The 144,179-nt window shown below is 30.5% G+C and overlaps 5 protein-coding genes, 1 long non-coding RNA gene and 4 pseudogenes across 7 annotated transcripts; 4 read left to right on the plus strand and 6 right to left on the minus strand.

Moving 5' to 3' along the window:
• Positions 1 to 12,388: 12,388 nt before the first annotated feature.
• LOC114179699 (gibberellin 2-beta-dioxygenase-like) lies at positions 12,389 to 13,779 on the plus strand. 2 transcript variants are annotated; one of them, XM_028066113.2, is made up of 3 exons: positions 12,389 to 12,935; positions 13,031 to 13,370; positions 13,447 to 13,779. In XM_028066113.2, the coding sequence occupies exons 1-3, from the start codon at positions 12,532 to 12,534 to the stop codon at positions 13,696 to 13,698; spliced, it is 996 nt and encodes a 331-aa protein (XP_027921914.1). In that variant the 5' UTR covers positions 12,389 to 12,531; the 3' UTR covers positions 13,699 to 13,779. The 2 variants fall into 2 exon arrangements, with proteins under 2 accessions (XP_027921914.1, XP_027921915.1); XM_028066114.2 differs by having other exon boundaries at positions 13,471 to 13,779.
• A 26,678-nt stretch (positions 13,780 to 40,457) lies between these two features.
• On the plus strand, positions 40,458 to 41,409 carry LOC146887515 (zinc finger BED domain-containing protein RICESLEEPER 1-like; annotated as a pseudogene).
• Positions 41,410 to 53,576: 12,167 nt separating this feature from the next.
• On the plus strand, positions 53,577 to 72,108 carry CCP1 (P-loop containing nucleoside triphosphate hydrolases superfamily protein). The gene is made up of 11 exons (XM_028064879.2): positions 53,577 to 53,746; positions 54,064 to 54,237; positions 54,336 to 54,391; positions 55,067 to 55,132; positions 55,243 to 55,350; positions 59,503 to 59,569; positions 59,793 to 59,877; positions 66,094 to 66,254; positions 70,835 to 70,936; positions 71,390 to 71,615; positions 71,770 to 72,108. Exons 1-11 carry the CDS (start codon positions 53,705 to 53,707, stop codon positions 71,901 to 71,903), a joined length of 1,221 nt encoding a protein of 406 aa, XP_027920680.1. The 5' UTR covers positions 53,577 to 53,704; the 3' UTR covers positions 71,904 to 72,108.
• Positions 72,109 to 84,950: 12,842 nt separating this feature from the next.
• On the plus strand, positions 84,951 to 87,065 carry LOC114170692 (uncharacterized). Its single transcript, XM_085670475.1, has 3 exons — positions 84,951 to 85,590; positions 85,765 to 86,118; positions 86,210 to 87,065. The coding sequence occupies exons 1-3, from the start codon at positions 85,519 to 85,521 to the stop codon at positions 86,624 to 86,626; spliced, it is 843 nt and encodes a 280-aa protein (XP_085526601.1). The 5' UTR covers positions 84,951 to 85,518; the 3' UTR covers positions 86,627 to 87,065.
• A 1,060-nt stretch (positions 87,066 to 88,125) lies between these two features.
• On the minus strand, positions 88,126 to 93,359 carry LOC114188550 (uncharacterized; annotated as a pseudogene).
• Positions 93,360 to 94,382: 1,023 nt separating this feature from the next.
• Positions 94,383 to 95,006, minus strand: LOC146887516 (uncharacterized). The gene is made up of 3 exons (XR_014993527.1): positions 94,938 to 95,006; positions 94,798 to 94,866; positions 94,383 to 94,710 (listed from the first exon to the last, which is right to left on the minus strand). It is a non-coding gene; the product is annotated as an uncharacterized LOC146887516 (long non-coding RNA).
• A 103-nt stretch (positions 95,007 to 95,109) lies between these two features.
• LOC114188551 (uncharacterized) lies at positions 95,110 to 96,043 on the minus strand. The gene is made up of 3 exons (XM_085670664.1): positions 95,708 to 96,043; positions 95,491 to 95,611; positions 95,110 to 95,401 (listed from the first exon to the last, which is right to left on the minus strand). The coding sequence occupies exons 1-3, from the start codon at positions 95,710 to 95,712 to the stop codon at positions 95,204 to 95,206; spliced, it is 324 nt and encodes a 107-aa protein (XP_085526790.1). The 5' UTR covers positions 95,713 to 96,043; the 3' UTR covers positions 95,110 to 95,203.
• LOC114168825 (replication protein A 70 kDa DNA-binding subunit A-like) lies at positions 95,742 to 97,606 on the minus strand. Its single transcript, XM_085670263.1, has 8 exons — positions 97,560 to 97,606; positions 97,059 to 97,199; positions 96,708 to 96,975; positions 96,554 to 96,629; positions 96,319 to 96,446; positions 96,139 to 96,238; positions 95,934 to 96,060; positions 95,742 to 95,819 (listed from the first exon to the last, which is right to left on the minus strand). Exons 2-8 carry the CDS (start codon positions 97,197 to 97,199, stop codon positions 95,742 to 95,744), a joined length of 918 nt encoding a protein of 305 aa, XP_085526389.1. The 5' UTR covers positions 97,560 to 97,606.
• A 2,127-nt stretch (positions 97,607 to 99,733) lies between these two features.
• Positions 99,734 to 100,627, minus strand: LOC114175080 (putative CCR4-associated factor 1 homolog 11 pseudogene; annotated as a pseudogene).
• A 27,941-nt stretch (positions 100,628 to 128,568) lies between these two features.
• On the minus strand, positions 128,569 to 129,379 carry LOC114175081 (putative CCR4-associated factor 1 homolog 9 pseudogene; annotated as a pseudogene).
• Between the last annotated feature and the right edge of the window lie 14,800 nt (positions 129,380 to 144,179).

Genomic DNA, 144,179 nt, shown 5'->3' on the forward strand with positions numbered 1-144,179 from the left:
TGTAAATGTATTTATTGTATTTACAAATTAATTTAAACATTAAATTTCAATTATTAAAATAAAAATAAGATACATAATGAAAAACAAACGTATTGATAACGTGTATTTTTGTTATTATAAATCATTACAATAACATTAAACTTTATATTAGTGTAGTTAATATCATATAGATAAATGGAAGATCTAAGTCATTTTCTTTGATAAAGTGCCAAATGGTTTCGAATAAGAAGAGAATTATTATGTTTTCTTGGTGTTTGGCTAATTTTGGTATTGTCCTTTCTTTGCTTGTTCTGACAGTATTTTATCTCTGTACTTAATGCCATGTTTTTCTTGTATTTGGAAAAACAAATATTTTTCGTGAGAATTGAACTTGTGATGATATGTAAAATAATACACAATTGTTCACCACTATTTTCTGCAAAATTTGTATATATTTTTCATATTATTATGTTATTATATTATTACATATTTAATAACTATGTACAAGCGTCATTATCATTATAATAATAATTATAATAATTTTAGATCCTAAATAGTATTTGATTGAAATAGCTCAACCTATGTTGTCTAGTAAAATTTTAATGATTAATGATATGAAAAATTATCTGATATTTTATTATTTTATACATTAATTATATGTATCACTTTTGCTTCTTCTCACTTTGGTTGCTCTTTTAATAATGTACACAAATTGTATTAGAAGACAAATCATAAGTAATGTTTCATGGATATATTTCATCTCAAATTTGCTAACATAATATTACAAAAGTTAATATTTTTCGCGTATGACATACTATTGGTTTTAAATTTTAAATAATTTACTTACAATTTTATCTTTAAAAAGTTCATGGATGGATTAAGAATAAGATATATTTCCTAACAATTTTACTATCATGCCAAAATCTCTAAATTTTAAATAAAAAATAATTCAAATATAATGTTTATGGCAATATGTGTAAGTTCATAAAAGGCTTAAATACTAATTTAGTCCTTATTTTAGTCTAATTTGTTCAATTTGGTTCTTAGTTAGTCTAGTGTGCTCTTGATTGGGATTGGAATTGGAAGTGGAAGGTGTGTCCCTGGTCTTAATGGAAGGTGTGCCCTGGGTTGACCCTCTCAAAATATGGCCCTGATTTGGGGTTTTAGGTTTGTCCATGCTTTTCTATTTAATCTCCAAATCACTCACTTTCTCACTAGAGTTTCCTAGTGCACCGATCGTAAGTGGAGAAAAAAATGGATGAGATGATGAATGGTTGGGTGGAAAGTGTTTGAGAGGATGAAAGTAGATGAGTGATTAACAAAAGTGGGTGATTAAGAAAAACATAAGAGAGAGTCTACGTGGATGGGTAAAGAGGAAAAGGATAATAGAAATGAATGGGTGATAATGGAGGAAATGAAGAATGATTTAATGATGGAGGTCCTAATGAAGGTGGGGATGATGATGATGATGATGATGATGATGATGATGATGATGATGATGATGATGATGATGATGATGATGATGATGATGGAGATGATGATGATGTTGATGCATGAAGGTGAGTGTATGATGAAGAAATGAAGCCGGTGGAGTGCCACATAATAGTAATGAGAACATTGTACACTTTGTTATTAACTATTTAGACGGTGTTAGCAAAAAGGACTAAATTGAAAAAAAAAATTAACAAAAATTGAGACTTGATTGAACACTAGAACAAAATAAGGACCAAATTGAACAAACTATAGCAAAGTAGGGATCTAATTAGTATTTAAGCCTACATAAAGCAATCTAGAGAAACAACACTCACAATGTTGAATACAACCTAAAAGTTTATATGTATTCTAATGTTTAAACGTTTATTAACATAGGCACATACATACATAATTGCATATTCATTATGAATTTGAGACGAAAGCAAGAATCCATTAAGAATTAAGACAAGGATGGAAAATTCAACAAGTAATTATCTATGGTTTTCTCTTCCTACCATTTTCTGATTGTCTTTCTTGTTTAACAACATAACATAAAATTTAATAGTTTTGAATACTTACATAATATTGAAAACTAAAATAGGATATAAAATTTTATGAATCTTACATGTGTTAAAATAAATATGTGTACATTTATGTATGAGAGATTAGTCTTATGTGCCATAAAGATTTAATAAGATGAATATCTTCATTTTTTTTTTCTTTATGATCATCCTTAGTCATTGGAGATTAAATGAGATGAACAACAATTCAATGTTTCACTCCTTTTGACTATCTATTTTCTATAATTTATCTTACTTTATTTTTTACGATTTATCTTGATGGATTTAGGAAAGAAAAATGTACTTGTCAAACAGGGAACTATGTTTATCCATTAGTAACTTATAAAGATATAGATAAAACTATGTTAAACCTATCAAATAGCAATCATTATTACAAAATTAATCCTCATTAGCCCAATTACTTTTTGTTCCTTTATTATTAATTTATTTTGTTATTGGTCACTTTAAGTAAGAAGTTGTGTGTCTCTCACATGAGGCATAAAACCCTACATCATAATTTCATAATCAATAATAGAAATTAATTTGAGGCATTACTCAATTGACATGCTTTCTTACATGTACCATAAACTAGACTTCTTCCTATATGAACATAATTTTGAGCGTGTAGTTGGTCCAACATATGTCTTTATTCAAGAAAATAATGAAAATATGTGCAACCATAGGAACATGTAATAAAAGCTTACCGTAATTAAGCTCAAAGTTACAATTGTCTATCATAAAACAAAACATAATACTTAACATTAATTATTAACAATATTACCCATATTCATAACATGTTCAAGAGATGTTTTCGATGGTAAACCCTTTGTTAAATGGTCATCTATCACTAGGTTTGGCGATCTCATACACGTAGGTGTCTTGTATTATTAGGTCTCCAACCAGTCCATAATTTAAAAGGTGTCTTAGGAATTACATTACTAAGAACCTCGTTTAGCAATACATGTTAGTTTTCAATGCATATATCCATAAAAATATGGATAAAGAAAAATTATTTAATATACTCCTAGCCATATCTACTAATATCCTATTACACTTTTCTTATACATTTTTTTATGGTGTACTTAACATTGTGTATTGTGCACAAATGCCAAGTTTTTGTAGAACCTTAGCACATTAACTTGGGTGTTCCCCAGTTTTATCATACCTTCTGTGATAACTGAGTATTGTTTTCCAAAGAGTTACTCCAAGCTTAGATAAATAGTTGGTATGATTGGTGATCACATATCACGCCTTAGTTCACTATAGAGGTTAATAATCTAAGTATGTAGGATTGATACTCTCCTATAGTGCTTTTGCACTATACAACATAGTCTCTCTACCTCTTCATATTCTTCTTGAATAATTTTATATAGATGGTGATGCTCTGATGCTATCAATTTTTCTAGCAAGTTAACTAAGTAGTTTGTAGTGTCGTATCCATGTTTATTTGGTAGAAAACACAAAGTGCAACCCGTTTCAGTGGAATAAAACAATGTTTGGGTTGCATGAAAAGTATAAAAGCATATTTGATGTAAAAATAGTATGGATTTGAAGTGATAAAATTGGAAAAAAAACATATTTAAGCAAGAGTTGATTTCAAAGTTAAAAAACATGTTGAAGCTAGATTTCACCACCTTATCCCTCTCTTCAATTGATGCAAATTTTATTTATAAAGATACAATCAATCGTGTCTTGGGAGTTCTCTTTAAATGAAACTTTAGGTCCATTCCTGGCACCTAAAGCCTAGGATCATCAAACTTTAATATGATTCCTTAATGACTTCTTGAATGAATCACCAACATTAAGATCCAGAGTCTATAACTAGCTAGAGCCTTAGATATATTCCTAGCCTCCAAAAGCAAGAGTAGAATTAGTTGGATGACAACTTGGAACCAGTTCCAACTCAATCTCAAGCCAATGATATAAGACGATTGATTAGTTTATCTAACAACAAGCATAAATTAATTCATAAACATATAATGAAAACATACTTTGATAAATAAAATAATATTAATACAAGAGAGTTCAAAAGAGTTATATATTTGCTTCAACATTTAAAGAGATTTAACTCCTCATACTAGATGAGAACAATACAACACATGGAAGAATAATCTCTCATTTACCTTTAAATAAATGTTTACTAAATACAAGGGAAATATCTACAAGAACTCTCAAGGATTTTCTTAAAATAACCCTCACAAAAAGTTTGTCTAAATAGACAATCAATTTTTTGTTATTTCAATAGCAAGTGCTTCGTTAAAGAAAGTATTTAGTTAGAGTATTCAAATAACTTACACTTACCTATTTCAACTAGAGTAATACATTATGAGACTAAACTTTTTTTTTTAAATTGTTTTAGTTTTTTATTCTCTGAATACTTGCAATTTTTAAATTATTAAGAAATAATGTCTTATTATATCAGACATTAATTCTAAGGAATAACAAATATCTCATTTCTTTTAGTGGTAATATTAGATATTTTCATCCATAGGACAGTGATAATATATATATATATATATATATATATATATATAATATCGTTTTCAGTTGCTTTTTTAATTGAAACTTTGGAAGGTCACTCCCTCTCCCGTCTTCTTCTACAACCTCATTTTCCAACATCAAGTGGTGGTAGTTAAATAGGCATGTTATTGGTGAATCATTTGATAGCAACCTGAGCCACATGAAATCTCACACAACAAATCATCCATAAAGATTTAGGAAAGTGACCTTTTTTTTCCCTCCACAACAACTATCGGAGTGTCACTCCAAATTCATGGACCTCAACAACTGTATTTTAAAAGGTTAAATGAAAGAAAAAAAAAATTGTAGGAAAAGATGGGAAGTAGCTGCTATGTACGCCAATTGGAATTGGTCCCAAATTGATCGGATATGAAGGATTAGTGTCACAACTCTTTCTAAAAATTGTGCTTTCCCTAATTGCCAACAGCACGGATACTTAATTTGAAAGCAAGGAATCTATCAGTAGGGTTGAGAACTAGGGTTACCCCCTTCCCTTATAAACTTCCACTTTGGACATGTGGTCATCCATAATATTCACTCACTAAGTAAACAATATTTTATGTTTAATGAATAAATATTGTATTATGTGTTCAAGGTGCGATACTTTAATAATTGAATGATCATACATTTTTAGACTAAAAAGGTATATTCTTTCGATTAATATAACTTGTTCGCTGTAAGAAAATACTAAATTATCGATGAAACAAAAGTAAAAGAAATTTTATCGATGAATTTCAACGGTGAATTTAGAATTTTAACTATCAACGAAAATATTTGATGATAATGGATTCGTTTGTAAATTAAAATTTTTATTATTGATAGAAATATCTATTGGTAATGATTCATCGATAATATCCATTGGTAAAATTTGTCGATAATTTATAAACTTTATTACCAATTAATATTTCTTTCGATAAAATGGACGCTATAAAGTTCCTATTTTAAGCTTTAACCATGTCATGACAATGACAACAAGGAAGGAGGAGGAGTAGGAGAAAGAGGAAGAGGAGGGAGAGAGGAAGAAGAGGAGGAGGAGGAGGATGAGGAAGTGATAGATGTGGTGACGATAATGTCTGAAGAAGAAAAAGCAGAAAGAGAGGAAAAATAACAAGAGGAAAAGAAAGAAAAATATCAAATCACAATATTTATTGACGGATAATTACTATCAATCAAAACTTGTCGGTCATTATCGACCAATATTTACCTACAAATTCTAATTATCAATAATTGCTAATGAATAATTAAGGGTTAAATATGTTTTTGGTCTCTTAACTTTCAATGAATTTTGAAATTAGTCATTCATCTTTTGAAATACGTAGATTTAGTCCTTTTAATCAAATTTTGTTAGTTTTATTTGATGTTTTGTATATATTTCAATATTGTATTTGAGTTATTTATAATGTTTGACACATTTTTGCTTTAATGTACAGATTTAATCCAATAATTAATGATGAATTTTGGTTGTTGATAATTATTTACAAAATTTTATTTGTTGATAAAATTTGTCATCATTTTATTAATAATTTTTTTACTGTTGTTAAGCTGTTAGTACTTTTTATTTACCGATAAATTTTGATGATTATGAAATAATTCTATTTGTCAATAAATTCATTTATTTTTTCAGTAGTTGTTGATTAAACTTGGATATTATTTTTTTATACTTTTAAAGGGACTATTTTTTATACACCATATATATAGCTTAAATATATATTTTAGATAAAGTAATATGAGATGATTTTTATAAATTAACTTATTTATAAAATAGTTTTAATTTATTAGGAATTTATACATTTCATTTTCTATTTATAAAAAAATCATTTCAACATATATTTAAAGATTATTATTATTATTCTAAAGTTAACAAGCTTTTCTTACATAATAATTGATAAGGATGTAAAATTGTTTAACTAAGTCCATCCGCAACATATATTTTTCATATTTTATTATTTTCTGTATAAAAATGAGTACAAAAGAAAACGAAACTAAAATGGAAAATGAGATGCGATCCAGGAAAAGTTTATGCGAGGCCGTTAAAAAAGTTTTCTCTCCTTAGTTAAAGATGAAAGTATAAGAATCTTTCTTTAAAAACTTACTAATCATCTTACTTAATAATTATTTAATTATTATATTAGTGATATAATAATAATTAACATAAATATGATAATGTTTTTATATCTTTCTCATCAAAGAAATGCAAATCTCTCTTTTTTTTTAATCTAAACCATATATAGGAAAATACTATTTCTGTCTTCAAATTCTTTTCTTAATTTTATTCATACTTATACAAGAAGACTGATTTTACTGATGTGATTAAATGATATTTTAGAAACTTAAGACAAAAAGAGGACATATATTTGAAGAAAATATAAAACTATCATTTAAAGAAAACAAATAATTAATTGTATTTTTTAGTGTTTTTGTGATACTATTAATTGAAATCTATATAACTTACCAAATGATATTATTTATAAGAAACGTTTTTTTACTTAAAAAAGTTTTAAAAAATTATTATTTATTTTCAAAAGAATTAGTCGAATCAAAAGCCTGCAAGAAATGAATTTTCCATCTATAAAAATATTCCGTTACTGTAATTTTTAAAAGCTACTGTAAAAAAATGAGTGGTGGCTGATATGCAATTGCAGATATTATTTACGATAAATTTTCTTTTTGTGGTATAGGTATACTTAATAGGGAAAAGATTGTTCGACATATTTGAGAATCATTTCACAATTCATATATAGAGGTAAAATGGTTATAAAAATATAATTTTTTTGTGTTTATAAAAAATAGTAAAAGTCGTAGAAAATAGTATTAAATGGATGTAAAAAAAAATTAAATGTTAAAATACTGTTATTTTAGATTTTAGTGTTGGTTTGAACATAGCAAGCCAGATTTAGACTATATGATGTAAAGCCGCGTAAGGTTAATCGTTAATCACATGGCAAAGTATGATTTTAGTTATTGAATTTTAATTTAAAATTGAAATTTTTTTCTGTCTAATTTTTTAAATTTTTTAGTTTTTATGTTATTTTTTTTACGTTTTGAATATTTAGTGTTGAAGTTATTTACACCATTTAACACATTTAAATTTGTTGAAAAGTGTATTTGACATCTAAGAAAAAATAAAATTAATGTATTTGGATTAAAAAGACTATATTCATTTATTTGTAAAATATTAAGACAAAAATATATCAAAATTTAAGACAATAACAACTTTTAATTTTAGATTAAAGTTCAAGCACTCAAACCATATTAAAACCTTTGTTATAATGCAGGAACATGAATAACCGTCCCAAAGTATTTTAGTCTCGGTCTAGAAAAACATTATATATTTTTTTAATAACTAATAACATGTTTACCGACAATCGTCAATTAAAACAGACGTTAAACATTTTTTTCAAGTAATTAGACAATAGTTGTTTTTCTTTGACGGGTGAAAATTAAAGCATTGAAAAGTTGATATTTTGAAATTGAGGAGTTGAAATTTGAGGCACAGAATCACCTGGCTGAAACATTCGAATATATGTGATATTAATGTCCGTTTATTTTGAAAGTTGAGGAGGGTTATAAATCCGACATGACATTAGGAAAGTGTTAAGAAATGGCGTTTTTGTTGTAGTGATAGTGTTGGCATATGCAGATTTTTGTATTGAATGTTTTGTGCAGTTGCAGATGAAGTTGACTTCTCCTTGGGCAGAAAAAGTGGGGTAGCACCAATTAAAGGTCAAATAATCCATCCATTTTCTCTCCAGTAAACACTATCTCAGAAACCAAATTCTGGTGCCTTAATTCCCTTAGAAAGTGACAACACTTTACTGCAAAAATTACCAAATATCTCGTGTGGTAGGTACACAAAATTGTACAAAGAAAACAAATTACATCTTACAAATATAAAATATTCTATTTATAATTACTTATTTAGTTCTATAATTTTTAATTTAATTTATTTTTATCTCTTTATCATTTATGGATTCAATTTAGTTTTAATAACGTGTCAGTACATATCACGTGTGAAGTTGTAAAATTTTTAATATTTTTCAATTTTAGTTTTTTAAATATAGAAATTGTAATATCATATTAAAATTGTGTCACATGACAAGTTACATGTCACGTGACAGTATAGTGATTGTTTTCAATTTAATCCTTTAAACTTTTTTATAATTAAAATAGAATCTGAGTACATGTCATTAAAAAATAATTACCCAAAGTTAACAAATAGATGCATAGGCCATTTAGGCACATAAGAAGATCACTAGTGTAGAGAAGTCTTTTTTATACCGATTAAACAAGGCTTTCTATATTTGTTCTAGAATAAGTATAGATACAGGCAGTATAAAATGTTCCCTTATTCATATTGGCTAAGGCCATAGCCTGTATAATAACCTAAGGTTATTCTTTCTTTTCCTCACCTATGAACACAACATTTTTAGACACACCAACCATGATTCCAGAACAAAACCTTTAACTCAAAATTTACTCACTAGTTGAACACACCACCAATCACATATGTTGCCATCGTTGGTGTGGCCGACAAAAATACCCATATCAATAGATATCTGCGGATAAAATTCGCGATGGATAGTTGATACTCATAGGTATCTATTACCCACCGTAGCGAGTAGCAGATATTTTAATACCCATTTATAAATGGACCGAGTGCGTATCATAGTACCCCTACCCTCGAGTGTCCGCTGCCCACAAAAAATAAAAATAAAATTTAATGTATATTTTATTAAGTTAAAGTTAATTAAAATTAAATTTTAATTTATATTTTATTAGGTAAAATTTAATTAAAATTAAAGATTAATTCATATTTATATATAATTTAATTTATATTATATTTTATGTTTTTCATAATTTTATTTAAAAAATTTATAAAATATATTTTTTCTTAAATGTCCACAAATACAACAAGTATTTTTTAAATGAATATCCAACGAGTAATGACATAGGTAACTGGTTAGATAATTTTGTTGCAGGTCGGGTAGTGGATAGGCATTATTCGTGTCCAACCAGGCTGTTGTCATACCTACCTGATAGTGATGCCGCTTAGCCTCCTCGTCGTCGCAATGGAGGACGTTAGTGAAGATGGAGGGTAGTGGTGGATTTTGAACATTAATTTTGGGGGAGCCAAAGTAATATTTCAAAATTTATATGTTTTATCATTATCACTAGTACAACAAAAATAAATAAATAATATATAATTTAATTATAACTATAAAAGAAATCACATATAACTAATAAATTTTTCTTTGTACTTTTAAATTATTGAATTCATCAATAATTAAGCCAAAATATACACTACTACAAAAAATATATATTTCCTACCAGTTTTGTTTTGAAATTATTTTCATAAAAAATACTTATAAATTTTGTTATGAAAAATAATTTTTAAGAAATTGCTACCAATTTTTTAGTAAAATCTTTAGGGTTTCACATAAAAATTTGCAGAAAATACTTGCAAATTTCATAATTTTGTAAAAAATAATTATTCATGAAGGAATTAGCAGCCAATTAAAACTCTTAGAAAAAATAACAAAAAAATAAATCTTTTCTTGCAAAATTTTATAAAAAAATTGCAAGGAAAATCTCATGAAATAATAATTCCAGTAGTGATAAATTTTCGGTTATATTTTTTTTCAATATAAATAATTATATTATATAAAAAAATTATCTTCTATTTTATTTCACAATCTTATTTAATAAAAAAAAATAAGTAAAATGTACTTCTTATTCTTGTTAAAAATTATTATAGTTCAAAGATGATTGATAGATTTTTTTTAAAATTTGAATAATTAAGAGTATTAACAATAAAATATTGAAGTTATAATTTTAAATTATTTTTTTATTAACATGATATTAACAATTTAGTTTTGTAATTATTAATTAATAGTAAGTGAGTAAGTAAAAGGGATGATAATAAATATTTTTATCCTTTTTAAATTCATTAAATAATTAAATTAATTTTTTTAAAATTATAAATTTAAATTTTAAACGTATAAGAAAAAAGAAAAGAATATTGGAAGTGAGTGCCTTGGCCCCCTGCGGACCAACAAAGGTCCGCCCCTGAAAGAGGGGAATTGGTGGATAAAATTTTGTCATAAAATAATCGTGATGAATATGGAGTTGAAGATTACGAATGGTACTGGGGAGTTCAGTGAAGAGTTGGTGACAGAGGAAACAGATGGAATGATTTGTAGTCGAGGGATTAGAGTTTACTCTCTTGATTAGCTTCACTTTTTGTACCGACTCTAGGTCTAATAGGTACGAAGCCTTCTACTTAATTATCACTAATTACTAGAAGGATACTAATATTTTTATATTACTTTTTTTTTTATCATTCATTTTTTCTTTCTTCTAAATCTATAAAAATTAAATTTTATGAAGATTATTTTATCATAATAAAAATTATCAAATGTTCATCGAATGATGTCAAACAACCTTTTTTCTTACTAAAATGTCATTGTGCCAACTTTTTATATTATTGATGTTTGGTCTAACCAATACAAAAAATTTTCTACTTAATTATTGGAATATCGCTGCACCAATTTTCTACACCAGTTCTTGGTCTAACCGATCTAAAATGTATTATCTTATACAGTAAACATTTGCTTAAATTTGCATTTTGATCTTAAGCGTTAATGCAGACTTAAATGGGATGCGGACTTATAAAAATTTAAGAGTCATATTATGAGTCATATAATTACAATATGAAATATGAAATATTATGAGAGTTAAGATCTTGTAGAGATTCTGAACATATAAAAGATATAAAATATAGGGTTAAATATGTTTTTGATCCCTTAACTTAGTGAAAATTGGAATTAGTCCATTTTCGAAACTTTGACCCAATTTAGTCCCTCAATTTCAAAATTGTGTGGATTTAGTCCTTTTAACCAAAGTTTGTTAAGGTTATTTGACGTTTCAAATGCGTTTCATGATAGTTTTTTAGCTAATATTGAAATGAAAGTGTGTCAAAGGGTCTAAACATCTCAAGTGCTATCATGAAATGCGTTTGAAACATTAAATAAATTTAACAAACTTCATTTTAAAAGACTAAATTCACGCAGTTCTGAAGTTGAGAGACTAAATTGGACAAAAATTTTAAGGATGGACTAATTCTAATTTTCACTAAAAGTTGAGAAATTAAAAACATATTTAAATATAAGTGATATGTTACGAGATATAAATTTCTTATTATATATATATATATATTTATATATATAATAAATATAACAAAATATAAAGTGAAATCACATTATGTAATTTTTTTTTTAAATAAAGTAAGAAAATTATTGATGTGAAATTTTTTTTTTAAATGTAAATTTAAACGAAATACATATTTAAGCAGATGTTTAACGTGTATCAATGATTATGTCACTGACTCACTTGTTATAGCGAATGAATTATTAAAGTATAAAAAAACGTTATAGAAAATAATGTTTACAATGATCAATTTTATTAATTTATTAACTATAATGATTGAAGCCGAGTATTTGTGAAAAGTTACCCTATCTTTTAGTAATTTTAATTAAATTAATTTTATACGTGTTTTTTCTTTTTTCAAAATTCATGTAATTATGTAAATTGAAAGAATTGGTTTAGAGAAATTAAAAGAAGATCAAATAACGTTAAGAAGGAGAAGATGAAAACAACTTCATTAAATATGAACAGTGTATGCAATACTGTCTCCTTGTTTATTATATAATATAAAATTAGGAAAAAAAAAGAGACAGACGTGAGTTTTATTTTATTTTTTTTAAAAACAAACGAAGAAAAAGGACAATTACTTTAGATGTCTGGGTCGATAGTATAAATGCCAGGACGACAATGAGAGGCAGATGGCTGTCTCTATAGTTCGTAACGCCTCTCCTTTCTTCACCCTTCATGCATTCAATCCTCATTCTCATTCTCACCCATTTAAACCCCTCTTCACACCATTCCTCTTTCACTACTCTTCTCTCTCTCTCTCTCACCATTAGCAACCAGTAAGAACACCATGGTTGTTCTCTCCAACCAATCTGCACTAAACGAGTTGTTTCTGGCAAAGACATGCAACCCCTCCACCGTGTTCACGGCGGTTCCCGAGGTTGATCTCTCACACCCCGACGCCAAGACAATGATGGTGAAGGCCTGCCAAGAGATTGGTCTGTTCAAGGTGGTGAACCATGGCATTCCGCCGGAGGTGATAACGCGTCTGGAGAATGAAGCGCTGAAGTTCTTCATGCAAAGCCAGTCCCAGAAAGACAAGGCCGGTCCCCCCGACCCTTTCGGCTATGGCAGCAAGAGAATCGGCACAAACGGTGACATGGGTTGGGTGGAGTACCTCCTCCTGAGCACGAACCCCGACATCGTGTCCCCCAAAAGCGTTGAGCTTTTCGAGCAGAACCCGGAGGCTTTGAGGTAAGTAAAGTAACAGTGATAAAGGGCGTGGTTTAGAACAGAGTGCCGTGGTTTGTTTTGTTTGTGACATGTTTGTGTGTTTTGTTGTTGTTAAGGTTGTGCGTGGAGGAATACATAGGGGCAGTGAAAAAGATGTGCTGTTTTGTGTTGGAAGAGATGGGAGAAGGGTTGGGGTTAGGGAATGTGTTTAGCAGAATGGTGAGAGAGGAGAGAAGTGATTCATGTTTTAGGGTGAATAGGTATCCAGCATGTGTGGAGTTGGAAGAGAGTGGAAGAAATTTGATTGGGTTTGGAGAGCACACAGACCCACAGATATTATCTGTCCTCAGATCCAACAACACATCAGGACTGCAAATCTGTCTCCCAGATGGGACTTGGGCTTCAATCCCCCCTGACCCTTCCTCCTTTTTTGTTAATGTTGGTGACCTCTTTCAGGTACATCTTCAATCTTTCTCTTAATGTCAAAATTAATAAATTTATGTACCATTTATTATTAATATGGAAATTTCAGGTTATGACTAATGGAAGGTTTAAGAGTGTGAAGCACAGGGTATTGGCAGATTCAAGGATGTCGAGGTTGTCAATGATCTATTTTGGAGGGCCAAGTTTGGAGGAAAAGATTGGTCCTTTACCTTCACTTGTGTCCAAAGAAGAACAGAATATTTACAGAGAATTGACATGGCGGGAATACAAGAATGCTGCATACAAGTCAAGGCTCTCTGATCACAGAATCACTCTCTTTCACAAATCTTCACACACTTAACTTAGATACCATTTTATAGTGAATGCAACTTTAGCATCACCTGCTTATATGTTGCATATTTAATAAACTTTTATTTCTTTTCTCACCCTAATTTTCTATCAATTTTTTTAACTGCTCCTGCCTAGGAATCCGGATATTGATAGCTAAGAACACTTTAGTTTTTTCTTTTCTATTTTTTAATATAAAAAAAATTATATTAGCTAAGTAAATAATGATAGCGTAAGAATAATTTTTAAAATATTAATCAATATAAAGCTTAATTAAGCAATAAGAGAATTACGATATATATAACAGTGTCCTATTACATAACATAATTTGTTTGATGGATTTAGATCTATATTTTATATGAGTTATAATCATTAAAAAATTGTGGTTCTTAATATATATATATATATATATATATATATATATATATATATATATATATATATATATATATATATATATATATGAGATTAATTTTATACATATTTGACATCGTTTTTTATCTTAAAATCTTGAAACAGTATTATGAATATTTATTTTTGTATAATGTTTAATTTGGATTATTTCCGACATAATTCAGATAAAAAAACATGTGTTTATGCTTACATAAACGATTAATTCGTATAGCTACAACTGTTTGTTGAAAAATAGTTCGGGAAATTCTATGAATTATGAAGCACAAATATAGTTCATGAACTATGACTACAAAAATAGTTTTTTTATAGGTTTAAACAACTAGTTAAAAATGTTTACTAATACAAACCATTAATTTGTCCTAAAATAGAAAACTTTTGCTAAACAATGGTGGTTATTTTGTATATTGAGAGGGGAAAAAACGGGTAAAACTATTTTACAAAAAAAATAATAATTAAACCTACTAATTAATCCATCATAATCAATTATGTTAATTGCATAAAATAAAAATTAGTACATTTTTTTGGTGTCTATACTTATATGATATTTTAGAAAAACTAATTTGTTCCAAATTAAGTATCTTTTCAAAAAATTAATTCGGCATTAAATATTTGCTAGGACTATTATTACGATCAAATGAGTAACCGACTAGAAATAAAAAATATACTAAAGGTTGTAAAATTAAAAATATTAATTACATTCTTTAATGTATACGTATCAAAACTTTAAACGTATGTCTTTCTCTAATCTCATAAAACTTTACATGAATACACGAAATGGGGTGCATGAAAAGGAAATTAGAAAAGAATAAGAAGAAAGCAAGGTAAAGTAAACATGGCGAATAATGCAATCAAAAGAGAAAAATAATATTTAAATTAAAATTCAAAATTGTCAAATTATTTAGTTGTCAATTCGTGGAAAACTATGAAAATTGAGGTTATGATTTCTGTAGCCGCCCGAACATTTGTCCTCACAAGTCAACAAAAGAAAGATGCAATCAAGAAGCTTCTAACAACAAGAACCACACTCAGGTCTTTTTTTTTTTATCAGAATAATTAATATATAAATAAAAAGAGGTATTAAGTATGTCGTAATTTATGATAAAAAAACATTAATAAACATATTAGAGATATAAATATTAAATCTTTTTAGAAAAAAAAATCACAGAAATAAAATAAATTCCGGGAACAAGAGCATTAATGAGAGAGTCAGAGTCGTATCTTTTAACATTTGAAAATGAGAAAAAGAAAATAGACATGTTTGCAAATAATATTAAATGACTACTAAATTGAATTTTAAAAAAGGTTAAACATGTTTACTACAAATAATATTTAAATTTAATCAACTCAGTCAAGAAAATACTTTTCCATAATTATTACTAAAGCCTAATTTTTTTCAAAATAAATTTTGATGGCAAGATTTATGTATTAATTTATTTCTTTTTAATGCTATACATATTTTGTCCTTTTACACCCATCATGTTTAGAAAAGAATTATGAATGTGATGATTACTTAATTTTTTGGTACTATTTTTTTCATGTGAAGTAAGATATTAGTTTGTCTCTACAAATAAAAGTGAAGTGCTATAAAGTGGAGTATGATTAAACAGAAAGGGCAAATAATGCATAAAACAAGGTGAAGACTAATGGACAAAAGTTGAATGATAAACTGTGTCAGAAGCTGTTTGGCAACGGTTTGAGAAAAGTGTGGCTTAAAATATGATTATTCCGCCATTGTCAAACTAATAAAGTTGTAATTAGCTTCAAATTAAACAGTTAAGATGAGAATAGAATCATTGCCCAGCATTTGTATGAATGATCCAATGGAAAATGAAAGTCAAAAAGAAGCAATAGAGGCATAAAAAACCACTAATTACACTTCACATGTTACCCAAGTTATCCAACTTAAGATTATGTCGGGAAATTTAATGGACTGTTTGAAAACAACATATAATATACATCAACATCAACTTTCCCTTTAGTAAACATGATTTTGGTTTGGTTTAGGTTTAGTACTAAGTTTGTTCTGGGAGAGTACATGACTCACCAAAACAATATCTCTCTTTTCTTGTTTTCGAATTCTCTGTGGGCACAATTTCATATAAACTCTATACCAGCTAACAAAATCAACAAGGAAATACTGTTTCAATCGAAAAAAGTAATTAATGTTTACATGTTTCTTTCTAAAGAAATCGGTGCAAAATATGACTTTTTTTTACTTATATAGATCACTCTTGAATCTTATTAACCTCAGTAGACAATTATAAAATTTATTTTCCGAACTTTTAAAGTTCAAGTACAATTTATTTATGCGAGAACCTAAATTTTCATCATCCTTTTTCTTTGGAGGTTGTTTACTCTTGAAATCCTAATTTTATAGATTTCTATATTTATTTATAATAAATTATTTTATTAAAAATTTATATTTTTTTTATAAGCTCATGTGAATATAAATTTAGAAAGGTATTTAATTTAATATTTATAAATAAATCGGAAATAAATAATTAGAAGAGTGATTATAATAAATAAGATCATTTAAGTATATAGCAATTATGGTAAAAGAAAAAAATATTATAATATAGTTTTTTATAAAATTAATTTTGATAAATGTATATTTATTTGGTCAAATAATTTATGTAATTTTTTGTGTGTGCAATAAGTTGGTAAAAATAAAATTAAATAATAATATGATTGTTGTTAGAAATATTTTAAAAGAAATTTAATGTAAAGTTAAACATTAGTAATATAAATTTAAAGCATTCAGGTTTGTTTATAAAAATTATTTAAAGAAAATATTAAAAAAAGTATAGAATTTTTCTAAAAAAAGTTTTATTTAGAAAAATATATATTTTAAATATAGAAAATATTAAATTTCACAATTAAAAAATTTAAAATACAGAAGCAATAAATTTAAATAATGAAATTGAAATTAAATAATTATTTGTTGAGATTATTAATTATTTAAATTAAAGTTAATAATTAGAAAAAATAAATCACTTAGTACTAAAAATTTTTTAGTACTGAAATTTTTAATTTTGAAAAATAATTAGTAATAAATGTACAATACACACAGAATAAAATAAAGAATAAGATGAATTAAAAGAATTGATTTGAATTAGGAAAAAGTATATTTATATAAATAAAATTTAATTTAGTTTTTCTAACTTATTACGACAGTTATTTTATCCAAATAAATATACATTTATCAAAATTAATTACAAAAAATAACCACAATTACAGTATTTTATTATGATATTTTTCTATTATCATAATTACAATACTTTTAAATTATATTTTTATTATAATCACTCTTCAAATTGTTATTCTCAGTTAATTTATAAATATTAAATTAAATATACTTTCTAAATTCAAATTCACACGAGTTTGTAAAATATTATAAATTTTTAATAAAATGATTACTTATAAATAAATGTATAAATCTATAAAACAAGAAAAAAATGTTGCAAAGAATTGTTCCTCAAAAAACATAATTTCAACCATAAAAAATATGCAAAATTAAAAAAAAGTATGATGAGAATTTAATATTTTGAGAAAAGGAATCGTACTTAAATCGTAGAAGGGTCTATTTTGGAAAAACATTTTTTTAATGACTTACTCAGGTCAATCAAGTTTAAAAATAGTCTATAACAATTAGAAAATCGCAAAATAGACCTATTAAGTCTGTGAATTTAAGTTTCTTTAAATTTCAACAGACTTAAAAAAGTGTATGATGACAGTTTGGTAAATAAAAATTGGTTATTGAAGTTCGTTGTTGACTAAAATAATTAAATAAATATAGTTTTACATTAATATTACGTAGTAACGAATTTTATTTAACCATTCATAAGTAAGTAGATATTTGTGAATATTTTGTTTAAGAGAGTAGATTTTTGTTTTGATATTCATAATATTTTATATTATTTAGAAATTGAAATTAAAGAGAATTTAAATATATGTTTTTTTTTCATTACTTCAAATCATTTATAAAGAATAAATTTGTACAAAATTTCAAACTTTAAAATGGATAATATTCAAATATAATAATTGACTTAACCATAATACTTAGTATGTATAAGTTAGAGATCTCACATCGATTAAGATAATGTGAGTTTATAATATATAAGTGAATGTAGATTTTATCTTACGAGTAAGATAAATATCTATTATCCGTATGGAATAATAAAGAATCCTTAAAAGATAAAAAGTAAATAACTTTGGAAAAGTTTTATAAAAATTTTAAGGATGCTCAAGAAATATTGTGCATGGTGAGTGCCTATAGGTCCCTCGCTGCTCCAAGATGTTTGGATTTGGCGTATGGAAGGTGGAAAATTATTATAAAAGTGTAATAAAATCTTAGAGAAGTAATTTTGAATGAGAATTGGTTAGAGTGGAAGTGGGACTCCAAACAAAACTCCTGTCTCTCCTACTTTGCCTTAATTTCTAATACTTCCTCTCAAATAACTCAATAATTTGTGTTAGCATTTAAAAAGTATTAGACAAGTAAGATACTTGTGAATACAATACTTGAATTCTGAATTCAAGGGAGAGTTTGCAATAATTGGAATTGGTAGACATAGTGAAGGGTTGTCATTCTGAAAAGTAAAACCAAAATTCAAATTAACTTAATTAAAAAAATTAACTTAGCTAAAAAATTTAGGATATATTAATAATTTAGTTCAAATTTTATTTCACTATATTTTTCTTAATATTAGAGAAATTGAGTTATAAAATAAACAAATTGTAATGATAAAATATATATTTTAATTTAAAAATATATATAAACCTTCTTAAGAAAATTTATAGGAAAGAATCTTTGGCATAAAGACTTATAAAAGTTTTTAACTTTAAAAACATAAGTCAACCCACCACTTCACTCCAACCTTATGAATTGTTAAGCTAAGATAAATGAATCAAGCCCAACTAGGAAATTGACCTGATAGATTATGCATTCAGAGACCAATCATAAATAAACAATTAAATCCTTAATCATAGAATAATTCTCAACACCCTGTAAAGCAGAATGTGGAAACCCCACGTATCTGGATACTAGGATTGGATCTAGTATATGATATTCTAATGGTAAAGCATGTGAAGATTTTTTTTTTTTTTTTTTTATGATTGGAAAGAAAAAAAAAGAAAAAAGAGAGTTACATTGTTTATCTTGAAGAATGAAAGAGACACTCAGAAATGAGACTGACGAGAACGAATTTGTATATAACTTTCTATTTCTTTTTTGAAATAAAAAGTAAAAGAAGATAGATATAATAGTAAATGAATATAATATGTAAAAATCTTAAGATGAGATAGAATAAAAAAATATATTAATATATTAATATATTTTATTATTTTTTATTGTATTTAATTTTATATTGTATTATTTATTAGCACTAAATATTATATTTTATAAAATAAATAAAATTCAATCTTAAAATATAAAAAAAAAATTAAAAATTTTGGTGGGTCATGGCCCCCCTGAAAACCTTCTAAGATCTGTGGTTGGCAATAATAACATGTGCTCAGAGAGATGGGGATTATAACCCTTTACTTCCTTAATTTCAATATTTCTAATTTGACTTTTTCATCAAATTAGAATATTACTTATGATCTCTACACAATAAACATTTCATGTTATCCTCTTAGCCATAGATTTAATTAATTAGATCACGTTAATACTTTGATTAATAATATAATGGTCGTATAAATGTGTTAGACTTTATTAGCTCAAAATTGTCATTATTTCTTGATCATATTCAAAAGATCTATCCATTGGTTATATCCACATATAGAACCAAAACAATTTTTCATTAAATTAATCGTAACAAAACTTGACAATGATCACTAATGCTAATAGAACCAAACGACATGGACTCATCATAAAATGTGTAATATGAAAATTTAGTGAAGGTAACTTGTACACGTCTATTTTCAATTTGTCCTTACTTTATCTCAATGAGATCAATACAATAATCTTAATATACAAAGTGTAATTTCTGAATAATTCCAAAATATGTCCAAAGACAATGTATGCACTTAAAATCAAATATAGAACAAAAAACACATAAAAGTGACTAACTCCCACTAAACTAGAGATTTCTCAAACAATAAAACACCTATATGAGCAACATGCTCATGAAAGAACTTGGACAAAAGTCCCTTAGTAAGAGAATTTGTCATCATGAAGTTTGTACTTAAGTGTTTTATGGAAAACTCCACTTTGTACCCTTACTTTAATAACCATGAACTTTATGTCAATGTGCTTTGACTTTCTCAAACTCTTATTGTTGTTAGAATATAATACAACTTATTTGTTGTCATAGTATAACTTAAGTGATCTTTCAATTCTTTTCACAATGCACAATCCTTTGACAAAATTCCTCAACCATATTCTTTATTTGATACCTCATAACAAGTTACAAATTCTACAACATAATGGATGAAGTTGTAAGGGTTTTCTTAGCACTATGCCAAAAAACTACACCACCAACTAACATGAAAATATAATTTGAAGTGGATCTCAAACTATCTTGCCATCTTATAAAATCTAAGACAAAAAATCCAATGATCTCTAACTATGTGTGCATATAATATTTTGTTCGCTGTAAATACCTCATACCTCATAAATTAAAAGGTGTAAAATTATTTTTAACTTCTTGTAATGAATACATATTTATATTAGTTTCAAATTGTATTGGTTAAGCCGATGCTAATAAGTTCGCTTAATGTTTCACATTAATAGAATAAACTAAACTGATTCTAATGAGACGTAAAAGGTTAATTTAAAAAAAATTAAAAAAACAAAATTATTTTTAGTTATTTTATAAATAAATATTTTTTTAATGTTAGATCAGCGTCAGTTGACACCAACTAAAATAAATATTAACCAACACCAACTCATAAATATTAAAAATAAAAAAGGTTAGTGTTGTTTTAATTGACTAAATTAAGTACTAAAAATAAATAAAGTTATTGTCGACTTAGTTGACGCTAATCTTATTTATTTTTAGTATTTATATTTATTTAAATCAATGTCGACTACTCTGACACTAAGTTCTGAATTATGAATCTTTGTGTGTTCGAGACAACACGAATATGAATTTTATATTATTTTTAATCTAAATTTCCAAATTCACACATGCCAAATCTCCTCACTCATAAATTTTTCTCTCACTTTTTATATAAATATTATCACATTCATTGACATATCTAAGATCCTAAGTCAGTGGAGACAATATGCTGAGGAGGACAAATATATAAGTTTAGGGAGGCAAAATAATTTATTTTCGTATACTTAGTAATAACTTTAACAAAATCAGGGGGTACGATTGCCCATCCTGGTGTATATGTAGGTCCCTCACGGATATTCATCTTCTTTATTCACATTCATAAATCTTTTCACACTTATCTCTCTCACCCAAATTCATACATTCATCTCTTTCGTCCACACAAATTTTTTTCATACATTTTTCCTTATCCCCTTCATCAACATCCTTCTTTTCTTCTCCTCCATTTATACTCAAATCTTAGATAGACATTCATCTTCTTTGTCTACGTTCATTTTTTTCCTATTCATCTTCGTCCACAATAAAAGTGCATTAAGGTTAGTTTAGTAGTCGTTACTTAGAGTCAGTCCTTAAAAGCCCATGTTAAGGAATTATAGTATCTATCATTTTTAAGTCTAACATATGTGTGACACCAATCCGACGCTAAAAATTATTTAGGGTTTTTTATTGGTAGTGTCCGCTTTTAGCTTATGCTAAAACACAAAATCATTACCTATCAAAATTCTTCTGTATCTTTTTTTATTTTTATTTTTTTGTATTGTCACTCTTTAAGATTACCCTCAAAGTGAAATATTACACTGATGGTAAGGCCTTTACTTTTCTGGATAACTGGCTGATAATATAATTATTTTTCACCATAAATATTTAAAACAAAAATGCTTAGCTTGACTGTAAAGTCTAAACCTAATAAAATTAGAAGTTTTGTGTCAGAATAAAAAATGGATATGGAGAGGGTGCATGTAACAAAAAATTTCTTTTGCCCTGTACAGAGCTAAAGCCATGGAGGTGCATGTCAATCAAAATTACTTTCATTCCCACTACTTCTGAAAATATTCGTTTGATGTCATTCAAAGACCCTACAAATAGAAAGTGATCTCCCTAATCTGTCAACTTTATTGTTTCTCTTTGATCTCCCTACTCTTAGATGATGTGCCACAAATCATCTTTACTTCTTCAGTATCAACACATTAGAATGATTAGATTCAAAAGTATGCTTTAATTTGACTACATGGGTCAGGTTAAACACAGTTTAATTTAATGTAATAACGTTAATCCAATACAGTTGATTAAATGAACAAGTAGGGTGCTAATATGACCTGATGGGTCAGATTGAGTTTAGCTTTAGTTTAACATGTAGTATTATTTGGCAAACAACTTGGGTCAGGTTTAATTTAACTTTAACTAATTTTGATTAGATGAACAAGTTGGGTCTGGTTTAACTATACTTTAATGCATCTTAATTTGATTAGATAGACAAGTTGGGTCAGGTTTAATTATACTTTAGTTCAACTTAATCTGATTAGATGAACAAGCTGGGTCAGGTTTAATTAAACTTTAACACAACTTCGTTTGATTAGATGAACATGTAGGGTGTTAATGTGACTCTTTCGGCCAGGTTTAGTCAACTTAAGTTGATAAGGAAAGGTGTTAATTAATTATGTTATCTTTTGGGCCAGGTTGAAATTAGCTTTAACTTGGAGTAATTTTTTACTAGGTCAATTTCTTGCATTTAATATTAAGGGTTGACCACAAGAGTTTCCTTAGCAATAAGTGTTTTTCTGGTACTAAACTTTAAAAAATATCATTTTGTTATATTTACACATTATTAAAGAGAAAATATATTTTATTTGTTAAAGAAAAAGTTGATTTGTTGATAACATAGTGGATAATGATTTGATTGAATTTAGGACAAACTATTATGTTGTCTTAAAATTCATGTTTAAATGTAATCCAACCCTTAAAAATGGATTGTAAAATGAGAATCATCCCCTACTCATATTTTGACTAGGTCATATAAATAGTTTATACGAGATTTGTGTAACACACACCTCATATCAAGTGTTAAACATGTTAGATGTAAATTTTGCATGATTAATAAAATGGTATTGCGATGCTCGTATAAATTCAACAATAATAGTCGCAATAAGTTTTAATATGATATTAGCAAAATTTAAATTTAAAACCTTTTTTTTTGCTTTACAAAATGGACATCATAAGATGAGAGTTTTCTCTAGTAATCATATCTATAGTACATTTGGATTTTTTTTTCCTTTTGTACGCAATTACGACTAATAATCAAATGATTGTCCCTAACACAAATTGATGTAGAATCAGTTGTGTTGGAGCTCCCATATCAATTAAATATAAGGTGAATTTATAATGTGTGAATTTATAATGTATAAGCAGTGACAGAACTTGAACAAAAATTCAGGATACCAATTAGATTTTTTATATATAAATTATTATTATTATTTGTATAAAAAAACTCTTCATTTTTTTCTTTTTATCTTCTCTACACAAAACAATCACACATGATAGTATAGAATAAAAAAAAATATGACTATCATTCACTATTATATCATAAAATAAACACAATTTCTAAATTTTTAAAGTTAGGATTATACAAATTTGGAGAAAAATATAATTAGAGTTTATGCTGATTTCATAAAAGAATTCTTAAAATCGTAATTAGGATTCATAATAATTTGAAAAAAAAAAAACTTAATTTTGGAGAGATCATATGAAAATGCATTATATTCAGTCTCTATGTGAGAAATCCTATGAGAATGCATTTGTTAGTATCTTTATTCTTAAATGTCTTATAGTTAGAGACATAACCCTAACCTCTTTCATTATAACAAAGGTCTTTATCAAGTTAGTTTTTATTTTATCTTTATTTATTTTTTATTATAATTTTCTATAAGAGAAACTTAATATAAATAATATATAAATATAATTTTAAAAATATAAAAATATATGTAAAAATTAAAATAAAAAACTTTGGAGAAGTCGTGGCTCCCTGGTCATAACCTAGGTCCGCCGGTGTATGTAAGTATATGCAAATACAAGTTGATTTTATAAAATCGAGTTAAACTTAAACTCATTTCTTAAATGATATCAGAGTTATGTGATACATATCTTAACGAGATTTGATATTAATATTTATAAATCTTATCTTAAAATTGATTTCATAAATTTAACTTAGACTTTAAACGACATTGCTAATAAGAGTTAGAACATGGCCACATGGGTGTCTCTTACTTACTATTGGTAGTTTGAATCCTATAGAAGTGCATCCATAAAGTTTGTGGCTTTCACGTATATGTGAACTCCCATGAAGATTCATTATTAACATGGGCAAGAATATTGTACATATTCTCTTTAATAAGAATTTGTCTTTATGAAAAAAAAAATCATATTTTATACATTTATTTTCCTTTTAATTATAAAGACAGTTGTGCAGATGTAATTTCTGTGTTGTGATTGAGACGACAAGAAATGAATAGCGTAAAAGGAAAGTGAAAGAAGAAAATGGAAACATAGATAATTCTGGTTAGGGACTTCAAATGGAAATGACTTGACGGGTCTCTCTGCCTGTAATGTTTGCAAATAATTGATGGACTAAAAGATGAATGATGTGATGAATTCATCTGTAGTTTTGCATGTTTGCTTTTCAGCTTACATGCATGCCCCGCTACCAAAGAATCCTAAGCCTCTACGTTTCGATAAACTCCAAAAACCTAATTCAATTTCATAAACATTTTTATCTTTAATTTAAGAAAACCAGAAATATTCAATGTAAAAAAAGTTTTCTAATTCTATGTTTCTTGTCTTCCATCTTCCAAGACTTCATTTGACATTCATGCACTTGCAAGTGCAACACATCCAAAGACATTGTTGTCTTCTCTACAAAAGGGCCATTGTCATGTGCATCTTCATCGATCACATGTATAAATTAGTCTTTGTGAAACCTATATCTTTCAAATATGAAACAAACACCAATAATGCTCATGTATCATACGTTTATTGGGACCTCCAAACAATTCTTTTAAATTTTATATCATGTTTTACATGGATTGAACCATCTTTAATTTCTTATTTTTTTCTATTTATATATTAGTTGTTATTAATAAAAAAAGGGTTAAATATGTTTTTGGTCCATTAATTTTTAGTGAATTTTGTAATTAGTCTATTTCGAAATTTTGGACCAATTTAGTCATTCATTTTTCGAAATACGTGGGTTCAATCTTTTTAATCAAATTTTGTTTGGTTTATTTGATGTTTCGTACGCATTTCAGGATTGTATTTGAGTTGTTTATACTGTTTGACACATTTTTGCTTTAATGTTAAGTCAAATACTATTATGAAACGTATTTGGAATGTCAAATAAACTTAACAAAATTTGATTAAAAGAACTAAATCCACGTATTTCGAAAGATGAAGGAGTAAATTGGTCCAAAGTTTCAAAATAGACTAATTTCAAAATTCACTGAAAATTAAGGAAACAAAAATATATTTAACCAAAAAAAAATATTACTTGTATCCTCTAATCATTCTCCGACTATAAAGTCGATAACTTTATATTGCAGGTTGAAGTGAAGGTTCTACACAAACTAATTTTCTTAGTATGCATCATATAAGAATAGTTTGTTGTTCATAAAGAAAATGAGAAATAATTCATAGACTATATAATTTGACTCTGCGTGAATGATAACAAAAACATATAATGCAATGTTGAGATTTTGATTAACAATGTTGTGATAGAATAAATATTTTTGCATTTAACAATGTTTGTTATCTTTTATACATAATGTATAATGTTTTTTTAACTGAAACACCCTATTATTGTTCTATTAATATTTTTTTTATTGCCAATAAAATAAAATCTATCGCCTACCAACCTCCTAGAACACAACCATAGGTGAGAGATTAATATTAACACAACCCTTGTTAATAGAAAATCATAAAAAAAAAAAGAAAAACAATATTTGCCATGACTATAAGGATATGAACTCTTTTTAGTTGCCTAAGTCAACGAATATATTTATTAGTGTTTGACTCAATTATTTTGGTAACACACATTTTACTTGCTGAAATTGAAATGCTAATAATGTCTTTTTTAGGTATTGCCATTATATATTTTTTGGGATTAATGGAGTCATATTCAGATAGTTCTCATTAAATTATGTGGACCCTATATTAGGTTTTATACTCTCTATTTAGTGGATCATAAAATAAGTACTATTTTCTAATAATAAATAGTTCGCTAAGAAAATGTATTAATTAGTGGGATGTCATTGTTATTGTCGTTATAATCTTATAGATTATAGACAATACTTTAAGGCGTTGATTGAGAATAAATTAATCTAATTGATTAATATTTTAAATTATACAAAAGCACGTTCAGAATAGTTTTTTTTTTTTTAAGTAATAATACTTTAACTTATAATGACGTTATTAGCTTAACCAACTTTAATATCACAAAAAAATTAAATTAATTTTAGAAAACTTTTAAAAAATTAAATTACTTTTAATTTTTTGTTAAATAAATATTTGTAAAGCATGGATAAATCTACATTAATTTTATTTATTTTTAATATATTTTATTTATTTAAATTATCGTTAGTTTAGTCGATAAGTAATATATTTTAAATATTCTAAATTGGTATACATTCTTTACTATTCATACAAACTCTAGATTATTTTTAATCTAAAGATCCAGATTTAAATATCATAAATTTTCCCACCCACAATTTTCTTTTCACTTCCTATATACATATAATCACGGTTATTTTTTCCATTAACATTCATAATCTAATCACATTTATCTTCTTCATCCACATTTTTTCATTTCATCCACACTCATCTTTTTTACATCCTTAGACTTATATTTTTTCCTTCGTCTCCATCATTTATACTTATCATTTTGATCCACATACACTCGTTTTCTTCATCCATTATAAAAGTTTTTATATTCTTTCGCTCATATATATTTTTTTCTCATTTCACTTACTATTTTATATTTTTTTCTCCCATATTATAATTTCTTTAAGTTACTATCATTAATGTCGGTTTAGTTTATACTATTAGCTTTCGCTTAGTCCATGCAATTAGCGTTCGCTTAGCAGTAGCTGATGCTACTTTGTTAACATCCATATTTTAAGTGTTTTTCTTTCTTTTGGGACGCAAAGTTTTAACGTCAGTTGCTTTTAGTTGACTCTACTAATTAATTTATAATGTGTTATTAATATTGTTATTCGATTTATAAGAAATTTATATTTATTTTTATCAATAATTATAAATATATTAAACAAAGACAATAGAAAATTCATGTGAGAAAGGGAAAAACGAGAGAGTTGGAAAAGTATTTGTAAACTAAAAGAAGTGGGAGGAATATTCAACATATAGAAAATTTATTTTGAACTTGGCATTAATGGGAGGAATGGAAGCAAAGTTTTGTTCTTGTTATAAAGAGGAGGGCCCAAGTACCAAAGAGGTTTTAGGGTTTTTTTAAGAGTTAAAATAAGAGAAAGTTGAAGGGATTGAGAGAAAGTGAGTTATTTTCCTGTCGGGTCAACATAAGAAAAATCAACGAGAGATAAGGTTGACGATTGGATAGTTACAAGTATAAAGAGATAAATTAAATGAGATTTTGGTAACATATCTAGGTGGGGGCTACCATAAAATAACTCTTTAGTAGATTTTGTTTGCAATTTCATCTGTTACTTGGACACATGATGAGAGTTATTTTATATATTATATTCATAATGATCACAATATAAACAATATTATTAAACATAACCACTTACATTATTTAATTAATTGTGAGTATATGAAATGGGAAATTTGATTTCATGAATTAAAATTAAATAACTTAATTATTTTCAATGATCATATGTAGTTTGCTTTATGTAAATAACACTTTAGGTGGTAATATTTCTTTTTTATATTAACAAAAATATATATTAAAAAGACTAAGAGGACTGTATCAATCCATATATAAGTTTTTTTTTTTTTATGTACTATTCAACTGTATGATTACTGAATATATATGACTTTTAACCCACCTTTACATTCCTAATAAATCTAACATATAATAGAATTTGATATCTTGGTGCCGCTAATACACAAAGGTGAGGCCTAGTAATATAATGCATCAATATATATCGAAATCATGTAAAATTGAAAAGAAAAATATATTAAATATCACATAAGGAGATTAACTCAAAACTCAAGAAAAAAAATCACATAAAATCATCTTTGTTTCTAAAACAACTGTCCTAAACACAGTTTGGTAATCAGGAAAAGATTGCTTATTAATAAAACCAAAAGTAACTGAAATTACCCATGTATTAACGTGCACAGTTTTAGGCATAACTCCAATAACTATTTATATGATGCATTTTTTGTGTATATGTGTATTGCGTTTGGAATTAAAATAGCTTATACATGAGCGATTTCTTTTTCTTTTTTTTTGGTCGGCAAAAAAAAATATGTATACATATATAATAGAGTATTTAGGATACTCTAACCCTTATACATATATACTTACAAGATTATCCAAATACATAATTTGTATATAAAAAATCTTAGAGTTTGTACTTAAAGCAAAAAATCTAAGAAAATTGTACTCCCGCATAACAAAACTACCACAAAGTATTGTATTAGTATATAATCAAACAACCTATTAAGAAGAGAATACAACACATTCACTAAAAAGTTCACTTCAAAATAAATGTGTTAGATTCTTTACTGAGTGTCTACTGTGTTGTCTTTTACTGAACATTAATAATATATGGATATGTTAGTACTTTAAAATTCTTTTTAATATATATTAAAACATTAAAATGAGTGACCCGTTGCTGTATTTTAAAATACAAATGAAAAATAATACAGAAAAATCCATCGAAGAATTTAAATTCATAATAAACTATTAATAAGTGAGTGTAGCTGATCTTGACCTCTTCGGCACCCTCTGGACGCCAAGATTGCTCCTAGGTAAAATGTGACAACCAGAAAATTCAGTATTCTTTGGTTTTACTTCCCCGGCATGAATTGTAAAAGATCAATTGGTGATGTTTGTGAATGACAGTGACACCAAAGTCGGCATACATCACTTAAGTGATCCTATTCCAAAGAGATGTAACTCCTTGGTGTCAGTTAATTTCAGCAACTTTTTGGCTTCTAGTTAAAATAATACAATCAACCTAGATTCTTCCATGTCTAACTTCAAGTAATTGTCGCTTGTTATAACTTTTCAACACAACGCATAAGATCCAATCTTTCGACAAGATTCACCCGAACTAAACAATACTAGTTTAGTCATTTTCTTAAACATGGTACTCAGGTTTTTCATCTCTACTTAGATAGGACTTAGCTTCACAAACACGTATGATTTAAAAAATCTTAGAATCCTTTATGTTAGAATCGTAATTGAAGTTGGAGAGTGCAATTTAAACCCTAGGTCTAGAATAGAGACCTAATCATGCATGCAAGTTGTTTCACTCGGTATTAATCAATGAGTTTGTTCGTTCCTTGTCTGCGATTTTATACACATCACTGATAACCAGGGACCATGGTGATTAGGATAATTTCCGCATCTTTGAAAAATGTCATTCTGCTTTTCGAATTTGTTCGCCATATTCATTGAACTCACTTCATTCCTGTGAGGACAAAGAAGCCATGGAGCAATTCAACAGTATAATGCAATCGCATATCGTTTCACACTCACAATTATATGTTATCATCAAATTGTATACTAGACTTTACAGTAGGGTCATTTTTTGGATTTGTCCATATGTAACTCCTCCTTCCTCAGCCCCACCCCAAAACAAGATAAGGGAGGAAAAGATTGACACACACAAATGATTATGCACAATCCCTAGGTTGCTCAGTTTTCTTATGGTAAAACTCATCACATTTTAGTTTACTTCAACTTTAACATATAACAACTTATTCTCCTTTTTCCTTCCATCAACAAGATTCCAAGAAAAAAATATGTTAATCTGTTATCAAGACAAACTTTTGATTCTGATATCACTGATAAGCCTTTTAGAACGATTCAGTTGAAACTTGAAAAGGAAGAAATTAGGCTGAAACAGTATTAATAAGATGGACATATTTTTCTTAGAAGAGGCTAGTTTTGATATGGTAAGCCGTACTATAAAGAATTAGGGTGATTAATTGAGTGGATGAGAAAGTGTTTGTTGGGTCCATTTTGTAGTTAGGTAACCGTCAAAGACGATAATAATGGTTTAGGTGCAACTCTAATCAGAGTTCTCCTGATATGGTACAATCAAGTATAGGTTCACTGAGTGCTAACTGTTATACTTTGCTGTCGAATAGACAATCGAATAGACATTTTATGGTACTATTTCAAGACCCACCAACTCATTCATTTCTGTTAATTACATACCACAAAACAGCTTTTAAGCTTCAATTATAATACAACGTAATTAAAGAGAGAGAAAAAAAAAAAAAACCTGGGGACAATTATAGAAAAATGTATATGTACATATTGTTTTAACTTTTAATGTAAATTTATTTAATGTTAATTGGGTTCCTAAAATGAAACCATATATGCATACTCTTCTCTGCTTAATATTAAGTCTTTTTACGTAATGCAAAGAGAGATGATATATATGTGGATGGTGACAGCACTTATCATAAATTTTATTACCATTTCTTTATATTTCTCTCCTTTTTTTACATTATATATATATATATATATAATAAATATCTTGTCTTTTTCTTTTTGTTGGTGTCAATTATATCAACTAGTTTTTTTTTTATTACAGGCAAAACAAGTGCATTGAAAAAAGGGTACAAACTAGGTATCAGTAAGTATCCGAGGATTATTTTCTGGTTGATGATGGCAGAAATATATAACCATTAGTCAATATCTATGTGTGGGTGGGGCATATTTTTGTTTTGTTTTTTTTCAACTATTTATATATTTCTATATATTTATACTGTAATCACACACCTTCATATGTACTTGTGTTGTTTTTTTCTCTTATTATTCTTTTGACCTTTCTTCTAAGAAAAAGTTGCTCTTCCTGTTAGAGCTTCTGGGTTGTTTCAGAAATCCTAACCCAAACATTCATCATAGTTATCATTCTCCAATAACTATTTAAAGATGATTTCTTAGTTAAATTTAAATATATATATATATATATATATATATATATATATATATATATATATATATATATATCTTTCTCACGGCAAACAAACACTTATGAGACAGCAAGTAGCTACTTAAAGTATGTGAAATTGGTTTTTTCTTCCTAAACTTCTAATTAGTTTAAGGCTCATTAAGAAAATTATATACATTTGATAAACCATTTACTATTGAGTGATAAATTTCATTAATGATAATTCTTTAATGAGTCCTCTTGTGTTTGTGTCATTTAAAACAAAAAATTAAACATATTTAATCAATTTCTAAAACTTTTTAAATTATCTAACGTTAACTATCAATTAATATCGATAGATGCAAAACTAAAGTCGCATGTAAGGTGATGCTCTTCGTAATATTAAGATGAACGTTCTAGATTAATCATTAATGAATCAATTTAAAAGTTATTTTATAGGTCGGATTCTTTTCAACTTAAATTAAATAGCACGTTTTATTAGTCAATTGATATTTTTATTTTTCTACAGCTTTATAAAAATAAAAATACAAAAAATAGTATATTGATTGAAGTTTCTAATCCAAGTTCTACAATTTCGCAAACAAAATATGATTTTAGCCGAAACACAAACGGAACACACAGACCCAATGAAACTGGCCCGAGATCCCAACCCTGTCATAATGGGTTCCTACTATTTACAGTCCACCGTTTCTGTTATATGCAACCCTTTTGTTTCTTTATTTAAATTGAAATCACATATTTATCATTATTTTTATGTTATTAAAAAAACACTCCTATTTCTTTGCACTCAAACACCGAATATACTAAACCCATTTATTCTTTCACTCTTCCAACCCCACGGCAATTCTTCTAGCATCATGCCATAAAGATAAATTTAAAATCAAGTTTATTTATCTTCAACTAAAATAATTTTCACTCTTTTAGTCGTCCCTTTCTTTTACTTATGAACTTTTGGTTTCTTAAAAAAATACTTTTAGAAAGGTTTGTGTTTTCTTAACATTTTGAAAAGTAAGATGTTGGTTTTGGAAAGTCTAATCTTTGTATGGGCTTTTGCCGAGATCTTCAAATTTTGGCTTTCTTAGAGAGGCCTAAATTGATTTTGCTAATTTTGTTTTAGAAATTAAGCCAATGACAATTTATCTATTATGTAAGTCTTGAAATGGTTGAAATGTCAAGAATTGAGAGTTGAATTGGCTAATTAAAAAATAGGATGCCTTTTTTAAGGTTAAACTGTTTTAAATTAAAATCACCAAGTTTGGATGCAAACACCTCTGAACAGTATACTTTCAACCGATCAAAAAAAAGAGTTAGTCGATTGATTTTACTAGACATACGTTGTACTGGTATAACCAATCGATTGAATAAGAAAAATAGTCGACTGAAATACTGGGAAAAATACAGAAATGCAGATTTATGATTTAAAGCACGAACAGTGTAAATGATCAATCAAAACAGGTTTCAACGAGTTATACAAACATGCTCAATGATGCAGATGCCACCAAAGCACTCAAAAATATAAAAAAGATGGTTTGAATCCAAATTCTTCAAACTTTGAATCATAATGCAATAGAGAAGAATTAGAGAAAAGATTGATACACAAGATTTTTATACTGGTCACTCAAACTTAAGCTACATCCAGTTTGTTAAGGCAACCCGAGTCTGACTTTGCACTATTTCAAAAGATTTACAAAGTTTACACTCTTACACTTTCAAAATAAGCAAAAACACACACAAAAGACTCTTGAATCACACAAGAATCACAACAGCACAACAAGACTCTCCTTACAAACCAGGAAAACCATCAGGCACACAAACAAAGCTTGAGAAAGATCAAACCCCAATGGCAGCACATCCCTACCTACCACAAACACCTTCTCCAAGCTTCAAACACAAGCAAAAAGCTCCAAGAATTGATCCAAGATCAATCTTCAACAGCTGCAAATGGTATGATCACGAAAGAGAGAGAATTCCAAGGTTTCCAAAACACTTTCACGCTAAAAAATGGTCTTGTTACCTCTCTTTCGAAAATCACAGTACTTATAGTCAAACTGTTTCGAAATTCAACAGGTTGATTTCACTTAACTTAAGTGAAATCAGTCGATTAAAAAATAAATCAATTGATTGAATAAGTCATAACTTAAGACTACTACAATTAAGCTTTTAACCTATTGAAAATTCATTCAACAAATTAAAAGACACATTTTAACCTGTTGAAAAATATTTCAACAGATTAAAGACACTATAAAGACCAAATACAGGTCTACAATGTGAATTACAAACATGAAGCATTCTTTTCTAATGATTGATCCATATGGAGGGCATGCGTTCAAGACTTGTTCAACATGCATAACATCAAATCTTCATAACTTCATCAATGTAAGCATGATTCCAAAGCAATGGCTTCAAGTTACTTCAACGAAGCTTCATCAAATTTTCATGAAACACATCATTCAAGTTTCACATGTCAACACTTCCTATTCAACTTATTTAAACCATTCAAACGTTCCTATTATTCTTTTTAGTTCCATTCTTTCCAATGTGCTATGAACCTTTATACCTTGATTCCATCAATGGAGAAGATAATGGAGTTGAGGATGTTTGCAATGATAGAAGCTTGTTATAATTATATGGTAATGAAGTTTAATCAAACATGTGCCTTTTTATCATTAACATGTTGGTGTCCCTTTCATTGGTGGTCGCTTTCATTGGTGGTCGCTTTCATTCTTTCAGAGGTTGCTCTCGCTAGTGATCCTTAGTGCTCTCGCAAACGCTAGGTTTAGGGTTTGGGTATTTCCTATCTCAAGGACACTCCATAAGTTTCAAACTTCACTACAATAGTCTCGTCGTTATCCTTCATTCTTCTTTTTTCCCTCTCCCTCGCTTTGTTTCACTTCTTTTGATTTCCAGATTGGGAATTCTAATTTATGAAATTAGTTATCTGATAGCATATGGGTACTTGGCTATTTTTATATATATTGATTTATGATATCATCTGTCAAACGCCACAACAAAAAGGTAGAGGAAGCAAAGTAAGGAGTGAATGACAACAAGGGTATTGAGGGTTTGAAGGTAACGAGCAATAGTGAAATTAGAATTTCATGAAAATTTTGGGAATGAGACTTTCTATTTCAGTTGTGTCTAAAATCAACATAGAAAGTTGAAACTTTCTATACCAGTTGTATCTATAAAATTCCAACACTGACGTAGAAAATATTTTTTAACTGACATAAAAAGTCTTCCTTGTATTAGTGTTTACTTTTAAGAAAAGTTATAAAACATCAACTCACCTTCTGATGGTGTATAACCTAGGTTTTCTTCCAAGAATATGATTTAAATGAATATTCCGACGCAAACAAAATATATAAGAGTATAAGAAGTATTTTCATAGCATTTTTTTATACTCTAGAAATATTTTGTAAACTCTTTTCAATTCCATGTTCCGGAAAGTACTTCTCATAATGTTAAGAAAATAAAATATGTTTCGAAAACTACTTTCTAAAATGTTGAAAAGTTAAAATGTGTTATCTAAGAACCTATAAAAAAATATAACAAGTAAAAAACTTGATGAATGGTGTAAAGAAAAAGAAAAAACGTGTTGAGTAACGGAGTAGGCGAAAGATAAAATGGTAGTGAAAAATTAAAATAGTTAGTGAAGAATATAGATGGAAGGAATGAAAATTATAAGTATAGATGAGATTAATAAAGGTTGAGTGCAGTTATACAAAGCAATCGCTATATGTAATTACACTCAGTAGGGGATGCATCAGACAAGTGAATGTTAAATGATAGAGGAGTAGACGAGTGTTGAAGCAGAGTAGATGAAAGGTGATTAATACGAGAGTAAAGTAGATGGTATTAATGAAACTTAATTCTTTTAACGTTTAATTAATTAATGTACATATTATTTTATTAAATCATTACTAAGCTCGAACAATAATAACGACACACTAATGCAGTGGGTTCCATTCTTATCAATGTACTATTTATCTACAGTTATTTTCTTTTAAATGTGATTTTTGTCCCTTAACTTTCAATAAATTTTGGAATTAGTTTATTTTGAAACTTTGGACCAAATTAGTCATTCACTTTGAAATAAGTGAATTTAGTCCTTTTAATCAAATTTTGTTCGGTTTATTTGATGTTTCATACATATTTTAGGATTGTATTTGAGTTGTTTATATTATTTGACATATTTTTTATTTAATATTAAATCAAATCCTAGTATGAAACGCATTTGCAATATCAAATAAACTTTACGAAATTTGATTAAAAAGACTAAATTCACGTATTTCAAAAGAGAAAAGACTAAATTGGTATAAAATTTCAAAATGAACTAATTTCAAAATTTATTAAAAATTAAGAGAAAAAAACATATTTAACTCTTTCTTTTTATTTACAATTATCTGAGGGAACACTTCAAAACCAAGTTAGGAAAACTAACTACTTTTCCTGCATAGTTTTTAAAAAGTCTACAGAAATTTTTATTTTTTTTTCTTTTCCTTAGGGATTTTGATCAATAAGTAATTTATTTATAAATAACTATCGCAGAATTTAAAAATTCAAGTGAGATATTTTTGTAAAATTTTCTATGAAAAATATATGTACAAATTTTCATGTGAAAAGTTTTATTATAATTTTTATTGTTTAAAAATCAATTGGTACTTTCTATTATAAATTTAAATTTTGCAAATAATTTTCCTATTAATTCTAAATTAACTCGTAATTTCTTGTAAAATAATTTCACAATTATTTTTTTTCTTGTAAAATTGAATTTGTGAGTATTTTTTTTATTAATATTTTGTAAGAAAATTTCCACAGGAGTTTTGTTACAAAAACTTTTTAGAAAAATATAATTTTTATTTTCTCCTTATTTATAGATAAAAAACAACTTATAATAAATGATTTATTTATTTAATTAATATTAATATTTAAAAGGATAAATCACAAAAATAGTACTTAAAATATAAATGAAAAAAAAAACAGTTTTATTAGAGCATTTTATTTATTGAATCGTTTAATGTTTGAAAATCCAAATCTTCTTGTACACTTCTAACATGGAGAGGAAATCCGAGCATAGGCATTTACTTCTTGCACCCACTATCATCTCCGGAATTTATTTTTTGAAATATAATAAATAATTCCAAAAATATTTTCAAAAAATAGAAAAATCTCTCCTTTTAAAAAAAAATATTTTTGGGAAGTATTTTGATGGGGTGGAAAAAGAGGTTTGATGGAGTGCAAGAAGTAATTGCCCGAGCGAAAGACACCTATTTATTTCAATAGTTGTGCGGTCCAGTAAAAATATTTCTAGTCTTCAATAACCCAGAAACCATGGCTGCTAAATCAAGTGGAAAAAAAAAAACTGGGACAATGTAGGTTTTATATTCCAATCTAGACTTAGTGTACCCTAGACTAATGAGTTTTTGAATCAATATTTTCTCCGATTTTGCTTGCAATCCATTAAAGTTGCAATATATCAATAATAAAGCATTCAAAATTGAAGTAGTGAAAAGAGTTAATAGCAATGAAAAAAAAGGGTGCACTTGTAACTAAGTGAACAGAGGAATGTATCGGCATGTTCAAATTCTTATACATCAGTGAGTTGTTTGAGTAATATGCAAAAATTATAAAATAATTATGTATATCCAAATAGAAAGTTGGAACAATGATATAAGTTCTTAAATATGTTTGAGAGAGACTGCAACAATTAAATATGTTTGAGAGAGATTGCAACAATTTGACATATCCTAGTGGCACATCTTCAATTATAAGTCAGCATTAAAATTAAAATTATGTTTTTTTAATATAAAGGCCTAATTAATATTTTTGTCTGTTTTGTTCGCTATATTTATTTTTTATTTAATTGAGTTTTTATTTTTTTAAATATTCAATTAATTTTTTATTTTTTTTAAGAAAGATTTAATGTAGTTATTTTCGTTAAATTAATGTTAGTGTTATTTGAATAATATTTTGCATCCTTAATTTCTTTTATAATTTTTATTTTGATTTTACTAGCTAATAAATTTAGCAACTCATTTTGTATGTTATGCATGAGGTAATGATTATGAATTTGATCATCTTTAATTTGATAAATATGATCTTGCATAATGAGATCAAATTCTACGATCATTTCACTTAAAAAATTTTCATTAGCTTATTGATGAATCTTTTCATTGTTTTCACAAAAACCAGTTATTTTTATCAAAAGTTTTAACAATTACAATAATTCATAACAACACACTTCCCAAGTGTTCTCTATCTCTATTTATTTGTTTTTGCACATATTTCTTTATTATTTTATATTTTGCCAGTCTCATTTCCAAATCGATCCATGCATTCATATTAGTAATATGCTTATTCGTTACATAACTCTTCAACTTAACACTATGATTTATCCAATCTAGTTTACTTGTACAAGAAACAACATTAAATAATTTGCAACAAAAACAAAATACTCTATCGAAATCTCAAGAATAAATTAATCAACTTCTTTCGTGTTTCTTTCCATTTGCAATATTTGAATATAATTTGATGAAGAAAAGTGCCTAGAATGTTTATTCTTTAGGAAATCTATATCAATGATTTTAATAGGGCTTTTTTCTAGTAATAAATCTCTCAAATTTGTATCAATATTCTTCCATTGGCTATGTATATTTTCATCAAGAGTATAATCATCATTTAGTCTCTCAATTTCCTCTTCGTAATTAGAGTTGTCAAATTGGGTCATAACCCATGAGCCAACCCGGCCTACCAAGAATCCAACCCACCTGGGTTGAACCTGTGGTGAGCTAGGTTGGTGCATGGTCACACACATTATGTTGGGCTTTACATTGTTGGGTGTCGTTTTTTAGTCAAACACGTTGGTGGGTTAGCAAATGGAAACCTAGCTTCAACCACAAATAGTAAGGAGATTGGCGTAACTCTGCATCTCAACTCAATGACAAACATCAATCGCAACTTAACAAACAAACAACTTTGCATCTCACTCCCTCACTCACTGTCGGCTTGTTTTTTTCTTCTGTTCTTCTGGTATTTTTTTATTATATAAGCAATCACTTTATGACCTCATATGTTTTCTTCCTAATCGTAATTTTCCCCATTTTTCTTTTTCTTTCCAGTTCAAGTGTTTAATGAACAATTAAGGTTCTTGCTCTGCATCATGTACCATATTGATCTACTGAGGTTCCCTGACAACAAATCCAAGGTACAATTAGTTTGCTGAAAAAAGATGTTGCATTCAATAAAAGATGAGGTCATTATTTTTTGTTTCCATTCTTCAAGTACATAATGCTTGTATGCTTACCTTGCACTGTTAAAACTACATAAATGACGTACATAAATGATGATAAAATGTGTAACCGTGAAGTCCAAGCAAAGTACTTCTTTAATATTTGAATATTAAAAAGCATAAACAATATTATAATATTGTAAAGTTAATTTGATCGATACTAAGTGTGATTAGGGAATAAACAAATAAAAATTGACAAAGTATTTGGTGAAATTAAAACATGAACTTCGTCAATTTATATTCATTGGTTGGTTGTCGTATTTCATTATAGAGAAGAGAGACTATAACACTTAAATCCTTCAACTATTTTATCACCATCTGCAAGTGTGAGTGTCTAATCAGAAGTAGAAGGAAAATCACTAAAAGTAATGTTATTACATATTAATAAGGTTGAAAGAAAATAGTGAGCATGTGTGAATTTGTTGGATCACAAAAAATATAAATTCACTATGACTGAGAAATCCATACACAAATTATGAATTACTAATTCATGATAGAAATAGGTGTTCCTTTTAGTTAGAACACTAAGAAAATTATTACAATTTAAAATAATTAAGTTTATAGTTTTAAAGTATGTTAAACATTTAAATTTACCATGTATTTATTGTTGTATTCCCCTGCATGACACTCGCCTCATCTACAAGCACTTTGCAACTTTTCATTTCGTATTCATTTTTGTCATAATGAGCTTTTGCTTTGTTAAATATTAGTTCATACTTCATAAAATATTAGTCCATTCTTTTAGACTTGAGCGATTGATTAATGATGTTATATTATGCAATTATTACAAAACAAAATGAATTATGAAACAATACATGATCAATGTGTTAATGATAATTTGAATGATTCTTTGCCACCAACCATAGAAGAAAATGAGAATGAGGATATGGATTTTGATAGAGAAAGTAAGAGACCTAGGGAAACTACTTCTAAGGTTTGGGATCATTTTATAAAAAAATGGTATAAAAGATGGTAAAGAAAAGGTAAAATGTAATGCATGTGGTGTAGAGTATGTTTATGGTGGTACAAAAGTAGGGATGTCATCAATGTTGCGTCATTTGTCAAAGTATGTGATCCTAAAGAAATTAAAAGACAATGACGTGGGAAAAATGATAATTGATCATACTGGGAAATTAAGGTCTAGGAAAATTGACAAAAAAGTTGTAGATGACCTTATTTCAATGGCTATTATTCAACAAGGGCTTTCATATACTTTTATTGAATATACATGGATTAAAGAATTACTTGTATATCTAAATCCAGAAGTAAGAGTTTCAAGTAGGAATATAGTTGTGTCTAATATTTCAAAAAAAATTCATGAACATAAGGAAAGGGTGAAACTTGCAATGTGTAAATCTCATAGCCGAATTTGTTTGATATCTGATTGTTGGGCTTCTATAAATCAAGAAGGATTTATTTGTTTGACTGGTCATTTTTGTTGATTCTAGTTAGAGGTTGAATAGAAAGATTATTGCCTTTAGTGAAATGGAACCTCTACATACTGGTCATGATTTGACATAAAAAAATTTTGCTTTATTACTTGATTAGGGAATAGATAGAAATTTTTTTTTCTATCACATTAGACAATGCTAGTGCCAATGAAGTGCTGCAAAAAGTTTTGTATGAGCAATTGAAATTGCAAAGTAGTTTGATATGTAATGTTGATTACTTTAATGTAAGGTGTAGTGCACATGTATTGAATATTATTGTTCAAGAGGGATTAAGGGTGGCTTCTGATGCTTTGCATAAGATTGGAGAGAGTATCAAGTATGTGAGAGGATCAGAGGCAAGAAAAATTGCATTTAAAGAATGTTTTATTCAAGTAAGGGGTATTGATACCAAATTAGGTTTAAGAATGGATGTTGCTACTAGATGGAATTCTACCTATCTTATGCTTGAGACTGCAATTAGATATTGACGTGCCTTTGGATGCTTGGCTATCCGTGATAAAAATTATGTTCATTATCCATCAAATGATGAGTGGAAAAGGGCTGAAAAAATGTGAGTTCTTGAAGCCATTTTATGTAATGACTAATTTGATTTCGGGTTCTTCTTATCCAACTTCTAATCGCTACTTCATGCAAGTTTGAAAAATTGAATGTTTGTTGCGGGAAAATGCAAAAAGTGATGATTCGACGATTAAAGATATGTCATTGAGTATGATGAACAAGTTTAGTAACTATTGGAATCACTATTGTGACACTCTTGCTATTGGGGTTATTCTTTATGCACGAATGAAGTTTGAAGCAATTTGGTTTTGTTATTCAAAGATTAATCATTCTACTTGTGAAGAAAAAATTAGTATTTTAAAGGATAACATGTATAAGTTGTTTGAAGAAAATGTGAAATTAAATCCAAATGAGTTAAACAATTTAAGTTCTCAAGTTGCCCATTCAACACAACTTGTTTCTTTTACAAATGACATTAATTTTTTTCTCATATTGTCATAGGAATATGTTGATTATTTGAGCCAACATGTTAATGACATGGGAAGGTATGAATTGGATCTTTATTTAGATGAAGGGAATCTTGATCCAAAATTTTTTTATAAGTTGGATGTATTGAGCTATTGGAGGGATCATCGAGATCGTTATCCAAACTTGTCTAAGATGGCTTGTGACGTGCTTAGCATTCCAATCACTATTGTTGCTAGTGAGTCTGCCTTTCTTCTTTGTTCTCATGTGCTAACTAAATATCATTCTTCCATTCTTCCAGAAAGTGTTGAGGAACTCATTTTAACTCAAAATTGGTTGCATGATTTTGAACTAAATGATATCATTATTGTTAGTATTATGAGATTAATTTAATTATTTATTATTAGTCTCTAAATATTATTAGTTAACATTCTTTTTTATTGTAGATGAGGATAAAGAAGATGCTTCAAGAGATGAAAATATTATCGATAAGTGACAAAAATGCTTTGATCTTAGATAGTAATTTGTATTTTTTTTTTGTTTGAATTGGAGTTTAACATTATTTTGGATTGTATTGAAGTTTATTTAGATTTTAATTAGAATTCTAATTTGTGACTTAAGAAAACAAAATTGTATTTTTTTAATTAAGTGGGTCAGTGAGCCAACCCGTTTAACCCACCAACCCATGGTGAGTCGGGTTGGGTTCAAATTTTTTTAGCTCGCTAATAAGTGAGTCAGGTTGGGTTAGCCCACTAAGTGGCTAACCCATGGTGGGTCGGGCCGGGCTGGGAGGCCCATTTTGACAACTTTATTCGTTATCATGAGTTTGAGAATAAAAATTATCTTCATCACTAACTACTTTTCTTTCTCTATTGTTGCTTTCACCTATATTAATATTATTATTATCTTGTTCATTATAGAGTATTTGTTTGTATTTTCTAATTCATTTTTCTTATATATTTTTGTAAATTTATCCATAGATCCTTTTTATGATGCAATTAAAGCCTAAACTTTTATTCTCTTATAGAGCTTTGAATAGTCTGATTCATATTTTCTAGTTAACATATCTACGTATTTTTATATGAAATAAAAAATTATAAGATACAAAACACTACTAAAGATAAGTATATAAAAAAACTATGAGTTAAAAAAAATAAAACCTAGTTTTGGTTGTTAATAAAATAAACTCTATTGTATGTTGAAGTCTCGAGTCTCTTACTCTTCTTTAGTTAGTGCATAAATTTAACTTCCAAATTTTAACTTTTTTCATAAACGTACACAATTTATTTTGATATTAATCATTAATAAAACAATTTTAAAAAAGTTATTTTAACGACTAATCAGTTATTTGATCAAGATTTGAGGTAGAAGCTTATACAATGAAAAACTATTGTATTAGATTTAAGATTACTAAATTAATTTTTTTTAATAGAAAAAAATTATAATTTAATAAAGGAACATGTAACCAAGACCTACTTACGGTCTAAGCAGGTAAATTAAGTGAATAATATTACAACAAGTTTTATTTTTTGGCTTTCAATCTTTTACCTGATATGACACATTGTCACATTAAAAAGGAAAAAGTGTCAATTAGTTCCTTCTACCACTTGAAATAGAGGTAGTGAGAGACATGCACAATACATAAGAGATTAGAATAAGCTAATGAGTATTGACTAATGTGTCAAACTGAATTACTGAAGCAATGTTCAAGAAGAAAGTAAAAGAATAGAGATAAATAATCAATCTTTTTTTCCTAAACAAAGATTTTTAGACACCATTAAACGATAGTTTTGTACTTTTAATCATTTCAAGTTCTTTGCAAGTATTTTTGAAATTCGTCTTCAAAGCTTTATATGCAACAACAATTCTATCATTATTAGATATAACTTCATTAAATGATAACTTAATATAATGTAGGTTAGAAAAATCTACCAATTCCTCAAATTCATCTTATATGGAGCTATTAGCAACATCTACCCTAAGACCAATATGATCTTTCTTTTTTTCGGCCTCCAAACTTGAAGAATCCAAATCTTTCGAGATTTGTCAACACCTTTGTCACCTAAGGAATTAGCAAAAATTCTTAGTTTCCCCCTTAATGTGTATAGGAAGCCAACCAAGGTGTCAATCCAAGGAAATGCAACTTATTTTATGGCTAAATTGAGTTTATGATCACCTCAAAACTAAACAAACAAAGAGGGAGTAAAATGAATGAAAAATATACTCTAAGACAATGCAAATATGTCAATGAAGCAATGCAAAAACTACAAAGATAGAACACATACACATACCAATTCGCTTGACAACTTTTTAAGGGAAAGGGACGAAATCTCTTCGTATTGAGTGTGTGAGAGGTTTAAAATGGTGAATGAATATGCATAACTATTGAGAGACATACCATGAATGATTTCAAGGTCCTAGGTCATCCTAATTTTATGCCTAAATGCAAAATAGAAAACTGTTTGATGAAATGTCTCAATGAAACCCTAGGTTTCACCAAGTGTTTAAGAAAATGCTTGAATGAACCACCCTAGGAATTATGCAATGCAAATGGTCTAAACTCATTTATATATGACTAAATATTCCAAATTAAAGATTAAACTGAATCAAAAACTAAAAAATCCCAAGATCAATAGTTAAACTAAATTTACCAGCAAACACTCAAAATAACTTTTGATATCAACTATGATTATGCAGATTTTTGGGTATGATGCAATGTTATTGATCCAACCATGTTTCTATATACCTAAGTATGTAAATGAAATTTTTAAACCTAATCAAATATGCTTGAAACACAAATTCATTGTTTGAATGAAATTTGGCAACAAAGCTAGTCAACCTTGATTTTGATAGCAAAAGGAATTATGCTTGATTTCAAGTTGTTATGATATCATGTGCATGAATTGGTATTTTTAACATATGAACATGCATATTATAGTGCTAATTGAGGATTAAAATAGAAAATTGGAAAGAATATGCAAAAACTAAAAAACGCCTAGTTCTATAGATGCATGTGAACATAAAATCTACTCAATGGGTCCAAAACGGTAAAATGCTATGAAACAATGAATACTTGATACCAACAAGAATATAAACATTAAGCAAACATGTTTGAATGCTTAAATCACTACTGAAATCAAGAAAACACAAAAATCACACTTGAGATCAAATGAAAAACATGTAGCGAGAAAAATAACTAGAATACCTACTTTTTGGATTTTTTATGATTATTGCTTCTAATCCTAGAACTATGAATGGGAACATGTTAAAAATGATGGAAATGATTAAAAACAACAAGATATGACATAAATTGAAATTAAAACTCAAAAACAGTATTTGGGTTGTGAAGTATGAAAAAGGATTTTTAAGGCAAACTAAAAAACATGAATCTTGATAAATGATTTCCATCAAAAGGTGAAAATCACGAACCAAATCTTGTGAAAAAGGGTTTGACAGAAAAATGGTTGTGGCGGAAAAATTGATTTTGGAGGCCATGAGAGTGAATTCTAAATTGCAAGAAGAGATCAAAGAAAGTTGTAAAATGTTGGGAAAGTAAAGAATAATGCTGGAAAATATTAAAGAGCATTGAAACAGTAAAAGAAAAACAAAATTTTATTAAGAACAGAAAAAATAGAGATTGAGTTTAGAACAAAATCACTATGAAGATCCTTAAAGACTCCTCCATCATTGTGACTTGGGTCTCCAACATTCTTCTTCACGAAAGCTATCCCAATTCTCAGAGAGAAAATGTCATAAACTATGAAATTTTGTAAAATTTAATGTTTTGTCCCTTCCTCCTCCTCCCTCACCTACCCACCTCCCTCACTTTCTTCTTCCTACTATAATCTATTTAAAGAAAAAGAATACAATGAATATGAGAATACTAGACACTCATAGGTACAATGTATGGCTGTAACTACTTATGCTCTCTTAAACTTTTTAACAACTTGATGTTGATATGCAGCCCACGAACTAGTCCAGGTGCAACTAAGACCACTCCAAGCTAGTTTCCTCATGAAGTTTACATTTTTGGCTCAATAACTTCTTCAGCTCTTAGGTCACTCTCCAAACTTCATCATGTCTTCAAAGCTCCTCTCAACTCCAATTAAAAACATAATTATAACTCAAGTTAAGGCAATTCAAGAGGGTTAACTCAAAGTTAGAGCCAAGTTCCACCTATACTAGTCTAGATATTAAAGACTCCAAACTCAGTAAACTAAAAATCACCATAAAACACTTTTTTTAACATGTTTTCTATAAAACTTAGATTTCTATTAAAATGGATGAAAATGACTCAAAAATAGAAAATAAGAAGAATAAAATTCCCAAAAAAGTGCTCTTATTAGCTGAAACTAGGCTTAAATTGACACTTAACAAGGTTGTCAATAGGTTCTTCTTATGGAACATCTTGTGTTTTTTCTCTCTTTCATTATTGTCTTGCTCTAGACATGCTTGTCATTAATATCATAATTTCTAAGTACGGTTCCAAAAGATTGTAGTCTATTTAGAAGAGTTTGAAGTCTAGCAATCATAAATTATATGGACTCATTCTCTTCCATTATGAACATATCAAATTGATGCCTTAGCAAGGTAAGCTTGTTGTGTCTAACCTCCTTCAAACTTTCATGACCCAGAGCAGAAGTTCCCACATCTTCTTGGTAGATGACATGATATGAACCTTAGAAATCTTCTTTTTTAACAAAGCACACAACAGATTGTGCCTAACTTTGACATTTAACTAATGTTGATTGTAAGACCCACGAATTTAATTAATTAAATAAATAATTAAATAATAAATGCGGGAGGCTAGTGCATTTATGACATTAATTTCTTTTATGTATGACATGGAAAAGTACTAGCTCAAGTGGTGGAAAGTACTTTGATTATGTGAGAGGACTTGTGTTCGAGTCCTATGTATGCCAATTATGTGTATTTTGTTATTAAAGTTTTAATAATATGTTGGGCCACACTCAGTATGAGATAATGCTTGAATTGTATGTGTTAGCAAGAAACATGGGTTGGCTTGAGGGTTTAGAGTTGATTTAACTTTGGCATGGTGTGGGTTCGAACCTGGGTGGACTCAAATTTAACTTCCTTTTTGCTAAAAGGTTGTGTGGCTGAATATGAATAGATGAGAGAGACCTTAGCAGAAGGGATTTTGCACTTCTCCACAAATATAATTTGTTTCTTTATTCTAAGCGGTTATTCTATTCTTGGTAATCAAGAACTTGTTCTTATTAACTCTTTGGTTCGAGAATTTATATATAATTTAAGTGACACAATAAAAGCTTTTTCTATTCTTTTATTAACTGATTTATGTATAGGATTCCATTCAACCCATGGGTGGGAACTACTTTTTGGCTTCATTTATAAAGATTTTGGATTTGCTCAAAATGATCAAATTATATCCGGTCTTGTGTCCACTTTTCCAGTCATTTTAGATACAATTTTAAAATATTGGTGATCAAAGGAAATTTCCCAATTTCACAAGTTAAGCAAGGGATTTTCAGGTTAGGGGAGCTAGCTAAAAGGGCTGTTTCTGAAAGCTATAGAGAGAGGACGAAAATTGGAGTGAAAGGAGAGTTGTGAATTTTCATTTTTAACTATTGTATGCTGGTGATTCTGATAGGTTTTGTACTCTGAATTTCTTGTTGCACATGAGGGAATTTGGGGTTATGGGTTTTGGGGACTATTTCATTGGAATTGACCTAAATGCATGCATATAATGGGGTTGTGTTCGGGGTATTCTGTGATTATGCAAAGTTGGGTTGTTGGGGCATAACTTCGTCTTCATATGCCTATCTGAGTTGTGCTGAGTAAATTGGTATGTTTGTGTTGCATTTTGAGTCTCTGGTGCAATGTTGTATGCGTGAATCAGTGCCAGAACTTGCAATTTTCGCTCAAGCGAGCTAGGCTCGCCTAGGCGAGACATGCAGGGACTCATAAACCTCTCTCTGCTCGAGCAGTTCGCTCAGGCGAGGTGATTTGGGTTTTGGGCGACAGACCAACTCGCTTAGGCGAGGGTGACTCGCCCAAGCGAGAATCCGTGGGTGTCTCGAGTGCATTGGTTGTGTAACTCGCGTAGGCGAGGTTTATTTCTTAGGCGAAATCACATCTTGCTCAGGCGAGAGACTCTCGCTTGAGCAAGAGTTCGAAGAGCATTCTGATGGGAGTTCACTTGCAGCCCAAGCGAGAGAGGTGAGTTTTGGGCGAAACGTGATCTCGCCCAGGCGAGTGTGACTTACCTAAGCGAGGGTTCGTGGTTGGTTTTGTGTATGGTGCTCGCTCAAGTGAGGTAACCTAGACTAAGCGAGGTGAACTGGAATGCTTAGGCGAAAGTTAGATGTTTAAGCCCAAAGATGGATGGATGATAGGTTTAGAAGCCATAAATTGCAGTATTGGATTGATAGAAGTTTGAATGGTGATGTGTGATCTATAAGGCTTCTAAGATATCTACATGGTGAGCTTGCTGGTGTTCCATGGGTTGTGGCCCGGAACGTATCCTTGAGTTGTGGCTCGGGATAGGGGTTAAGCACGTGACATTCTATGGGTTGTGGCCCGGAATGACTTCCCTTGAGTTGTGGCTCAGGATAGCGGATGAACACGAGGAACCTTGAGTTGTAGCTCGGGTTGGCGAGTGTGCCGGTGTGAGTGTGCTGGTTATGGCCAGTATGGATAAGTCCAGATGGATTGCCCTCCTCAGTGGTTGCTGACGAGTTTGGTAGTCCTGGGACGTTACAGACTATGTTCGTATTTGGGAACTCCACCTAGCGTTACAGTGTGTGATCCGTAGCATGGTTTCCGTACGTACTCTATCGGTTGTGGTCGATAGGGGTGGTAGCAAGACACCTGGAGATACTCAATAGAAGATATAGAACACTACTTACATGGTTGTGGCCATGAGAAGAACTCAAGCGAGGTTTCCTGATGTACTTATTATGCATGGTGGTGGCCATGTGGAGGGAAGGTAACGTGACTTCCATTAAGTGCATCGGTGCACATGGTGGTGGTCATGTGATGGAAATAGAGTAAGATTCTGTGGGAAGAGAAAAGATACTTGATATGGTTGTGGCCATGCAGTATAAAGAAGAAATGTGTTGATGTTATACTATTTGCACTGGTTAACATGTATATGTATATGTGATATATATTTGTATGTTTTAACTGTTAGCTCACCCTATATGCTTGTGTTTGGCGATGATCGTGTACGTGGTACACATGAGTAGGTGATGATACAGGTGGAGCTGGTGAGGCTTAGCTGCGGAGAGGGGCTGATTATGGGGATTTTTATGTTCATGTTTTTGTCACTCTATTTTAACATATGATGTAAAGGCTCATGGCCTACTTGACTAAACTCACATTTTTGTATGTATGGACTTATTGGTGGTTTTAATGAAGTTTTTACTTTTCCCGTGTTTTGGGAAATGAGGCATTATTAATAAATGAGTTTTTACATAAATGATGCTGATGTATTATTTTGTTTTATTTTGTTAAATTTGTAATATCCGGTAGGGATGTTACATTGATATCTTTTTTCCTCATTCAATGCACTTTGTGATACCATATTTCCTTTATCATTTATCAAGGAATGAATCCCATTTTGAATAATGTCCAACGAGTCCATGTTGATAGCCTCAAGATATGAAATCATCTTGAGTTTCCATAGATCATATTTTTCAATAAATTCTATTGGATCAAGATATGACAACTACTAATCTCCTTCAATAAATTCTATTGGATCAAACCTTTCATTCTTGTAAGAAACCCCCTAGAGATAGGCTCTAGTATCACTTGTTAAAATAGTGGACTCTTGAAAGGGGGGGCATGGGAGCGGGGGGTGAATAAAGCCTTAGACTATTTTTCAACACAACAATAAACTAAATCAACTAGTACAAAATAAATCAAGCATACAAAGAACTTTTATACTAGTCACCCAAATTTTGGGTTGCATTCAATTCTCTTTTAAGCACATCGCTTAAGAGATTCCACTAGTAATGATTACAATGAGTACACTAACTTCTACATGTTATATTAGTACACAATCCTCTCCATGTTATACCTTCTTAATCTCCCTTTAAGATTAATAACTCTCAAGAATGAAAAGAGAAACTCTCAATAGAGGGTACAAATTAAGCTCATAGAAAAATTGTATAATATGAAAAATATTGCAATGTATTTCACACCCTTATTTATGAACACACTAGATGACTGATAGAAAGAGTTGCAAGGCACTGTATGAACTGATGTTCGTGTAACTTGTTGTTCTTCATTTTCAAATTCAAAGCTTCATATATCTTTTGGAAAATGACCATTAAAGCTTTAAACCAAATGTCAACTTTAAATCACAAGACTTCATTCTCTTCATGATAAATGCTCAAAAAGGAAAGTTCTTATAAGATATTTAAAGCATTCTTCAAAACAATCTAGCTTTCTTTGCTGGTAACAAAATAATTAAAAAAATTATATGCAAATATATGTAATTAAGAGAAATAAAAAACTTATAAGATTATTTGATTAAGTATTATGTGTTTCCATATTCGTATATGAAGAGATCATTGATCATTTAAAATACTTTAATTCTCTCTCTCTCTCTCTCTCTCTCACACACACACACACCCACTCATAGGCAAAATCATATTTGTTCAAGAGACCTTTAGCTACATGAACACAAATGTTAGAGATTATATATATATATATATATATATATATATATATAATATTAATCCACATCATTTATAGTGTTTAATATCATAAAAAACATCAAGTGGTCTATGCAAACTAGCTTATCTGATGGAGTGAAAATAGGTCATCTGGTCTTAATATTGTTGGTCATCTGATCTGAACAATGTTGGATTGTCTAATTTTAACAAAGGTCATATGTTAAATATGGTTGTCTATTGAGGAAGTGTATGTCAAAGAACATCATTTACTAATAACATGTTCATTTAACGCTTATCATTTCTTTTACAATAAAGTCTAGCATTTCTTTCTTTCTTCGATAACAATATTTTAACATGGGCTCATCTACTTTTTGTTTTGTGCACTATAACCATGACTTGCACCTTTAAAGAAGGACTTGCTCTTTGGTAATGATTATGTATCATCTTAAGCTTTTGTCTATTGCTTGTTGCACACTAGATCAAACATACTAGACACACCAAAATTGCCTTTGTTTATGTTAAGAAAAGTTCTAACACCCTATGATTTTGATTAAGTTTTGAAAACAACAAAGCATAAAGCATGATTATGCTTCTTCTGTAAGTCACAAGCTTTGATAAACAATAGATCATGAAAGACATAAATGTTTTGTCTGTTAGAAGATATACCATTATGCAATCTTATTATATGTTTAGTAAGCAATGAGATGCTCAAACGATATGCACACAGTCTTAAGCTTACATTGTACTTCACAAATCTTCATATATTTATTCTATGTTTCAGGGAATGTTCATTTCTTACATTTGACCAAGGGATCCACTTTAAATAATATGTCACGTCAACGATCTCTTGGAACCCAAGCTAAAGTTTCTTTACTTCACTAACTCCCTAATGCTTGCATTGTCAACACTGGAAAAGACTATTTGCTTAGTACAAATCTACCTTTACACGATTTCAAGTAAAGGATCTATGATAAAAAGTAGAAAAGTCCAACTAACTATATGGATATTCCTTTGAAATAGAGAAGTGCATATAATGCATGCATGGAGCTTATTTAGTATATCTTCCACTACAAAGTTCATTAGATATAAGGAAGATACTCAAGTGAGTCAAAAATTGACTTAACAACTAGAAAAGAATTTGCAATGACTATTTTTCTTCCATGCTTATCTAAAACCATATAAAAAGATGATGAATGAATGGGCTCATATTGCAAAAGTGTTGAAACGCTACCGAAATGTTTTATGCTCGAACAAGCTTTGTAAAGAACATTTTGTGTGCTCATTTTAGCTAACTATTAAAGAGTACCTAAACTTGTAAACATCAAAAAGATACTATCGCTCTCTAGTGAGTGAAAACTATGATCGTTGATCACATATACAATTTGTTTTTTCTTAAGCCAGGAGTGACTTGTTGAAAGAATACTTGGATTAAGTAAAGTGTTTGAAAACTTTGTTTGTGAAATTGTTTGTTGTTTCATTTGACTAATTTAAACCTATTTCCTGATTACGTGCAATGAGATGATACTTGCGAAAACCTGTTAAGAATTTTAAAACACAATTCAACATTCTATTCTTGTATTTTTCTTGTTTTCTACAATTTGCTATGATCAAAACTTGGGTGTTAAATGTCAAGACTTAGGTTATTTGAGACTTTAGTCTTATAAGAGCTTAACTTGTTTTTTATTTAAAAATATTCCCTTTATGACAAGGTTAATTTTGTGGGAAAGGAAACATGCATAACATACTTTATCTAGTCATCTTATTTTCATGATTTTCTTTTTGAAAAAAAGCAAGGTCCATGAAATAGAAAAGCGAGTTCATTTTAATATTTGAAAATAGGTTTTTCTTATTTAAAATGTATCTTTCACACTAGATGTCTAAAAATATCTAATCATGCTATAAGATCAAAATGATATATGTATTAGAACATGTATGTGAATTAGCAACACAACACCATATCATCTAAATATTTTTGCAAGCATAAGATATGTGTAATCACATGTATATCAAAGCATACCATTTTTTAACATGTTGGACGTGTAAGAGCATAAGGAATAACAAAACAAGATAATATTTTCTATGTAGTAGAATTTCAAATATGTGTGTATATGCACATTTACGTGCACCTTTATGAATTCATCATGATTCCTAATACTATACAATATCAAAGTGTGCCTAATGATACTATTAGTTTGGGAATTTTCTTTTCAATCTCACTAGGAAAGTGAGTTATTATTGTAGTCCTTCTGACCTTATAGCTTCACCACATGGGAGTACTTGGTCAATCAATTCCTAGAAAAATAGTTTATTTCTGACAAAGTAAGGGAAACCATTTGTCATCAATTCCACAATTATTATTCCTATTTTACCCTTTAAATATAATTATTTATTCATATTTTAAAGGCTAACAATTATTTTTACATGTTTTTCTATTAAACTATCCTAATAGTTATTTTTTTTTTCATTCATTAGTAGTTATTTTCTCATTTTCCTCCATTCATTTCACTTTACTCTCGATAAATATAAATTTACCTTGTATATTAACTTATGACATTGTAATATCATCACCTACTAATCTAATGTCATATATATTTAAAAAAATGTATACAAATGCGATAGTGCTTGATTTTCCCCAAGTTAGAAATAAACTAAGTTATATAAATAAAAACTTATGAAGAGGATTTGTATACATAAATAATAATTGTTAATTTAAAAAAAGTAATTATATTTTAATGGATAAAATAGAAATAATAATTATGGAAAAAAATAAATTCTCAATTTATATATAATTATATATTATGATGCTATTTGATAATTAGTATTTATATTATTTAGTTTATTTTTAATGTGATAATGGTTCTTCTTACTGAATTATATTTTTGTTATTTAATGTACTTGTAGTAGACCTTTATATTATATTACATTTGTATTTCCATGTAATGAATTTAAATCATATTAAAGTGTTTGTATTTAGGAAATTACAAAATATATATATATATATATATATATATATATATATATATATATATATATATATATATATATATATATATATATATATATATATAAAGAAAAGGATAAAAGATAGATACTATGATGGGTCTAAAGAAGTACTTACCTAATAATTTTGGTTCCTTAATGAGTTTAAATGATATTAAGTGTTTATTTTTAGAAACGCATAATTTAATATATGCCATATTGAGTGTTTATGTTTAGAAACTCATAATTTAATATATGACATGACAAAAGACACATATCCTGATAAATTTAAGAAAGTACTAACAAAAATAAGTGAATATATGAATAATCGAGAATAGTACCTTGGATTAAAGATATTTAAAGACTAAACTTAATACTATGTGATGCGCATCAACAATATTAAACATTATGTATTTCTTATGTGAATTAAAAAATGACTGATATTCTAAAAAATAAATTATAATTATATCAATAGTTTTAGTGAAAAACATTCAACTAACTCATTACTTCCTATTTAACTTTTAATGTTAAGAGTATAAATTTTTATTTTCGAACAGAGTGAACATATAAATGGATAAAATGAATGAAGTATTTTATTTTTACTGACTTTAATTTATAGCACTTAAAGTGAAAGTGAAAACTCTCGAACATGTTCACCCCTTAATCATATTTATGATTTTTAATCAATGAAAATGATTATGTAAAATAATTATTATCCGGAGGGATGAAAGTTGCGATGCATTGGTTACAAAATGGCCAGTACGTGATAAAATAATAAATTGCATATTTAAAATTTAATAAAGGAATTAGGTATATATGAAATAAGACCGTTAAGTTAATAACATTAATGCCTTCTTTCTGCTCCCACGTGATTTAAGCACTTCTCAATTCTTGCATATTTTATATCTATAAATTATAATCTGTGTAATTTATTTATCGATTTTTCTGGCTGTTCCTCACACTCCCCCACAAGAGCCAGAGAGAGTGCAGCCTTGCTTCGCTGGTGATCCATTCTAGAGAGAGAAACACTTCTTCCACTCTCTCTCTCTATGATGGCCGATGATCCAATGCCCACGCGCTGGTCTTTCCAGGTTTTTTTTTTTTACTTTCTCTTCTCTCTTCCTTTCCTCGTAAAACTAATTGCGATTCTCGATTCTTTCTTTTTCATTTTTCTTACCACCGACATTCGCATCGCGTTTCGTTGATCATTATATAACGGATTCTAATAGTTGCTCCGATTTGTTTTCTCACTAGCTCGAATAATGTCATGGAAATTTTACTTTGGCTAGATAGATTGTGTGTTTTTGTGTATTATTTTGTCTGTTTGGTTTTGTTGATTTTGTGGTGGACTGAATTTTACTTTTGTTGTTACCGAGAGTTTTACGTAATTTTAATTTTGGATCTTCAGGACTTCAAATTTTATTATGATGCTAAGTTTGGTAGGAAGAAGGCCGAGAAGAATGGCGAGACTGCTGATGAAGCGGTGGTAAGTAATGGAGGTTCATTGGGCGCCGTGTTGAATGGCAATCCGCATGCAAAAAAGGCATCGGAAATGGCTGTCTATGAGCAGTTTCGAACTGAGGTACTGTGTTTGAGACGTGCAAGTGTCTTGGGTAACCGGTCATTCATCACTCCTTAAAATTTCCCTGAGTTTCGTGATGCTTTGATTTTGTGTTTCAGGGGCAGAACCAGATTCACTCAAATGGATTTTCGCCGGTTAATATGGATGAAAGGCCGTATGATTTTCTGAGCTATCTCTTTGTGTTCTTGGATTCTGTTGTTAGTAAATATTCACTTAAAAATGTTAAAAGTCAATTGTATCAGAAACAGATACGATGCCTTTCGTAATTGATTGAGTAATATGTTAGTTCAGTTATGGTTAAAGTCCTAGATACTATAAAAAATAGACATTGAGGATCATTCGATGATAGAATCAATGAAGTTTCTATTTTCTTTCATTGCATTTTGAATTTGCTGACTTTTATGCGTAGTCCATACCTTTGAGGCTCTCGCCTCACCTAAAGGAAACAAACAGACAATATCATATATGCATACTTTAACAGCCATTACTAAAATTGATAATTTTATATTTTCGCACAATTGTAACAGTTAGTATATCATCTCTTGAATTCTCCTGTTCTAGTGGACTGTGTGGAAGATAGTGAATTTGCTACAGTTTTACATCTTTTAGAAATCACGGTTGATATTTTCTGTTGTTTAATGAATCACGATTGATATTGATCCTTTGATCTCGGCTCATAACCTTTAATATTATCAACTTACGAGTTTTGTGATTCTGTGAGTGAATAAAGAAAATTATTCACTCTTAGAATTACTGATAACTTAGAAAATGTGGAAGATAGAAAATTATTCATCTGCAACTCTCGGATAATTATCCCTAACATTTTCAGGCAGAGATCTTTGCTTCCACCTTTTGAGTCTGCAGAAATGCGAACTTTAGCAGAGAGCCTAAGTAGGTATATTTTCTCTCTCAATCTTTCGAACAATTATACATACAAATGCTGAATATTTGGAGTACTTACCTGTGTATTCGTCAAAATTTTCATTGCCCATTATATTGTTGCAGGGATATCATTCGTGGAAGTCCAGATGTAAAATGGGAAAGTATCAAGGGCTTAGAGAATGCCAAACGTTTGCTGAAAGAGGCTGTTGTGATGCCAATTAAGTATCCCAAGTAGGTATCCCTATTGTAAATTTTCTACACCTAACATTCCTTAGAGGTGTTCACAACCATTTTGTTTGACTGCTTGTGAAGATATTTTTGTTTATGTTGTAAATGAGATCTTTTCATTGGATGTTACTAGTTATTTACATTTATGAATGAATAGACTAGTGTTTTTAATTTAAGATGAAAGCAAGGGTAACAATAATGTGAACACTAACCTTTTAATGATTTAGTTTAACTATATGGTGATTTAGTTTTGGTGAGAAATATCTTGAACCGATATTTTATCTAGATTGTTCATGCCTATTGTTGGGTTCTCAACAATAATAATGCAAGAAAACACAAGAACAAGATTGAATGAAAACACTTTTATTTATCTAAGCTCATAATAGTCTCTATATATAACACAAGATTGTTTGTCGTACCACTACTTGACGGTTTACTGCTCCCTTACATCAAATAGTCTAATCGTCTGACTGAGTTCTTTAGTAGATTATTTGCTATACATGATTTAGAGTCAATGAAGATACATCTCTCAGCCCATGACATGCCTCTAGTTTAGCCTTCTTAATATGTTCAAATGCCAAGGTTCCAAACACCCTCAAATTCTCATAATTTGTAGGCCTTCGACTCAATACTTCCATAGGAGTCTTATTGTTCAGAGTAGATGATGGACTCTTTCTTATGAGGTAAATGGCAGTCTTTGCAGCTTTCCCCCAAAAGGATTTAGGCAATCCGGCCCCTAGCAACATACATGTCACCCTTTCCAAAATGATTTTGTTCATCCTCTTAGCCAACCCATTTTGTTGTGGTGTACTTGCAACCATCTTATGCCTCTTTATACCTCTGGCCTTGCAAGAGTCATTGAATTCCTCTAAAACAAACTCTAGTTCATTGTCTGTCCTCAACACTTCTAGCTTGGTTCCCTGCCGATTAATCACCAAGGTGTGTCACCCTTTGAACCTCTAAAAAGTCTTAGTTTTACTTTTTAAGATATAAATCCACACCTTTCTTCAATAATAATCTATAATGGTGAGAAAATAAAATCCTTCAACATGAGTTTGAGCTCATGTTCGATCCCTTAGGAGATGCATGAGCATACTCAAAGGGTCTACTAGACGCATGCTTACCGTTCTCAAACTTCAACCTGTGAGACTTTCCCTGTACACAATGATCACAAGACTCCAACCCCTCTATCTTATCACATCCTAGTAGGTTCTGCCAATTATAACACTCAATTTCTACCTGATCATTTGGTGAGTGTCACTTCTGCTTCTTCCCTTGAGCTCCCTTTCTTTCTTACCCTTTGACATGGACACATTTAGACTCAACCCATTACCCTTTTCTTTACATTCTTGAATCTTTTGAATCTCCTTAGTCCTTATCGAGGTTTGCACCTCCTCAAGATTAATGGTTTGCTCTTTTCCAAGTAGTAAAGTGTCTTTAATCGTTCACCATCATTCTTGTCTCAGTTGTCTTGAATGAGTACAATTGTTACTTCAGACAGAGTCTATGTGCTAAAAGCTTAATCATATACCTTGACTAAAGTTTCATCCACATTGACGCAATAATCTTCTCCTTAGCAACTTCTCTCAATGCCTTATCACCAAGACACAAAATTGTGGAGCACTTGGCTTTGTTGATCATGCTAGTCATCTCCTTTTGAGACATAGATGTTGGCATGTTCGGCTCACCCTTTAGAGCCTCAACACACTTGTGTGTGTCAAGACGACTTCCATCTTGATCCTCCACAATTTGTGGTCATCCCTAGAAAACTTCTCGATGTCAAACTTGGTGGTCACATCTTCAACTTTTTGACTTTCTTTTTCTTGTTCCCACATATGACACCAATTGTGGGTGCTCAATAATAAAAATGTTAGAAAACACGAACAAGATTGAAAGAAAGCACTTTTATTGATCTAGAAGGTTCTATACATAGAGGGTCTAAAAGTTCAATAATGTCTCTATATATAAAACTTAAGCTAAGTTAAGCCTAACAAATGCTTGCATTGGTCTGTCTGTGGCACCATTACTAGATGGTCTCTACTAGATGGTCTACTACTCCCTTCCATCAAACAGTCGAACTGAGCTCTTCAATCAGGTCGTGTACTACACAAGATTTAGGCTTTGTTCACTTTAGAAGATTGATTTGGGGGAGAGAGAGATGATGGATTGTAATGGACTAAAGAGTGAAGTGTGTGTGTTTTTTTTAAAGGATTTTGGGGTGAGAGTAGTGAATTTAGAAGTAAAGTCTGTGAAAGTTTATAAGTGATTTGAGTGATATGATGGATAAAAAATAAAGTTTTAATAGATTAAAATGTAAGATTATAATTTTGCTCTTATGGTTAAAATTAATATATTATTATTATTATTATTAAAATACTTATTATTATTATTATTATAAAATTTTTTATTATTATAAAAATATAGAATCAGATCCATCAAAACTGGGATTGAATCCATCAAATATAGAATCGAATCCATCAAAATTGGGATCGAATTCATCAAAGTTGGGATCACATCCATTCAAAGACCAAAAAATTGGAATTGGATCCATCGAAGTGGAATTGGGTCCATTCAAAGACCAAATATTGTGGGATTGTTCCACCTAAGTTTGGATTGGGTCCAAACATGAATAAAAGTTGAGGAAAATTTGAGGGTACAAGAGTAATTTAACAACAATCACTCTCAAATCATCTCTGTTCAGGCGAGATTGAAAAATCATCCTATCCCGCTCTTCCCCTCCTTCTCTCGCCTTCAATTTGTTGTATTGAACACGATTGTTCCTTTCAAATCATTGCATGCAACTTCCTTCACACAGTATCATCGGTGCAAACAGACACAGCCTTAGATCCAATCATCACACCTATTAATATATATTTCAAGCGGTTAACTAGATGAAATATTCTTATGCTTGTGAAAAATATAAAAGAAAAGATAATGAATTTGAGAGAGCTAGATCACGCCTCTCATGTGTTTTCATATTTATGTTGATAGACTTCTCATACAATGAGTTTAGAGAAGAGCAAAGATCAAACTAGAATCCTTGTCTTGGAGCCTTTTTGAATGAATGCTGCATTCCAAGGACCAATACAAGAATTCTGCATGAATTTACTCAACTCCAACTGTAAAAGATAAATCTTGTCTAGTTATGATAAGATAAACAAGTTTTCCAACCAGTCCTCTATATCTTTTTGGATCTTGTTGTGCTATTATTAATTTTTGTTTTGAATCCATAGGACAATCTATTAGTTTACAATCAATCATGCCCGTCTCTTTTAGGATGTCAAGAGCACATTTCTTTTGACAAATTACAACTCCTTCCTTTGATTGAGCTACTTTTATGCTCCAAATAAATTTGAGACTTCCAAGGTCCTTGGTCTGAAAATGATTGTATAGGTGTTCCTTTAATTGAGATAAACTAGCAACAACATTCCCCTTTAATTGAGACTATATCGTCGACACACTATTTAAGTACACACATTTTTTAGAGGAGGTGTGACAATAGAGATCAGAATGGTCTTCAAAGGGACAATACAAGAAATAAAAGGAGTAGCATAATTGTATAACGACATAAGATGAATAATTGTATTTGAGAAGATATTGTTGTGGTTCTAATTGAGAAGATAACAAAAAAATTGATTAAATTAGTTTAGACATGTGAAGAACTGGAGGTGCCGATTTGGAGAGCAATTTGTGTGTTTTTTAATTGTAAAATAGGGTAGAGTAAAACTAGGATGGACGATGGACGAAATTAATAAAAGAGATCTGTTGATAGATAATACCGTAGTGTTTACATTATTTTCTTTCTTTGTTAGAAAAAAAACAAAACCTCATTTTAAAGTCCTTGAATAAGGGAACAGAAAGAGGTCTAGCTGATTCACAGATTTCGGGTGCTGCTTGTTTGAAAGTAACAGATACTCTAGATTTGTTATTTTGAAATTTTGACCAAATGGGTTTGTTAGTTTATTGTTTTTTGGAATTTGAGATTATATTCTGAGCTCCCTGTCATGCTAAAATTGCTATATTAATATATTGTTTTTTGAAATGGTTAACTAATTGATTCCCAGACATGCATTTGTACTAATAAAAGTTTACTAGATAAGTAGAGATTTGAGTAAAATATTTTCATGGTCAAGCTAATCTTTCTCACTTTTCTAGGTACTTCACTGGTCTGTTATCACCATGGAAGGGCATCCTCCTTTTTGGACCACCAGGAACAGGAAAGGTTTGTATTGTTATTCCATCATTAACACTCACTAGATTGCCTCCTAGTGTCATTCTAAAATTGTAAGTGAATTTTAATGTGTGCGTACATAAAATTAAAAATTCAAAAGTAATTTGTATTGGAAGAAATATACAGCCGTCCTACTTTCATATTTTGATCGAGCAGTTATTTTTTCGTTTATGAATTATTAATTGCTTCCTAACTTTTGGTTTGATTGTTGCAGACAATGCTTGCTAAGGCAGTTGCGACAGAGTGCAAGACTACCTTTTTTAATATTTCAGCATCGTCTGTAGTTAGCAAATGGCGAGGCATGTATCTTAACTTTCTCCCTCTTTTTTAGATTATTTGTTTTGTAAATCTTCTTCTAGGTACCGTATGAAACATGAAAGTGTTGATTTTTATAATTGCAGTGTATGTTATTTTTTCCAAAGGAAATAGAATAGTCTCTGAAGATGGTACAGCTAAATTTTTTCAAACATTACGATGATAACTACCTTGTATCCTGCCAATTGACACACTCCCTTCGTGGTTTGGAAAGGTTTTTGTTCAAGACGATTGTCCTTTGTTTGACATAGCCAAATAGACATAGAGAGACATATGTAGCATATATATCTTAAAAGAAAGGTCTAATATCAATCAGAGAAGCTCTAAACAACTATTTGATATAGCATGGGTGATTTGGATTAAAGCAATTGATTCCATGACTTTAGTTCAATTTCAATCTGCACCATTTGCTATTTTCAGCTTCTCTCACATCTCATCGTAGGCCAATGATCTCAAAGAATGAGCGTACAATAGGTATCCATTAGAGGTCACATGTATGTTAGTTGCCCATTAGTTTAACAGCTAGTTATAATACATCAGTTGGCTAGGCTGAATTAGAGGTCACATTTTAGTTATTTACCCAATAGGTTAGTAGTTAGTTAGAATATGAGTTAGTTAGGTTGGATTAGTCAAATCATATGGTAGGGATAATTTGAATGGGGTGTATTGCCTATACAATGAGGGACTAAGAGGGAGAAAGGATCTTGTTATTTTGTGAGAGAATTAGGGCCTTCAACTTGTTAGGTGCAAATTATTAGATAATTAAATTACTCTCACATATGTAATTTCTTTAGTTCATCATACAAGAAAAGTATGTCGTGAAATCTAGAAAACATATTTTTTAAAGTGTTCTATTTCTTATCTCCATTCTTTCTATATAAGGGCTCAAGAACTTACTTGAATTCATTCTGAAATGATTCAAGAATGTTCTTTTAATGAACAATTGATGTTTTCTCGTCTCTTACATTCTTTGATATCTTTCCTGATATGAAAACAAGTGAAAAACGCAAGGAGGGTTGAATTGTGTTTTAAGAATTATAAAAAACATTTTGAAAAGCTTTTTTCGATAGGCATTAATAGATGAAGAGTAGACAGAGTAGACGTAACTTCAAGGTGATAATAGATGCACTATCTAAAAAACCTTTCAAAGATTGTTTTTATAAATCTCTCATTCAAATATTGGTTATAGTTTAAGAACATGTAATGGAAAAATGATTAGAGGTCAGAGAGATTTAAACAAGGTATTTTATCCTAATTCATTTGATAAACCTAGACTATGTCTAATTCTTGATCAACATGATCAAGTTCCACCAAGGTTGACTACCGTTGCAAGATACCAGTATTATTTGAACTCGCCACTTCTAGCTAAAACAATGAATATTCTTCTGGCACAACCACTCTTGACTAAAATTGAGTATTCTTTGGACACAACTCCTAATTAAAAATAAGTATTCTTTGAAATGCAACTACTTCAAGTTAAACCTGAGTATTATTTGGAATGTAGCCAATCTTGTCTAAAACCACTAGTATTATTTGGACATGGTCACCAAGTATGAGTATTCTTTGAACAACACCCACTCTTGGCTAAGACATAAATATTCTTTGGACTCGGCCACTCCTACTTATCTAAACTACTTTGATTACAAAGGGTGTGATCTACAAGATCACATGTTGCTAATTAAAAGAGGGTAATGTTCTAAGACGAATACCAGATGATAAAACTCTTTTAGGTTGTTCTTGAGCATGAATAATGTTCTTCCTCACAAATTCAAGGCTAATAATTGCTGAAGATTAAAGAAGTTTAGCTTTCAGGTTGTGATTGTTGCTGTCAACATTTCTTCTTCAAAGAGGACTTTTATATATGGAATTCAGTAAAAAAGAGTTGTTAATCTCTTTGAATCCTTGTGAGTTTTTTTAGCCTTTCTTCTTCATTGGCTTTTCTTTGACCATGTTCATGCAAGTAGATGTATTAAATACTTGTGGTTGCTTTGTACAACTCCTCTGATTCACAACATGGTTTATCATGCCTAGTCAAGTAGCTTCTTTCTAGCAAAAAAGCGCAAGATTTGATACAGCTGGTGCACTTTGCATGGATCAACTTTAAGTACACTCTTCAAGAGATCTTGATGTGAGATGCTCTTGAGAGAAATGAAGTGTCAAACATCCCTTTAACAAAGAGAATAAGTGTTTATAAGTCTTTGATGTGTTCCACGAATCTTCAAGGCTTATCATATGTCAGACAAAGTATGTTAATTGTCTGAGTAGATAAAAAAATTATTAGACAAAGAACATAAGCAAACCACTTGTCTTATGAAGGCATGATGCTTATAAAGATTTGTGTTAAATATAGAGTAAAATGTATAAGGTTAATCTCCCTTGTGTTTAAAATACACATAGGGTGAATATATTTATAATAGAGAGTGATACAAGTATATATGACAACCAAACATAAAAATGGTAAATAGGAGATATTGTTCCAAACAATATCAAATATCTACCAATATCAAACAATGTCTATGTTTCCCTAATAAACAATAGACGTTATGTTTCTCTAATTAACATAAAACGCAATATAAGCTAGTTCATATAAATTGTATATACCAATCTTGTTACAAATATAATCAATTCCCGGTCCCCTTAAAGACTTATTGAAAATATTTGCTAACTGATCATTTGAGTTAACGAACTCAATCTTGATGTCTCCATATATAGTCTTTTCTCAAAGGAAATGTCAGACGAGTAAGTGTAAGGTCATTTAAGTTTCCAACCAATCTTCTATTCGATTCAGGATCTAAAATAAACTCCCCTTGATTTGGTAGGAGTTTGGTATTAGGATCCATGGGTGTGTCAACTAGTTTTGAATTCATCAACCCATTTTCCTCCAAAATATTCAATGCATAATTCCTTTGGGAAGTAACATAAACATCGTTGGATTGTGTTACCTCAATACCTAAGAAACATCTACATTTGCCAAGATCTTTGGTCTGAAAATGGTGGCAAAGGTGTTGTTTCATCTGGAGATGTCTTGGTGGTCATTGCCTATCAGAACAATGTCATCAACATATACCATCAAATAGACACATCCAACACTTGATGATGCTAAAAGACTGAATGATCTACCTCTGTTTGACTCATACCAAATTGTTGAACAACATTGCTAAATTTGCCAAACCAGGCCCTAAGAGACTATTTTAGGATGTGAAGACGACATACCAATTCAAAAAACTCCCCCTAAGCAAAAAATCAAGGAGGTTGCTCCATATAAATTTCTTCCTGCAAATCTCCATAGAGGAAAGCATTTTTGACATCCAATTGATAAGAGGCCATTGTTGAAGAGTAGTTGTGGCTAGAAGTAAACGAACAAAATCCATCTTTGCCACTGGAGAGAAAGTATCACCATAATTCAATCCAAAAATTTGTGTAGCGTTTGGCTACAAGTCGAGCTTTGAGGCGATTAATAGTACCATCAGGACCAACTTTAATAGCAAAAATTCACATGCAACCAACAAATTTTCCAGACGGTAATGAGACGAGCTCCCAAGTTCCACTATTCTGAAAAGCACTTAGTTCATTTAGCATGGCCTAACGCCAACTAGGATGGGCTAAGACTTCACAGATAGATTTAGGAATGGACACAAAAGAAATAGACGAAAGGCTGATATAATCTATTGTAACTCAAAGCAATATAATGTGAAGAAAGATTACGAGTAGAACATATATCTTTATGGAGGGCAACTGGAAGGTCAGACTCAGTTGTCAAACCTGGAGGAGACATAATAGTTGGCATTTGAAGTCACTTGGTGGTTGTTGGGAATGATGTCTTCGACTATAAACCTTTAGGGGTGGTGGAGGAGAGGAATCTGACGTGGACTATGCACAACAGGAGGATCACATACAACATGAATATTAACCGTAACAGATGGAGACACATAAGAAGAAGAAGGACCCTTCAAGTAAAACGAAAACTCACTGAAGGTGAAAACTCACTGAAGGTGACACCTGCAAACACAAAAGAATGGTAAGAGAAGGAGTAACACTTGTATCCATTTTTGCGATCGAGTAAATCCTAGAAAAATGCATTTGTGTGATCTAGGAAATAACTTATCAATGCCAAGATCAAAATTATGAACAAAACATGTAGACCAAAAAATTTTCAAAGGCAAGGGATGAAGAGGTTTATGAGGAAATAAAATAGAATAAGGAATTTTGTTATCATCAAAGTTCGCATACAACTAATTTTCCTAATAAACAATATACATTATGTTTCCCTAATTAACATAAAACGTAATATGTCTAACAATTTGTTTTACTCTGTTATTTAAGTAAAATATCAAAAGCAAATAGAACACTTGATGATATGAAATTGGCCCCAAGGGCTTCCTTCCTTTTTCCTTTTTTTCGAAGAATGTAACCCTTTTGGAGAGAGCATTCAACAAATCAAAAACAATTTTTTTAATCTTCTGATTGCTCTCTTGACATTTGAAATCTTTATCTAAATAATTCAAAACTGGAATTATTTATTAGAAGACTATTATTATGTCCTTAATGAAGTGAGAAGAAAGAAAATTAATTTTAATATCTCTAAAATACTTTTTGTGACAGGATACATTTATAATTTAATAATCATCGCATTGCATTTCTTTCTTACATTAAAGTCATTCTATAATTTGTGAGTCAATATTAAATCGAAAATAATTTAAAAGCAGTGCCTTGAAGAACTGCCGCATGTGTAGTCTGTCTGTTTTATTTTGTAAGTAGGTGTATTTCTCCCCACTCTTTTTAATAAAGAATCCATCCTTTTAACAGGTAGAATATATTTGTTATTTTATGTGGAACTCGTATTTTAACATTTAGTACAATTGAAATTTTTATTGGCATGTATTATTAGTTTTATTCTTCAAATACCATTAAATTGGTGCATATGATCTGGATGACGAGAGCTTCTATTTCAGTATATATTTTAAAAATAGTTTATTTGCATGTCGGTATTATTCATAATTCCATGCATATTTATGGATTTACCTTGCTCATTGAACTGTTTTGAAATGCCCATAGATTATAATGTAGCTACTTTATCGGTGTGTTAATTAAATTCTGAATAGATGTGTGTAGAGAAAAGTCCCATAAGTGTGCTGTACCAGATAGATAACCTTTATTTTTGAATTTCTTTATGTATTTCATACAATTTACACTATATAAATATAAATTCTTATACATGATACAAATTAAAAATTACTCGTGACAGTTGTAATTAACATAATAAAGTCATTGGTGTCTTAAATTAGACAAAAGTCAAATACAAGTCTTTTACGTGTTGCCATGTCTCAGAACAAGAGGCAGCAGTCATCGGACTGAGAAGAGAGGCACAGAGGTCACCAGAGTTAAGCAGGGCATCAATCTCTTAGCAGACCCAGTCAGAGAGTAGAGAAACCAGAAACCAATTTCCGGAGAAGAGAAAACAGAGGCAGAGAAAGTGATAAACCAGTCACCAAAGTGCTAGCGTGAGAGACAAATGAGGTCGAGAGACTTTGTGCAGAAAAATGAGGGTTGGGTTAAGAGAACTACCGGAAACAATAGCTTTTTCATTTATGTTATGAGCGGAATATTGTTTTGGAAATTGGAATCTCTAAAATAGGCCCCTAAATAAGTCCTAATAGGCTAATACATTTATAGGGATTCTTGGAAATGTCCTATTTCATCCACTATATTCAAAAGTCCTATTTCATCCACCAGGATCCGTAAACCAGTCACCAGAGCGTTGGGTTGAGAGAAATGAGTTCAAGAAACTTTTTACAGAAAAAACGAGGGTTGGGTCAAGAGGAATACCGAGAAGCAACAGCCTTTTCATTGATTTCATAAGCAGAATATTGTTTTGGAAATTAAAATCTCTAAAAGAGACCTCTAAATAGATCCCAATAGGCTACAAATAGTGTTTAGAGGAATTTTTGGAATCAAGGGTCGCTATTTCATTTACACCACACTGCACCGCTTCTCTATTCTGCCGGGGTGGCTTACAGTGCACTGCTAAAAGGCCTGCTACTTAAATAAAACTGAGACAAAGATGAGGAAAACTCACTAACATGCGAAACATTAACTTGATTAACGAGGGATTTTAACGTGCTCCTCTTTCGGCTTCCTCTTTGTTGTAGTTTTTTACATATTGAATATGTACATTTACAGAAGTTATTTTTTGACCGCAGGTGATTCGGAGAAGTTAGTGAAAGTGTTATTTGAACTTGCAAGGCATCATGCACCCTCAACAATATTTCTTGACGAAATTGATGCAATCATTAGTCAACGTGGGGAAGCTCGTAGTGAACATGAAGCAAGTAGACGGTTGAAAACTGAGCTTCTTGTTCAGGTGATGCTTGTTTCTTACATTAAACATACTTTTTATAATCAAGTTAGTTAACTCCACCTAGTTCATATTTTATACCATTTTTTATATATGATCCAAAATGTCCCTTGGAATAAGATTTTGGACAAATTTTGGAGTTAGATAATACCAAACCCGTCCTACATTTAGGACCCAAAAACATTTTAAAAAATTGTACTTGTAGGGGATTGTTTTACAAACAAAGAGATATCAATTTCATTACTTAAAGGTCGACCCACATTTTTTGTAGTAGCTATCAATGGCCATCGTAAAAATTTATATTGTCAACCAGTAAGAAATTACCATATCATGTTTGACTTCAAATGTAGATATTACAAGAGTTAACAATCTTACAATATAAGACAATTTATAATTTGAGGACAATGTTAAAAACCCTTACACTAGTAGTGTATTTAAATTTAATTCTTTATTCAGTATTCCTGTTTCTGATAATACAATACCCCCACTAAATTTGAACCTTGATCTTTACTTTTTTGGGACAAAGAGTAATGAGAGTTAAATGTCTACTGCGCTATCAGTCTAACCATGATTAATAAGCTAAATTTTTAAATTTTGAATTATATATCATATTCAACGATAAACATAATGAAAATAACTTGAAATGTGTCATATAAATTAACAATATTGCTCAATATAATATCTTTACTTGAGAAAAATATAAAAGAATAGATAATGAATTTGAGAGAGCTTGATCACTTCTCTCATATGTTCTCATTGATATTGATAGAATTCTTATACAATGAATATAGGGAAGAGCAGAGATAAAACTAGAGTGCTAGGTACAAAGATAGGCAAAGCTCATATAAAAGTTTTCTAATAAAACTTTATCTTACTTATATTTAATACCTATTCCAACACTCCCCTCAAGTTGGAGCATACAAAGCTTGGATCAAATAAATTCAATTTGAGGTGTCTTAAGGATTTTGTTAACACATTTGCAAGGTCATCATTGGATCTGCCAAACGCAGTACAAATTTCTTTAGACAACAACTTATCCCGAACAAAGTACCAGTCAATCTCATGTGTTTACTCCTTTCATGAAACGCTAGATTGAAAGCATTGTAGAGAGCAGTTTGGTTATCACAACACATCTTCACTGACTGAATCTCACAAAAATCTAATTTCTGTGGAAATTGTTTTATCCATATCAGCTCAAAAGTGAGGGATGCCATTGCCTTACACTTAGCTTCAACAATTGACCAAGAAACAACATTTTTGTATCTTGCTCTTTCAAGAGATACAATTTCTTCCATAGAAAACACAATATCTAGTGGTAGAGCGTTTGTCCAAAGGAGAACCAGCTCATTCAACATCACAATATCTAGAGACTTGGGTATCTCCTTTATCTTCATAATGTAGTCCTTTCTAGGAGCCTTTTTGAGATATCTTAGAATATGGATGACAACATTCCAATGATCAATATAAAGATTTTGCATGAACTGAATCATCACTACTATTGCAAAAGATAAATATGGTCTAGTAGTGGTTAGATAAATAGGTTTTCCAAACAGTCTTCAATACATTTTTGGATTAGACAAAGCTTCTCTTTGTTCTGCCATTAATTTCTAATTTGGATTCGTACGACAAACCACTAGCATACAATCAATCATGTCTGTCTCTTTTAGGATGTCAAAAACATATTTCCTTTGAAAAATTACAACTCCTTCCTTTGATTGAGTTAATTTCTATGGTCAAAATATATTTGAGATTTCCTTGATCCTAGGCCTAAAACTGATTACATAGTTGCTCCTTTAACTGAGATAATCTAGCGGCATCATTCTCCATAATGACTATATCATTGATATACACTATGAAATACACACATTCCCAAGGGAGGTGTGACAATAAAAATAGAATGATATGACTCCTTACTTTTCAACCCAAATATTTGAACAATGTGATTGAATTTTCTAAACCAAGCACGTAGAGATTGCTTGATATAGAGAGCAATGCAATTTACAAACTATACTAGACTCCCCTTGAGCAACAAACCTAGGAGGTTCCTCCATGCAAACTTTTTCCTCAAGATTGTCTTGTAGAAAAGCATTCTTAATATCCAACTGATGAAGAGGCCAATGACAAATGGATGCCATGGTACGTAGAAGTTTGATAGTAGTCATTTTTGCCACTGGAGAGAAAGTATTATTGTAGTTATGCCCATAGATTTGAGTATATCCTTTTACTACCAATTGGGTTTTGAGATGATCAACTTCACCTTTAGGTCCAAATTTTGTGGAATAGAACCAATGACAACCAACTCCCAGATACCATATTGTTTGAGGGTATGCATTTCAACAATCATGGCCTATCGTTATCCAAGATGATTAAGTGTCTCTTTCACATTTTTTGGAATTTGGATTATTGGGAGAAGTTAGAATTGGATACACAAAGGACTCAATTGAAAGCATAGGCAAAACCTATTAGATTATGTGGAGAAAGGAAGAAATGAGTTTCTTCAAAAAAGGTGACACTTTTAAACATGTAATATTTTTTAGTGTCAGAAGAATAATATTCTAAGTTCAAGAAACATCCTTTTTAATTTTGATAAATGTGGATGGCCTAAGCAATCATGCAAGAGCTGACTGGGGATGCTAAACAAGGCATTGGCAGTCTAGACGAAGATAATAGAGTCCTCTAGATCCATGTCCTTCACCAATTAATCGACTTGTACCACACCATTGTATAACAGGACTTGGCATAAATGGTTATGAAATAATTTAAAATTTTGGTTAAGTGACTTAAGAAAATTAGGTTAAAAGGACAATTAGGGACTAAGAACATGCTTTATGTAAAAGGAAAGAGATTGGGAGATTTGTCCAACTCCCTAAGAAGTAACATAGGATCCATTGGCTAATGTAAAAACATGAGAAATTTAGTAATATAGTACGAGAAATAGAAGAAAATAACAAAGCATTTCTAGAAATGTATTCAGAAGCACTGGAATTGATTTTCCATGAACTTTGACACTTTAAGGTTGGAGAAATACAAGCTTTTGACAATATAGAATAAGTGAAAGACTGTGCTTGGTTGTCATACTTTAACCTAAAATATTCCTTATATTCTTCACTAGAGTACATTGGCTTAGGAACTTCAAATTTAGAAATATTGTTGTCATGTTTGGAAAGCCATGTAAAGAGTAAGAACTCTCTTGGGTTTCCATTCTCTTATAATCTGTGCATTGGGGACACTCTCTACCACGAGGATACCCACCTCTAGTGCCACAACTTCCCTTTTTACTAGTGGAAATTATGACATGAGAGATAGTCCCTGAAGACAAGTTGAACAAGGTTGAGGTATGAAGACAGTCCAGTAATGCAATAATGAAAATAGAAGGCAACTGAGGGTTTCAAGAGAGAAACCTAGGTTTTTAGGTGAGATAAACCTAGGGTTTCAAGTGAGAGAAACCGTGATAAAAACACTAGAAGACTTCACCAAATGGTACACAAGAACAAAGAGCAGAGGGCAACAATGGGCTCAAAGAGCCCTGACAACTTAAATTGTGGTAGTTCGAAAACATTTCTACCATTGGAAGGTGGCAAGTGAGACGCATGCACCTAGGACAGCTGTGATGGTGACAGCATGTGACGGTGTATCAGAGGACAAAACTTCAGTGATGGACAGTAGCGGACTACACAGACAATGACCAGATGACAATTCTTTTGTTGGATAGATGAATTTGAGAGTACTTGATCACTTCCTCATATGCTCTCATATTGATAGAACTCTTATACAATTAGTATGGGGAAGAGCAAAGATCAAACTAGAGTGCTTGGTACAAAGATAAACCTCATTCATACTACTTCCTACCTACATTTAAAACCTATTCTAAAACTTTTAAACTAGAAAATGACCAAAGAGAAATCAGGTTATGTCTTGATAGCGTAGAACTGTTTTACTTGTGTTGAATTTCTTTGAAAATACTCGAAAAGATAAATAATCTAAATTTATTTCACAATGTCTTTTGAATTGAATTACCTCGTATGTCAAATTCTCACATTTTGAAACTCTTCATCCAAAACATGTTGTGCTTCAATCTTTGTGTTAATAACATGCCCTTATTACGAAGTCCATAAATTTGAAGATGAACTTTAGATGGTTGTCGGATCATTTGTTTAAATAAGCAATAATGATAATCTCCAGACAATTAAAAATTTCGGCTGTCCAAAGAATTATGTACTTCTTATTTTATATTGCACATATCCTGCATTTCAGTTCCCTTTCAGTGCAAAGGAAGATCCTTACCATTTCATTGTACAATTTGAATACAAACAAATTAACTATAAATTATTTCCAACGCAATCACAATTATCCAGATAAATTGTTAAAGTTTTGCATTTTCTGGCAATCACTGCTTAATTTATTAGTTATTTAAGTTCGCCATGATAGTTGGCCTTTGAAATTGTAAAAGTTTTCTCGTTTTACCTGGGAGCTTGTGTCCTCTTGAAATTCAAACACTGCATCTTAATATGCATTGTCATCAAAACAGTGTCGTGTGTATTCTGCTTTTCTTTCTCAACCATTGATCATTTGGATTAAGATTGCAGATGGATGGTTTGACCCGGACAGATGAACTGGTTTTTGTCTTGGCGGCAACAAATCTTCCCTGGGAATTGGATGCAGCCATGCTCCGACGTCTTGAGAAGCGTGTATCCTTCAAATATAAGCTTGTGCATATTAGTGTGCAGCATAAATTATTAGGCCAAATTTTTTCGGGAGCATTGAATAAATTATTGGGCATCTCGTATCATCTCAATACTCTTGTTTCCTACACTACCGATTTTGGACATCTTATTCGCTCTAAATGAAACTGGCATCCTATCCAAGATGCTTGGTTTATATAATATAAGAGCATTTATTGTTTTGGGTTTAAATTTTAATTGCAGTCCGTATAGACATTCATTGTAGACTAGTACTGTGTTGTAAACATGGCAGGCATACTTTAAGCTCGTTTATTATAATTATTATTATTATTTCAAATGGTCTGGGATAGAATTGTTGTTTTGATTTGGGATATCTTTGGTGGTGAAACAAAAAAATAATAATATTGAGAATAGATAGTCCAATATCTCCAATGGTTGCTCCTTCACCATAATTAAAAGATCCTTGTACCACTTCCAGAACCAGTAGCGAGGAGAGCAATGTTTGAGGAACTCCTTCCTGTGCAGGCTGAGGAGGAACCGATCCCCTATGATTTGCTTGTGGATCAGACAGAAGGATATTCAGGGTCAGATATCCGATTACTCTGTAAAGAAACAGCAATGCAGCCCTTGAGACGCTTGATGTCACAACTTGAGCAGAGACAGGAGGAGGTGGTGCCTGAAGATGGTACGCTGTCTGTTTTTTACACAGGAACTTTGATGATAACATAACAGCTTCTTTTATGTAGATTTCCTTTTAACAATGTGTTGCCTATTTTCGTAAATATTTACTTGATTTTAATTTTACTCCTCTCTAACTGAAAGTAATCATTGGGTTGCAGAGTTGCCAAAAATTGGGCCAATCAGATCTGAAGATATAGAAACGGCATTAAGAAATACAAGACCATCTGCTCATCTCCATGCCCACAAATACGACAAGTTCAATGCTGATTATGGTAGTCAAATACTACAATGAAAAGTTTTAATTGTTATTCTTATGTCGTCCACAAATTTGATTGTCATAAAATTACTGTTGTAAGACTAGTTAAACCCTTGCAACTTCAACTTTTCTAGGTATGCAACTTTTCTGCATTATTAGTACCAACTATTCTTACAAATATTTAAGTGGCAAATGCTTGTGATTATACTTTTTAGTTCACTCATTGTTTGATTTTACTTCACGACATATTGTCAAAATTTTCCCTTATGTTTATTTTACGCACTGCTAATAATTGGAAAACGAAGACATGTTTCCATGTCAGGTGATTTAACTTCCAAGTACTTTTTCAACACGAAAGGTTAAATTTGAAAAAGTCTAACTACTAACAAATTATTTGAATTTAGCATGTTAAATGCTCGATTAAGCTAGGTTGTTTTCCGACTAAGATTGTAAGGCCAGGAATTTTCTCCAAAATTTAATTAGGTACTTGCTATTTGGCAATTGCTTCCTCCACCCAATCAATTTCTACCTGCATCCCGTATTTTTTTTGAAATTCTCTTTCTACCCTTGATTGTTTTATTTGAAAGTTATCTCCTTCGTGGTTTGTTGTGTGTCTGTGTGGGTTTTCCGGAAAAGTTTGGTGAAGTTGTTGGTGATTTGCAAAACTAGGAGTAGCAGGTATATCAAGGATTTAAAACTGATTTTTTTTTCTTTTTTTGTGCATAATCGGTGAAACTGTGAAGATAAAGTTCCTGAAAATTAAAATTCAGGCTTCCGCAACATGTAACCAGACTAAGTGGATTTTGATTTCCGTAAGAGTAAAGTATTCTGAAAATTTTATTTCGAAAAATAAATTCCACAATGTATTGTGTTGAATATGATACGTATTCCGGACTAATAGTTCCAAATTATATGGTTTGGATTCTAAAAAGCAATTTTGGAAGCATAAAAATATGCTTTTGGGAAAGGTCATACAGGAAGTATGGAATTTTCATTCCGGAACCAACGAAATGTGAGAAGCAAATGAAAAAATGTGGGGAAATGGTAGGAACCAATGTTATTAAATTTTGGTCATGGCGGAGTTACGGTGAAAACCGGCAACGATTTCTCAGCCTTCCATCATAACAAGGCGAAGTGAATCAGTTTTTTTTATGGTGGTTCATGGCGGCCGCTTTTGGATGGTAGGTGGTAGTGGTATAATGGTTGTGATGAAAATATCAGATCCAAAAATAAAAGTCATGATCGTGAACACAAGAGAAGAGAAGAATTATGTAGAATTGCAACAGCGACGTTGTTACGGGACGAAGAAAATAACTTGAAACATGAACATGTCAAGAATTTGGACACTCAAGTGTTAGATGCAAACTGAAGAGGTGTCCAGCCAAAACTAATAAGAAAGGACCTTGAAGATTTGGGTACCAAAGAGATATGTCTTAAGGGAAAAGGCCAAGGGATAAGTTTGTTCCTAGAGTGTGGACGGTTTACATGACGAGTCCAAGGCCTAGTTCCTTGAAATAAAGCAACTTATTGAAGCCGAAATGGCCTCTTTATAGGCATTGGTAAAGGAAATATCTTTTGTAAAAGAGTACATACAAAGAAGGGGTTATGTCTCTCAAGTATAGAAATGATCATTGGACTAAGTTCAAAAGTGTAGCGTTTAAAACAATATGAATCCAATGTTATTCAACACAATTCCTCTTCATAAAAACCATCCAAAAAGAATGAGGTTATGGAAAGAAGAATATAACTCAAATATGGCTATAACCATGCTCTATGAGAACTCTTTGCCAAAACACTTGTGGAAAGATGCATTTAACACCACTTGTTATGCACAAAACAAAGTTGAGCCACATTCACATTTTTGTCACAAGTGGAGCCAGAGAATATCAAAATCTCTAATTGATGAAGACATGATAGCCACGGAGGAATTATGTTTATTCATTGGCTCCTCCCCTAAAGATCAAAGTATGATTGAGACAAAATTGGTCTTTCGAAATAAGCTCAATAAGGAAGGAAGAGTTGTAAGGAATAAAGCTAGATTGGTAGCACATGGATACAATTAGCATGAAGGTATAAATTTCACTGAAGCGTAAGTTGTTATTGGACGCGTGGAAGCTAAAAAAATTTGTTAGCCTTTTTCCTTACAAAAATGTTGAGATTTTTCAAATTGATGTTAACAGAAGGAATGTCAAAATGGGCCAGTTCGGCCTATTTAGGCATAGGGATGGCAAAATGATAGAGTAATAAATCAAAGTCATCATCTACTTCCTTTCCTCATTCGCCAATGCAAGAGATCCACCATCTTCATGTTTACAACCCCAACGTAATAAATCATCATAACTAAATCTAAAAAAAAACCCTAATCTGCAAAAAAAAAAACCCAATATGCAAAAATCCCAACCTACAAAATCACGACAACTAGATCAAGAAAATCCAATCACAAACAGATTGAAAATCCCCAATCACAACCAGATCAAAAAACCCCAATCGAAAAACCTTCAAACCCTAACATGAGAAACCCTAATCGTAGAGAGAACGAGGAGAAACGAAATCAAAGCCTTTGTAGGTGTTTCTCTCCACTCAAATGAACGTGCGAAGCTTCCTTCTTCCAGATCTAGTCACCTCGGCAACCTCTTTGCCTCCCCTATAAGACCTAGGAAAAATAATTAATGTTGCAGGTTGTAGCTTTGCACATGGAAATATTATTTAAATTACTAAATGATAACTTAAATAGAAGTGAAGTATAACACAATTGGTTAGAGCCTTGTTATACCTTGGTGGTGAAGGGTTCAATTTCTAAATCCTAAACCATAAATACAAGTGAAGTATAGCACAATTGGTTAGAGCCTAATGTGTATATTTGGAGTGTTTATATTTTAATATTGCTTTTCGGGGGAAGTTTTTATGTGAGCATGTGGTGTGGCATGTATTTTATAAATTAATTATAATTGATTTGGCATGTTTATAATTTTTTTTCTTGAATTTATTGAATGTGTGGATATGGTTGTAATGTTTATTGTGCGGGTATTTGACAAGAAAATGAGATAATTGATATGGTTTGGGTGTTGGTGTGAAACTTAGAGGTGTTGTGTTTGAATCTTGACTAGAGCAAAATATGTAAATATTAATTTCTTTTTTGATATTTTTGTGGTCGAAGATGAAGAGTTGAAAGTAGGTTCGTTGATATTTTTAAAAATTTATGATAATCATTTTTTTAATTATTTCCTCAACTTAATAAACATAAAAATAACATCCAATTATGATATTATAAAGAGAAAATATAATAACATGCAGATAACTTATTTAGTATTACATTTAAAAATAAAATAAGAAATATATTTTTGGTTTATTGATAAAGCTTTGAACAACACTATAATCAAGGAAATCCAACTAAAAGAGACAAATTTAACTTAAAAATTAATCATGGATAAAATTGGTGAATATTTTATGGGAAAATGACGAGTATAGAACATAACCGATTAAAAATTGAAACACACCCAATACATAAAAAAACCCTAATTGACCTGGTCAAATTTTACTGAGTTATAAATAACCATAGCTATCCTCATATCTGTTTTTTTTTCTACCCTCGATACTTTTCATTTGCTTGATTTTCAATGGAGCATTTGGGTAAGTCCATATCTTCATTTCTTCTTTATTCATTTCTTCTTTAATCTGCGTACATCAGTGAAAGGGTAAAACTGCTTTTAGCAGAAGTATACAAAAATGATAAATATATTGTATTATTTATTATGGTTGTATGAAGAAGGTTGAACGAATGATATTTTAGTTTCGTGTGCAGTAGAGAATGGTGATAGAGAAACAAAAAGAAAAAGAATAAAAAAAGCTGAAGGGAAATTGCTTCAGGCATCAGAGGTGTCCTTAATAGCTATTAAGAAGGCTATTAAAAACCTACATAAAAAAAATGTCCGAATAGTTCAACTTGAAGGAGATCTTGCGAAAGCGCATAAAGAACGAGACGAGTTTTCTGCAAGGTTGAAGAGACTAAAGCAAAAAGTGAGAGAGGTATAAAAGTATTTTAACTGTAGATCGAGTTAAATAATATAAAATATTTGATTGTTTGTTGAGTTAGATATTTTTGTTTTTGATTATTTGTTGTTTTAACCTTTTTTAGTTGGCTGAAATACTGATAGAGGATGATGATGATGATGATGAAGAGAGGGAGAGACGAAAGAAGCTCAGAGAAGAGAAATAGTAGTTCTGTGAATATTTGTTTTGATGTGTAGGAGTTGGTTTCAGGCCGAATTTATTTTGTGACCTTTGCCATTGGCATTTTCATGTTTTGGTTATCACAAACAAGGTAAAAAGTTAAAGTTGGAGCCGGAAAATAAAATGGTAAAAGAACCAAAACTTTATGTTTGCTTCCAAACTTTACCTGATTTTGGGGTTTTGATTTTGGTTAATGGGTGTGTGAAAAATAACAAGTGGTTATTACATAATGAGTAACATTGTGCTAAAGTTACATAAGTCTAACTAGGGCTTCCCATTAATGAAAATTCTTATTACATTTAAAGAAAAATATACATTTTAATAGAAATATTCTTGTATCATTATTTTGATAAAAGTTCACATTTTTTATGCAAATTTTTATTTTGTTTCTATACTTTTGACTTAATAAATTAGATCTTAAATTTTAAAAATTCAAGAATAAAAATGTTGTTACCAAATATTAAATTTGAATATAAAGATGATTGAGATTGATACGAAGATACCGTTAAAATAATAAATATTAAAAACTTATTTTTCAATTAATATTGCTTCGATTATACTTAATAAATTAAAATTAATTTTATCGAATTGAATTACATTCATTTTTAAACTGTTTGGTTATTATTAACAATTCTTTTACGTATTCAAATAAAGTCTTGTTTGAATGAAGAATGAGAAAAAAATACTTCTGCCGTTCTTTTCTAATAGTTCTTTTTGAATAAAAATAAAAATATTACATTTTATTTGATACTTTTAAAATTTAAGATAACCATTTTTTCAATTTACTTAACATAAAAATAACAACTCTTTATGATAATATAAAGAAAAAATATAATACATATAGTCGTTAATAGAAAATAAAAATCGAAAGAAATGACATGTGATGTAACTTATTTAAGATTATATTTAAAAATATATTGATAAACTTTTAAACAACACAAAGAAAGGAAGTATAATAAAGGAAATCCAAGTAAAAGTTATGATGCAATTTTAATTAAAAATTTATCTTGCTTTTTACATTTCAGGAGTGACAAAACGGGTTAGTTCGACTTGCTTTGATTAGGTCCATCAGTGACCTGTAAAAAACGGGTCGGGTCGGACTAGCATGTCAAATAAAAATGAGTCAATAACCATAACATGCACCATATAGGACAAGCTAACGGATTGGACAGCCCGTAAGTTTTATTTTTCTTTTTTTTTTAATTTTTTAAACCATTTTAATTTGTTTACAATTTTTTTAATTTTTTAATTTTTAAAATTTATTTATATATACATATAAATTAATATTAAAAGCATATTTAAACAAATAAAATATTTTTTAAACTTTTAATTGATTAATTAATTTTTTAATTAGATAAATTAAAATAATTATTACATTTACATGTTAAATTACTCAATTATAACTAATAATGCAAAATTAATTTGTAGGTGTTAATGATATAAATTACAATCATATAATATATTTACACATTTAAAAAATATAACATAAAAAAATAATTTTTTTAATTATTTTTATTTTATTTTATTTTTTAAAAATGGGCTTCGAGATGTGTTGGTTCGAATTTTAGCCCGTCAAATTGACAAACTAGATGGGATAGGCTAGAACGGGCTGGCGAGCTAGCCTGTTAGGCCCAATCCATTTTTTCATCCCTATTATTTTTATCAGCTAGAAATATATATTAATATAAAATTAAGCATTTAGAATACTGTAACCCTCTTACATAATATTTACAAATAGTATTTGTTCAGAACTTTACTTCTAAGCAAATCTAAAGAGATCACTTTATTCTTTACCATCTAACACCCATACTAGTATAGACTTACAACACTCTTACAGGGTAATGCATACTATAAATTGTCTTAAGACACCAAGTTGTAGCATACTAGTATAGACTTACAACACTCTTACAAGTTGTAGCATCATAGGTCATCGACATTTAGTTTGACTAAGCTTGCAATATTTCCCATTGTTGTTCGAATAGTTGAAGTAGTTAATCCTATGTATTGCTTTATCTCCTCCGTACTGTAGTAATTCTCCTACCATGCAAAAGAGAAACCCCCAGGCAACCTTACCTACAAGAAGAAAACCACCAAGCAGCCCCACATATCGTCCTTTTAAGTTCTTTATTTAAGCCTTAGACCTATTTCTTAGGCTACATACCATACTCTCCTAATTCATCCATCATAAAGCTCCAGCCACATTTTCTACCTACAACCTTTAAATCTCTTGCCAATAGAATCTAAGTTATCCCACAACCTTTCATATTTCACCAATTTTGATAAACTATTAATATAATTTAAATTGTCTTAACTTGAAACTAGAATAAAAATGCAATGTGATTGTGGATGCCTACATTTTATTTACATGAAATAACAAAAAATAAATTATCCACATCAAAACATAACATTTCATTTATATGAAAACCAAAAAAGTGGATCCGCCGTGACAATATGACATTGCGGTTCTTTCTTAACAAGCTAAATAGCTGCAAAAACAATAAAAATAATTAGAATAAATATAATAGGCACAATGTAAATATAGTATATAAATTGTTAACAAAATTATCTAAAAAAGAAATCATTTATCTTACATTGAAGGTGAAATTGAAGAAAGTGATTAGTCATCATCATCGGCATAGTCAGGGTGGACCTTACTTGTACTTGTTGAAATATTGTGCAAATTTCGCTCTCTTATCATGGTCATTTATTGTTGTACCAACTTTGGTGTTTCCTCCACTTGTGCATACTTTTATATTGTGACATCATAGTTTTGAATTGTCACATCATTCTTTTGATTAGCTTCATGTGCCTATTCCCTTTGCTTCCTTGACTTCTTGACAAAGTCAATCATTCTCAACAACATAGTCAATATAGTGAGTGATAGCATTTAATAATGAGGGTTGGTGAGGAATGGCAGTTTCATAAACTCTACCCTTTATCATGTTTCCAGCAACATCCTTCCAACATTAAATCTTTGTTGTTGATGAATATGTTGGAGCTCAGAACTTGAATGTTAGGAAGTGTTGGTTTGGATAGCCCTCAATCTCTCATGGTAGTTTTCCTAGTAAATTAGTAGACCTATTAAGTGTTATAAATTAAGATTAAAGAAATAAGTAAAGCAACTAAATTATAACAATAACTTATATAAGTCTCACGTGCACGACCATCTATTCAACCACCATTTTCCTTGGTGTGAGTGCCGAGAAATAGTTCATCCGGCTCAACAGGTCGATGTTGATTGTCCAAGTAAAAGAACCAACTTTTCCAGCAAGTATGCTAGATCAATAGTGCAACAAGATCGTATCCACAGAGAGAAATTGATAACTAGATCAATAGTCTATAGTTTGAGTTAAATTATTTTCCTTTAATTATAGGTTTTAATATTTTTAAGATAAAAAATAAAATAATAAGCAAAATAGTAATGATAAATTATTAGAAATTAGGTATGGGCCTTTTACTGCTTGCACCACACCTTAGTTTGGGTTGGATTGAATGTTCCTTTGCTTCACGCACCCCCTCGTTGTCAGTGTATTGCACCTTTATCCTTTTACTACTTGCACCCATTTTATTATTGTTGCACTTATACTTGATTTATAGTTGGGTTGGACTTATGATATTTTAACTTTTTAACAAGTTTTATTATTATTTATTTCCTATTTGATTAGAGATGGCAATGGGCGGGCCAGGTACGAGTATCATAATCACATCCCCATCTCATAATAAAAATTCATCTTCATCCTCATAATAAAAATTTATCCCCATCCTCATCCCCAAAACCCAGTGGGTATACAACTTTTGACTCATCCCCATCACGTAACGAGTATACTCTTATACCCATACCTATACCCCATTTTTTTATTGTTCCAAATATCAATTAAATAATTTTTATTAAAGATTTTAAAAATCACACCAAAGGAATAATGATACTATCAAAATATTTAATATTAAAATAACATACTCTATTTTCTTTTCATGGTATCAAATATTAAGAAAAATATATTATAGTAGTATAAATCTCAAATTAAATTATAAAATAACAACTAGAGAAAATTCAAATAATTATATAAAAATTAAACAATTACACATTACTAAAATTTTGTAATAACCAAAATATTTATTAATTTTACAAACGATAAGTGGTTTCATTTGCATTTGATCCACCTACACATAGAAAAAAAAATGAAAAATTAGATATGATATAATAATTGAAATTGAAAATTTTAATTACTAGAATATAATGTACCTTCTTCATCAGATTCATTTTCACTCATGAGAACATCTTTTTCTTTTAATTTTTTAACACCTACAAATACCAAATGTAGAATATTAAATGAGAAATAAAAAAAAATGCTAACAATAACTATTAATAAATTTGAGTAACTTACATAGATGGTTTGAGTTCCATATTCAACTTCTTGTACGCATCTCTATAGTAATATGATGAAGTCGACTACGGTGAAAAGTTAATATCTGACTACAAGTACTAAAAGCAAATTCAGAAGCTACAGTTGTTATTGAAATAGCTAAAACATCCCTTGCAATTGCTTGAAGGGTTGGAAACTTTAACTCATTTGTTTTCCACCATGATAGGATATCAAATTCTTGTGTAACTGGCAAATTATCTTCTTCCAAGTAATAATCCAACTTTGTTTTCATAACTCTAGTTCTACATTTTTTTTCCCATAAACTCTAAAAATTCATTGACATCATCATTAACAAAAAGAAGAGCTACAAATTAAGAGTCAAACATTCTCATGAATACACACACACACACACACACACACACACACACACACACACACACACACACACACACACACACACACACACACACACACACACACACACACACACACACATATATATATATATCTATATATATATATATATATATATATATATATATATTATAAGGAGTAAAGATAATCAAATGTGTGACCTAACAATTATTTGATAAAATGAAATTGAGGAACACCTATTTGAACATAACCACGTATGACAGAAAAAAATAGTGTAATAAGAAGAAGAAAAATTACCTTAAAGATTAAATCTTGAAAAACAAGTCAGACAATTGAGAGATTAAGAAAAAGTGTATGACCACAAATTGAGAGAGTAAGAAATATGTTATGTTTATATATATATATATATATATATATATATATATATATATATTATTACATTATATTATTATGTATATATATAATATTATATAATATAATGTAATATATATATATTTATATTTATATATATATATATATTTAGATTACCTAATAAATTATAGATATTTTAATAATTTAAACAACTATTTGGGTGGAGATATGTATATTCTCATATCTAGTTGAAAATTTCAGGTATTACTCATACCCATATTCATACCTAGTCAATGTGGGGATTCTTTGTCAAAATGGGGACGAGTTCGGGTAATACCCACAGGTATGGGTTTATTTATCATTTTTATATTTGATGTATAGATATTTTTTTTATCAAGAATTGCAAATTAAAATTTTTTATAACAATATAGAAAATTTTTAATTATCATGTTGAGTCTTGGACTTACTTGATAATTAGAATTTTTATTTTTACAAAATTTAAAAAGTTTTTTTTATCATGTTAAGTTTCGGACTTACTTGATAATTAAATCTAAACTTTTTATATGAAATTTGATTTAAATAAAATTAATTATCATGTTATATCTCAAACTTACTTGATAATTAAATATTTCAATCTTAAACAAAATTAATCATCATGTATAGTCTGAGACTTGCTTGACAATAACTTTTTATTATGTTGAGTCTTGGATTCACTTGATAAATATACAAATATATTAAAATTAAAAATTAAAAAAAAGAAAAGGATATTAATCAGATTGAAGTTTTTTTTTTTTAATAATTTGTTGTTTAAAAGAATTATGTAACCTTGATTTCTCATTTGAATCAGAATATGTAGAAGCAATTATTTTCTTTATTCATATTTGCAATTCTTTTTTTATTTTTGGGAAAAATAAATATTTTAAAATTACATTAGTTTTGCACACTTAATTAAAGGGAACTGTCTTAGGACGGACGTGTGGATGCTAATACCTTTTCCACACGTAATCGACTCCCAAACCTGATCTGGTTTCGCAGACCATTTTATTTGTAGGTTTTCCATAGTTTCCCTTAGTAAACTATGGTGGTAACTCCCCTTTATAAAATTTATATATTTTAAAATGATTTATGTTCGCCGTTCTATCGTGATTTTTTTGTGGTTGCCACAGTTAGCGTTAAGTGTCATTATCTTGATTTGGATTTAGTTCATATAAAATGTCTCTTTGATTCAATTTAGTCTGAATTGTTTTCAAAATGGAACAATATTGTCCTCACAAAATTTATTATTTGTATAAATGTTATACTCATATTTTTTATTAAAAATAACTTTTTAACATATTATTGTATATTATCAACCCTTATTTTATTAATAATGATTTTGTAATAAATTTGAATATAATTATTAGTATAACATATTAGTTTTAAATACTTATTTTTTTATATAAAAAATAATTATAATGAATTAGATTTAATCTTATAAAAAGAATATGGATTCACAAAACATGTGGATTAATATAATACAATAATGTAATAAGTAAAAAAAGTCATTTTTAATAAAAATACCATTATATCATTTATACAAGTAATAAATTTGGTCTTAGACAGAATTTGTGTTAAATAGTCACTTTGATATGATGGACCTTTGTGATGTCTATGTTGTTTTAGGCATTCGATTTTTGTTTTCTTTCTTGATAGGTCACGTGGCATTTTTGGATTGTCTCATAGAGGATATATTGACAAAGTCTTCCAGGTTCAACATACATTATTGCTCCTCATGTGTTGCACCTATTCAAAAAGGTGACAAACTCTCTAAATTTCAATGTCTTGAAAATGAGAGATAATGATAGAGTTGAAATGGAAAAGTCCATATGCTTCCGATATTGGTAGTTTAATTGTTTCCGCTGTTGATAGTTTAATGTATGTTCAAGTTTGTATTCGTCCTTATATTGTTTTTGCTGTAAATGCTTTAGGAAGATACTTGAGCGACCCAGGTTTGGGTCATTGAATAGTCGTTACAAAGGTCTTTAGATATTTGTAGGGAACTAAGGATCACATGTTGACCTATAAAAAGTCCGATAAACTTTAACATCAGGTCATTGATTGTTCTAATCTTGATTTTGCTAGTTGCCCTAACGACCAAAAATCTACTTCTGGCTTTTGTTTTATGATGGAAGGAGAAGCTATTTCTTGGACGAGGGTTAAACAAACTCTTATAGCTACTCTTGAAGGCAATATGTTGCTTGTTATGAAGCACTTGTCAAACTATGTGGCCTAAAATTTGGTTTTTGACTTTCAAATTGTTGAAAGTATTTCTAGGCTACTTGTAATATATTATGGAAATACTACCGCCTTGCATTTCTCTCAAAACAACATACGTTCTGATGCTCAAAGCATCTTGATATACAATTTATGTTTGTTAGAGAGAAAATTTTAGATTTTCAGACTCGGATTGAGCATACTGCTACAGTCAATATGTTAGCAAATCCACTAACTAAAGGCTTAGCTATTGGAGTTTTTCAAAATCATGTAACTCATATGGCTGTGGTTAAGTCTTTTGATGTACTAGATTAGTGGGGTCTGAAATGTACCTTTTATATTATAATGATTTTCATGAGATGTCGTCAATTTCATTACATCTCTTTCAACATATAAAATGTTTGAACCATTTTTGGATCACATATTTGTTATGTTTGTTTTCATTTTATTTATTATCCATTATTTTTGAAATCTAAGCATATGGTATGTATGCCTATCAGATATTATCTTTGTGATTTATGCTTATATTTCTTAATTGGTATTTGTGCTTATGTTGTAATTGATATAATTTATTTATTTATTAATGTTATCCAAGTGGGAGATTGTTGTATTTTATATAATTTTATTATATAAAATTATTATTCTTTATTTTATTATTATTGTGGATTAACATTAATTAATAAATTATATTATTTGTAAATATCAATTATATTGCACAATTTTCATTAACTTATGGATAATACATATTGGGTTTTTGATGAACGGTCCGTGATGGGTTGAATTGTTCAATGAATGGTTTGTGATAGACTTAAGTATTCATGAACTTGTTGAGAGGTCCCTGGTCTCTATTAGTAAGGTTATAAAATTGATACCCATTAACTAGCTTTTATGGCGACGTAAAAAAATACATTTGTAAGATACGTTCTAGGAAAATCTACCAGTAAGAGAGCAATATTGTCTCACACGTAAATCAATTTTAGTCTTTCATTGATTTTATTTGGAGGATCAGGTACCACTTTTCATCTATATTGTTCTTAATTACTAAGCAGGTACGCTTCCACATACTACTATTATATTATCAGGAACTAGCATGAGACCCGTGCGTACGCACGGGTCGTGTTTTTGTTTTTAAAATTTTTTGTTTAGAAAACGGATTTAATATTATTATCAATAAATCAATAATTTCATTTAAAAGTTATAGATGTTTATTTCTGAATTTTAAAATATTCAAACAACAAATTCATGTAACGATTATGTAATTATACATTTACGTATAATTAATTATTGATATATATTATGTGTTCTATGTTATATGTTTTTGAGTAATTTGGAATAAATTATTTGTCATGATATAGATTGTTATTTTGTTTGGATTACGAAATCTCAGTTTAATTTTTTTAGAAATTTAATTACAGTATGTTGTTTGTGCTAATAAGTTTAGAGTTTTGGTGAACATTAAAGAGTAAAAAACAGGTGTTAATTTATTTGTTTTGGATTTTCTTGTTAGATTTAAAAGTTATTTTTTAAAAAGAAATTAATATTTATATTTACATGGTTATAAACAATATGTAATAATTATATTCTTTAAATAAATATAATTTTGAAATAATTTCCTACAATTAATTACAGTTATATATTAGTGTTGTTATATTTGTAATATTATTCTCTTATTCAATTATTTATTTGACAATTGATTTGAATTTAAGATCAATGTTGGTGAATTGTTTTATTTTTTTGTGTTTTCGTTTCTTGTTTAAACCTAGCAGTAGATTATTAAAGTGGTATGGTAAACGTTTTTACTACTAATTTAATATATCTCTCAGAATACGAAAAGATGGCGGCAAAACCAACTTATTACATGTCTTGTCGTGGGGATATTTTTTTTGCACGTTGATTGGTTTGGTCAGGGGGTTTTATTTCGTTCAGTCGTAACGTTTTGTGGCTTTAAATGGTAAGTTGGATCAGTGTGCGTGTGTTTATTCAGAAAGAAGAAAGAAGCCATCATCCCTGTGTTTGGTCAGAAAAGAAGAAAGAATCCATTATCCCTGTCGCAGTTGCAGCAGCCTCCAAACGTTAAAATGTCTTCATCAAAGGCCATCAGCTTCAGAAACTTTTACCAAAACTCAGTGACTGTCATGGAGCCCGCAGAGGTTGGTGCATTATTTTGTTCGTTTATTTAAAGTTTCGTCTTTTGGATATGAAAACCTAGGTACTGGCGTAAAGTTAATCTTTTTTTGTACGATGGTGTTGTGGTTGAAGTATTTGTAGAAATTTGTGTTGAAAGTTTTCATTTTTATGAATGGTACTGCTTTCGTGTATGTTAGGAATGTCTGGACTTCGAAGTTGGTTTTTATGAGCAATGGGGTAAAATGCTACTGCTGGGGACCAACTTCTTTAGCGATCTGAAAGGAAATACCATAAATATAGAGTTTGAGGAGGGTCTTTTGGGTCAGAGACAGTTTCGTGGTGTCCAGAGCATTCGGTCTTTTTATAACGTCAACGATGTTTATTATGTGTGTACTGTTTACTGTGGAGACCGATTTTTTCGTATAAGGCTTTTTGATCTGGACTGGAAGGAGTTTGACTACCCTGGTACAGCAAGGACTTCTCTTGGATGTAACCCTTTGTCTTCAATAAGGTTTTTCCAAGCGTTTAGGGTGCAGTTTATCCCAGCGACGGTATGCTATATTAATCCATTGTTATTACATTTACAGTTGCATTTGTATGGCATTGATTCTAATATAGTTTATATCTTGATTGTTGTCTTAGATGTTGATTACTGTCCCAGATTACTTTCAAATATTCTGTCGGGATAAACTTGCGTTTCATTACGCGATCAAGTTGTATGATCCCCTGTCAAAGATGTTTGAAATATATGTCGATACAGATGAGAATTTGAGGATGGTCCTGTTTGGTTTTAGTAGGTACATTCCATATTATGGGTTGACTAGTCCGTGTTACTTACATTTAAACTATGTAGGAAACAATGTATTTCTTCATAGGATATTCTCGGCTGAAGGAGTAGAAATGGATTATAACAGAAATTCGGGCAGTGCTGCAAACACCCAAGTTCCAGTTGCTACTCCTAATTTTGAGAAAGAATTAAGCAATTATGATGTTAAAGCATCTTCTTTGGTAAGACAGATATATATAATCCTGCTTTCATACATGAATTCCTATCTATGATGCATTAACATGTTTTTTCGAATGTAGTATCTGGATTCCAAATTTGCAAAAGAATGCTTGATCAAGGGTCGCAAGAGCTACAGATTGACGAATGACCAAGCTCAATTCTGGGACTGTAAGATACGTTGGACGAGCAGAAGTTCGTATGAGTGTTACTTGACCTGTGGTTGGAAGAAGTTTTGCAAAGAAAACGGATTGGCTGCTGGTGATCGGATAAGATTTGTTGTGGAGGATGAAGAAAAGGGCGTAATCCACATATTGAAGAATTAGGTTATTGTAATGCTTTGAATATTTTGTCTGTCAAAGTATTACGTACATCCTACAAACACTTAGTTTAAGTTTCGTTTTTATGAATTTTGGAATATATAGTTTAAGTTTATGTTACATATTTAGTATATCAACATTAATGTATTTTGGAATCTTGATATAAAACTGCTTATTTATATTGACTATTATATTGACTATATCTACTTAATGATAAATATGTACACGTCTCTTAGCATTATTATACCAAGTTTCAGCTTTCGTTATCTTCATATTTTGATTAAGCTTAAAATTTAAATTAATATAAATTGAAATTAGCGAAAACTTTGAGTAAATGTAAAGTGTTATTACCAAATATGAAATTATTTGTTAATTAATAAAAGTATATTTAAACCTTAGTATTCTTATTGGTAATATCATTTTATAAATAACATTATTTACTTTTATAACTGCTACTCATAAATAACATAAATAACAATAAAACTCTTACTCTAATATTACGTTAATAAAAAAACAAAATAATGTCTATATTTTTTTCTATATAATATTACTTATTTATGTTAAAAAAGTCAATTTTATAAATAAATTTAATGTCCATAATTTGATGTATTTGATATATTATGGATAGATGTTAATAAAAGAAAACGGATCTTCATTTGCATCAGCATATTTGATTAATAATGTCAGACATCTGGGAGGTGCGTTTGATAATTAAGGTAGTGTGTTTAGTTAAATATTCAGTATTACTTGGGCTGCTCGTATAACGTTGCAAGGTCCTGTTGGGGTTCAAAACATGATTAAACTGACAATTGTGGGAGGTTAACTACATATTTAAGGTGGTGTGTCAAGTAAGAGATTCAATATGAATTGGGCTAATTATATGGCTGCAAGACAATATTATAAGGAATTGCTATATGAACCTAGCAGTTATTTAACAATATTATCTGCGCATATAATTAATTCTTGTTTTCTTGTTGGTCAATGGCAGTTTGCATATTTAATGCACTATGGCCAATACGAATTTACCATAATGTAATTGTCAGTTCAGACATGATAAATGCAAGGGATAACATCAAAGTACCACATATTCATTTATTACTGCAAGTCATTATGGCAAAAAACTTATACATTACGCCAACACATCATATTTAAGAATATCAGTTAACCATTCTTACTCTGTAACTACTCCACATATGCATGGCTAGCCAAAAAAAGATCAGGTATGTAATCGTTCATTACACATTGTTGAAAACTTCTTTAAAAACTACATTTGTCGTAGCAGTCAAAGGCTTATTGTCGGTGTCATGGATTAAAATCTTTAATCCAGACTTGCTTTTAACTCTGGAAGCTGCAACATATAACTGACCATGACTGAAAACTGGTGTAGGCAGATACAATCCAACACAATCTAAAGACTGACCTTGAGATTTGTTTATGGTCATAGCATAAGATAGCATGATTGGGAATTGCCTTCTAATCATCTTGAATGGCCATGGTGACTGAGATGGAGACATAGACATTCGCGGGATGTAAACTTATGTTCCTTTGTTTTTCCCAGTTATAATTTTTGCACTAATTACATGCTTTGCTAGTCTGGTAACTACTAATCTACTTCCATTACAGAGACCTTCAGATTGATCTAAATTTCTCAAAAGCATTATTGGTGTGCCAACTTTGAGTTTTATACTATGATTTGGTAATCCCGATGTTCTCAATGAATTTAAAAATTCTGGTGTAATACCGTCATATACATCAACGTCCATGGTATCTGATGTATCAATACAGTCTACGCTGAGGTACTCTTTAACTTCACCTAAATTTGATCAATAACAGTTGTTAGACTTATATAATATGACACATGTATGAAAAAATGATAAGTATGAGTTAAGCATCACCTGGAATAGAATCCAGAACAGATTTATTGATTTCATCCACTGTCTCAATTCGACTGGCTAGAATAGCTCGTGATATCAAAAACATCTCATCATTGAATTTTTGGTGTAGTTGTGGATAAGTGCTATTGATTATAGCTTGGATAGGGTCTTTGAAGTTTTTGATTAGAAATTCTGGAGGGATTTCTATATCTACTAAGCCATCATTAGGTTCATTCAGTGAACCATCACCAATTTTTATTATCCAGGAAGAAAACTCTTCAATTTCAGCAACAGTAGAGCTGTGCAATCCCTGCTGTAACAGTCGCATGTTTTTGGTCAAGTTTAGAATCTGGCAATGCTCCCAAAGATAGGATGAGTTGATTGTTGCATGAACAATATCAGACCTGCTTCCTCGAGGGATAACAGGAAGAATTTGTCTAAAATCCCCTCCAAATACTATTACTTTGCCACCAAAAACGAAATCTGATTTGTTGTGTTCTTTCATGATATCTTTTAAAGTTCGATCTAGTGCCTCAAAACAAAACTTGTGTGCCATTGGTGCTTCATCCCAAATTATGAGGTTTGCCAATTTCATCAAATCTGATAGTTCACTACCTTTTGTAATGTTGCAGACAGAGTGTTCAAGTGTTGGAACTGGAATTTTAAATTTTGAATGAGCTGTTCTACCTCCAGGCAATAACAAAGACGCTATACCACTTGATGCAACTGTTAGAACTATTTTTCCTTCAGAACGAAGAGCAGAAGATAATGTATTCCACATAAATGTTTTTCCAGTTCCTCCATATCCATATAAAAAGAACATGCCCCCTTTTTCATCATGCACAGCATTTATAATCTTTTGGAAAATATGTCTTTGTTCATCTGCATATCAATAATAATTTAGATAAATAGCAATGACTTGTGTTGCAAAAATATTAGGAATAAAAACTTACCTGTCATACTGCTAAAATTTGTTTCAAAGATACGTAGTTCATCATCCTTGTTATAATCAAGTTCAGCATACACTAATCGGTTGCCACAGTAATTTACTGCAAAATCATTAGGATAAGGCATGGAGGGAAATTCCTTTAATGATCTCCTATTGTTCTGTAAAAGCTTCTCAATTTCAATCAAAGTCAAATTTTTCAGTAGTTCAAAATTCAGGTTGAGGGCTGCAACAAATAAGATGAGTTAACATAGTTTCATATCCAAAATTCACATTAATATTGTTAAAAACTATTTCACCTGGATTTCGTGCAATAATTCTTTCATTATATAGAATTCCATCAGAAAGCATTTCCCATGTTTTCTTCCAAAGTTCCTCAGGTTTGTTGATACTATTTGACATGAGCATAGTTACGAATAATCTCCTCAAGAAGTTTCCAGATCCCCATTCATTGGCTTCCTTGATAGCTTCGATGTATTCTCTATCATCTGCCAAAAATCCAGAAGCTTCACATGCTTCTCTAAATGTAGGATAAGTTATGCTTTCAACAGTTCGCAAATCTATGTAGGATATTGGACCTTTAACAATTGTTAGCATCCTTCTTAGGTAGAAAAGTTCACCAGTTGCAGGGGGAACCCAAATAAGTCTTCCAATGGTATTTCCTTTTTTCCTTGGTTTCCAACACCTTTGATTCTTATTATACACATATTTAGTAACAAATTGTGGATATGTTAGTTCCCTTGCATCTGAATATTTCTTGTTGCACTCCATCCAACTGGTGAACATGGACTCCCTAACTGTCGGTTTTGCCATGATATCATCAATGTCATCATCATCCTTGAAGTACACAGATTGCTCGCCTGGTAGATGAAAAAACAATCGTTCAACAGCTGGATTTCTTCCATGAATTGGAAATGAAAATATTCTCCAACATGCTTCGCATGGAGAAATATATCTACAATCAATATATTGTTTGATTTCATCCCTTGCAATATCAGTTGAAAAACCTTGGTTCTCATTAGAAACAATGGCAGCAGTAATTCTATCATAACCCTTATTGATGTACTTAAATAAGTACTTGATTGAATTAGAACGGTTGCACCATTCTACATTGACATGAGCCTGATATTTGACTAATATTGTAGGATTGTAAGGAACCACAAATCGATTGTCTAGTGCAATATCATTCTTCACAATGCTAACACCATTGTTTCTTCTGCGATAATGAGGAAAACCATCTTCTGAAATTGTTGTAGTATCTTCAAATTTCTTTGGATAAAATTGAGAACATGATCCATTTTTCATGCATGGAGATGATATCTTAGACATTCCACATGGGCCGTGAATCATATGTTCTTTTACGCAGTTATACAATTCGGTATCTTCTTTGGCACATGGTATTTCAGCTGAGATTACTTTGTCAATATCCATGGCTGTCGGGTACTTGCTTGATGGATGCAAAAATAACAACAAATGAGCATGTGGCAAACCACGTTTCTGGAATTCAATACTATACATGTCTGCAATCATACATCAGTTACATGATTAGAATAATCAATTAAATGAAACAAATAAATAGTAAGTATATGAAGTATATAGACATGCTATGACCCTTCCCAATATGTTCTTCTTTGTTAAATCTGACAATAGTTGGTCAAATTTGATTCTGAAAACTCTTGCAATGATATCTGGCCTATTTGAAGGACTTAATTTTAAAGGGTTCAATATTCTGCAAATCTCTGGCCATTTTGGATTGCAAGTAAAAGTTACAAAAAGATCTGGGAATCCTACATGACCACATATTGCCATCCCATCAAAATATAATTGATCCATAAATTTCCTACCACCGACAAAGCTAGATGGAAGCACAAAACGTTTTCCTTTTTGTGAAGCTTCTGTGTAGCTCTCATTGGTTGGTTGGCAGAGGTTACTATATTTGTCAACCCTCAGCTTGGACTGATTGTTTCTGATGAATGATAGTCTTTCAGACTCAATCATTGTATATCCATCTACAACAAATTGTTGGAATAATCTTCTCGATCTAAGAATGGTCATTGGCTCACATTGTCGGGTTTGAATTCTGAAACAAAACCATTCCCTAATTGTTAAGCGGTTACGTTTGAGTGCCAAAGAATCACGATGACTAATATCATGCCTATATCCATCTTCACCATAGGGAAACAGCAGCGGATACTGATATCCCAAGTAGCTTGTGTGCAACTCGTTTATTCTTTGTAATTTTCCTGTTCTGCTTTCCATAATAATATCCCTAGGAGATGCAGTGTCAACATCTCCTACTATTAATGCAGCAACCTCTGAAACGGTGGGGATGTTGTATATACGTCCATCGTTATGCCTATCAACAATAAGTTTCAATTTAAGATCATGACATGGCTGCTCCGCATATTTGTCCCTTGCCATACGAAAAGATTTAGCATGGACATTGTACTTATCTAGCATGTTTGTTAATGTTCTAACAATTTCAGCATCAATATCATTGTTGTTCCTACATTCATATATGGCAATTGATTCAGCAGATCAATACAAACATGCTACATAATATAATAACAATTGCTTAGAGGAATGAATTGTACCTTAGAGATTGAATTCTGTTGTGTATCTCGTTTTCAGTATCATAAATATATAATTGAGCAAACTTTGGCTGTTGTCCAATTGGTGGAAGAAGACTACCAATTCTGTGGCATGATTGTCCTTGGATTCTCAAATTTGGTGGACCACCTCCATTGTTGTATTTATTGTCAATTTTTGCTCCAGGTGATGTAAATGCAAACATCATGTTGTATGTTCTAATATTCTTCTGATAAGTTCTGCTCTGTTTTGAATCTGATTGAAATAAAAGTTGACTTAGCTCATCCGGGGGTTTTTTCAACATTGGCAATTCAACTTTTCCATTTGAGCAACATAGCTGAAAGTTCGGATTAATCATATGATGAGATTTGCCAATGCGTTCTTGATACCACATATATGCATTGCAATGCTGACAAACATATATTGGATCTCCTATATCTGCATACAATTTGGAAATTAATATAATTATTAGCTGAAGTTCTCATATATCATAACAACTATGTTGATAAAAATCTTCGTAGATTACTTATCTTGCATTAGTCTCCATGCTTTGATGGTTCCTATCATCTACTTCATCAATGACTGCGTAATTAATTATGATCAACATATCAGTAATAATGATGAACTGTTAATTTCATTTCAAAATAAAATTACCTTATACTGTTTAACCAAGACATTCAGACTCATCTGAATATGATTCTACTTCATGAACATCTTCCAATACAAATGATTGACTTGGTATATTCCCTTGATTTATGTTAGTCACATTATTCACAGTGCCTTCAAACTTGTGAAGCAAACTTTGAGGCTTCTTTCGTGAGCCTGTAACATTTCTTTGAACATTCCTGAATCTAATATCAGAAGATCCAACTTGTGATTCCATATGAAACGTATCTTGATTAACATAATAAGTTGTTACATCTGCTAATGGGGTACAATCTGGCATTTTGTTTTCAACGCGCTTCTGATTTTTGTATGTAGCTTTCATCCTCTTCTCCTGCATTATGAGTTTTCTTTTTATTCTTGCTCTTGAACTGCAGATTCTATTTTCATCGGCCATCATTCTATATTAAACACAACACAGAATGATAAATATTTGGGAAATAACAACATTTGCATAATATATAAAGGTTATACTTGAAGATCATAGAAAAACTTCTACACAAAATTTTGAAAACATTACAGATATAGTTCATAATACTGGTTTGTGAATAGATAAATGAAACAATTCCAATTAATGAATAATAATAGTAAGCTGTGCTTTAACCATTTAGAACAGACTTGATTTATCAATTCTCATCTACTTAACAATTAAAGGTTGTCTTAACATAATGTAATCTAAAGATTTTCGTAGTTGCATGATGCTGAATAGATGACTCGTGAAATTTTTACCGCCAAAATGAGCACCACTATAAAGTCATGTCAATGCGAAGCATGATTTGGGGTTCTTAAATGCAAGTCTTTTCATCCTAATGTGTCTAATCTGCCAGCTTTATACAATTACATTTCATTATATTATATATAATATTGTACATGCACATTGCTCTTACACATTGCTTGTAGCGCAGGAAACAATTATCAAATGTACTGCTTTAATAGAATACAATATCGTACCATCAACATTAACTATTGCACGTTTTTGGCTTTAATGAATGCGGGTTTGATGATTGCTTGAATGAATTATGATATCCTACTGCTCTATAAACTTCAACGTATCTTTATTAAATGCATGTCTAATCAATCTAGATAATATGTTATAAAAAATATATGAAAATCTTAAACTGAATGCATAGGTTCGAATGTAACAAAATGAAGATATATCAACGCGTATCATGGTAGTATACTTAAAAGAATATTAATAACACGTTGTGATGGTAGTCTTCCTTAATTCTCAGTATGGTAGTATACTTAAAACAATGCATAAAAGGTTGAATTCTGACTATAAATACATAAACCTCTGGACGGTTACAATTCTTTTTATAATCGACCTTAGTGTTTAATATTAATATACAAAAAGTGTTCAAACTTTGTTCAACGTAAGCACAACCAAAACTCCTTAAAATACCAGAGAAGGTTTCCCCAGTACAATTTATCAAAACAGGAAAGATGAATGCATCCTTTGAAGGAGCCAAAACATTTCTAAGGAAACTAACATACAGTCTTAAGCAACATTAATTACAATAATTTCCATAGCTTTCATAAATTAAATATCATTTCTCCTTCTTGATAATCTTCATTGTCTTCGTAGCTGACAATTGGGCTAATGGGAGGTCCTCCAAAAGATCAAAATCCATGAAATTTTCTGGAATATACTGCATGTCTTCATTGTCACTGGTAGTGGAAAGATCTTATCTGGGCGTCACACATAAAACAACATCCGGATCAAGATCAGCAGTCCTAGAAAGGCACATCTGCAATGAATCATATGTTTAGTCAAATTACATCTTTAAACTGTCCAGTAAAATTAAGACACTAAATCTATCTACTTATATACTTACTAATGAACTATCAGTATCAGCAGATAAGTCGCATGCTGCATTATCACCACATTCAGCAAGTTCCAATGCCTGGAAAATTTAACATTTAAAATTATAAATCTTGATTACACCACAAATCATACCTACATTAAAATACTTACTAAAGAACTCCCAGTATGAGTATGGACATCAGATTCACTGGCACTCCTACGTTTCCCAACCTCAATTGCCTGCATAACTCAATATACATTAAAACATACAATACATGAAAATGGGAATTAACAAAACCAACCAATTTAATAAGTACTTACTATGGACTTCCCCTTACGAAGCTCTGATTGATTAGAACAGTTTTCCTTAGCTTCAACAACTTCCATTACCTGCAAAATTTGATTTCTTTAGTTCAATCTCAAAATACATCACATAATCAGTACACAAAGATTAAAATAACGACCTCAGTTTGTCCAAGAAGACTACTAATGTGTCCTATGATTTCACGATCAGTTGAAACTCTCATTACTGAAGCAGGTCGGTTATTTCCTTGTGGCTTGACCTTGAAAGCCAAAGTACAACCCAAAAGAACGTCTAGATCCTGTGGAAAACACTTAGGATCCTCCTCACCATCCTAATATATTTTAAAAAAAAAAAGATGAAATCAAATGAGTATTATTATGCCATTATTATATTACTAATGGAAAAGAAAAAATATACAACCTTGATCATTTTCTTTCGCAAGTCACCAGCAGAAAGACCAATTAAATTGATGCAGTCTTGGTCCCAAAGCATGAAGTTAGCAACCTTTTTTCCATCAGTCACTTGAATTTCAAGCTTGTACCTGAAAACATATATTTAATCATAAATAAGATGCTTGTATCCGAAAACATATATTCAATGACAAATAACATAATTTCACAATACAACTATTACTAACCTCATTTTTGGATACTCATTATAACCATCACAATTCAAACACTTAAAAGAACCAACTTCATATGTTCTTTTTGCGCATAAGTTACAAACCAAGTAACTCCATCCATCATTTCCTAAATTAAATTTAAGTGTATGTGCAACAGTAACACATGAAATCTCCTACAACAATAAAAGAAGGGTTAATAATAACAAAAATCGATTATAAAAGTATACAAAATCGAAACTACCTCTATCACAGTCAGGATCTGTGAAACACTCTTAACAACAGTTTTATACATAAACCTATCAACATGACTAATCTGGGAAGATCCACTATATTGGCTTCCCTCCTCGAAAATTTCATGAGCAGTAGTTCTACACAATAAACATTAGTTAGTACTTATGAAATACAAAGAGTTATAGAACAACATAGTCGTTATATAAAACTATTACTTTGAAAATTCCTTCCTAAATTGAATCAGTTCTGATATATCATCTCCCATAAACAACTTCGATCCATTCCAACAATTAGACAACGACACCGGCCATGGACCTATATACAAAATAATTGAAATAAATTTCCATTTAACGTAGACTAATCAATATAACAAACATCTCCAAATACGATGAAACCTGAGGCAGCCTTTATCTTTGCCTGAGTAAGAATAATAGCTGGATAAGGTGTGTCACGACTTTCCCTCCAATAACTAACCAAACGCAAACAATATGAATCCCAAAGAGTACAACAGATTGACACACCACTACAATATACAAAAAAAAAACAAATTCAAAACACCATTAAAATGAAATAATCAACTTAATCTGTGACATTCAAAACACCATTACAATTCAAAACAAACAATTGAACCTCAAGTCCTTTAGGTCAAACACAACATTTTTGGAACTTGGTTTCTCCTCCACATTATCCACCACACCAATGACATCTAAAATGGAAAAACAAAATAGTAAGTAAAGACAACAAAAAAATAGAAAACAAATATAAATCAAGGAGAAAAACTTACCAACCAACAAATCTGCAAAATAGTTTCCATCAATGATATCCTTTATACTCTTGAACTTCCAAACTTTTGCAGGAATACTGGCAATTGGTTGTCGTCGTACAGATGTTGCTCCAATAAACAATAGCTTATAAGGGTGGTCGCAAACTCTATATTGAGCTCTATTGTTGAGAATTTTGAAGTTATGCATTATATAACTTTCTCCTTCCTTTAGCTTGTCTTCCCACGTAGCAATGTCTTCCTTCTTAATCATAGCAGGGATAACATCACCCTGACCAACATAACCATCCATAACCATCAAATACATACACATACAAAATACACTGATACAATGACAATACAAACATACATTACCTTTTGATCTGTCAGAATCATCTCCATATTTCGTTTTGAATCCCATGACTCAACAAACCACAGATCCACAATTCGGACAGCAAGTTTCAAAGTCTCCCTTTTTCCATCAATATCCTTGATCATATCAAATTTCCTTGCCATCTAATACATAAAAATAACAGGTCAACTGCTTTACAGGAAAAAAAAAACAATACAACTTAAAAATAACAAAAACACATGAACCAAAAAGAAGAAGAACATAAAATCAAAATTGTTCGAAGAACAACAAAAAAAAACGAAGAACAACAAAAAAAAATGATAAAAAAATAAATACAACGAAAATAAAAAGACGTACAAAAAAAATTTTAACTTAAATAACTCTTGGTACGAAGAAGAAGAAAGATGAAGAAGAACAAAGAACATGCAACGAACTCGAAGAAGAAGAAAAAATAAAGCAAAAATGTGTTAGAACAAAGCGAAAATAAGAAAAAAAAATAAAAAAAAAGGAAGAAGGAAGCTTACGTTGGTATGAAGAACTAAAATGCTTCTGCAAACCTTCAACAACAAAAAAAAAATCAAATAAACAGCAGAAGAAGAAAAAAAGCAGAAGAAAGCATAAGAAGAAGAAAGCAGAAGAAAGCATAAGAAGAAAAAGAAGAAGAAGCAACCATCAACCAACAAAAAAAAAGGCAAAAAAAAAATTATAACTTACGTCGGTATGAACAACAAAACAGGTTCTGCAAACCTTGAACAACAATAATCACAAACATATATAAATAAAATGGAGAAGAAGAAGAAAGCAGAAGAAACCAAAAGAAGAAGAAGAAGAAGAAGAAGAACAAACAAACATCAACCAACGAAAATAAACAACCAAAAAAAAAATTAAACTTACGTTGCTATGAAGAAGAAGAAAGAAGATCCAATGAAGTGTTGAAGAAGAAGAAAAAAGTAGCACAATATGTTTCTGAACAAACCTAACGCAAGAAGAAAAATTCAAATACCACCGCCAAATGCAATGCCTTCATGCAGAAGCTTCCGTCTGTAGCAACCATCAATCAACAATTAATGCTTCAGCTGAAAAAAAAAATTAATCCAAAAGACGAAAATGCCCTCCATTTCAGACACGTGTCAGTTAGATAAGATGTCCAATCCAATAATTTACCTATACTAAAGATTTCTTAGATATATAGTAGATTGCTCTTAATATTAGGATAATTTGATTATATCGATGGTTTGATGCTTCTTATGATATATTTTGGATTCATAATCTAACAAGTTTTCCATAGTTTCCCTTGCTAAACTATAGTGGCAACTCCCTTGTAAAAAATTTTAGATATTTTAAAATGATTTTTGTTCGTCGTTCCGTCGTGATTTTTTTGTAGTTGTCGCAGTTAGTGTCAAATGTCATTATCTTGATTTGAATTTAGTTCATATAAATGTCTCTTTGATTCAATTTAATCCGAATTTTTTTCAAAATGAAACAATATTGTCCTCAAAAAAATTATTATTTATATAAATATTATACTCATATTTTTTATTAAAAATCATTTTTTACATATTATATATTATCAACCCTTATTTTGTTAATAATGATTTTGTAATAAATTTGAATATAAATATTAGTATAACATATTAGTTTTAAATACTTAACTTTTTTTGTAAAAAAATTATAATAATTAGATTTAATCTTATAAAAAGAATATGGATTCTCAAAACATGTGAATTAATAAAATACAATAATATAATAAATAAAAAAAGTCAGATTTTAATAAAAATATCATTACAATATTTATATAAATAATAAATTTGGTTTTACATCCTCTTATCTTATTTACTCTTACTTTGCACCGTATACTTTTATCTTATAAATTATCTTAAGACATTTTTTTTATCCTAGATCCTAAAGTATTTGATATAATATATTGATAAATTTGGATTCTTTTTAAAATAAATCACTTAAAAAAAATTGGTATTTTCTTAGGCATTCGTCAATAATTTGGTATTTTCTTATGCAACGTACTTTTGAGTTTATTTAAAACTAAGTAGTTTGTAAAGTAAAAGCTAAATTTATGCTTGTTGAAAAAAACTATTATAAAAGAGAAATATTGTTAAAAATAAATTTAATTTAATTTATATTATATTATGTTTACGATCATAAAAATGTTAAAATACAAGTATCTAAAATAACTTTACATGTGAAAATTACTTCAATCAAAATTTATTTTGTTGACGGTTGATGAATAACTTACCTTAATTAAAAACAGTAAATTATTTAAATTATTTACGTGTTATATATCACCCATTAATAGTATATATCTTCAACCAAATCTAAAGATAATAAATAATTTTCTAGTAGGTCTCTTATCTTAAAATATCTTTTAACACTTTATTATTTTAATGTGTATTTTTGTGGAGAATGATATTTTCACAAAAAAATTTCTAACAAATTTGACAATTTTTTTGTCTTTTTTCTGACTAAAGGGAAAAACTTAAAAATAAAAGGTTAAAAATAAAAAGTAAAATTTAATGTAAAAAAAAAATTGTTAAAGTTTGTCAAAAAGTTTTTTGTGAAACTATAATTTTTTATTTTTGTGTCACCAAACCCGATTAAAATACAGAAATTAAATGAAATACAAAAATGATAATGAAAAGAAGATTACAATTTATTCTAAGAGAAAAATACATGAGAAGGGAGACAAAAGTAATAATAGTTTGAATATATATCAAAAGAGTTCTAACCCATACAAGACATCAGTGTATTGCAGAATATGAGAATGAGAGGGTTCAGAGAAATAGATATTCTTAATTTTGTTGAAAGCGTGAAGAGTGAGTAAACTGTCGGAGCCAGCTTGATGACTTTTACCAACAGCACGGTCCAAATGCAGAGAGTCACAAACTCGATCCAAACCACCGTAAAGATCGGGACAAAACTTGATCATATGTTTAACGTCGTATATTGTCCCTCTAAAGAAATATTTAACGCAGCGCAGAAAGTGTGACAAGTTGACAGGCAACAGCGGTTGTGTTGGATAAAATTTGTAAGTCAATGCCTTCACAAGATACGCAAAGTCAGAGGCACCATGGAAAGTGATCCATTCAATCTTACTGTTACAAAGCAGTCCGGAGTACATCAACAGCTCCACAAACCGACCAATGTCTACACCGAATCTTTGATTTCTTTCAAAATCGATGCCTTGGCGTTTAAGGAGTGCAATGGACTCACACGCGTGAGGATCGCGTGAGAGGTCGAACTCCCGAAAGTTGAATTCCCATATGAATTGATGAGAGGATTCAAAATTTGGAAGGTTTCCATCGCTGTCTGAAAGAGTGAGACCGACTTGGATCAGATGCAGACATTCCACGTTAGCTTTCATTACGGCGTAATTATCTTGTGGTTGCCGGTGATCGGAGTTGGAGTGAAAGATCACGCCGGGAAATTCTGTGTCTATGCTGGCCAGAGTGAGAGGATTGGAGGCGATGAATGAACGGATCAGCACGAACTCCTCTTCAAGGTTGAAGGCCCACACCGATCGCGTCACAATGGAACCACCAGAAGGAATGCCCATGCTTTTCTTCTATTCTTCTCTTCTTCCAATTATGCAAAATCTCATAGCATTGTACCTAATGCAAAGTACGCTCACCCTTTTATAGTGTACGGTTATTTATCTTAAATTCTTTGGATAACTTATTTCATATAATATATATTCATAGATTTTAACTTTTATATATTGTGATTGGATTTTTTCTAAAAATAGTTATTGTTATAAATGATAATACATGAGAAAAGATGCATTATCTTTTTAGAGTTTATGAGATTTTATCTATAAGTTATTCCCCTATCCTGAATTCTTCTCTATATAAATTATCTCATATAATATAGTGATAGATTTGAATTTTTATATATTGTGATTGCCTTTGTTCTCAAAATAAATTATTTAAAAAATAGTTGTTATTGATATAAATGATTGTAGATATATATTTATTGAGAATGAGAATATATATATATATGAGAGCGAATTTGGAAATTATAAAAGAAAAAGGTTTACATTTAAATCTAAATAGTATGTTATCGCAATTAAAAAATGTTAATTCTTAATGGATTCTCCACTGGTATTTTCTTTTATGCAACTTATTTTCTTTATGCAATTTAATTTCTAGTATGTTATAATATTAGAAAATTAGATATTACAAAATTTATTCTATTATCCTTTTTATTTTATTCACAATTGTTTAAAAAAAATAGTTTTTTAGTTATTTGACACTTTCTTTTTTTTTTTATATTTATTTTATTATCACATCAGTTATTTTACTTTTTTATCTATTTATTTATTTTTTAATTTTATTTATTTATATTTATATTTATTTTTCTGTCACATTATATAGAATCTATTTTACTTCTTTATTTATTTAATTTATTTTTAAACTAATTTACTTGTACTATTTTTTTTATTTTTAATTTATATCCTTTTATAATTTATAATTAATCGGTTATTTTATAAATTATTAAAGAATATCTTATATTTAAATTATGAATTTTATTATACTATTTTTTTTATTTTTTATTTTTATGATGTAGTGCCATATAAAAAATTATTTCTTTAAAAAGTTATTTTACTCTTCTATCTATTTCATTTGTTTTTAAACTGATTTACTGTAAAGATTGAAATATATTTCTACTCTATCATTTAATATCTAATAAATTATTATTTTAGTTATTAAATTAAATAGAACTTTTACTTCCTCAAAAATTTTTATATCAATCTCTAAAATTTCAATTACGTATAAAGTTGAACTTATTTTGTTAATCAAGTTAACCCATGATATGCATTTGAAAAAATTATTTTATTAGAATTTTAATGAATTTTAAAATAAATAAATAATTTTTTTATATATGTTTTTACACGTATTTTAATCATCACTATAAAAAATTCTAATGTATTTTCGATATATTTTTTTATTAAAGACTAACTTATAATTAAAATATAATTTCCTTTGTTTTATATTCTTTTTATTCTTAGTTTTATCTTTTTATAATTTCTAATTACTAGGTCATTTTATATTTTATTAAATAATAACTTATATTAAAGTATTAATTATTTTCTACATATTTTTTATTTTTAATTTTATTCTCTTATGATTTCTACTTACTTGATCATTTAATAAAATTAAATCTAGAAAAATATGTTTTATTTTTACTTCTTAAAATGATATTATTTAAATAAATAATATATATTTATTAAGAATACAAATTATTTATACTACCATACAAGAAATTACTTCCCATATGAATTTTTTTCTTAATCAACTTAAACTATGATATACATTACTAAAAATTATTTCAAAAATTAGTTTCTTTATAAAATAAAAAATAATTAGTTCATTTAATCTATGTTTTTAGACACATTTTTGTCATAAATAAATATTTTTTTTGAGGTGTGTCCTACCTAACACACATTTTAACAATTATTAAAAGTTTTTTTATCATATTTTCAACATATTTATTATGTTAAAGAATGATTTATATTAAATTATTAACTTTTTTATATATTAGTTTTTTTTCTTTTGTTATACCTAATTATTTAGTCATTTATAAAATTAAAGTTAGAAACATATATTTTATTTTATTTTCTTAAGATAATGATATTTAAAAAATAATATATGTGTATTGATAATAAAGTATTAAAATAACTGTCATGAAATAATTTTATTTTAAAACAATTATTAATAAAATAAGATATTTATCTTTTTTATATTAAACAATAATATAAATATTCTTCTTTTTAGTATGTAAAAATTAAATTAATTTTATCTCATAAATGTACATAAGATTTTAAATAATTATATTTATAACATTCAAATTAAATTAATTTTATCTAATAAAAAATAACTATTTATATCTTCAACCAAATAAAGAAAAAATGTATTTAGATATAATTGGATAATATTCAAATTGTTAACCAAGAGATAAATAAAAAGAGTTAGTTCTTTATCAATCCTATATTTTTTTTTTTTGCTCCCTTTAATCTTATTTAGTTTGCCTTTTCAAAATCTATTTTATCAGATATTCGCTATAAGAAATAAATTATCTTAAGTTATTGTCCTATCCTGAATTCTTGATATATTCTTTAGATAACTTATTTGATATAGTATATGAATAGATATTGATTGTTATTTTCAAAATAGCTATATATTATACCGTTTATCATTTCAGAGTTTATATATATATATATATATATATATATATATATATATATATATATATATATATATATATATATATAAAAATAAAGATTTAGATATACAACCTTTGTTATCGAGATTTGGGATTAAAAAATGTTAATTCTTATTACGTATGCATTCGTTCGTTCCTCCGGTATTTTCTCAATATTTTCTCAATGCAACTTAATTTCAAGGTTATTTAAAACTAATTACTTTGTAAAATTAAAAGCTAAATTTATGATTCTTTAAAAACACTATACTTACATTACACAAATACTGTTCAAAATAGATTTAATTTATATTAAATTGTTTTCTAATTCATTATCAATCATATCGTAGTTTATTCAGTATAGTTATATAAATAAATTTTATTTACTACAATATAAAAAGTTAATATAATTGCCATGAATTTTTGTATATTACCATCCAACATATATTATAATTCAAAAGATACAAGATTTATGTTAAAATTTTATTATTATTAGTTTATAATATTAGTACTTTTCGTGATTTTGATCAAATGATGGATTATAACTTTTATTAGTGTATAAAAAAAATATTCATTAAAATTTAAAAAATTAAAGTAAATCGACAATTAAAATATATTTTAATTTGAATATTCGTTGTAACACCCCCATTTAAATAATAACATAGTAAATGGAATATTACACAGAATAATATAAGGAGCCAATATGCGGAGTATGAAATCACTCCTTAAAGATACCCAAGGTACTTAAAATGGAATCCTGAGGCACACCACGATGCCAATACAAGACAGGGTATAAAGTTTAATAGTAATCAAATTAAGATTAAAAGACAAGTCAATACATGGGTTATAGCCCTAAAAGGAAAGCCCAAATAAGCGGAATCCAGCCCAGGCGGGATATGCAGCGGAGTCACCATTCCCCTATTAACCACGAGGATTTCTCCCATCTGCTCACATCAATAAATTGATGATCATCGCAAAAAGAGAAAATCACACAAACAGAACATACAACAAACAAAAGGGTAAGCTAGAGTCGAAAATAGTTTATCATACAATTACATACAATTTCACAGTCCACGACGCAAATGTCAATCAATCATGTTATAACTTGCACTCAATACACTAAGACTCATACGCGACTCATCCAGATAAATATAATTAGTCGGATTCAATAGATGCTTGCACTTGTGGTGGTCTTTACTGCTCTACTGAGCTGCTCTACCGAGCTAATTGTTCCAGTGTCTCACCCTCCACACATAAGGTTAGCCCTTAATGAGTTCTAAGCCTCATGCTACTCTCACCACTCGAGTCAGTACGCTCTATGTGAGACTAACTGACTCTTTAGAGTGTCAAGATGCAATCCTTACCTTGAATCTTTACTAAATTATATAAATGGGGCACCACCATGAACTCCCACTAACAAGGGTCATGGAATTACGTCTCGACCAACTGAGGCACCACCATGAGGTCTCACCTAGAGGCTCATGGAATTATGCCCTAACCAATGAGGCACCACCACGAAACTATCGTGGAATTACGCCCTAACCACATACAAATCATGTTTCACCAACCAAGAGTGTACTTGTCATGCATACCAAACTCATGCCAACACTTATAACCAACCTTCATTCATATTCCATGCCAAAATCATACAAAACTCATCATATTCAACCCATGAACCATTCCATACATGCAACATCACTCAAAACATGCTTTAATACAGTAATTCAACTAAACATGTGACATTCATCCAAGAGTAGAGAAATAAATAGGACAGAACGCATTCTCGCCTAGCTCATCGCTCAGGTAGAAAGGTCTTGCTCAAGCGAGAGGGTCTCTCGCTCAGGTGAGCTCCTTTCGCCTAGGTGAGAGCTCGACAAACAGGAATAGTGGCCTTCTACACTTTCTCGCTTAGGCGAGCCCCTCTCGCCCAAAGGTGAGGTCCCTCGCCTAGGTCGCAACTGCAGCGACGTGCCTCAAACCCTCACGCATTCTCGCTTAGACGAGTCTCTCTCGCCTGAGCGAGGTAGTGCCTCGCTTAAAACGAGAGCTCTTCGCCTGAGCGAAAGCTCAAGTGTGAACTTGAGCCTGTTTCTGCAAGTCTCACCTAGGTGAGACAGGCTCGCTTGGGAAAAAATGACAGATCTCGCCACTGTTCTTCCTGCAACAGCCACACATTCATACCCAAACAGCCATATAACATTATCCATACATTAACAGTAGCACTTCAGCCATATAATCGCAAATATAGAGCAAAGCAAACAAAAATCAAAGCAAACCAGTAGGCCCTAGTTCCCCTTACTTGGAAAAGCTAGCCAAAAGACTCGAATGCCCAAACAGTGAGCACCACAACTACGGGAATGACTTAGCGAGTTGGAAAAATAGCTGGACGTAACAGAATGAGGTCATTAAAATGAGCCTCAGAGGAAACACGAACAATAAGGCTAGAGGGAACTAGTACGAGCTAAGGAGCAACTTACGTGGAGTAGAAATTGGTTGAGCTAACTTGAGTACGAGTGAGCTCTAAACCCTAACAAAGCATAGTTTTGGAAGTGAAGAGAGGAGCAAGGCTGCTGTTTTCTGAGAGTGAGAAGAATGAGTAGGGTTAGGGCAGTTTAGGGTCCTTGGTCCCCTTTGGGCCTGTCCTAGGCCCAACTGATTGGGGCAGCCCCTTTAAAATAAGGGTATAAAAATATAAGTAGGTCTTACATTTGTCTTCCTTTTATGTATTTTTTAAATATTTTTTAAATTTATCAACTAAGTTATATTAATGTTTGTAAATTTAATAAATGTTTTAGTTCTTATGAAATTTTATTTGGTATTCTAATTTGAGACTTATACAATTATAATTTCTTTCTAAATATTTGACATCGAAAAAATAACCCTCAACTCAATATTTAATATTTGATAATATTGTGAATTATTTATCGTAATTTTTTATTATTTTATAAAACTTAATTAATATTGAAACAGAAAGAAAATGGGTACGGTATACCCATTATCCGGTGAAGATGGAGATGAGACAAAAATTTGATATCAGTTGAGATATGGATGAATTGTTTTTATAGAGATGAGTATGTGATAGCAAAACCCGTCTCCATCCAACCCTGTTACCATTCCTAATCCCAAAGATTTATTATAAATTTTAGTGAAAGAAAATTCTTTTCAATGAAACAAATAATATAATAGACACCATTGTAAGGCTTAACATTTTGTTATGAATACAAGAACATTTATGCTGTGATGGAATAAACCAACAAATGCAATAAAACAAACACAGTAGCTGAGTTGATGTATTATTTTTGGATCCCTAAATACAAGTACGTGCTTCCTTGGCCTTCAATAAAACTTGTAATTCGATATATATAACCAATGAATCTTCAATTGGATTATATATAATTAAAGGCGTTTGAAATCATTTGCGCCCAGTTGTTGGGGGTTTGGAGGTAGTAGTCTTAGGAGGTGGTCTTGTTGTATGGATGAGAACATTCTGAATGGTTTTGCGATCAGAGGTTGAAGTTTTGGAGTTGCTACTCTCAGAGGGAGGCCTTGTTGTGGGAGCAATAACATCCTGAATTCGCTTCTGAGAATTCATTCTACAATGCCTAAGTAATTCAAATCGGTGTTGCTTTTGTGTATGAATTCTACAAACACTCCTTAATGTCGATAAAACATAGCAATGAGGCTATATTTATAACCAACCATGCATTCATTAATGCATGGAAATGGTAATATGCACAGAAATTTCTGCTATTTCTCGTTTCATACTTGCCGTTTACTACGGTTTGTTTGTGGCAGAAGCTGAAATTTTCATGAATTTTCACCATGAACTCTTCCAACTTTGCAATTCTGATGTAGTAATTTTTCTTGTAAGTACACTTTGCAGTTTCTGATGTGTAACGAAACTCTCATTGTCAACTATCCCAAGTTTGAAAACGCGCCAAGGACATGCCAAATATCCTTCTCTGTATTTGCATTTTCTTTTCTCTTATTTTCACTATTTACATTAATTTCTGTTATATCGAAATTGTTGTAAAAATTACGCTCAATTTCTTTCTTGTGTTTTAAGTTGCCTTCTCTTTGACATCATTTCTTTAACAACTCACTAATGTTTTAGTCTACGTATAAAAAAAATAGAATAGATAAGGCTTATATGTATTCTAAGTAAATAATATTTTTTTTAGTTTATGTCACTTTTCTAGTTTATGTCATTTTTTTATTTTTAAATTTCTAATATTTTTAGTCCTTATTGTTAATTTAGTATTAAGAATATAAAATATAAATTAAGAAGATATAATTTTAAATTAATAATCAAGCTAAATAACGTATTTATTATTTAATAAAAAAATATTTAACAGAAAAATAAAACACAAATTTCAATTATTTATCACATTGATTTATATTTTTTTTTCTTTATATTAAATATTTTTTTAAAATACTCTGCGTGACGAGTTAATTTCAATTAGTCTATTGATGCATACCAGTGTAGAGTATTTTCTTCTAAATATTTAATTTCCTATAAAATTGTATTAATGCATGCTAGTGTAGCACAACTATAAGGTTTTTTAAGATGAAATTGATGAAATTATTAGATGAAAACTAAAAAAATTTTATTGGATAATTTGATATACCAGAAATGTTACCCACAAATTGGTTTGATAATTTTATTATTATTAATGATTTTATTTCTTAAAATCTTCCTAAGAATAGCAATATCAAATAAATATGTATTTCTGAATATTATTAAGACACGTCCTAATATTGATGACAAATATTCAAATTAATTACGTATAAATATTTGTATGGATAATATTTAATTTTTTAAATAAGATATGAGGGACAATATAAGGGTATTACAATTCTTTATATTTTGTTTACTTAGTTATGATAAATATATGAAGTTAGTGTTAATTTTTCTAAGCGCTAATATTTTTATTTTACTAAGAAGTAAATATAATATAAACTTGCTTTTGAAAGGTTTCATAATCGAGTAATCGAGATTATCAAGTTTTATAACCAATTAAATGTTTTAAGTGTTTTTCAATATCTCAATATTATAATTCACCGAGTGAAGTCATTTGACGTCAATTTTTTTTTAATGATATACTTTTATTCTTTAATCCAAGTATATTAATATATTAATATTAAAAAAGGAGGGTCTTAGTCTTATTCTTAATTGAAGCCTATACTTTAATATTAGACTTTGATCGCTAAATTGATTAAAATCTAAAATATTTCACAAATATTTAAAATCAGAAAACAAAAAAATAGACACTGCCCCGCGAGATAACGGAAACCTATACCTTAGCAAATAGGTTTTGCTTCTTTGTATAACCAAACCTATTGTGATTATATACTTTGATTCTCTAAATAATTGAAGTCTATTGTTTACCATTATTCAAAATAATTCAAAAATATTTAAAAACATAAAGCAAGGGCTTTGGTTCTTCATATAACCACTACGGTTATCTAAATAACTAAAACTTATTCTTTATCATTGCTCAAAATAATTTAAAAATATTTAAAACCAGCTTCAGTTTTTCGTATAACTAAGAAGAAAAAGATTCAACAATTATAACTGGATTAAAATAGCTTACCTTGAGTGATTACCATATTAGCTTTTTAGTTGTGGGAGTTTATACCAACATGCCACGTCCAACAAATACATTATAAAATAGGGAACTAGGTAGAATACACTTATTTAAGAAATAAAGTTTATAAGATTGAAGTTCTTACCAATCTAATATTTGTATGAGATTCTTTTAGAGTACCGAAGCCTATACTTATGCAGTCCAAGTGTAGATTTCAGTTTAACCTAGAACCATTACCTATAATAGTGCCAACAACTTTCAAAATGTCCCTGTGTTTTTAAAGGCTTTGTTTTCTTATAAAAGTGTATAACATATTATGCATAGTTAAATACATTTTTTGCACTAGTGATTGATTAAAATATTTAAATAACTTATTAAACATGTTTTGAATACTTAATGAAGCGCATGTGTGATTGATTATTTTGTTTAATAATTATATTAGAGAGATGTTGTAATTTCTCTTCAAAATTATGTTAAAATAATTGATTAGAAGTTTGATTTAATCAATTAATTGTGACTAACTTTGTTTAAAACAGAATTTTCAAAACTCTATAAATAGAGACTCATTTTAAACATTTGAGATAACTTTTACGATCATATAAAGCGAATTACACCGAGATTTTCTCATCACTTGCTTATACAATTTTCCAAAGTTCTTTCAAGCGAACAAGATTCAAAGGTTGTATTGAAATTTATACATTACTGCATTGGGCTTTCAATGACGGTTAAAATAGACATATAACAATGGTCTATTGAACTTTACAGTGTCTGTAACGAAAGCAAAAGAGAAAGAGAGAGAGAAAAACTTCTTATGGAAAAAGAAAATATATTGTATGTTTATGTAGTGAAAGAAACTATACAAGTATATATATATATATATAAGAAAAAGTAATGATAACAGAAACCTAACTACCAAAACACAGAAAGCTAGGGCTAAGAGCAGGAGCTGAACGTTACAGATATGGGTATATTATCAGCCCCCCTCAAGCTGGGAATAGATGTTTTTCATTCCCAGCTTGGAATGATGTATATGGAAGGTCTGTGGGGTAGAGGCTTAGTAAAAATGTTTGCAACTTGGGAGGAGGAGGAGATAGGGAGGAGTTTAATCAAGCCATGATTGATCTTCTCGCGTATAAGGTGACAATCAATTTCGATGTGCTTTGTTCGTTCATGATATACTTGGTTGGAGGCGATTTGAATAGCAGAGTGGTTGTCGCAATAAAGGGTTGCAGGAAGTGTGAAAGGAAGCTTGAAGTCCTGAAGAATGTACGTCAACCACTGAATTTCACACGCAGTGGAAGCGAGTGCACGATATTCAGCTTCAGAGCTGTTGCGGGAGATGGTTTGTTGCTTCTTGGATTTCCATGATATGAGGGAATGTCCAAGATGGATAGAGAAGCCGGTTACAGATTTGCGTGTTGAAGGACAAGATGCCCAATCATAGTCACTATAAGCATTAAGATGAAGATATGTGTTGGTGTGGAAGAAGAGACCCTGACCAGGAGTACCTTTTAAATAGCGGAGGATACGATGTGCGGCTTGTTGATGAGAGGTGGTAGGGGCAGAAACAAACTGGCTGAGATTGTTGACAGCAAAAGCGATAACAGGATGGGTGTTGGTGATATAGATCAGGCGACCTATGAGTCTTCTGAAGGAGGAAGCAGCATTATCATCAAGAGGTGGCCATCAGGTTGTAGGCGAGATGTTTGGGCCATTGGAGTAGGAGCAGGGGCACTATTCAGCATGCCTGTTTCATGAAGCAGATCAAGGGTATACTTGCATTGACTGAGGTGAAGACCAGTGGAGTTGCTTGAAATTTCAAAACCTAGAAAATAGGTAAGATCACCGAGCTTTTTGATACGGAAGTGTGAGTGAAGCAGAGTAGTGATGCGGGTGATTTCTTGAGCGTTATTTCCCGTGAGCATAACGTCATCGACATAGACAAGGATACCAGTAAGAGATTGATTAGTATGGTTGAGAAATAAGGAGTGATCAGCAGAGCAACATATGTAATTGTTAGATAAAAGAAAGGAAGAGAGCTTGGCATACCATTAGCGCCTTGCTTGTTTGAGACCATAGAGGGAACGTTGCAATTTGCAGACTTTGGAGGGATGAGGGGAATGAAAACCCGGGTGAAGTTTCATATAGACCTCCTCGTGAAGATCACCGTGGAGAAAAGCGTTGTTTACATCAAGCTGTTTTATTATCCAGTGTTGAGATGTAGCTAGGGCAAGTAACAGGCGAAGAGTGGTGAGCTTGGCAACGGGTGCGAAGGTGTCGAGAAAATCGAGTCCCTCAAGCTGGTTGTGTCCTTTGGCCACCAGTCGGGCTTTGAAGCGTTCAATGGATCCATCAGAATGATGTTTAACCTTGTACACCCAACGACAGCCAATGGCAGTTTTTCCAGGTGGTAAATCTATGAGAACCCATGTGTTGTTATCTGCTAAGGCTTGTAATTCATCCTGCATTGCTTGAACCCATCGAGGATCCTTTTAAGCATGAGTGTAACTATGTGGTGTATTAGTGGAAGATATAGACAATATAATATGTTTAAAAGAGGGAGAAAGTTGACTATAATTTAAGTATTGAGTAATGGGGTATCTAACAGTAGTGTGAGTGTGGAAATCATTAAGATAAGAAGGGACCTTTCGTTGTCTGTTAGACTGTCGTGGTGGATCAATGATGGTAGTGGAATTTGGGGTAGTAGCAGATGGTGGAACGGTGTCAGGTAAAACGGAAGCATTATCCATGGTAGGTGTAGTAGAGGGGCCATGTGGAGTATCATCAACATGTGTACGTGTAGTTTGATAAAGGACAGTGAAATCATGCATGTAATGTGCAGGGGTGGGAAGGGAAAGGGAATTGTGATCAGGTGAGTTACGAGTGATGACAAAATAAGGAAATGTGTGTTCATGGAAAATGACATGACGTGATATATCAATTTGGTGAATGTTTAAATTAAGAAACAAATAGCCTTTAGTGTAGGGTTTGAAACCCAAAAAGATTCCTGAAATAGCTCTGCTGCCAAGTTTTGTGCGTTTCACAGAATGAGTTGATATATATAGCATAAAAAACCAAATATACGAAGCAGAGAAAGATCATATAGAGAACCATATAAGCGTTCATAAGGAGTGTCATTTTTAGCAAAGGTGTTGGTATGCAATTGATTAATAAAACAACATGTTGAGCTGCAAAGCACAAAAAATTATGAGATAAGTGAGCTTGGAAAAGGAGAGCACGAGTGACATTAAGAATATGTTGGTGTTTGCGTTCCCCAATACCGTTTTGTTCAGGAGTATAAGTGCATGAAGTTTGGTGAATAATGCCATATTTAGTGTAAAAAGCATGCATGAGAAATTCATAACCATTGTCTATTCGAATAACTTTAATAACAGTTTGAAATTGAGTATGGATGCAGGTAACAAAGTCAGAAACATGTTTTCGAGTTTCAGATTTAGCAATCATAGGAATGAGCCAAGTATAACGTGTACAATCATCAACGATAGTAAGAAAATATTTAAAACCATTTATGGGTGCAGAACATGGTCCCCAAATGTCAATATGTATGAGATCAAAAGGTTTTAAAGTGCGAGATGTACTAAGTGGAAAAAAGGGAGTTTTCTTTGTTTTGATCTATGACAAACATCACAAGTGTCAAGATTTTCAGCAACAATGTAAGAGTATTTTTGATGTAACAAACGTAATCTTTCATGGGAGGGATGGCCTAAGCGGGAGTGCCATAAAGTAGTAGGTGCAGTATTACATAAAGAATGAGAAGAAGTAAAAGCCGCATGGGTTAGTACATATAAACCAGCATGAACTTTAACTAAACCAATCTTCTCTTTGGTTTTCACATCCTGTATCATACAACCAGAAGAAGAAAAAGTGAGATCAAAGTGAAGAGAGTTAACTATTTTAGAAACAGAAAGAAGATTGAAAGAGAATTGAGGGACATAAAGAACATCACGTAATTGAAAGTTGGTGTGAAAAGCAATAGTGTCAGTATAGTGTAAAAAAACAGTGGAACCATTAGGAAGATTGATATAGATGGGGGTGATGCGTTTATAAGAAATGAAATGACGTAAAGATGTACAGATATGATCTGTAGCTCCGGAGTCAATGATCCAAGAATTAGCAAGAGTCATGTTGTGGACATTACCAATCATTGAATGAGTGGAAGAGATAGATCCAACTTGGTTTACTTGTGCAGTGGGCGTAACTGTAGCTGATTTTTGAAAAAGATCTGAAAGAAGTTGAAACTGTTCAGGAGTAAGTCGAATATCACCAGTAGAATTTGAGGAAACAGAAGTTGTTTCTTGGGAGGTGACGTGATGAGCTTGAGGTGATTTCCCAAGTGAAGTTTATGTCTGGGAGGATAGCCATGTTTTTTGAAACATATATCAATGGTATGGCCCGATCTATTGCAGTAGGTGCATATTTCCCTGATGATTTGTGTTTTAGAGGATTTACCATCTTGGTTGGGAAAACCATTTTTGCGGAAGCAAGCAGATTCATTATGGCCAGGGCGTTTGCAGTAATTGAAAGTATTGGAAGATGTAGCAAGAAAAATATTGGTTCCAGTGTTAGGTGATGCATTGAATGATGTAGATGGAGATTGATGTGTGTGTCGAACAGACACAGTGAAAGATCCAGCAGCAAATTGGCGTTCTTGTTGGATGACAGAGGAGAAAATCTTTGTGACAGGAGGTAGAGGTTCAAGCAATAACATGTGAGTCTTGATGTTGTGAAAATTGTCATTGAGGCCACGTAAAATTTGCATAGACTGGTCTTCAGACTTACGGAGAGAAATAACAGAAGAAAGAATGCAAGAGCATTTGGGTTTGCATGTGCATATGGGGTCGGGTCGGAAGTTATCCAATTCATCCCATATGATACGAAGTTTTGTGAAATAGTCAGAAACAGATAGGTCACCTTGGCAAAGGGTTGCAGCATCCATTTGGAGAGTTGAAATGTGTGATCGATCACCTTGAGAGAATCTGTGTTGTAGGTCGTTCCAGATAGTGGCAACATTATCCATCCATAAGATACTGAGATGAATGGAGAGGGATACTGAATGGACAAGCCAAGAAATCACCATGTTGTTGCAACGGGTCCATAAAGCATATGTTGATTATGTGGTGGCAGGTCGAGGAGCAGTTCCAAGAACAAATTCAACCTTGTTCTTGGCATTCAAGGCAGTAAGCATCGATCGTGATCAGGAATGATAGTTTGAATCTTCTAAGACAGGAGATACAAGAGGAGTTGTAGGATTTTCATTGGGGTATAAGGTAAGGTAACTGGGTAGAGGGGTTGGTTGGGTTGATTCACAGGTTGGTTGGGTTGATTCAATCATGGTGTAAGAAAGAAGAGGAAAGATAGGGTAAAGAAAACCAAGAAAGGAAAGAAAGAGGATTAAAGGGGTACATCTGATACCATATTGAACTTTACAGTGTCTGTAACGAAAGCAGAAGGGAAAGAGAGAGAAAGAGAAAAACTTCTTATGGAAAAAGAAAATATATTGTATGTTTATGTAGTGAAAGAAACTACACAAGTACATATATATATATATATATATATATATATATATATATATATAAGAAAAACTACTGATAACAGAAACCTAACTACCAAAACACAGAAAGCTAGGGCTAAGACAGGAGCTGAACGTTACAGATATGGGTATATTATCATGGTCTTGAAGCCTCATTGTGTTAGTCGTAGTTAAAAGTTTAAAATAACGATAAGAGTTATTAGAGTCGTCACAAAACCTTAAAACAATGATGGTCAATGAGAATTGTAGTTCAAAATAGGGAAAATGAAACAATGACGATTTTTGTAAACATCCATCATTCTAAGTGTTTTTTTTTTAATTTTAGATTTGTTTCCTTGAAAGCCACAATTCTTACATAAAATTTCACAACTCATTTTACAATCATTAAGAACGAAAATTCAACATGTTCTAAATAAAGTTAAATAAATATAGTTCTAAAAAAAACTTGACAAATACTTATCTACTACACTAAATTGTTATATAGGTTAACAAACCTCACAACAAAATTCTTAATACCAACACGTTTGAATCAAGTAAATATTTCTAAATCCTTGAAACATAATTTAAATTACTTAAAAAAATACATTTTAAAATTAAATACTATCAGGAGTTTGAAAATAAGAAATGTTAATTATATTTAAAAGAAAATATACAATACTACAACATCTAACCCAGAATGCTGGTACGAGGAAATGAAGAACCATGGGAAAAAACCATCGAGAGGGAGAGTGGCAATAGAGAGGAAGAACGATTAGGAGGGAGGCATTAAAGAAGGAAGATCTACGAGCCACAAGAGAACAAAAGCGGAGGTATGTGTAGCGGACTTGACGAGCGCAGAGGAACGACCGACGAACAAAACCATGAGTGATGCGGAGACTACCAGCAGTAGGGTGAGCGAGAACCCTAGCAACTATGCGAACGCAAACCCTTACTGTGGCGTGAACGTGAACCCTAACAACGACACAAATGTGAACCATAAGAACCAAGTAACAGCTACAACCAGAGTGCACAAGCGGTGGTAAGAGTGACAACATTTGAGCGACGAAGAACAATGTGGATGCTCAAAGAAGGGTGGATAGTGGCACAAAGAAGGTGAAAACGAGAGAGAGAGAGAGAGAGAGAGAGAGAGAGAGAAAGAGATCTATGCAGCACGAGAAGAGAACAATTGAATATGAAGGGGTGGTTACAGGGATTTTAATAACGGTTGCAAAGGGAGTTGTAATTATTTGTCATATGCAACACTTGTAACGACGATTGTATAAAATAAAAATCGTGATTTCCCCTCTATTACACTTTTAACTATGATTGTTACGTAATCGTAGTGAAAAACTTTGCTTTTACTACAAAAATGCCACTGCATGTTTTATTCATGACATTGATTTTTGGCCGTAGTTATTTGACATCTTGGAAGTTCCTTTTTTTTCTTTAGTGATAAGTCCTTGTGTGCTTCTATTGTGATTTGATAATATCTTTTTAAACTATCCTTGCTTGTGCTTCTAGTTTTTGTATTTTAGTTTGTCTTTGTTGTGTTTTTAGTGTGTCTTGTTAGTTGTTATTACAAAAGTTGATAAAATAAAAATCTTTTTGGTGATTAAAGAGGGTATAAAACTAAATTAAGATTCGATTGAAGTGCTTCAAAGGTAAATAAAAAATATATTCTCTTTGTTATAGAGAGTCTCTTGTTTATTTGTAATTGTTGTCTTACTTTTATAAATCTTTTGTTGATAACGGAATTAGTTTTTTCAAAGAAAAAAACAAGACTAAAAATTGAATATAAGATTGTCCGAACTATTATAGATTGTTGTGTGGTCTTTAACTTTCCTTATGTTATGGGGTGAGGCAGCAAGTGCAACGACATATGTGTTGAATAGATCACCAACGAGAAGACTGAAGTTGATAACACACGAGGAAGCCTGGATAGGTGCCAAACCTAACGTTTCACACCTCAGGATTTTTGGGTCCCTAAGCTACAAACATGTTCCTGATCCTTTGAGAAGGAAGTTGGATGATAAGAGCACACCCCAAGTGTTGATTGGCTACCATGAGACATGTGGCTACAAACTGTATGACCCCAATTCAAACCACGTGTCCACCAGCAGAGATGTGTATGTTGATGAGTCATCTAGCTGGGACTGGACGGTGGCAAGCATAGAAGCCAACAACACATCGAAGATAGTCTTAGAATAAGATTCAGTAGAGCAAGACACAAGTGATTTGACCTTGAGAAAATAAGAACGAAGATTGTAACATCCCTACTAGAAATTACTTAATTTAAATAAAATAAATAAGAAATTGAAATCAACATCGTCACTTTTATTATTCCCAAATGCGGGAAAAATTTAAGATATTTTTCAACACACCACAAGCTATTTAATAAAAGTAATAAAGGTATTACACTTTCCAAAATCCAATAAAAAAACAGTAAACATAATTAAATTCCTAGCTCAAATCCCAAGCTAGACATTCTCTCCATCTCAAGCGTCAACAGCATCACCTGTAGTATCATCTGCTCCCGTGTAAAAAATTACACGATCATTGCTAATCACAAATAGAAAGGGTGAGCTTATAAATAAAAATAACATATAATATAACAGGATGAAAATGATACACCTATCTAATTTACCCGAGTTAGTTCTTGGCCAAGATCTTAATATCCCAAGGCTTTTCAACCTTTAATTCATACAATAGTTAGTCATGGACTCATGAATTATGATGCTCACACAATCCTGCCCGCTCGTGGTCCAGCCTCTACGAACCTCTCCACTCGTAGTTCTACTCTACGAACCTTTCCACTCGTAGTCTTGCTCTACGGACCTACTCGCCCATAGTCCAACACACGTGATCCACCAGCTATGTACCTCCCCGCACACAACATCTCCCAAGTGTGAGCATGGAACATGCGAACCTACCTCACTCGTATCCCCACACGAGAGTAACTGGATATGAACCTCCTCACTCATATTATCACGTGTTCACCACCATCCATGAACCTACCCGCTCATGGCACAACATCTCCTGATCCAAGTCTGCTTCAATGCGTACAAACAACACATACAAATTGTGCTAATCTCGCTTAGGCTAGAAGCCTTCGCCTAAGCGATCAAGCCTGTCTTACTTAAGCTAGGCTCTCTTGCTTGAGCGAGCTCATTATAGTGGCGCTCTACAATTTCTCTCTTGGGCGAGCCCTTCTCGCTTGGGCGAGATCATCCTTCGCCCAAAACCAACGTTCCTTGCCTGGGCAACGAGTTAAGCAAAACACACGAATTCCATGATTTCTAGCTTAGGCGAGACACTCTCGCCTAAGCGAGATGACTTGTCGCCCAAAACAGGGCTCTCCGCCTGAGTGAGATGCTCGAGCAGAACCACACAATCCCTACGATCTCTCGCTTAGGCGAGGAACTCTCGCTTGAGCGAGATGCTCTGTCCCCTAAAATGTGGGCTCTCCACTTGAGCGAGAGGCTCGAGCAGAACCATGTTCGAGTTTCTACTATTTTTGCTTAGGCGAGCCTTGCTCGCTTGAGCGAGAATAGCAAACGTCTTCCTTGTTCACGCACGCAAACACCAGAACCAATGCCCAAAACCACATTCAAACATTACCAAGCAATCTAAAATAGTGCACAAATCTTATGAACATGATTTAGACCCAATTTGATCACCAAAATTTGAGATTGAACCATAAACATTCATATAGCACAAAACCCCCCATCATATTCATAGCAGAGTATAAGATGCTTTTCAAACAACATCAAAAACAACCAACCTCTAATCCAATCACATAGAGCATGAAAAGGCATGGCATGCAAGCATAAAATCATGAGAGCAAGCTTCTTAATCATACACATAATCATAAAAACACGTAATAGCTCCCCTTACATGGTTTCTTGTGCTTAAAATTTGAATGGGTGAAAGTTCTTCTTGACCCAAAATGGCTCTCCTTAGTTCTCCCACAATCTAGCTTCTTTTGATTCCCTCTAACTCACGTTTCACTCAGAATTCGTGCTTCTTACCACTCTCTCAGTTTTCAGTCTAAAAAACCCTTCTAATTGCCTTATTTTGCCTTTTTAATAGGGTCCTTAATTATGGTTAATGGCCCAAAAACGAAAATGGCATTTAAAATGGATATAATTGCCCTTCAAAGACCATTATGGGTTGTTTTTCCCAGCCTCCCTTGGCTGCCCATTGCCACTAGGGTTTCTCTACCCTTTCACATTCAAGCCACAATTATTTTAGCAAAAATGAAGTTAATTTTATTCTTAACAAGGTTTGAACTCACAACCACTAAATCACAAAGCAAGTGCACAATTAATTCAACCAATCATGTTTCATGATAATTCCTATAGTTTTAGAATTACATTATCACTACTCCCATTCAATCATAACCTTAAAATAATGCACATAATAAAATATCATACAATTGGCATACATAGGACTTGAACCCAAGTCCTCTCACACATTAAGTACTTTCAACCATTTGAGCTAGTACTTTTCCACATCATAATAAATAACATTAAATGTCATAAAGGCTTCTACTACCTGCATTTATTAAATAATTATTTATTTAATTATTTAAATTTCTCGGGTCTTACAAAGATCACGACTTCCGTCATATCTTCGAGACTACAATGTTATGATACTATCTAACATCTGACAGGAATTTAGTGCATTTTGCACTAATTGCTGAATCAGAATCGATCACATTTAAGTAGGCAGCTAGGGATGGACATTGGTGGAGAGTTGTGGAGGAGGATATTAACTCTATTAAGAGGAACAACACTTGGGAGTTGGTAGAGCTACCAATAAATAAGAAGCTTATTGCTCTCAAATGGATCTATAAGGTCAAGGTAAATGTCGATGGTGAAATTGTGAGGCACAAGGCCAGGCTCGTGGCCAAATATTTTCTGTAGAAGGCTGGGATAGACTATGGACAAGTCTATGCATCAGTTGCTAGAATTGAAACTGTCATATTGGTAGTGGCCTTGGCAACAAACGAAGATTGGAGTTTGCATCAATTGGATGTAAAATATGTTTGAATGGCCCCTTAGAAGAAGAAGTGTATGTTCAGCAGCCCATTAGCTTCGCGCAAGAGAATGATAAGCACAAAGTATATAAGCTAAAGAAGGCTTTATATGGGTTAAAACAAGCTCCAAGAGCTTGGAACAAACGGATTGACAAGTTTCTCTATGGAATTGGATTCATGAAGTGCATATCAGAACATGGAGTGTATGTGAAAAGGACTAAAGGCAACATAATTAGCATATGCTTGTATGTTGATGATCTCTTGATTTCTGGCAACAATGAGGAGTGCATCGAGTCATGCAAAGCTGAGTTGACGAAGGAGTTTGAGATGAATGACCTTGGAAAGTTGAGCTATTTTCTCGGTATTGAGTTCACACAAAAAATATCTAGACTGGTCATGCACCAAGCAAAGTACACTCGTGACCTATTGAAGAAGTTCAATATGGAGTAGAGCAATTCTGCAATCACACTTGCTAAAACTGGTGTGAAATTGAAGCACAATCCTGAGAAAGAAGGGGTAGACCCTGCAGTATATAGAAGCATTGTAGGAAGCCTGAGATATCTGCGTAATACTCGCCTAGATTTGAGTTTCAGTGTTGGAGTTGTTAGTAGATACATGCAAGACCCCAAAGTTTAACATTTGTTAGCCGTGAAACGTATCATGAGGTATCTGCACGAGACTAAGCATTTTGGGGTGCTTTTATCAAAAGGAAATGAAGAGTTGATTGGATATTCATATGCAGACTGGTGTAGTGACAAAACTGATAGGAGGAGCATTGTAGGCTATGTTTTCTTCTTAGGAAAGGCACCTATCTCTTGGAGCTCTACCAAGGAACCGGTAGTGGCACTCTCATCATGTGAAGCTAAATATATTGCAGCATCTGAAGCTACTTGCCAAGCAATCTGGTTGTGTTCCCTGTTGAAAGAATTGGGAATAAATCAAAGGTGTAAGCTAGGGTTACTGGTTGGCAATCAATCAGTCATAAACTTGGCAAAACACCCTGCCTCTCACGGAAAGAGCAAGCACATCGAAACGAGGTTTCATTTTATTTGAGAACAAGTATCAAATGAGAAGCTAGTAATGAATTGCAAGTCATAGGTACAATTTGCTTATAAGGGGAATGTTATAAGAAGTCAAACCAAAAATAGATTATGTTATATTTGTTAGCTATAACGGGTACACTTTTCTGTATACATACGTTTTCTGCTATTCAATTCATAATAGAAATATATCTCATTCAGTCTCATATTTTGTTCCTCACACTCTCTAAGCTATAACAAGGGAATGTATTTATAGCCATTATAGGGGAAGCAACCTCCATTAATTTGTTCAATTAATTCATGGAAGTTACGAAATGATTCAGGTGTAATAGACAAAGAAATTCCTGTTATTTTCATGTTTAATTTACAAACTTTGAAATATAAGGGTTTGTGTGATCATATGTATATGTAACTTGTAAGTAGCTTGCTGCACAAGGATAAATCCACGGATAATGGGGCCCAATTATGTAATTAACAATAAGTATATGTAGATGTTTGTGATTCAGATAACAAGTTTATGTCACGAAAATTCTCATTCTCAAATGTTCAAAGTGTTGGACTTTGAATACGCGCCATGCATGGACATCTTCTTTCGTGTGTTACCCTCGGATATCTCTCTGCATTTACATCTTCATTTCCCATTATTTTCACTTTCTCTTTTATCTTAACATAATACCAACAATGTGAAGGTTTTGCTTTTTTAGATAAAACTTGAAATTTTTTAGTTTTAAACCATTTAATTATTTTAATAAAACTTAGATTTTTAATTTCTTTTAAATTATATCATCTAAAACCCTAATATGCGATAAAATATTTTAAATTATTTAAAGAGATGAATTATCTCATTAAAACATATATTGGTTTGTCTCCAGCATTCTCAATTCAAATCACTTACACTATTTCAAAAAAAATCCCCTTTCAAACTTTAACGATGCAGTACAAATAGACCTTGATTCCATGTTGTGAGACTTAATATTTTATTTTGATAAATCTCTTATGCAGTTAATTTAATAATGGCAAAACAGAGATATGATCACATAGATTTATTAGGATTTGAATCAAACAAATAATATTACAGACGCTATTGTAACACTTTCTTTACATTTTCCTATGAATTCAAGAACATTTATGCTGTGATGGAATAAATCAACAAATACAATAAACAAAACACACTAGCTGAGTTGATGTATTTTCTGATCCCTAAATACAAGTACGTGCTTCCTTGGCCTTCAATAAAACTTGTAATTCGATATATATAAACCAATGAATCTGCAACATTGGTTTATATATAATTAAGGGGTTTGCAATCATTTGCGCCCAGTTGTTGAAGGTTTGGAGGTAGTGGTCTTAGGAGGTGGTCTTGTTGTATGGACAAGAACATTCTGAATGGTTTTTCCCTCAGAGGTGGTTGGAGGTTCAGAGGATGTAGTAGTCTTACGAGGTGGTCTTGTTGTATGGATGAGAACATCCTGAATTCGCTTCTGAGAATTCATTGTACAATGGCTAAGTAATTCAAATCGGTGTTGGTTTTGTGTATGAATTCTACAAACACTGCTTAATGTCAATAAAACATAGCAATGAGGCTATATTTATAACCAACCATGCCTTCATTAATGCATGGAAATTACGTAAGAAATAGAAAATGGTAACATACACAGAAATTTCTGCTGTTTCTCTCTCGTTTCATACTAGGGTTTGTGGGAGAGATATATGTAATTTGTGGCAGAGAAGCTGAAATTTTCATGAATTTTCACCAAGAACTCTTCCAACCTTGCCATGCTACTCATTTCTATTCTAAATGCCATGCTAGACACAATTAAACATTACGCGTTAATCACACACACAATTTCTTCTCGCTTTCGCGTAAATTATATCGAAATATTTTTAAAATTACGCTCAGTTTCTTTCTTCTGTTGACTTTTGCCTTCACTTTGACGCCCCTTTGCGTAAATTATATGCCATTTTTTTTTTGTTATTTTTAATTTTCTAATCTTTTTAGTCCTTATTGTTAATTTACTATTAACAATATCAAATATAAATTAAGATGCCTTAATTATTTAATGAAACATAAATTTCAATTGTTTATCACGTTGATTTATATTTTTTCTTTATATGCAATTTTTTAAAAATACTTTGCTTGACGAGTTAATTTCAATTACTGAAAATTTTGAGTTTATCAAAATATAATTTTCATCTAAATATTTAATTTCCTATAAAATTTTATATAAGTGTAGCATCAACTAAAAGTTTTTTTAAGATAAAAATCATAAAAGATATTACTTGAAGAATCAGTGGCACCGAAAATTGATTTGATAATTTCATATGACAGAAATGGTACTTAGAAATTGGTTTGATATTTCTATTATTGTTAATTATTTTATTTCTTAAAATCCTTCTTAAAAATAGGAATAACAATATTTGTGAATATTATTCCAACTCATCGACAAAAAAAAAGATTCAAATTAATCAAAATATATATATATATATATATATATATATATATATATATAAGTATTTGTACGAATAATATTTGACTTTTTAAAAAAATGAGGAAAATATAAGTATATAAATATTCGTGTATGCTACAATTTTTGATATTTTCTTTACTTAGTTACGATAAATAAATTTGAAGTTAGCTTAATTTTTTGAGTACTAATATTTTGTTTTAGTAACATTGAAATATAACATTAACATGTTTTTTCAGAAGTTTTGTACATATTGGGGGAAGGGATACTTCTAATTGAAGTAGGCACCTTGAAGTGACAAATATGCCCCCAGCATGCAAAGTGTACCAATATGAGGTCCGGATATACTCCGGCACAGGAGATTCTATAACACACGAATAATGAAGGAGCCGTAATAACCTCGGCATTTAGGGGAGAAGACACCTCGACACCTCTACCAAGTGAACTGCGGTAAGTACTGAAGAAATTAGGAATGATAAGTTATTAAGAGTAATTAAACGCAATTAGTGAAACCTCAACCTACCAGGCAGCGGAAACCCTAGGCCCATAGGGTTTGGCCCATTAAAGTAGTATAAAAGGCACTGTTCACGAGGTAAAGAGGTCATGCTATTTTTTTTACTATTGTAGTCATTTATTGTTCTGACACTAACTTGAGCGTCGAAGTGACTTTGTAGGCCCCCCGCTAGTAGAATCCTTCATCGGAAGAAGACACCCAGGCATTTGGGAGAAGACACTCAGGCACCTGGGAGAGGACACTCAGGCACCTGGGAGAGGACACTCAAGCGCTTGGGAGAAGACACTTAGGTTCCAGTAGGTGGACGCGTGCATCTAGTTAGTCATTGGTCCCAGTTAACTTGTGTTCTCGGGTACATTTGTATTCAGCAGGAACAAGTTTCATAATAGAATAATCAATTACCTAGTCTTATAACTGATAATCTAGAGAGTTGTTTTAAGTGTTTCTCTGCAAAATATAGAAATTATGATGATATTTTAAGTCGATGGCGGACTTGATGTTAAAATAGACATGAATACAATTTTATATCGGTGGTAGATTGAATCTATGTGATATGAAAGTATTACATCAGTTAGATCAAATTTGGTTTTGAAACCGGTGTAATATGTGCTAAATAATTTACGTAATATGTCATTTTTGTAATGGTGAATCTCTCCCTATTATAATTGGCTATAAGGTCTTTAAATGACTGATTGAATTTATTTTGAACCATGAATAAGGAGAATCTTTAAATGATTACTTTGTTTAATAATCAATTATATCGAATAGACCTTATAACTTCTTTTTAAGTTGTATAATAATTTATCAGAAGCTTGATTTAACTTATTAATTGTGACAATTCTTAAATTAGTGTTTTCAAAACTCTATATACGAAGACATGTTCTAAATCTTTGACGTATTTGCAAACATATAGAGAATGTTTATACAATTTTTCAGAGATCTTTTTATGTGTGTGTGGGGTACCTGCAAGTAATCCCACACTCAAGTTAGTTGGAGCGAAACATGTTAGGACAAACATAAGATTGAGTTTTGATGGATCTTACTTGTGGCCTGAACTACCTTTATATACTTGCTTCTCTGTTATTAATTATTTGGACTAACAATTAGATTCTTCCACAAATACTAATGAATATCTCATTGTAATTGTCATAACGCCTGAGTTATAAAGAACGTCCATGCCAAAGAAGGGAGAGTGGGTACCTTAGACTGAACTAACTTTTTGTACCGACCTTTCATTAATTACCTTTAGAAATGTTTATATTCCCTTCTAAATGTCAATAAATAGTCTCTTGTAACAATCAAGACGTTAAGCGGGCTAATTGTTAATTAATGCATTGTCTACCAAATCCTTCCTCCAACCCATCTAACTAAGATACATCTAACTTCACAAGTGACCTATTATATGGATGAGCACTACTCGACCCTATAAGCCCCCAAGCCTCCACTCCACAAAGCGTGCTAGTGATAGGGTCGAGCACTACTCGACCCTAAAAACACTTTAGACCTCTCGTAATCATTATGGTTTAGCACTACTCGGCCAGATAAGCCTTCTATGCTTCCAATAAACAATATAGTCGAGTACTACTCAGCCCTATTCCATACAATTTTCTTCACTTTTTCACCATTTTTCTTTTAATTTAAACAACTTTACTTTCATATATTTTAATTTGTTGTTTAAAGCTATGAGGATGAGATTTTATGAAATTACATGAGAATTTTGGATAATTGGATTAAAAGGATGGTTATGTGAAGACATATATTTTGGAAAGTTTCTATGTGTTTGTGAATGTGTTCCACCATAGCCAAGGAGGTTTCTCGGAAGAGCGATATGTTCCATTAATCAAGGAGACTACTCAAAAGAGTGATGTGTTCCATTAGACGGGGAGGTTGTTTGGAAGAGCGATGGATGAGTTTCATTAGTCGATGAGGTTGGTCGAAAAAGCGTTATGTTCCATCATAACTGAGGAGACTACTCGGAAGAGCAATTTGTTCCATTAGCTAAGGAGATTGGTTGAAAGAGCGTTCTGTTCCACCATAGCCGGGGAAGCTCCTCTAAGAGGACGATCTGTTCCATTTGTGGTCAGGGATGTTGTCCTTTGAGGGTGTTTTGTACCATCATAGCCAGAGAGAATGTTCGTTGGGGGTAATTGTTTCACTTTTGGCTAGGGAGATTACTTTTTTAAGGTGTTGGTGTGTATTAGTGTGAAAATAATTTAATTTATATTTATTTTATTGCTTCCTTAAAGTAAAAGTTTTATTTTTTTTTAAATAAAATGGTTTAGCTTTACTATATTAGCTCACCCTTCTAATTTCCTTCTATTTTAGTAGTTATGGTTTTCACCTACAATTATCATTTCTATATGGAGCAGATGATACTACAAAATGTGGTCAATATCGAAAAATATTTGATATAATGCTTTAGTTCTATGTGTATTTATAAAGTATGTTTGTAAAACAATGTTAGGGATGACAACGGGGCGAAGCGGGAATGGGTTTCGCTATCCCATACCCATCCCCATACAAAAATTCATCCACATCCCCATCCCCAAACCCAACGGGTATCAAACTTTTGTCTCATCCTCATCCCCACCGGATAACGGGTATAATCTTATACTCATACCCGTACTCATTTTCTTACTACTTTAATATTAAAATTTAATTATTTTTTGTAAAATAATAAAAATTACGGTAAAGGAAACATAATATTATCAAATATTCAATATTAGGAGGATGATTATTTCTTCGATATCAAATACTTTGAAATAAATTATAATTGTTTACATTTTATATTAGAATACCAAATAAAATTTCATGAAAACCAAAACATTTATTAAATTTGCAAACATTAATGAAACCTAGTTGATAAAATTTAAAAATATTTTTTAAAAAATATAAAAGGAAAAAAATATTTAAATTAAAATATATTTTAAATGTTTGTTTACTTCAAATTTTTTAAATTATAATTAATCTCTGTTTCTATACACTAATAAAAGTTATATTACATCACTTGATCAAAATGACGCAAAGAACAAATAATAAACATAATAATAAAATTTTAACATAGATCTTGTATCTTTTGAACTCCAATATTTGTTGGATGGTGATAAAAAAATATTCATGGAAATTACATTAAATTTTTATATTGTAATAAATAAAAATTATTTATACAATCTTAGTGAAAAAATTAAAGTATGATTGTAATGAGTTAGAAAATAAAAAATAATTAGATAAAATATATCAAAATACTATTCTACATGATGAAAATAAATCAAAAAATAAAAATATTAAAAAAATTAACAAATGTGTGTCTTATAAACAATTTGGAGACTATTGAAAGAAATCGCATAAAAGAAAAATGTATAATTAAGGGTATGATAAGATGAAAAATATCTTAGAGATCTAAGAAAATTTTTCAAATATCAATATATATACTCAATGATTGAGAAATAACAAAAATTGTTTTAGCGAAACAAAAGAGTTCTTCAAATGAAACAAAAATTAATAATAATAAGTAATTTTTTTTTATATTACCTAGTAAATAAAAGGTTTATGCTATTAAACACTTAAATTGAGAGTATTAAACATTCTCATGTGAAAAGAAAATATACAATAAATAAAAGTATTAAAAAATAATAGATTCAAATGTTTGAAATAAAATTTTTTTAATTGACATATATCATTTTAATATAATTACATAAAGGTTATGATAAGATAAAAACATATATTGGAGATGCGAATGAGTTTCATAACAAACCAAATAATTAAAAGAAATAAAAAAATAGAAAGTATATATATATATATATAATATATATATATAATATATATATATATATATATGGTTACTTAATTAATTGTGAATATTTTAATAATTTAAAGGAGGATGAAGATATGGCAGGGACGAGTATTATGGCGGGGATATGTACATCTCATCCTCATACCCAATTGAAAAAAATCGGGGATTCCTCATACCCATACCCATACCCAGTTAATGTGGGGATTTCCCATCAAAATGGGGACGGGTTCGGGCAATACCCACGGAACGGGTTTATTTGCCATCTCTAAACAATGTTTTCTTTTTGTTTATTGAGTTGAATAAAAGAAGAATAAAGTTGTATTTTAATTATATAATTTTTGTATTAATTATAGATTTTAGTAAGCAATAAATTGGAATGTTATATGCTAATAAATTTTATTGGTTATAAATTTTATTAGAAATTAAAATATTTACATAAAAATATGTATCTTCGATAAATTAAAAAAAAATTCAATAATCGACAATATCTTAAAAACGTTTTCAAAACATTTGATTAAAAAAATTTCAATTAATATGTAATTATGACATAGAGGTACAATGAACTTTAAGTACATGCATTTAAATATGTTAACTTTTTTGAAAGAAAATTTCCAATTTTTTATAAAAGAAAATTTCCCTTACCATGTAAGCTTTTTCTTTTTTCCCTGCATATAAGAATATTCAGTTTCCCAATCGTAAGAAATATTTTGCGAATTTGCATTGAATCATTGTATGGTCTTTCACTCTAAGAACAAAAAACTAGAGAGCCATCAGAAAGCAAAACAACATCTCCGAATAGAATATATTATTTCTATTATTATTATTATTATTATTATTATTAATATATATATATATATATATATATATATATTATATGTATGTGAGTTAATTTTTTTAATGATAATAAAAATTAATAAAATTATAGTTATAAAAGTAAATATATATAAATTTTATAATTTTAATGTATAATTTTTTTTATTTATTTTATAAGTAATTTTATTATTATAAATAATTATTTTAATTTAAGAAGATAGTTAATTTTTTAAAAAAAAATCAAATAAGAAACAATTAAATTTAAAAGAAAATCACTTAAAAAAATAAAATTGATAAAAGAATTATTTTAATTTTAAAAAACAATTACTTATTGAAAACTAGAATTAAAAAATACATATACAAAAAAAAAAGTGTTCCCTTTATATAGTTTCATAATTATACGATGATATATATTATTAATTAACAGCAAACATAAGGCTAAAAAAAATACGAAGGTAAAATATTATCTTCTTGTAACCAATTCTTTCACTTGTATGGAAAACTATGGAAAAAGAAAGTACAAACATTCTCAACTATGAATATCATAGCATCTCCAAACCATAGACAACCCCCGCATGTTTTGCCAAGTCATTTTGTGTATGAAAATAAAGCCTTCTAATCTCATTAAAAATATGCAAAGTAACTAAACTATCAGACCCTGCATGATGACTTTTTTTGGTACTATTATCCAAACCTAAGGACTCACTAACTTTGTCTAAGCCACCATGAAGGTTAGGACAAAATTTGATTAGATGTTTAACATCATATACTATGTGTCCAAAGAAAAAATTAACGAGATGCAGAAAGTCACCCAAGTTGGGAGGTAGAAGTGGTTGTGTGTACAAAAAACGATAGCTCAATACCTTAACCATGTAGCCAAAATCGTAAGTTCCATGAAAAGTAATCCAATGAATATTATTGTTGCAGAGGAGTCCTGAGAGCATCATCAGCTCTGCAAATCGCACAATGCTGACTCCAAAGTTTTTATTCTTTTGAAAATCCATACCTTGACGTTGAAGGAGTGCAATGGAGTGAGGAGCATGAGGATGACAAGTGAGATCAAACTCACAGAAGTTGAATTCCCAAATGAAGTGGTTGGAGGTTCCAAAAGTTGGAAGGTTTCCGTGACAATCTGAAAGGGTCAACCTGACTTAGATGAGATGCATAGAGTCCACGTTGGCTTTCATCACTACATAACTATTTTGTGGTTGTCGGAGTGTTGGATCCGACTAAAAGATAACGCCGGGAAACTCTGTGTCCATAGAGATGAAAGGGAAGAACCCAATCACCCTACGAATCAAATCAAATTCCACCATTGTATGCCCATACTAATCGCGTCATTACAACAACCATTTTAGTATCTCTTTTTATCTCTCTTTTCGAGAACAAGACAAAGTTATAATAATAGACTTCACTATACAACTTTTATAATAATGAGTATGACAAAATCATGTGATAATAGAAAAGGTAATAGATAATTGAATTATATAATTTAATCTTATAATATATCTACCCTGACATAATCTAATTATAGATTTTAACAGATACATCTAATCTTATATAAATGGTAGCCTTATTATACAGAGAAAAGATAATACATAATTTAAATTACAGTATGATTAATAATAAGTTAGAAAATAAAAAATAATTAAATAAAATATATCAAAATAGTATTCTACATGATAAAAATAAACAACAAACAAAAATATTAAAAAATTAACAAATGTGTCTTTGAAATAATTTGAGAGACTATTGAAAGAAATCGCACAAAGGAAAACAAATGTATAATTAATGGTATGATAAGAGATGAAAAATACCTTAGAGATCTAATAAAACATTTCAAATATCAATGTATATACTCAATGCTTAAGAAATAACGAAAATTGTTTTAGCAAAATAAATCAGTTATTCAAATGAAACAAAAATTAATAATAATAATAATAATAATAAGTAAAGAATTTTTTTTATATTACTTAGTAAATGAAAGGTTTATGTTATTGAATACTTAAATTGAGAGCATCAAACATTCTCATGTGAAAGGAAAATATACAATAAATAAAAATGTTAAAAAATAATAGAAATATTCAAATGTGAGGCATAAATTTTTTTTAATTCACATACATCATTTTAACATAATTACATAAAGGTTATGATAAGATGAAAAATATATTGGAGATGCGAATAAATTTCATGACAAACCAAATAATTAGAAAAAAAAAAAAATATATATATATATATATATATATATATATATATATATATATATATAATGTTACTTAATTAATTGTAATAATTTAAACAAGGACGGAAATATGGCGGGGACGATATTATGGCAAGAATATGTACATCCTCATACTCATCCCCACACCTAATTGAAAAAGTCGGGGATTCCCATACCCATACTCATACCCAGTCAATGCGAGCATTTCCCGTCAAAACGGGGACAAGTTCGGATAATACCCACATGGACGAGTTTATTTGTCATCTCTAACCAGATATACTCTCTACCCCTCATAATATAAAATAAACAATGTTATCATCATCGACCTGATATATATATATATATATATATATATATATATATATATATATATATATATATATATAGGGTAAACTGTTTAAAAGAAAATGTTATTGTATATTTTTAACTTCGATTTTCATGACCGACATAAATTATAAGATGTGAATGTTTTTGAAATAGTGAATCTTAAAAAAGATAAAAATAACATAATAAATAGGTAAACAATGGAGTGAATTGCATTAGAAACAAAAATGGAATGCACTATCAAAAAAATTCGTACCTGCGGGTATCCGCGGATAAAACTTGTTACGGGTAGGAAATGAATATTGTAAATGGATATTTGTGGGTAACGGGTACGAATACTTTTTATACCAAATATTCATATGAAAACTTAACTCAAATTACCAAAATAACACACATAGGAATACATATAAAAAGATATACAATTGACACTAAACTCAATTATCTGGATACATGCAAGTGACATCAGATTATTACTCAACTATTCACAAGGTAAATCTCCTTCACACTTAGGACTTGATCAAGTCCAGTAACTAGGACCTCCTACTTCTCACAACATAACTCATTCTACTCTATTTGAGCATTAATGATTATTAGAGTGTCAAGATACAACCAATACCAAGTCCTTATGTCATTGCATATACTAAAATACCACCATATAGAACTTCATCTTGAAATTCCTTAAACATCATAACTTCGCATGCTCACACAACATGCATACCAATTATCATCTTATATACCCACCATAACATTTTTATCTCAATTTATAGTAATAAGGATTGTAGAATCCAATTCAAGTATACACATAACATCCAAAGTAACCAAAATAGCATAAAAACAAAAAAAAAAAACGGAGCAATGGACACTATACATGAAATACATCCAAACGGTGAAAATCATTTCTCTAACCACAGACTTCAAAACAAAGATCTCGCCGGTCAAAATGAAGATTCACATGTCTAGGATAAGTTGTCAAAATTTCAGCTTAATCCGACAGTTAATGAAGCAAGAATCTTCATTTTACCAATAAGACGTAGTGTTGAAAATTGAGTAGCGCTCAACCCTAGAAAGTGGCGCTCAACCCTGATTGGCTCATAAAAGCCAACGCATAACACTTCCATGGTGAGGCTTAGCGTTATATCAAATATCAACAATCTCAAATTAAGGTTTTTGAGCAATTAGGACATGTTTCATTACTCCAATTGATACTTCTACTATAGGTAGTGGTCAAGAAAAGTTTTAAATTATAGTAGGTAACACCAATTAGATCCATGATCCAACAACTCCATCTTTCTAAAATACTCTGAATTCAAACAATACAATCAATTTCAATTCAATTATTTAAAAAATCAACATACCAATATCACAAGCATCAATAATTCATCATAGCATATCAGATATGACTCACTCACTCTAAAATCTATTAGCTTCCCTTACTTGTTATCCTGCTTAGGCAACTCCACAAACGTCAAACACCTCTAACTCTATAGGATGCTCTATTTACATATAGAAACATCACAATTGATCAGTAGAGACTCATACTAATGATTAAAATGATGCATGCAAGCATAAGAGAGCTCACATGCAACAAAAAACACAAATAGAGCGAAAACTTAACTCACGCAAACGGAGAAACTGATCGGTCCAACTTGAAGACCTCGTCGAGAGGATCAATCCTATGGTCTCGGTGCTTCAATTAGACGACCAGAGAGACAAAACTCATGGAGAGAAGTCAGAGAACTCTAGAAAAGTGGTTTCTAGTGAGATTGTGTATTTTAAAATAATGAAACTCTTTTATAACAATTCTATTTATACTAAAATATTTTAATATTAAAATAATCAAGTCTCACTATTTTTAAACCACTATACGTGTGTGTGTGTGTGTATGTAGAGCCGTCAAAATAGGTTATAACCCGCGAGCCAACCTGGCTCATCACGAGTTCGGATCGAGTTGGGTTGAAAAAAAATTACAAATTTCAGTACTTTAAAATTAAACCCAACCCGTTAAGAACCCAGCTCATTCGGGTTGAGCCCATGATGAGTTGGGTTGGCTCACCAACCCACCAATAAATTTTAAATATTAAAATAATATATATTATATATATATTATATATTATATGTATATATTATATTATATATATATCTATATATTATATATATTATTATATACATTATATTATATATATCTATATATTATAATATATATATATATATATATTATATATATCTATATATTATATATTATATATATTATATGTATATTATATATATATATATATATATATATATATATATATATATATTATATGTATATTATATATATATATATATTATATAATTTTAAAAAAGTAAAATTCAAACCTAAATTGCTATTCATTTCATCTTTTAGTTTGTTGTTATCGTCTTGAATTTGCTGCTTCCAGACTTTATGATTGTTCATCATTTTTACGGTTCTAATTTCTATCTTTTATCTTTTTCCTTCACTTTCACTTCATTTTTTTTTAAGTTATGCTACTTGACATTTTTGGTTGTTTGTTTATATAGTTAATGTTTGTGGTGATTAAAGAACAAAATGAATTCTGAAATAGTAGATGATCAACGTGTTAATGATAATTTGAATGGTCCGGCACTCATTTTAACACAAAATTGGTTGCATGATTTTGAACTAACAGGTAACATTATTGTTAGTATTGTAAAATTAATTTAATTATTTAATACTTAATCTTTTAATATTATTAGTTAACATTATTTTTTTCTTATTTTATTGTAGATGGGGATAAAGAAGATGCTTCAAGAGATGAAAATGTTGTGAATTTATCCATTGAAGACTCTAATACTATAGTTTGATAAGTGACAAGAATGATTTGATGTTAGATAGTAATTTATGTTTTTGTGATTTTGGTTTGTATTTGGAGTTTAACATAATTTGGGATTTTATTTGGATTGTATTGAAGTTTATTTAGATTTTAATCGGAATTATAATTTAGTTTTCTTGGGATTGAAGAAAAAAAATTGTGTGTTTTTTTTTTTAATTAAGTGAGCCAGTGAGCCAATCCGTTTAACCCGCCAACCCATGGTGGGTCGAGTCGGGTTCTAATTTTGTTGGCTTGCTAATAAGTGAGTTGGGTTAGGTTGACCCACTAAGTGGCCAACCTGTCGCGGGCCGAGCTGGGTTGGGTCGGGTGACCCGTTTTGACAGCTCTATGTGTATGTGTGTGTGTGTGTGCCGATGTGTGTGTGTGTGTATGTGTGTCTGTGTCTGTGTCTCTATGTGTGTGTGTGTGTATGTTTGTGTATGTGTCTATGTGCGTCAGTGTGTGTGTGTGTGTGTGTGTGTATGTGTGTGTGTGTGTCTGTATTTGTGTGTTTGTGTTTGTGTGTCTGTGTGTGACATTATTTCTTTTATTTTTTTTAATTGTGTGTGTGTGCCACTGAGATGACACTATTTCTTTTATTTTTAATGTTTATTAAAGTTAGCATCATTAACACAAAATATGTTTATTACGTCTGACATTTTTGGCTTTTTACGTCTAGGCTAAATCAGACGTAGATTCGATACACATAAATTTTTGTCTGTTAAAATAATATATGTGAATATACATTTGGTGACAGCAAAACAGATGTAAAAATTTATGCTTCTTCGGGCCACGATGCACACTTGTCGGACAACAACTAACTAGATTTATTGACTATCCTCATCGCAACTCAAATGTGAACCATCACCAGATCTACAATCACAATAACTCCTCTATCACACCAGCACCCCCGCAAAACCCACTACATGAGTCATGCTGGAACCCAGCAGCAGATCAAACCTCCACCAGATCTAGTTGTCATCCATGCACCATGCCGAAAACCTTCAAGTTGCACATCAGCATAGAAAATCACGAAACTACAATTCTCCTCTTAGCTGGAGAAAGGCAAAGAGCAACAAAAAAACATATATGCATTGTCGGAGCCGCACAAACTACCTTGCCCAGATCTGCAACACAGTTGAGGCCCTCCAAAGTTCGTGGTGCTCGCAACGTGTTTGGAAGGTGGTATGCAATGTCTTTGCAAGGTGGTTATCAAGTAGGAGAGTTTAATATTAGAAGATGAAAAAACAATAAAACAAACACTAATAGTGGTCAATGTGGTCATGAATGTGTTTATTGGCGTGTTGTGAAGAAGAGACTGAAAATGAAAGTGACTTGAGGAGTTGCATATGAAGGGATTTACGTTTGACCCCTCTAAGTCAAACATAAAATTTGATTTTTATGTCTGATCTCCTTTGGTCAAACTTAAATTAATATCTGACCTCTATGTACTAGACGTAAATTTACATCTAACCAAAGGGGTTAAAAGTAAATTTTGACAAATTATTTACAAACATGTCATCGCACATTTTTACGTTTGAAATTCAATGATTTGACGTAAATCACATGACGTAATAAGCCCATTTTGTGTTAGTGAAATAGGATCATCTTAGTTGACATTAACTAAAATATACATTAAAAATAAACTATGTTAATCTTATTATTTACTTTTAAAATTTAGATTTATTTAAGTTAGCATGACACTAAGTTATGTATTTCGAATTCATATGTATTGGTGAGAAAGAATATACATTGTATACATTACTTTTAATTTAATTGTCCAAATTTAAAGATGACAAATTTTTTCAATCACAATTTTCTTCTCTCACTTTTTATATAAATCTTATTATATTCATTTTCTTCATTTACATTCATAAATTTCCTCAAACTCATATATTTCATCCATCATCTCCTTTACCCATAGTCGTTAAACAAACAACAAAATACACTATGTACAATGAAATTGTGCCTCCAAGACAGTATTGTTAGAGTTGTCAAAATGGATTAAAATCTGTGATTCAACTCGGTCCATCATCGATTTGAACCTGATTGAATTAAAAAAAATAACAAATTTTAGTATAAATAAAAAGTGGACCTAGGCCATTAAAAACTCGATCTATCCGGGTTGAAGTTGTGATAAGTTGAGTTGACTCACTGTCTCACTCTTTACTTACACAATTCAAATAATGCATGGAAGTTACGAAATGATTTTTTTTTTAAACCATTTCATTATTTTAATAAAATTTTAGCTCTTCAATTTCTTTTAAATTATATCATCTAAAAAATCCAATTTGCGATAAAATATTTTAAATTCTTTAAAAAGATGAATTATCTCATTAAAACATTTATCGGTTATCCCTACATAAGATTATCCCCCTCACCGTTCTCAATTCAATTCCCTTACCCATTTGAAAAATTCCCTTTCAAACTTTCTTTGTACATGCAGTAAACTCCATTGATGGTGCTATTTGCACTATAAAAAATTATTTCCCTGCACTAGTCATTGTGATTTAAAAGCTCAATCCAATACTAAATAAAGATGATAATCCAGAATCACAGTAAAACTAGCATTATTTGGATACATGTATTGAAATTGGAACATTGGAAACTTTCCCTTGTCATAGCTTCTACTACTCTACGGATTCATTGTCAATGGATTTTACCCTACCACGCACAAAGTTAATCCATAATCCCTAGCTGAGTTGGTGTATTCTCCAATCCCTAAATACAAGTACTTGCTTCCTCTCACCTTCAATAAAAGTTGTAATTCGAAAGATTGGTTTAGGGATAATTAAAGGGGTTTGAAATCATTTGGGTGCAGTGTGTTTGGAGGTAGTAGTCTTAGGAGGTGGTCTTGTTGTATGAATAAGAACATTCTGAATGGTTATGCGCACACTGCTTGAAGTTCTGGACTTGCTACTCTCAGATGGTGGCCTTGTTGTGGGAGCAAGAACATCCTGAATTCGCTTTTGGAAGCTCATCGTACAATGGCTAAGAAATCCAAATCGGTGTTGGTTTTATGTATGAATCCGCAAACTCTCGTTAATGTCGATAAAACATAGCAATGCAGGTTTCTTTATAAGGAACCGTGCCTTCGTGTACAGCATTCATTTAATGCATGGAAATTACGTAAGAAATGGAAATGGTAATTGTTGTTAGAAATACTACATGGATTTATAGGATTTATAGGTTTTTGACTGTTTCGATGCACCTAATAATTAATATATCGTTTAAGAGTCGAAATCCGGCGCAGTTTAAATACTTTTTCTTTCTATTTTTTGAGACAATTGTTGATCGGATATGTAAAGTAATATATACGTAAATTTATGCACAGTAATTTGTGTGAGAGATATATGTAGTTTGTGGCAGAAGCTGAACCTGCATGAATTGGCGCCATGAACTCTTCCAACCTTGCCATTTTTTCTTGTAAGTGCCTTCGTAAACACGTTGCAGTTTCTGATGTGCAGAAGTAAATGACAAAGCAGGTGACTTTTTCTCTCTGTGTGTTTCACATTAGAGAAAAAAAGAGCTAAAAGAATTAACTAAATATTAATAATATGAAGTTGTTATTATATTACATTTTACTCACATAAGTTATTTTATTTTGTGTTTAAATTTGAAATAATGTTTCTGATTTCACATATTTAAAGCTTAAAAGGGGAAATTATTTTTTTTAATTGTCCTACAAATTTAGTTTCCATTCTCCTTAATTTCCACTTATTTAAATTACACAACATAATTAATTCATCATTTTCGTTTCGTTTCTTTTCTTTCTAAATACACTCAACCAACCTATGTAATAGATTGCTTTTAGGTACATGACCATTTACAAAAAAACTCAACCTGGTCAAAACTGTAAGGCATTTTGAAACGTACAAAGCAAAATGAAATTCCTAATAACACATTTTCTTAGTTATATTATATTATAAATTGAAATGTATAATTTATCTCACATTTTCTATTTTATTTTTGACTTAATTAGACTTTTGGTCTCTTACTTTATATACGAGGTTCATTTTGGTTCTTTTATTTTTTCAATATCCAGTTCACGTAGTATCCTAACAATTGGTCAAACGAATACTCTCTTCATCATTCCACATATATTTTTTTAGTTGATTTTTTTTATTTAATCCTTTCAATCATTATTTATTTCAATTTCTAACCTAAATTTTGTCTTTATTAAAAATTTATAGCATAATTTTGTAAAATATTTATCGATTATGCATTTTAATTATATATAAGAAGGAAACATTAGTTATATATAGAAGATAGGGTTAAGTATGTTTTTAGTGCCTGAACTTTGGTTCAAAATTGGAATTCGTTCCTGGTCGAAACTTTGATAAATTTTGGTCCCTAAACTTTAAAAATGAATGAATATAGTCCTTTTAACCCAATTTTGTTAAATTTTTTAGGTTTCGAACAGATTTCCCAGTAAATATTGGAGTTGTTTACGCCGTTTGACACATTCTCGGCTCAATATTTACTGAGAAATGTATTCGAAACCTAAAAAAAAGTTAACAAAATTGGGTTAAAAAGACTATATTCATTCATTTTTAAAGTTTAGATACCAAAATTTATCAAAATTTCGACTAAAGACGAATTCCAATTTTGAATCAAAATTCAGAGACTAAAAACGTACTTAACCCTATAAAATACTAAAAAATAGTAATAATTCAACTAAAGCGGAGTGGGTGTGTAAGATTAACGACGCGGTCACTCCTAACAGATTAAATGTCTTCCCGCATTCGCGTAAATTATATCGGAATTATTGTAAAAATTACACTCAATTTCTTTCTTGTGTCGTAAGTTATCTCGACTTTGATGTCATTTCTTTAACGACTAACTAATGTTTTAGTCTGCGTATAAAATAGAATGAATAAGCCTTCAATATATTCTAAGTCAATATTAATTTTTTTAGTTTGTCTCCTTTTGTTATTTTCAAATTTTTAATATTTTTAATTCTTATTGTTAATTTAGTATTAAGAATATAAAATATAAATTAAGATTATATACTTTTAATTTAATAATACAATTAAATATTTTATTTAGCATTTAATAGAAAATAAAACATAAATTTCAACTATTTAAGGAATTGTTTTTAGATTTTTTTTTTCTTTAAATTAATTTTTTTTAAATACTTTGCTTGACGAATTAATCAAGTGTTGAAATTTTTTAGTTTATTAAAATACCTATTTTCATCCAAATATTTAATTTCCTACATCATTTTATTAATATATATATATATATATTAATGTAGAATCAACTAAAAGGTTTTTTAAGATAAAAATATTACTTGAAGATCAATGGCACTACAAATTGATTTGATAATCTTATATATTAGAAATGATACTTAGAAATTGGTTTCATAATTTTATTATTAGTAATTATTTTAATTCTTAAAAGCTTCTAAGAACGGGATCATATCATTCGTAAGTGTTATTCGAATTCATCTTAATATTAATAAAAAAAATTCAAATTAACAACATATAATTATTTGTACAAAAATATTAAATTTTTCAAATGATATGAGTATATAAATATTACGGTTATTACATTTTTTTTATATATTTTGTTCACTTAATTATGATACATATATTTGAAGTTAGTTTCAAATTTTCATTTTCAGACGAGTACATAACACTTTTTAAATTTCTAAAGCGCATTACATTGTTCTGTTAAGAGAAATTGGACAAATTAGAGCATAAGAGTTTATGCAAGTGTTTTTTACTTAAAGATTCTCATGTGTCATCAACTTTTCTTCTTCAAGATGTTTTTAATTTATAGAAATCTTGAGAAAAGTAATTAAGTATTAAAATGTGTAAGGTCCACTTATTTTCTGTCCTAATGTTTCAAATACTTTTAGTCATTTTACAGTGTTAAAATGTATAAGGTCCACTTATTTTTTGTCCTAATGTACAAGGGTCTATCCTAATCTATTGGGCTTAAGACTGGCCTATAGGGTGTTCAAAATCCCTAAACCAGTCTTAACCCTCTTATTCTGCCCACTTTTAGGAAAAAAAACACATTTCTTGAAGGCAAGAGATGAGAGATACCTCATTTGAAATCCACAAGGGATAAACACCTCCTTTCAGTCACACAAATGATGAAGACACCTCTCTTGTGTCACACAAGAGATGAACACTTTCTCTGAATCACACAAAAGATTAACAACTCTTCCTAGCAACAATACTCAATCATACAAGAACTCATTTGGTGAAAGTTATCTCTCTACCCACACTAGGTTTTTCAAAGCATTCTCATAGAGAGTTATCAAGAACTCTGACTTCTCTAACTTTTATATTTACAAATAAAAGGCTATCACTTGATTTATAAAAGTCGTTTTCGAAATTAGGTCAAGAAGCTGAAAAGTCAAGTCACAACTGCCTCTATCTTGAGTTTCTTAGTGTGTTGCTGCTTGGGATTTATCTTTTGACTTATGACCTTACATTTACTATCTTAAATGACATACACAAATTACATGGATTCAACAACCCAAATTCTAACACTTTAAAATAACTCTTGATTTCAAGCATTCTTTAACTCTTCAACATTTCTCCATGAATCATCATTAAATTTTCTCACTTCTCCATAAGTCATCATAAAAAACTCTTTAATGAAGTAAGATGTCTATCTTCGTCTTTTGTCAACACTTGGGGCTTCAATTTCTTATATATTTCCCCTAATCTCTAACATATTTTCTAACCAAAAGTAGAAGAAACACTTAACAAGAGAAATGAAGAAAGGTCGAAACACATAATCAGTAGGTTTGTACCTTTGTCCACTGAGATGAGTTCAGTGCAAATGACTGTCAATGCGAATTGTAACCTACTATGAATCACTCCAAGATGGTAATCTATTACGAATCAAAACACTCAAAGAAATTATGTTAAGTTTTATCCAACCAAATGGTAACTTAGCACCTTAGAAAAATCAAAACGCTTCAAGATAAAATCCTTAAATCAATTTTTTTTCTTAAACTTATCGATCACTAGACGAAGCTTCAAATGCGACAGATCAACAACGAGATTGATTGAAGTCAAGCTTGAAATGTAAGGGACGAAAAGTGAACCCAAGAATTTAAAATATGAGGGATGAAACATTGGGAACGAGAAGTCGAAATGAAGGTGGAAAAGATTAAGTATTGGGAAAGTAACTTCGAGAAAATTCGAGCCCAAAAAAAATTTTATGGTTTCAATTTATTAAAATTTGAGAAATAAAACCATCATATTTTACATTACATTATATTTTACATGTAAAATATGACGGTTCTCTAACTTCAACAAATGACAGTTAAAATTGTCGAAATTTACATGTGAAATGTAATAATTTAAAAAAGGTTGGATTAGATCGTAAAAGGTGGAGATTTTAAATAACTGCACAGTTTACATAATTTTTTGTAGTGTATTAGCAAATCCCATCACAAAAATATTTAGTTGCAATTGGATGAAAAAAAAAAGCACTTCTGGTGATACAAATTTAAAATTATAAAGAAACTGTGAGGAAAAAAAAGAAGAGGGTGATATTGTGAAGTGGGGTCTATTGATTAACGTAGGCGACTGAGTCTCTTACGTTAATGGGCGAAGGGTTTTCGGGCGAAGGTCAAAATGATTTCATACCATTTTCTTACACAGATTTTTCCATTTATGTTTTTTCTATTCGTTGTTAATTCCATTCCATCACAACACCATCTCATGTACTAAAAGTAATGATTCTAACCATTTTGATATTGTTGCGATATCTATCACAATGAAATAATATCATACGTCTATCTATTATTATTGTTTTATACTAATTCTATAATTGTTATATGTATGTAGTATATTATTGATATAAAATCGCGGAATAAAAAATAAAGAATATAGAATGAAAACATGTAAGTGTTTTAAGTGAATATTAGGTCAACAAAATGAAATACAAAAAATTAACAAGATAAATACTATTTTTCAAGAAATATATGAAAGAAAATATTTTTAAGAGAAAAAAAATCAAATATTTTGTAAAAAAGGTATAATTACTTATCTGGTCTCCTAATTTTTTTTGTTTAGTCCAATTTGGTCTCCATATTTTTTGTTGGTTCAATTTAGTACCCAATTATTTAAAAGGGTTCAATTTGGTTCTCTCCATTAAGTTGAAGTTAACACCGTGTCCGTACATAACACGTGTCAAGCTCGGGAGTTTTTTAATTTTTTTTAATTAGAATTTTTTTTTCTAAAAGTTAATAATTTGCCACGTGTTAGGTTACTGTCGTGCCATGTGACATTTTACTATTATGACACGTGGCAGTAATAAAACTTGTTTTTAATTTAGTCCTCTATTAAAATTTTTGGTTCAATTTATTACCTCAATTCTTTCAAATGATCTAATTTTGTTCTTTCCAATTTGATACTAAATTAGTAAATAAGTTTAATTATAACTTATATATACATATTAAAATACTACACCTAAAATTTCAAATTATTTTATTTTTTACAAGTGTAAAAATTTTAAAGTAAAAAATTATAAAGGAAAAAATGTAAAAAATAAAATTATATGAATATTTAATTTTATTTTCTATATTATTTATTTTTGATTTTTAATTATATGCTTTTATGATATCTAATTGCTTAATTGTTTAATAAAATAAAATTTAGAAAAATATATGTTTGCTTTTATTTCTTAAATAATATTATTTAAAAAATAATATATATTTATTGATAATACAAATTGTTGACATTTTCATATAAAAAAATTGTCATATAATAATTTTGTCCTACAATGTAAGACTCAGGAAATTCATATAATTAATAATTAATAAAGTATAAGAAATGAGGGGTTGAGACTACCTTAAGGGATTTCTTTGATAAACCTTAGACAAGAAACAATGTTAACCTAAGTGGTTTAGAGCACTTCATTATGTTGAGGGGATTTGGGTTCAAGTCTTGAGCATGTCATTAGTAGACTTATTTAATTCTGAGGCGTCAGTTAGGTGCAGTAACCAAGAGTAATGGTCATTAAACTTTAAAATTTAAACTAATTTCGTTTTCCTTTTATTTTTAGGGAGTTGAAGAGGATCATTTTAATTACATTTGGAGCAAGGAAATCAAGTAAAGGGAGTTGTCCATATATGTTTAATTGTGTTTTTATCATTTTGAAATGATCCCAAGGCTTGAATGATGAGTTCCCTTTCACTTCGCGTTAAATTTTCGTAAAATTCTGGGTAATCTGATAGAAATTGCCTGGCGGCTAAGAATGCTCCGCCAGGCGACGCAACTTTTCTTTGTGTTTTCTGGGTTCTGTGTTGAACCGTCGGGCGGTAGTGAGGAACCGCCATGCGGTGTGCACTGGAACTGCATAATTTGTTGCATTTTGATGCTTCTGTGAAATTGTGTGGTCTGCTAAAATTATACGATAATAATAATAGGTTCCTTGGTCTGATTGGATGATAATGAGTTTGTGAGTGCAGATGGGATGCGTATGGGGTTGGGTATAAATGCAAGTTTACTATGGGTTAAGTTCAATTGATAAATATGATGTACATGACTCGGCAATATGTTAATAATAAGCATCAATTAGATTGTATAAAATGATCATTGCGTGTTAAATGTGTGAATTAATATGGTTGAATCGGTGATGGAATGTGGATTCGGGAATTAGGGATTTTAGAGCTCTCTCTGCGGGTGCGAGGAAAAGTGGAGATTTTTCAGGTTCCTGACGCACCGCCTGAAATGAAAGTAATGTCATGTAGAGAGGTGAGGTAATGATATTATTGGGATACTGGTTGTAGTATCATATGCATAAGTAGGGGATTGATCCTTGTGTGCTTAACTCCAAACGTAAATTTATAAGTACTTGCTTTGGTTGATGTTCGATGATTTAATGATTGTAGTATTGGGAATACCTGAAATTTGTGATCTGGATGTAAGACTGAATGATTGAATGTGTTTGGAAATCCTTGGAAGTGCCTAAACCAGTAGAAGAGTGATTTTACTGGTGTGGCACCTGGCAGTAGGAGAAGCTCCGCCAGGCGATGAGCCACGAATTAGAGAATTTCTGTGAGGGTGGCGCCCGACGGTAAGAGGACACCGCCAGGCGGTCTAGAGCTTGTTCGCCTGGCGGCGCTTGGGAAGCGCCAGGCGAAAGCGCAGAGGCAGGGGTCCTTTGCAGATGAGCTTGCATTGACGTTTTCCTTTTTTTTGATAATTTGGTCAGGGATATGCTGGATTAGTTACGAGTAGGGAGGTTCGTAACGGAGTTGTGAGATGCGTGATTGATGCGGGCGGGGAGGTCCGTATCTATTGTACTCTTGTGTGGGGATACGAGCGGGTAGGTTCGTATGTTCCGTACTCACACTTAAGGCTACTATGAGCGGGGAGGTTCATAGTAGGTGTTCACGCATGTTGGACTATGAGCGGGCAGGTTTGTAGAGTTAGACTACGGGCGGGGAGGTCCGTAGAGTTGGACCACGAGTGGGTAGGTTCCTGGGAGCATGATAATCCCTAAGGACCAAGGTTGTGAATGGATCTTTCTCATATAGGTTATGAGATTGGGGGTATATTGTTATAAAAAGGTCAATAAACTAAAATTGGCTAAGTTAGATTGGGTGGGGGTCAATTCTTATTATCTTATTATTTGTATTATTTTTCTTTTTCAGCTCACCCTTCTTGTTTGTGTGATTGTGTTTAGCGATGATCACGTAACTTGTTACGTGGGAGCAAATGTGACTTCAGGTGAGAATGCTGATGCATAGCGACGGAGCGGGGGCTTACGATGGGAGATT

This window comes from Vigna unguiculata, chromosome 3 (genome assembly GCF_037176805.1).
Source record: "Vigna unguiculata cultivar grain cowpea cultivar isolate G323 ecotype 2 chromosome 3, ASM3717680v1, whole genome shotgun sequence".
In the NCBI taxonomy this organism is placed as follows: Eukaryota; Viridiplantae; Streptophyta; class Magnoliopsida; order Fabales; family Fabaceae; genus Vigna; species Vigna unguiculata.

Bases quoted from the DNA above. Each gene is read 5' to 3' on its own strand.
- LOC114179699 (XM_028066113.2), top strand. From the start codon at position 12,532: ATGGTTGTTCTCTCCAACCAATCTGCACTAAACGAGTTGTTTCTGGCA. The intron at 12,936-13,030 runs GTAAGTAAAGTA...GTTGTTGTTAAG, and splicing joins CAGAACCCGGAGGCTTTGAG to GTTGTGCGTGGAGGAATACA. The intron at 13,371-13,446 runs GTACATCTTCAA...TGGAAATTTCAG, and splicing joins ATGTTGGTGACCTCTTTCAG to GTTATGACTAATGGAAGGTT.
- CCP1 (XM_028064879.2), top strand. From the start codon at position 53,705: ATGATGGCCGATGATCCAATGCCCACGCGCTGGTCTTTCCAG. The intron at 55,133-55,242 runs GTATATTTTCTC...ATATTGTTGCAG, and splicing joins TTAGCAGAGAGCCTAAGTAG to GGATATCATTCGTGGAAGTC. The intron at 71,616-71,769 runs GTACGCTGTCTG...ATTGGGTTGCAG, and splicing joins GGAGGTGGTGCCTGAAGATG to AGTTGCCAAAAATTGGGCCA.
- LOC114168825 (XM_085670263.1), bottom strand. From the start codon at position 97,199: ATGGCAAGGAAATTTGATATGATCAAGGATATTGATGGAAAAAGGGAG. The intron at 96,061-96,138 runs GTAATAGTTTTA...TTTATTGTGTAG, and splicing joins TTTAGGAAGGAATTTTCAAA to AACTACTGCTCATGAAATTT. The intron at 95,820-95,933 runs GTAGTTTCGATT...AATTTAATTTAG, and splicing joins AGATCCTGACTGTGATAGAG to GAAATGATGGATGGAGTTAC.
- LOC114188551 (XM_085670664.1), bottom strand. The intron at 95,402-95,490 runs GTTGTATATTTT...AAAATATATTAG, and splicing joins TGCGAAAGAAAATGATCAAG to GATGGTGAGGAGGATCCTAA.
- LOC114170692 (XM_085670475.1), top strand. From the start codon at position 85,519: ATGTCTTCATCAAAGGCCATCAGCTTCAGAAACTTTTACCAAAACTCA. The intron at 85,591-85,764 runs GTTGGTGCATTA...CGTGTATGTTAG, and splicing joins CTGTCATGGAGCCCGCAGAG to GAATGTCTGGACTTCGAAGT. The intron at 86,119-86,209 runs GTATGCTATATT...TTGTTGTCTTAG, and splicing joins TGCAGTTTATCCCAGCGACG to ATGTTGATTACTGTCCCAGA.